At 36.6% G+C, this 144,179-nt stretch overlaps 2 protein-coding genes and 1 long non-coding RNA gene across 3 annotated transcripts; 2 read left to right on the top strand and 1 right to left on the bottom strand.

The window, feature by feature from the left end:
- Positions 1–37,325: 37,325 nt before the first annotated feature.
- FAM133A (family with sequence similarity 133 member A) lies at positions 37,326–85,848 on the bottom strand. The gene is made up of 3 exons (XM_054512629.2): positions 85,745–85,848; positions 84,896–84,964; positions 37,326–40,219 (listed from the first exon to the last, which is right to left on the bottom strand). Exon 3 carries the CDS (start codon positions 40,117–40,119, stop codon positions 39,385–39,387), a length of 735 nt encoding a protein of 244 aa, XP_054368604.1. The 5' UTR covers positions 40,120–40,219; positions 84,896–84,964; positions 85,745–85,848; the 3' UTR covers positions 37,326–39,384.
- A 104-nt stretch (positions 85,849–85,952) lies between these two features.
- Positions 85,953–94,110, top strand: LOC129045960 (uncharacterized). Its single transcript, XR_008506486.2, has 3 exons — positions 85,953–86,242; positions 92,854–92,939; positions 93,483–94,110. It is a non-coding gene; the product is annotated as an uncharacterized LOC129045960 (long non-coding RNA).
- Positions 86,238–88,299, top strand: NAP1L3 (nucleosome assembly protein 1 like 3). The gene has a single exon (XM_045901196.3). The coding sequence runs from the start codon at positions 86,322–86,324 to the stop codon at positions 87,738–87,740; it is 1,419 nt and encodes a 472-aa protein (XP_045757152.1). The 5' UTR covers positions 86,238–86,321; the 3' UTR covers positions 87,741–88,299.
- Positions 94,111–144,179: the final 50,069 nt, after the last annotated feature.

Here is a 144,179-nt window from a genome sequence, read left to right as displayed (position 1 = left end):
AGGGAGAGGGAGAGGCCAGAGAAAGTGCACTGGGCAGGGATCACACAATAAACCATGGTGAGGAGATCCCCTGGGGTTGCACAGGGAGATATTGCTCTCCTTCCTGGAGTACATTTGGAAGAGCATATTTTGCCTTTCTAAGGACAAAAGACCAGCTGGAACCATTGAGCAGTGCTCAACAACAGGGATGGAGGTGTGCAAAGAGGGCAGGTAACCTTATAGCAGCTTTTCACTGTGAGCCACACTAGACCTAAATGTTCACACTGAGCAGCTGCTTTCCTGGGACAGAATTTAACAGAGAGCAGACTGCAGATAAGCTGGCCACTGCTTTTCACTGTCTGCCACAATAGATTCAAGCCTCTGCACAAATGCTTTCCTGGGACAGAACAGAGTAGGGGACTGAGTAGGGTGCAGATGGCAGATAACCTGGTGGTAGCTTTTCCCTGTGCATCACAACAAACTCCAGCCTCTGTGCACGCACTGCACAACTGCTTATCTGGGACCGGATGGTGCTGGACACATTGCAAGGCTCTTCTCCAGGGGAAGGTAGTGGGTCCACACCTTGCTAGCCCCTTTAAGACTTAGAGTTTTGAATCCCAGCCACCAGCCAGAGATAAAACACAGGAGATCCATGGCACCAGGCTCACAGAGGGCCCAGGACCAGATAGGTTAATGGCAGGAAATGGATGAGAGCTCAGGACACAGAAGACTGTTTGCTTTTCTAAAAGGGCCTCCTGAAGAGCTGTGATCAGGAGTTCTCCTCCCCCTTCCAGTGGACAAGAGTGAGAGGTGACACCATATTCCTCCTCCACCACTCCTCCCTTTCCCCACCCACCAATACAGTTAGACTTCAGAGAGAAACACAGCATCTCTAGTGGAGGCTGGAGTCTCCTACACTAAACTCCACCCCCCGTTCCTGGCAGGGGCATCTTTACAAGGGAAAGTCAACTTCTGAGCTAGCCCAACAGATCTCTCCCTCTGAAGACCAACACAGGCCCCCTGCATGTACCAAGTCTACTGATTAAAGAGTGCTCTGAAATGTCAGCTTCTGGTGAAAATAGGACCAGGCTTGCCGCCTTTATTTTTTTTTTCTTAATTTTTTAAATTTCTAATTTTTTATGTCTATTTTTTTTTTATTTTTTGTCATATATATGTATATATACCTTTTGTTTTCTCTTTTTTTGCTATCAGGTATATATATATATATATATATATATATATATATATATATATGACAAAAATATTTTTGTCCTCTTATTTTTTAGATCAAGCTTCTTTTTTTTTCTTGCTTTTCTTCCTTCCTTACTCTTTTTTTTTTCATTCGTTATTTCTTATTCTTTGGAATCAAGCTTATAATTTTTTGTTTGTCTGTTTGTTTGCATTTTTGTTCCTTTTCCTTTTCTCGTATCTTGGATCAGGCCTTTTTTTTTCCAGGATAATCTTAACAACCAAATCAAAGTACACCTCATTAAAGGTCCAAAGACTCCTCACTACAAGCAAGGAGGAACTCTTTAGAGGACAGGCCATGGGGAAAAAACAGCCAAAACAAAACAATAGAGTGTACACAGAATACACCAGGAACACTTCCTGAAGTTTTTGTTATTGTTCTTTTTTTTTTTCTTTTTCTTTCTTATTTTCCTTTCCAGACAAAATGACAAGACAGAGAAATTCACTGCAAAAGAAAGAACAGGAGGTAGTACTCACAGCCAGGAATTTAATCAGTACAGATATAGGTAAGATGTCTGAACTAGAATTTAAAACAATGATTATAAAGATACTAACTATACTTGAAAAAAGCTTAGAAGACACTAAATAATCCCTTACTGTGGAGATAAAAGAACTAAAATCTAGTCAGGCTGAAAATAAAAGTGCTACAAATGATATGCTGTCCCAAGTGGAGGACATAAAAGCAAGATTGAAGGAATCAGAAGAGCAAATCAGTGATATGGAAGATAATATTATGGTAAATAATGAAGCTGAAAAGAAGAGGGAAAGAAAACTATTAGCTCACAAAGGTAGATTTAGGGAACTCAGCAGTTACTTAAGGTGATATATTATCCTTATTATAGGAGTCCCAGAAGAGGAAGAGCAGGAAAAGGGGGCAGACAGTTTACTTGAACAAATTATAGCTGAGAACTTCCCAAATCTGGAGAAGGAAACAAGCATTCAAATCAAGAGACACAGAGAACTCCGCTCAAACTCAATAAAAATAGGTCAACACTTCGATATATTATAGTGAAACTTGCAAATTACAAAGGTAAAGAGAAAATCCTAACAGCAGTTTGGGACAAGAGGTCCTTAACCTACAAGGGTACACACATAAGGTGTCAGCAGACCTGTCAACAGAGACCTGGCAGGCCAGAAAAAACAGGCATGATATATTCAAGGTGCTAAATGGGAAAATTATGGAACCAAGAATACTCTATCCAGCAAAGCTGTCATTCAGAATAGAAAGAGAGATAAAGAGTTTCCAAGAAAAACAAAAAACTAAAAGAATTTGTGAATACTAAACTAGTTCTGCAAGAAATATTAAAGGGGACCCTTTGACAAAGACCAGAAAAGAACAGAGACAATTAACAGGTAATACAATGGCACTACATTCATATCTTTCAATAATTACACTGAATATAAATGGACTAAATGTTCCAATCAAAAGACATAGGGTAACAGAATGGAAAAAAAAAAAAAAAACAACACACATTAATATGCTGCTTTACGAGAGACTCATTTTAGACCCAAAGACACCTCCAGATTGAAAGTGATGCAGTGAACAAAAAGAAATTGAGGGGGTGTAGAACCACATATCATGCTAATGGACACCAAAAGAAAGCTAGAGTATCCATACTTAAATTAGACAAACTAGATTTTAAAACAAAGATGAAGAAAGACACTATATCATAATAAAGAGGTGTATCCAACAAGAAGATTTAACAATTGTAAATAATTATGCCCCTAAATTGGTAGGAGATAAATAAATCTATTAATAACAAAATTAAAGAAAATCATTGATAATAATACAGTAATAGTAAGGGACTTAAACCCACCACTTTTGAGGGTAGACAGATCATCTAGGCTGAAGATCAATAAGGAAACAAGGGCTTTGAATGACACACTGACCAGATGGACTTTATATATATATATATATATATATATATATATATATATATATATATATATATATATATATATAGCATTTCATCCTAAAGCAGCAGAATACACATTCTTTTTGAGTACACATGGAACATTCTACAGATCAGAACACATACTGGGTCACAAATCAGGACTCAACAAGTACAAAAAGATTGAGATCAAACCATGTGTATTTCCAGACTGGAACACTATGAAATTTGAAGTCGACCACAAGAAAAAATTTGGAAGGATCACAAATACATGGAGGTTAAAAACATCCTACTAAGGAATGAATGGATCAATCAGAAAATTAAAGAATAATTCAAAAAAAATATATGGAAGTAAATGAAAATGAAAGCACATTTCAAAATATTTGGGATGCAGTAAAGGTTTTTTATGAAAGAAATATATACCAATACAGGCCATCCTCAAGAGGCAAGACATGTCTCAAATACAGGCACTAATCCTACACCTAAAGGAGCTGGAAAAAGAACAGCAAATAAAGCCTAAATCCAGCAGGAGAAGAGAAATAATAGACTAGAGCAGAATTAATAACATAGAAATTAAAAACAAAACAAAACAAAACAGTATAACAGATCAACAAAACTAGGAGCTGTTTTTTTGAAAGAATTAAGATTGATAAACCCCTAGCCAGACTTATCCAAAAAAAAGAGAAAAAGCACCCAAATAAATAAAATCAGGAATGAAAGAGGAGAGATCACAACTAACACTGAAGAAATACAAACAATTACGAGAATATTATGAGCAATTATAAACCAATAATTAGGAAATCTGGAAGAAATGGATAAATTCCTAGAAACATTGAACTACCAAAACTGAAACAGGAATAGAAAACCTAAACAGATCCATAACTAGCAACGAAATTGAATCAGGAATCAAAACTCTCCCAACAACCAAGAGTCCAAGGCTGGATGGCTTCCCAGGGGAATTCTACCAAACATTTAAAGAAGAATTAATACCTATTCTTCTGAAACTGTTCCCAAAAAATAGAACGGAAGGAAAACTTCCAAACTCATTCTATGAGGCCAACATTACCTTGTTACCAATACCAGACAAAGACCCCATCAAAAAGGAGAATTACAGGGGCACCTGGGTGGCTCAGTTGGTTAAGCGACTGCCTTCGGCTCAGGTCATGATCCCGGAGTCCCGGGATCGAGTCCCGCATCGGGCTCCCTGCTCGGCAGGGAGCCTGCTTCTGCCTCTGACCCTCCCCCCTCTCATGTGCTCTCTCTCTCTCGTTCTCTCTGTCTCAAATAAAAAAAAAACTTTAAAAAAAAAAAAGGAGAATTACAGACCAATATCCTTGATGAATACAGAGGCAAAATTTCTCAACAAGCTAATATTATCCAATAGTACATTAAAAGGATTATTCATCACTACCAAGTGAGATTTATTCCTGGACTGCAGGGGTGATTCAACATCCACAAATCGATCAATGTAATACACTTCATTAATATAAGAAAGGATAAGAATCATATAGTCCTTTCAATAGATGCAGAAAACGAATTTGACAAAATACAGCATCTTTCCTTGATAAAAACCCTCTGCCATGTATGGAAAGAGGGAACATACCTCAGTATCATAAAGGTCATATACAAAAGACCCACAGGAAATTTTATCCTCAATGGGGAAAAACTGAGAGCTTTCCTTCTTTGGTCAGGAACATGAGAGGGATATCCATCTCACCACTGTTGTTCAAAATAGTACTGAAAGTCCTAGTCTCAGCAATCAGACAACAAAAAAGAAATAAAAGGCATCCAAATCAGCAAAAAAGAATTCAAACTTTCACTCTTCACAGACAACATGATACTCTGTGTAAAAACTCAAAAGATTCCACCAACAAATTGCTAGAATTGATATAGGAATTCAGCAGAGTTGCAGGATATAAAATCAATGCATAGAAGTCTGTTGCATTTCTATACAGTAACCATGAAGCAGCACAAAGTGAAATCAAGGAATCAATCCCATTTACAATTGTACCAAAAAACATAATATACCTAGGAATACACCTAACCAAAGAGGTTAAATAATTGTACTCTGAAAACTATAGGACACTTATGAAAGAAATTGAGGAAAACACAAAGAAATGGAGAAACATTCCATGCTCATGGATTGGAAGAACAAATATTGTTAAAATGTCTATGTTACCCAAAACAATCTACATATTAAATGCAATTCCAATGAAAATACCATCAGCATTTTTCACAGAGCTGGAACAAACAATTTTAAAATTTGTATAGAACTAGAAAAGACCCCTAGTAGCTAAAGCAATGTTGAAAAAGAAAACCAAAGTGGGAGGCATCACAATTCCAGACTTCAAGTTGTATTACAAAGCTGTAATCACCAAGACCATATGGTACTGGCACAAAAACAGACCCATAGGCCAGTGCAACAGAATAGAGAACCCAGAAATGGACCCTAAACTCTATGGTCAACTAATCTTCAACAAAGCAGGAAAGAATATCCAGTGAAAAAAAAAGCATCCTCAACAAATGGCATTGGGAGAATTGGACAGCCACATGCAGAAGAATAAATCTGGACCACTTTCTTATAAGACACACAAAAATAAACTCAAAATGGATGAAAGACCTAAAGGTGAGACAGGAATCCATCAAAATCCTAGAGGAGAACACAGGCAGCAACCTCTTTGACCTTGGCTGCAGCAACTTCTTCCTAGACACGTCTACAAAGGCAAGAGAAATAAAAGCAAAAATGAACTACTGGGACTTCATCAGGATAAAAAGCTTTTCCACAGCAATGGAAACAATCAAGTAAATAAAACACAAGCTATGTAATGGGAGAAGGTATTTGCAAATGACATATCTGATAAAGGGCTAGTATAAAAAATCTATGAAGAACTTACAAACTCAACCTCTAAAAACAAAAATCCAGTCAGGAAATGGGCAGAAGACATCAACAGACATTTCTCCAAAGAAGACATACACATGGCTAACAGACACATGAAAAATTGCTCGACATCACTTGGCACCAGGGTAATACAAAGCAAACCAACAATGAGATACCACCTCAAAACTGTCTCAAAACAACATGGATGGAACTAGAGGTATTATGCTAAGCAAAATAAGTCAGGGGTGCCTGGGTGGCTCAGTGGGTTAAGCTTCTGTCTTTGGCTCAGATCACGATCTCAGGGTCCTGGGATCAAGCCCCGTGTGTTTTTCCTGTTCAGCTGGGATTCTGCTTCTCCCTCTTCGTCTGCCCTTCCCCCCCCTGCTCTTGTGCTCTCTCTCTCTCAAATAAATAAATACAATCTTTTAAAAGAATAAGTCAGAGAAATCAAATACCATATGATTTCACTCATATGTGGAATTTCAGAAACAAAACAGATGAACATAGGGGAAAGAAGAGAAAATAAAATAAGTTAAAAACAGAGGGAGAGAAATCATAAGAGACTCTTAACTATAGGGAAGAAACAAGGTTTGCTGGAGGGGAGGTGGGTGGACGTTGGGATAATTGGGTGATAGGCATTAAGGAGGGCACATAATGTAATGAGCACTGGGTGTTATATGCAACAGATGAATCACTAAATACTACCCCTGAAACTAATAATACACTATATGTTAATTAAATTGAATTTAAATAAAAATTAAAATAATTAAAGAAGATTTAATACCTATTCTTTCCAAACTCTTCCAAAAAATATAAATGGAAAGAAATTTTTCAAACTCATTCTAGAAGGCCAGCATTACCTTGATTCCAAAACCAGTTTTGTTGATTGTTTCCCTCACTGTGTAGCTTTTTATTTTGATGAAATCCAAGTAGTTTATTTTTGCTTTTGTTTCCCTTTCCTCAGGAGACGCATCTCAGGAAAGAATTTTCCCCAGCCACTGTCAAAGAACTTACTGCCTGTGTTCTCTTCTAAGACTTTTATCTTTTCATACCTCACATTTAGGCCTTTAATATATTTTTAATTTATTTTTGTGTATGGTGTAAGAAAGTGGTCCAGTTTCATTCTTTTGCATATTGCTGTCCAGATTTTTCTTTTCTTTTCTTTTCTTTTCTTTTCTTTTCTTTTAAATATTTTATTTATTTGTCAGAGAGAGAGACAGAGAGAGAGAGAGCACAAGCAGGGGGAGCGGCAGGCAGAGGGAGAAGCAGACTCCCTGCTGAGCAGGGAGCCCAATGTGGGACTCGATCCCAGGACCCCCGGATCATGACCTGAGCCACAGGCAGCTGCTTAACCCACTGAGCCACCCAGGAGTCCCCTGTCCAGATTTTTCAACACCATTTTTTAAAGAGAAGGTCTTTTTCCCATTGGACATTCTTTCTTGCTTTGTCAAATATTATTTTACCATATAGTTCCTCGTTCATTTTTGGATTTTCTATTCTTTTCCATTGATCCATGTGTGTATTTTTGTGCCTCTTCTACAGGTTTTATTATTATTATTATTTTATTATTATTATTACTTCAGGTTTTTAATATAAGCTGAAGTCCAGAATGTGATGCCTCCAGCTTTGCTTTTTCTTTTTTTCTTTTCTTTTTTTTTTTTAAAGATTTTATTTATTTATTTGACAGAGAGAGACACAGCGAGAGAGGGAATACAAGCAGGTGGAATGGGAGAGGGAGAAGCAGGCTTCCCACAGAGCAGGGAGCCCGATGTGGGGCTCGATCCCAGGACCCTGGGATCATGACCTGACCTGAAGGCAGACGCTTAATGACTGAGCCACCCAGGCGCCCCTTTGCTTTGCTTTTTCAAGGTTGCTTTGTCTGCTTGGGATCCTTTGTGGTTCCATACAAATTTTATATTTGTTTGTTCCTGCTCTGTGAGAAATGTTGGTACCTTGATAGGAATTGCATTAAATGTGTACCTCACTTTAGATAGTATAGATATTTTAACAATATTTTTCCTTATAAAACATGAGCATGGAATTCCTTTCCATTTCTTTTTGTTCTCTTCAGTTTCTTTCATCAGTGTTTTATAGTTTCCAGTGTATAGGTCTTTCACATCTTTGGTTAGGTTTATTCCTAGGTATCTTAGTTGTTTTGGTGAAACTGCAAATGGGATTGATTAATTAATTTCTCTTTCAGCTGCTTCATTATTGGTGTATAGAAAATACAGCAGATTTCTGTATGTTGATTTTGTATCCTGTGACTTCACTTAATTCCTTTATCAATTCTAGCAGGTTTTGGATAGAATCTTTCAGTTTTCCTATATATAATATCATGTCATCTGCAGATAGTGAAAATTTTACTCCTTCCTTACCAATTTGCATATTTTTTCTTTTATTTTGTTTTCTGAATGTTGTGGCTAAGACTCAGTACTCTTTTGAATAACAGTGGTGAGAGTGGACTTCACTGTCTTCTTCCTGACTGTGGAGGAAAATCTCTCATTTTTCCCAATTGAGGTTGATATTAGTTGTGGGTTTTTCATATATGGCCTTTATTATGTTGAGGTATGATATGTTCCCTCTACACCTACTTTGTTGAGGGTTTTTATCATGAATTTATGTTGTACTTTCTCAAATCCTTCTTCTGCATCTATTGAAATAATAATCTGGTTCTCATCCTTTCTTTTATCAGTGTGTTACACATTGATTTGTGAATATTGAACCACCCTTGCAACACTGGAATAAATCCCACTTGATCATGGAGAATGATTTCTTTAATGTAGTGTACTCAGTTTGATAGTATATTTTTGAGAATCTTTTCCTCCCATGACTATCATGAATATTGGCCTATATTTCTCATTTTTAGTGTTATCTTTATCTCATTTTGCTATAAGGCTAACGCTGGTCTCATAGAGTAAATTCGGAAGTTTTCCTTCCTTTTATATATTTTTAGTAATAGTTTGAAAATAATAGGTGTTAACTCTTATAAGTGTTTGGTAGAATTTGAAAGTCATCTGCTGTTGGACTTTTGTTTGTTGGAAGTTTTTTGATTACTGATTCAATTTCTTTCTTAGTTATAGGTCTGTTGAAATTTTCTATTTCTTCCTGTTTTGTTTTTCATAGTTTATATGTTTCTTAGTATTTATCCATTTCTTCCAGGTTGTCCAATCTGTTGGCATATAATATTTCATAATATTCTCTTGCAGTGTTTTTATTTCTGTGGAGTTGGTTGTTATTTCTCCTCTCTCATTCCTGCTTTTTTTCTTTGGGTCCTTTCTCTTTTCTTTTTGATGAGTGTGGCTAGGGTTTTATCATTTTTATTAATTTTTCAAAGAATCAGATCCTGGTTTCATTGATCTGTTCCATTTCTTTTTAGTTTCTATATTATTTATTTCTGCTCTAATCTTTATTATTTCTGTCCTTCTATTGCCTTTAGTTTCATTTATTGTGTGTTTTTTTTTCTAGCTCCTTTAGGTGTAAAATTTATGTTGTCTATTTCAGAGTTTTCTTGCTTCTTAAGTTAGGGCTATATTGCTATATTCTTTCCTCTTAGGACCACTTTTGCTGCATCCCAAAGGTTTTGGACCATTGTGTTTTCATATTCATTTGTTTCTATGATTTTTTTTTTTTTACATTCCTTCTTTGATTTCTTTGTTTTGACCCATTCATTGTTTAGTAACATGTTGTTTAACCTCCATGTATTTGTGGTCTTTCCAGTTTTGTTCTGTTTTGTTTTTCTTGTAGTTGACTTCTAGTCTCATAGTGTTGTGGTCAGAAAACCTGCATGGTATGATTTCAATCTTTTTGTGTTTGTTGAAGCTTGTTTTGTAACCTAATATGTGATCTATTCTGGAGAATTTTCCACATGCACTTGAAAAGAATGAAGAATGTATATTCTGTTGTTTTATGGTGGAATGTTCTAAATATATCCATTAAGTCCACCTGGTCCAGTGCCATTCAGAGCCATTGTTTCCTTGTTGATTTTCTGTTTAGATGATCTGTCCATGATGTAAATGGGGTGTTAAAGTCCCTTAGTATTATTATATTATTACAATTATTTCCTTTATGTTTGTTATTAAAAGTTTTGTATATTTGGGTCCTCCCATGTTGGGTACATAAATATTTATAATTGTTATATCTTCTTGCTTGATTGTCCCCTTTATGATTATATAGTGTCTTAATCTCTTGCTACATTTTTTTTTAAAGTCTAGTTTGTCTGATATAAGGTTTGGTATTCCAGCTGTCTTTTAACATCCATTCAGGGGATAAATTTTCCTCCATCCCCTCACTTTCAATCTGCAGGTGTCTTTAGGTCTAAAATGAAGTCTCTTCTAGGCAGCATTAAATGGGTCTTGTTTAAAATCCATTTTAACTCCCTATGTCATTTTTTTAAGATTATTGTTATTATTATTGTTGTTTTATTTTAGAGAGAGAGGGAAAAAGCATGCCTGCAAGAGTTATGGGAGGAGCAGAGGGAGAGAATCTCAACCAGACTCCCTGCTGAGCACACAGCCCTTCATGGGGCCCAACCCCATGACCCTTAATATCATGACCTGCACCAAAACCAAGAGTTGGATGCCTAACAGACTGAGCCACCCAGGCACTCCTCCCCATGTCTTTTGATTAGTCTTTAGTCCATTTGCAGTCAACATAATTATTGATAAATGTGTATTCATTGCCATAGTAGTACTTGTTTCATCATTGTTTCTGTAGATATTCTCTGGTTCTTTCTTGTCTTTGTCACCTTTGGTCTCTTCTTTCCACTCAAATTGTCCCCTTTAATATTTCTTGCAGGGCTATTTTAGAGATCGCAAACTCCTTTAGCTTTTCTTTGTCTTGGAAACTCTACCTTTCCTTCAATTCTGAATGATAGTCTTGCTGGATAGAATCTTCTTGGCTGTAGGTTTTTCCCATTCTGCACTTTGAATATATCATTCCACTTTCTTCTAGCTTGCCAAGTTTCTGCTGCAAAATCTCCAGCTAACCTTAATGGATTTTCTCTTGTACATTAAGGACTTCTTTTGTCTTGCTGATTTTTACGGATTACTTTTCTTTATCAGTATAATTTGCAGATGTACTTACCATATGTCTTGTTGTCAGCCTACTTTTGTTGATTTTGATGGGAGTTCTTTATGCCTTCTGGATCTGGATGCCTGTTTTCTTCCCTAGATTAGGGAAGTTTTCAGCTATTATTTCTTCAGATAAATTTTTCTGCCCCTTTTTTTCTCTCTTCTTCTCCTAGTACTCCTATAACACAAGTGTCATTACGGTTGATGGAGTCACTATGTTCCTTAACTGTAGTCTTCTTTTGCATAATTCTTTCCTGCTTTATTTTAACTTCATTGCTTTCCATAACTTTATCTTCTATATCATTAATTCATTCCTCTGCCTCTTCTAGCCTACTGTTCATTTCATTAAGCCTGTTTCAAATCTCATTGATTGCACTGTTCATCTCTGATTGACTTTTTTAACTCTTTTATCTCTGTGATAATGGTCTCACTGATGTTTTCTGTTCTTTTCACAAGCCTGGTGAGTATCCTTATGATTGTTGCTTTAAATTCTCCATCAGGCATGTTATTTATATTTGCTTCACTTAGACCTCTAGCTATGACCTTATATTTTTCTTTCATTTGGGATAAATTCCTCTGTCTTTGCATTTTGCATTTTATCTAAGTCTCCGTCTTCTTCTCTGTGTTAGAGAAGTCATTTTTGCCTCCTGCTCCTTCCTTGATATAACCTCTTCTCTCCCTTTAGTTGTAGAGTTTGTTCTGTCAGTCTTCAGGTAAATTTCTTGGGTCTTAAGGATGATTTTATACTTATCTAGTCATGTTTGTAGCATGAGGCAAGCTCAGAGTGCTACACTGCTGCTATCTTCCTCTCTACCATTACTTTTAGTTCTTTTGTTTGTTTTTGCCTCTATGATTGGATCCTTTAAATTGATATGTCTTCTAGCTCACTGATTTCTTGTGCTTCTTCAAGTCTGCTATTAAATTTCAGTTTACTCACAGTATTCTTAAGCTTAAAAATTCCATTTAGTTTCCTTTATGTTTTTTTTTTAAATCTCTGTTAAGCTTCTCATTTTTTATTTGTATTGTTCTCCTTGTGTCATTAAATTATTTACTTGGGTTTTCTTTTATTTCTCTGAGCATCTTTAGAACAATTATTTTGAATTCTCGGTGTGAAATTCCTGGATATTTATTTATTTGGGCAGTTACTGAAGGTTTACTCTATTGCTTTGTTGGATTCCTGTTTTTTTTTTTTTTTTTTTTCTGATTCACCCCCTTAGAATTATGAAGATGTCTGTGAATTTGAAGACTCTTTCACCTCTTCCAGACTTTATTATCTGACTTTAGTAAGGACAACTCTTACCTATGGGTGGGGGCATGTTGGTGTATGTTGTGTCTCTGTGTCTAGTGGTGTTGTATGCCAATTTCAGGAGCATATAGCAGTATCACATCTGGTGGGGGTCATGTCTTTTTATCTCAGGGTGCTGAGGTCCATGGCATCAACAACTTTGTTGTCCTCATTGAGCACTGTGTGAGGTCCACAGTGGCTGTAAGGTTTGGGGGTGTTAAGTAGTGTCTCCATGTCTGGCCACTAGGGACAGAGCAGGAAGCACTGGTGAGTGGAGCTGGTGTTGTGTGCACACACTCAGCTTCAGGAGTTGGCTGCATGTGTCTATATAGTGGCAGGGCCTGGTTACACACACATACATAGTGATGGACACCAGAACAGGTAGCAAATGCTGTGCAAACTATAGGCTCATTGGCAGCTGCACAAGCTCTGGATTTGGGCATCCTCTCCTGTGACTACACACTCTGCTCCCAGCATGCACTGTGCACTGGAGGCCTGTGATGGGTTTCATAGTGGGGCATGCATTTGCACAGCTGGAGGGGTTGGCAATAGGTGGGAACAAGGGTCCCAGCCAATGAGAGAAGACAGGGTCTGATCTGGGCCCATAAGCAGCTCCAGGTTTCCTGGATGTTGGCATGCTTACCCTTGGCTGCATACTTTTCCCAGGCCTACATGCTGCTATACATGATGATACAGATCAGGCTAGTGGCATGCAGATGCACAGCTACTGGGTTATCCCTGAATGTGAGCATGGCAATGGTGATTAGCTTGAGGTCTAGGCTAGCCTCTGTGAAGGTATGACTGCAAGGACCTGAGTTGGTTGCAGTCACGCCTCTCAGGTTTTGGTGGGGATAGGGAGGGGCTCAGGTAGCTAATGTCTTACACTTGCATAGCTTCAAAAACCTTAAATGGCTGCCAAAGTGGTTCCTGGACTCTAGAGGGGAGGGGAGGGAAGGGAATGGAGAGGGATCAGGAGCCTGTTGTTAGCAAGCATGAATACCTTTGGGCAAAAGCTGGTGATATCTGCAGGGGTTTGTGGTGCTTGTGCTAGATATTGGCTTTATCAGTGGTAAAATCTGCTGAGTTTATCTGCAGTGTAGTTCTCTGTGAATTGTGATCCTCCTGCTCCATTTCTGCTAATAACGGCTTCTGCTTTTTTTTTTTCTTTTTTTGTAGCTGGTTTTATATGTCTCAGCTTTGCTAGTCTTCGTGGGGTAAAACCAAAGCAACACCTTCATGCAGTGCCCCAAGGGGCTGGAGAAACTAGTTTTCCATTGCTCATTCTTGTTGAAAGGAACTCTCTCTAGCTGAGAAGTTCCCTCTTGGTGCACCAACAGTGTTGACCTGGGTGATGGGATTATGCAGGCAAAATAAAGTTTTCTTTGATGATCATGAGCTGATGCTCCGTGTCACTCTAAATTACCATGCTTGGCTGTGCTCTGTCTTTAATAATTATTTTTCCTTATTACCCACATCTATGAACAGTCTTCCCATGTTCTGCCAAAAATAAAAGCATTCATATGTCCCATCTCTCCCCAGACACACTTCAACCTTTAGAATTCAGTTCACCTGGTTGGCTTGCAAACTCAGATCTCTACAAGGCTTGCAATTTATGATATTAAAGATTATCCAATTATTCTAACTGGAAATGGATCTTAGACTTCTATTTAAATTCTGGAAGAGTAACACCTTTATAAGAAAACATAGATGAGGGCGCCTGGGTGGCTCAGTCATTAAGTGTCTGCCTTCGGCTCAGGTCATGTTCCCAGGGTCCTGGGATAGAGCCCCACATTGGGCTCCCTGCTCCATGGGAAGCCTGCTTCTCCCTCTCCCACTCCCCCTGCTTGTGTTCCCTCTCTTGCTGTGTCTCTCTCTGTCAAATAAAATCTTTAAAAACAAAACAAAACAAAACATAGATGAATTTTTGAAATGTTTGGTCGGAAAATATTTCTTATATAGGAGACAAGAGGAAATAGTTGATAAACTGGACTTTACTGATACTAAAAATATTTGATCTTTGAACAAGCCCAATAATAAAATGAAAAGGCAAGTGACAGAATGGGACAAATTTAGATATAGATAGATATAGACTTATATAAAGACATTTATCTATATTAATCTATCAATATTTATGTATTTTCAAGAATGCCTATGAAAAATACATAAAAAACACTTAAGAAAAACAAAAATAGAATAAAATAAAATAAAATAAAATAAAATAAAATATAAAATAAAAGAGGACCATTTCTACTTACAATGCAAAAATAAATTGCAAGGTTAAATCACTTCCATCCTAATAATTAGGAGCCTTGAATCCTTTTATTTGAGAATGGTATTAGAAAGCGATACTGGAGGTAGATGGGTTTTTCCTACAAAGGTATAGTGGCTTAAAAAAAAAAATTCTTGGGGTGCCTGGGTGGCTCAGTCAGTTAAGCAGCTGCCTTCGGCTCAGGTCATGATCCCAGGGTCCTGGGATCAAGCCCCAATTCAGGCTCCCTGCTCTGTGGGAAGCCTGCTTCTCCCTCTGCCTCTGCCTACTTGTGGTCTCTCTCTCTGTGTCAAATAAATAAATAAAATCTTTTTAAAAAATTAATTAAATAAAAAAAATTCTTGGGAACTGTTATGCAAATAATTACACTGTTTGCAAATAAAGACTATCTGCAAAAGACTCTGATAAAATAATTTATATTAGACATTGGGGAGGGTATGTGCTATGGTGAGTGCTGTGAATTGTGTAAGACTGTTGAATTACAGACCTGCATCTCTGAAACAACTAATACATTATATGTTTAAAAAAAAGAAGAAGATAGCAGGAAGGGAAAAATGAAGGGGGGGGGGAATTGGAGGGAGAGATGAACCATGAGGGACAATGGACTCTGAGAAACAAACTGAGGGTTCTAGAGGGGAGGGGGGTGGGGGGATGGGTTAGCCTGGTGATGGGTATTGAAGAGGGCATGTACTGAATAGAGCACTGGGTATTATATGCAAACAATGAATCATGGAACACTACATCAAAAACTAATGATGTCATGTATGGTGATTAACATAACATAATAAAATTAAAAAAATAATAATCTGTTTTGTGGTTTAGTGATTGTTCTGTTTGGCCCAGTCGGCTGCTGAAGTTCTCTATTAAATTCTTTGTTTCCATCATTATATTTTTCAGCTCTAAAATTTCTGTTTGGTTCTTTTTTAATGTTTTCTATCTCTTTGTAGATCTTCTCATTTTGTTCTTATATTGTTTTACTGATATGGTTGAATTATTTATCTGTGTATCTGTAGCTCTCTGGGCATCTTTAAAACAATTGTTTTGAATTATTTTTTCACGAACTTCCTAGATCTTCATTTCTGTGGGGTTATTTACTGGAGGCTTACTGTATTGCTTTGGTGGAGTCATATTTCCCTGGTTGTTTGTGATCACTGTAGTTTTGTTTAGATGTCTATGCATTTGGAGAAGCTGTTACCTTTTTCAGACTTTATTAACTGACTTGTGGGTAGGAGCATGTTTGAATGTGCTGTGACTCTGGATCATGTGATATAGAGTGCCAAGTGTGGAGTCATGTGGTAGTACTGGGTTTGGGTAGGTATGATGTGTCTTCTGCTCAGGCTGCTGAAGTCCACAGCATTGACAACTATGTGGTCCTTGGTGAACACTGCAGTGTTCAGTATGTGCAGTCTACAGTATATGCAAGGGCTGTTGTGGTGTTCATCAGTGCCTTCAGGCTGATAGCTAGGGACCATGGCAGGCAGTGGTGTGCACACTCATCTATGGGGGCCTGTTGCAAGTGTGTATTAGTGGCAGGGGGTGGTTGCAGACACACATTTTGTGGTGTGGACCAGTGTAGACAGTTTGGGCAGGGCCAACTACATTCTCATTGGCAGCTGTGGGAGGCATGAATGTCTGTGTGCTCTCCTATAAGTGCTCATTCTCCCTCTGGGTATATACTCCTCAGTGCTGATTCTGGGTGTCAGGTTGATGGCATACAAGTGCACAGCTGGAGTGGCTAGCCCTGAGCATGAACACAATGGTGGGGACATCTGGGTGGTCTAGATTAGTTATTGTACTTGTGTAGCTGCAGAGGCCTGATATGGTTGCTGGTACAGTTTTGGGGCTCTTGTGGGGGGGGTCTTGGAGTAGGAAAGTACTCAGGTGGCTCTTGTCTTGCACTTGCATAGCTTTAGAGACCTAAGCTGGCTGCTGTGTGGATTAGGGCTCTTGTTAAGGAGGAGGGAAGGAGTTGTAAGGATTCAGGTGGCTGACATTCACAAAGGCAAATACCTGTGGGGTAAGAACTGGTGAAATCCATAGGGTTTCCATAGAATCTGTGTCAGCAGTTGATTTCATCAGTGCCAAAATTTGCTGAATTTGTCTGCAGAGTGGGTCTCTGTGAACTGGCATTGCTACTGCTGCCTGGCTGCTCTGCATAGCTCCTGCTTTTCCTCTTTGTTATTAGCCATATCTATGTCTCAGCTTTACCTATCTGGGTGGGGTGAACCCAAAGGTAGACCTTTCTGCCATACCTGGAAAGGTTGGAGGAGTAGGTTCCTCACCCCACTTAACACAGTTGGTTTGAAGACAACTAATAAGTCCAAGTCTGTGTCTTCTCTGGGGCAGTTTCTGTTAATTTTTTTTTTGTGTTTTTCTTTTCTTTTAATAGGCCATATTTTCTTGTTCTTTGCAGGCTTAATTTTTGTTTAAAACTGTTCATTTTGAATACTATAGTTTTGCTATTCTATAAATCACATTCTCCCCACTCCCCAGGATTTTTTGTTTATTTGTTTACTTGTTTTGCATTGGTAGTTGTTTGTTTAGTGACCTTTCTAAACCATTACTTCTAAAGACCATTATTTTGTTGTTGTTTGTTCCTTTAGTTTAGTGATATGGTAGTGGTTTAACAAAGATTTCCTTAAACACCTGGAAACAACAAATTAAAAGAAATAAAATACATACCATCTAGATGTTTGCAGATTGGCTCTTGGTTTTGGCACTTTTTTGATTCTTATCCAGGCTGTTTAAAACTCGGTATATGTGAAAACTTTAAAATTCTTATTCTATAAGTATTTTACTCTTCATTTCACTCAGGCTTTCTAGTATGTCTTTTTTTTTTTTTTTTTTTGTCTCAACCTTATTTTTTCTCCAGGTGGAAGTGGCTTTTTCATTTACCATTCACAGTTTTAGATAAATGTCCCATTCACAGTTGTTTCTCCACCATATTCTAATTCTGAGTTTAACAAAAGAAAGCATGCCCCTCATGCCAGTATTTCAAGAAACTCTCAGACAGGTTCAAAGCAGACAAGCACAGTTCTTTGGGAATAAGGTCTATTCTGCTTCCTTTGAAAACAGGTACCTACAGTAAGCATGTAGGCTGCTTTCTCCAAGACCATCATCATACTGTACAGGGATTCTGAACAAGGATAAGTTAAACCACAAAAAGAAATTGTACCGTGTTTCAGTGGACTTTCTCCCAATTAAGTGTTCATTTAGTTGCTGTAAATTTTTGACTATCTTTCCTGAGTTCTGATAGGATTGATTTCTGATATTTTTTTGCCAGGTGTTTCAGCTTCAGTGTTCTCCCTGATGCCACTCTTGAGAAATTTGTGATAATCTTTTTTTTTTTTTATCTCATGAAGTGCATTACTCAATGAGTACAACACAGTTTTCCCTGATGACTTCATTGTAATTAAACATATTCTACACATGTGTAATGAATATCCAATTTTATGTTATCCATTAAATTCATTTTTGAAAAGTCACATGCAATTGTCTAACTTACATTATTTTTATTTTCTTGTTTTTGTTACAATTTCAGAAATGTATAACTTTGGGAAAAATTCCTTAACACAAGATATATAAAAATTATACTTCAATATCATTCACCTCAGATAACATTTTGAGTTCACACATGCAGTTTTTGTGCATTTAATTCAACAATATAACCCCTGTAAAAAGTCAATAGGTCAATCAATATATGTGGCCTTAAAACCTGACTGAGAAGCATATCGACATTTAGGAGCAAATGGGTGGTTCAGTTGGTTGAGCATCTGACTCTTGATCTCAGCCCAGGTCTTGATCTCCTCGTTATGAGTTTGAACTCCATATTGGTGTGGAGTGTTAGGTCCCATATTGGTGTGGAGCCTACTAAAAAAAAGAATAAAAAGAAGAAGAAGCATATACGCATTTAAACATGTTACAAATATCATTTTCTTTTTTTAAAACATTTTATTTAAATTCAATTACTTAACATATAATGTATTATTGGTTCAGAGGTAGAAGTCAGTGATTTATCAGTCTTATATAATACCCAGTGCTCATTACATCATGTGCTTTCCTTAAAGTCCATCACCCAGTTACCCCATGCCCCCACCCCTCTCCCCTCCAGAAACCCTCAGTTTGTTTCCTATGATTAAGAGTCTCTTATGGTTTGTCTCCCTCCCTGATTTCATCTTGTTTTATTTTTTCTTCTCTTCCCCTATGATCCTCTTTTGTTTCTTAAATTCCACATACAAGTGAGATCATATGATAATTGTCTTTCACTGATTGACTTATTTTGCTTAGCATAATACCCTCTAGTTCCATCCCCATCACAGTAAATGGTAAGATTTCATTTTTTGATAGCTGAGTAGTATTCCATTGTGTATATATACCACATCTTCTTTATCCATTCATCTGTCAATGGACATATGGGCTCTTCCCATAGTTTGGCTATTGTGGACATTACTACTATAAACACTGGGGTACAGGTACCCCTTTGGATCACTACATTTGTATCTTTGGGATAAATAGCACAATTGCTGGGTCATAGGGTAGCTTTATTTTCAACTTCTTGAGGAGCCTCCATACTGTTTTCCAGAGTGGCTGCACCAGCTTGCATTCCCACCAACAGTGTAAGAGGGTTCCCCTTTCTTTGCATCCTTGTCAACATCTGTTGTTTCCTGCCTGACTTGTTAATTTTAGCCATTCTGACTGGTGTGAGGTTGTCAAACTCATTGTGGTTTTGACAAATATCATTTTCATTTTATGAAAAGTCCTTACTGTGCCATTGGCAGAGCGGGTGAATTTTCTGTCAAAATTTAGGATAAGCTAGTTCAGCATTATCTTACCACAGTTATATTTTTTTTAATTTTTAGGGTTTTTTAAGTTTTAATTTAAATTCAACTTAATTAACATACGGTGTAATATTAGTTCCATTTTTACAATATAGTGATTCAACACTTCCATACAACACCCAGTCCTCATCACAAGTACACTCCTTAATCCCCATCAACAATTTAACCCACCCCCCCTCACATACTTCTCCTCTGGTAACCATCATTTTGTTCTCTATAGTTAAGAGTCTGTTCTATTTTTAACTTTTTGAGGAACTTCCATACTGTTTTCCAGAGTGGCTGCATCAGTTTTCATTCCCACCAAAAGTGCAAGAAGGTTCCCCTTTCTCCATATCCTCGCAAGCACCTGTTATTTCTTGTGTTGCTGACTTTAGCCATTCTGACAAGTGTGAGGTGATATTTCATTGTAGTTTTTATTTGCACCTCCCTGATGATCAGTGATGTTGAGTATCTTTCCATGTGTTTGTTGGCCATCTGTATGTCTTCTTTGGAAAAATGTCTATTCATGCTGTACAATCAAAAAAAAAAAAACAAAAAAACATGGGCAGACAACCACAATTATTTTTTGAATGCTCTTCCTGATGGATTTTTGATGTCTCAACTTGTTTAGGCTACATTTGGCAGGTATTTAGTCAAATTAATGTAAATGTTGCTGTAAAAGTGTTTTGCAGATGTAGGTAGAGCCCTTAATCGGTTGACATTAACTAAGGAAGATTAAACCTGTATATTATGGGTACCTTGAATCAATCATTTGAAGGGGCTTAAAAGCAAGGCTGAGAATTCTCTGCCCCTCAAAAGAGATACAATTTTGGCTGTGGAAAAATAATTTTGGATTGTGCCCATGAGTTCTAGCTTTCCCATGATCTTCTTTCTTCATGGCTTTTTCTGTGGAATATGGGCTCTTAGACCATATAATTCTATGTTAATCCCTTGTGATAAATCTTTTACTAGGTAGGTAGGTAGATAGATCGATAGATAGATCGATAGGTAGATAGATAGATGATAGATAGATAAGATATAGATATAAATACATAGATGATAGCTAGCTAGCTAGCTAGATAGATAAAGATACCAATATTTTACTTGCTCTGACTTTCTTGTTGAATCCTGAGAAATATTTTGGTACCAGAAGTGTGGTGCTGCTCTAACAAATGCATAAAAATGTGGAAATGGCTGTGGAATTGGGCAGTGAGCAGAGGCTAAACAAGTCTTGTGAAGCATGGTATAAAAACTTTAGATTGCCTTGAACATACTATTAATATAAATATAGATTGGAGGACACCACCAGCGATGGCTCGGGAGAAAGTGAGGAGAATGTAGTTGGAAACATGAAGAATGTCTTCATGCACAAAGACCTGAGTAAAATTGTTTCCTGAAGTTATGTGAAAAACAGAATTTGTAACTGATGGATTTGGTCATTTAGTTAACATTTCTAAGCAAAGTGCTTAATGTGTGTCCTTGTTTATTCTTGCTGCTTATAGTAAAATGGAAAATGAGAAAGATGAATTGAGGCAAAACTTGTTAAACAAAAAGGAACCAAGTCTTGATGATTTGGGAACTTCTAAGCCTAACCATATAGCAAAGATTAATAATTTTACTGTCAGAAAATTATGCCCTAGAGAAGAAATTGAGGGTGACTCTACAAGCTTTTGATAAGATCTCCAAAATATCAAAACATCAGAGTATTCAGTCATAGAAATAGTTCTTTGAAGAGATTAATGATATGTTTCACAGATCTTCTCAGAGAACTAGAGGAGCTATAGGAAGCTGAAGTGTGCTGTCATTTAGTCATCTCAGCGAAAACCAAATATAGAAAAGGAGCTTTCTCAGAAATATTTGTTGAAGAACCTTTGGTTTAATGGAGCGAATTTCTGTGACATACATGGGAGATGCACAAAATTCTTGAGAATTTCACATCATAGGAACACTGCCAGATTGGACTGAAAGATAGAGAGTGACTGAAAAATGAGAAAATGATGGTGGATCTCAAAAATTATACTGGAAGGTTCAAACCAGTATGGTTCAAGCACATAAAAACAGACACACATATCAATGGAATGGAATTGGAATCCCAGAAATAAACCAATGATAATATGGTCAATTAATCTATGATGAAGGAGGCAAAAATAAACGGGGAAAAGACAGTCTCTTCAATAAATGGTGTTGGGAAAACTGGACAGCCACATATCAAAAAATAAAACTGGATCATTATCTTACACCATACATAAAAATAAACTCAAAATAGATGAAAGACTTAAATTTAAGCTCTGAAATCATAAAAATGTTAAAAGAAAACATAGGTAATAATCTCTTGGGCATCAACCTTAGCAATATTTTTCTGATATGTCTACCCAGACAAGGAAAACAAAAGCAAAAATAAACAAGTGGGGCTGCATTGAACTTAAAAGCTTTTGCACAGAAAAGGAAACAGACAAAATGAAAGAGCAACCTACTGTATCAGGGAAGTTATTTGCAAATTATATATCTGATAAGGGGCTAATATCCAAAATATATAAAGAACACATACAACTCAACAATAGAAAAACCACAAACAATCTGGTTTGTGAAATGGGCAGAAGGCCTGAATAGACATTTTTCCAAAGAAGACATACTGATGGCCTACAGACACAAGAAAAGACATTCAACATCTCAAATCATCAGGGAAATGTGAATCAAAACCACAATAAGGTATCATTTTAAACCTGTCAAAATGGGTAAGATAAGAAAGACAAGAAATAGCAAGTGTTGGCAAGGATGTAGAGAAAAAGAGTACTGTTATGGGAAATGTAATGTTCCAATACTGTTCAAAACAATATTGAGGTCCCTCAAAATATTACAAATAGAAATACCATATGATCCAGTAATTCCACTACCAGGTATTCACCAAAAGAAAAAGAAAACACTAATGTGAAAAAATATATGCACCTTATGTTTACTGCAGCATTATTTACAATAGCCAAACTATGGAAACAGCCCAACTGTCCACTGATAGATGAATAAAGAAGATGTGGACTGTATACACAATGGAATATTACTCAGACATAGAAAAAATATATATTTTTTCCATTTGTGGCAACATGGATGTACCTAGAGGGTATTATGCTAAATGAAATAAGTCATCAGAGAAAGACAAATACCATATGATTCCACTCATGGATAGAATCTAAAAAATGATCAAACAAAAGGCAGAATCAGAACTATAAATACAGAAAATAAACTGATGGTTGCTAGAGAGGAGGGGTGGGGTATTGGGCAAAATGGGTGAAGGAGAGAGGGAGATACAGGCCTCCAGTTATGGAATGAGTAAGTCACAGGAATAAAAAGCAGAGCATAAGAAAGACAGTCAATAATATTGTAATAATGATGTAATGGGACATATGGTAACTATACGTGTAGTGAACATATCATAATGTATAAACTTGTCAAATCACTAAGTTGTACACCTCAAACTAACAATACTGTGTGTCAACTATACTCATATAATAAAAAATTGTGTTCTTTATATAGTGGTTCATGGATTTATTATTTTAAGTGAATTGAATATATATATATATATTAGAAATTAAAACAGAATTTATATATATATATATAATATATATAACATATGTATATAATATATATATATATATAAATTCTGTTTTAATTTCTAATACTGTGTATATCAATATGTATATGCTATGTAAATAAAAGGGTTTGAGGTCCTCAGTAACTTTAAGAGTGTAAAAGGGTCCCAATACTAAAGTGTTTGAAAACCTTTGGTGTAGACTGTAACACAGGTACTCAGGTTTTAATCCTAATTAGAATTAACCTAAATACACTAGTCAAGTAGCCATTAGTGAATACTTAGATAAACATTTGTATGTGCTAAATAACCCCACAAGAGATTTTTGAAGTTCTGTGAGGTACTTTTAAAAAAATATTTTATTTATTTATTTGAGAAAGAGAGCACAAGCAGGGAGAGCAGCAGAGAGAGAGGGAGAAGCAGGTTCCTTGCTGAGCAGGGAGCCCAACATGGGGCTCCATCCCAAGACCTCTGGATCATGACCTGAGTTGAAGGCAGATGCTTAACCGACTGAGCCACCCAGGTGCCCCATCAGTGAGGTACTTTGAAGACAGCTTTTATAGTATCTTTCTTTTCCTTTTTTTTTTTTCCGCAATTCAAAATTCCAACTTTAGAGTCCTTTGCAAATGACTGACCATACAGCTCTATTTAGAATTACGTGTGAGTGAATATATCACTTCTTTATTAATTTATCTATCAATGGACATTTGGACTGTTTCCATAAATTGGCTATTGTAGATAATGCTGCTATAAACATAAGGGGCATATATCTCTTTGAATTAGTATTTTTGTATTATTTGGGTAAATACCCAGTAGTGTTATTACTGGATTTTAGGGTAGTTCTATTTTTAATTTTTTGAGGAACTTCCTCACGTTTGTACAGTGGCTGCCCCAGTTTATTCTCTCCAATAGTGCACAGTTCTCCTTTTTCTTCGCTTCCGTGCCAACACCTCACATTTCTTGTGATTTTTATTTTAGCCATTCTGGCAGGTGTGAGGTGATATCTTTTTTTTTTAGCTTTTGATCTATTGTTTTATTTATTTATTTATTTTTATTCTTATGTTAATCCCCATACATTACATCATTAGTTTTAGATGTAGTGTTCCATGATTCATTGTGCATAACACCCAGTGCTCCATGCAGAATATGCCCTCCTCAATACCCATCACCAGGCTAACCCATCCTCCCACCCCCCTCCCCTCTAGAACCCTCAGTTTGTTTTCCAGAGTCCATCATCTCTCATGGTTCGTCTACCCCTCCGATTTCCCCCCTTCATTCTTCCCCTCCTGCTACCTTCTTCTTCTTCTTCTTTTTTTTTTTCTTAACATATATTGCATTACTTGTTTCAGAGGTACAGATCTGAGATTCAACAGTCTTGCACAATTCACAGCGCTTACCAGAGCACATACCCTCCCCAGTGTCTATCACCCAGTCACCCCATCCCTCCCACCCCACGCCCCACTCCAGCAACCCTCAGTTTGTTTCCTCCGATTAAGAATTCCTCATATCAGTGAAGTCATATGATACATGTCTTTCTCTGACGGACTTATTTCGCTCAACATAATACCCTCCAGTTCCACCCACGTTGTTGCAAATGGCAAGGTCTCATTCCTTTTGATGGCTGCATAATATTCCATGGTATATATATACCACATTTTCTTTATCCATTCAACTGTCGATGGATATCTTGGTTCTTTCCACAGTTTGGCTATTGTGGACATTGCTGCTATAAACATCACGGTGCATGTACCCTTTTGGATCCCTACTTTTGTATCTTTGGGGTAAATACCCAGTAGTGCAATTGCTGGATCGTATGGTAGCTCTATTTTCAACTTTTTGAGGAACCTCCATACTGTTTTCCAGAGTGGCTGCACCAGCATGCATTCCCACCAACAGTGTAGGAGGGTTCCCCTTTTTCCGCATCCCCACCAACATCTGTCGTTTCCTGACTTGTTAATTTTAGCCATTCTGACTGGTGTGAGGTGGTATCTCATTGAGGTTTGGATTTGGATTTCCCTGATGCCGAGCAATATTGAGCACTTTTTCATGTGTCTGTTGGCCATTTGGATGTCTTCTTTGGAAAAATGTCTGTTCATGTCTTCTGCCCATTTCTTGATTGGATTCTTTGTTCATTGGGTGTTGAGTTTGAAGAGTTCTTTATAGATTTTGGATACTAGGCCTTTATCTGATATGTCACTTGCAAATATCTTCTCCCATTCTGTTGGTTTTCTTTTTGTTTTGTTGACTGTTTCCTTTGCTTTGCAAAAGTTTTTTATCTTGATGAAGTCCCAATAGTTCATTTTTGCCCTTGCTTCCTTTGACTTTGGCGATGTTTCTAGGAAGAAGTTGCTGAGGCTGAGGTCGAAGAGGTTGCTGCCTGTGTTCTCCTTTAGGATTTTGATGGACTCCTGTCTCACATTGAGGTCTTTCAACCATTTGGAGTCTATTTTTGTGTGTGGTGTAAGGAAATGGTCCAGTTTCATTCTTCTGCATGTGGCTATCCAATTTTCCCAACACCATTTGTTGAAGAGACTGTCTTTTTTCCATGGAACATTCTTTCCTGCTTAGTCAAAGATTAGTTGACCATAGAGTTGAGGGTCCATTTCTGGGCTCTCTATTCTGTTCCTTTGATCTATGTGTCTGTTTTTGTGCCAGTACCATACTGTCTTGATGATGACAGCTTTGTAATAGAGCTGGAAGTCCGGAATTGTGATGCCGCCGGCTTTGCTGTTCTTTTTCAACATTCCTCTGGCTATTCGGGGTCTTTTCTGGTTCCATACACATTTTAGGATTATTTGTTCCATTTCTTTGAAAAAAGAGGATGGTATTTTGATGGGGATTGCATTGAATGTGTAGATTGCTCTAGGTAGCATCGACATCTTCACAATATTTGTTCTTCCAATCCATGAGCATGGAACGTTTTTCCATTTTTTTGTGTCTTCCTCAATTTCTTTCAGGAGTATTTTATAGTTTTCTGAGTACAGATCCTTTGCCTCTTTGGATAGATTTATTCCTAAGTATCTTATGGTTTTGGGTGCAATTGCAAATGGGATCGACTCCTTAATTTCTCTTTCTTCTGTCTTGTTGTTGGTGTATAGGAATGCCACTGACTTCTGTGCATTGATTTTATATCCTGCCACTTTACTGAATTCCTGTATGAGTTCTAGCAGTTTTGGGGTGGACTTTGGGGTTATCCACATAAAGTATCATATCATCTGCAAAGAGTGAGAGTTTGACTTCTTCTTTGCTGATTTGGATGCCTTTTATTTCTTTTTCTTGTCTGATTGCTGTGGCTAGGACTTCCAATACTATGTTGAATAGCAGTGGTGATAGTGGACATCCCTGCCGCGTTCCTGACCTTAGGGGGAAAGCTCTCCATTTTTCCCCATTGAGAATGATATTCGCTGTAAGTTTTTCATAGATGGCTTTTATGATATTGAGGTATGTACCCTCTATGCCTATACTCTGAAGTGTTTTGATCAAGAAAGGATGCTCTATGTTGTCAAATGCTTTTTCTGCATCTATTGAGAGGATCATATGATTCTTGTTCTTTCTTTTGTTAATGTATTGTATTGCGTTGATTGATTTGCAGATGTTGAACTAACCTTGCAGCCCAGGGATAAATCCCACTAGGTCGTGGTGAATATTCCTTTTAATGTACTGTTGGATCCTATTGGCTAGTATTTTGGTGAGAATTTTTGCATCCATGTTCATCAGGGATATTGGTCTGTAATTCTCCTTTTTGATGGGGTCTTTGTCTGGTTTGGGGATCAAGGTAATGCTGGCCTCATAAAATGAGTTTGGAAGTTTTCCTTCCATTTCTATTTTTTGGAAAAGTTTCAGAAGAATAGTTATTAATTCTTCTTTCAATGTTTGGTAAAATTCCCCTGGGAAGCCATCTGGCCCTGGGCTTTTGTTTTTTGGGAGATTTTTGATTACTTCTTCAATTTCCTTAGTGGTTATATGTCTGTTCAGGTTTTCTATTTCTTCCTGGTTCAGTTTTGGTAGTTGATACATCTCTAGGAATGCATCCATTTCTTCCAGGTTATCTAATTTGCTGGCATAGAGTTGCTTATAATATGTTCTTTTTTTTGTTGTTGTTCATAATATGTTCTTATAATTGTTTGTATTTCTTTGGTGTTGGTTGTGATTTCTCCTCTTTCATTCATGATTTTGTAGATTTGGGTCATGTCTCTTTTCTTTCTGATAAGTCTGGCCAGGGGTTTATCAATCTTGTTAATTCTTTCAAAGAACCAGAAGCTAGTTTTGTTGATCTGTTCTACTGTTCTTTTGGTTTCCATTTCATTGATTTCTGCTCTGATCTTTATTATTTCTCTTCTCCTGCTGGGTTTACGCTTTATTTGCTGTTCTTTCTCTAGCTCCTTTAGGTGTACGGTTAGGTTGTGTACTTGAGACCTTTCTTGTTTCTTGAGAAAGGCTTGTATTGCTATATACTTTCCTCTTAGGACTGCCTTTGCTGCATCCCAAAGATTTTGAAGAGTTGTATTTTCATTTTCATTGGTTTCCATGAATTTTTTTAATTCTTCTTTAATTTCCTGGTTGACTCATTCATTCTTCAGTAGGATCCTCTTTAGCCTCCATGTATTTGAGTTCTTTCCGACTTTCCTCTTGTGATTGAGTTCTAGTTTCAAAGCATTGTGCTCTGAAAATAGGCAGGGAATGATCCCAATCTTTTGGTACCAGTTGAGACCTGATTTATGACCTAGGATGTAATCAATTCTGGAGAATGTTCCATGGGCACTAGAGAAGAATGTGTATTCCGTTGCTTTGGGGTGGAATGTTCTGAATATGTCTGTGAAGTCCATTTGGTCCAGTGTGTCATTTAAAGTCTTTATTTCCTTGTTGATCTTTTGCTTAGATGATCTGTCCATTTCAGTGAGGGGGGTGTTTATTTTTTTTCTTAAAGATTTTATTTATTTATTCATGAAAGACAGAGAGACAGAGAGAGAGAGAGAAGCAGAGGGAGAAACACGCTCCCAAGGAGCAGGGAGCCTGATGTGGGACTCGATCCCAGGACCCTGGGATCATGACCTGAGCCGAAGGCAGATGCTTAACCATCTGAGCCACCCAGGCACCCAAAGTCCCCCACTTTTATTGTATTGTTGTTGATGTGTTTCTTTGCTTTTGTTACTAATTGGCTTATATAATTGGCTGCTCCCATGTTAGGGGCATAGATATTTACAATTGTTAAATCTTCTTGTTGGATAGATCCTTTAAATATGATATAGTGTCCTTCCTCATCTCTTATTACAGTCTTTGGTTTAAAATCTAATTTGTCTGATATAAGGATTGCCACCCCAGCTTTCTTTTGGTGTCCATTAGCATGGTAAATGGTTTTCCACCCCTCACTTTCAATCTGGGGGTTTCTTTGGTTCTAAAATGAGTCTCTTGCAGACAGCATATTGATGGGTCTTGTTTTTTAACCTAGTCTGATAGCCTGTGTCTTTTGATTGGGGCATTTAGCCCATTTACATTCAGGGTAACTATTGAAAGATATGAATTTAGTGCCATTGTATTGCCTGTAAGGTGGCTCTTACTGTATAGTGTCTGTGTTCGTTTCTGGTCTATGTTGCTTTTAGGGTCTCTCTTTGTTTAGAGGACCCCTTTCAAGATTTTTTGTAGGGTTGGTTTTGTGTTTGCAAATTCCTTTAGTTTTTGTTTGTCCCGGAAGCTTTTTATCTCTCCTTCAATTTTCAATGAGAGCCTAGCTGGATATAGTATTCTTGGCTGCATGTTTTTCTCATTTAGTGCTCTGAATATATCCTGCCAGTCCTTTCTGGCTTGCCAGGTCTCTGTGGGTAGGTCTGTTGCCAATCTAATGTTTCTACCATTGTAGGTTACAGATCTATTCTCCCGAGCTGCTTTCAGGATTTTCCCTGTCTCTGAGACTCATAAGTTTTACTATTAGATGTTGGGGTGTTGACCTATTTTTATTGATTTTGAGAGGGGTTCTCTGTGCTTCCTGGATTTTCATGCCTGTTTCCTTCCCCAAATTAGGGAAGTTCTCTGCTATAATTTGCTCCATTATATCTTCTGCCCCTCTCTCTCTTTCTTCTTCTTCCTGGATCCCAATTATTCTAATGTTGTTTCGTCTTATGGTATCGCTTATCTCTCGAATTCTGCCCTTGTGATCCAGTAGTTGTTTATCTCTCTTTTCCTATCTTTATTTTCCATCATTTGGTCTTCTATATCACTGATTCTCTCTTCTGCCTCATTTATCCTAGCAGTTAGCGGCCCCATATTTGATTGCATCTCATTAATAGCCTTTTTGATTTCAACTTGGTTAGATTTTAGTTCTTTTACTTCTCCAGAAAGGGTGTCTCTAATAACTTCCATATTTTTTTCAAGCCCAGCTAGTATCTTTAAAGTGATGATTCTGAACTCTAGATCTGACATCGTACTAATGTCCGTATTGAGTAGGTCCCTGGCAGTCAGTATTACCTCTTGTTCTTTTTGTTGAGGTGATTTTTTCCGTCTTGTCATTTTGCCCAGAGGAGAATAGATTAATGAGAGAACAAAATGCTAGCAGAGTAACAACATCCCCAGAAAATATACTCTAAACAAATCAGAAAAGACCTGAAGCAGTGGGAAAAGAAAGGGAAAGAGAAAAAAGAGAAAAAGAAAAAAAGAAAAAGAAAAAGAAAAAGATGAAGATAAAAACAAACAAAAACAGAACAAAACAAAACAACAACAAAAAACCAGAATGTGATCAAATATGATGAGGCTGGTATATAGAACAGTTCCACACACTAGATTTTGGGTGTATTTTGGTCTGTTAGAAGAAAGTGCCTCCCAAAATTTTAAAGAAAGAAAAACTTATATATGTACAAAAACAAGGGTTGACATGATGAAGGGATGGAATATGACTGTAAGGATGGAAATTATAAAAAAAATTATAAAAGGAATTGATAAGAAGTTGTTTGAAAAAAGAAAGAGGATTTAAAAAAAGAAAAAAGAAAAAAAAGGGAGAGAATATGATCAGGCAGGGGAGTAGAAAAAAAACATATACTAGAGATTTAGGGTATATTTTGATCTGTTAGAAGAACCTATCTCAAAATTTTAAAGAGAGAACAGCTTATATATATATGCCAAAAATACGGGTAACTACTATGAAGGGATAGAATATGACTCTAAAAATGAAAAATAAAAATGTTTTTTAAAAAAGGGATTGATAAGTTGTTGGTTGAAAAAGGGAAAAAGAAAAATTAAAAAAAAAAAGAAAAGAAAAAAAGACAGTTAATAAAAAAAATTAACTTTGAAAGACTAAAGTATCATGGTAAAAAAGCCATGAATTCTATGTGCAGTATTCCCCTAGCGCTGGAATTCTGCCGTTCTCATTGATCGGTAAACTTGGTCTTGGCTGGCTGTTCTCGCTGATCTTCTGGGGGAGGGGCCTGTTGCCGTGGTTTCCAAAAGTCTTTGCCGGAGGCGGAATTGCCCCGCCCTTGCCCGGTCCGGGCTAAGTAATCTGCTCGGGTTGCTCTCTGGGGCTTTTGTTCCCTGCAAGCTTTCCGTACAGCTTTGGAGGCGGAGAGTGAAAATGGTGGCCTCCCAATCTCCACCCTGGAGGAGCTGAGACCTCGGGGCCCTGCTCTTCAGTGAGCCCCCAGAGAAAAACAGTCAGTCACTCCCAGCTCCCCAGTCTCCAGTCACACTCCGTGCTCACCCGACCTGTGACCGCGTGTTTCTATCTCTGGCACCCGACCCCGGGTGGAGTCTCCAAACCCAGTAGATCCCTGCAGTGCACTCCTGCCCTGCTCCTCCCAGGGGAGGAAGGTGAGTTTCCCCGGATCTGCCGCTTGTTGGGTCCCTACTGGAGGAGCAGTGTCCCGACTGTGCTGTGGATCATGGTTTATGGCAACCCCAAGCTGAGAGCCCACGCCTGGGCTCCACCTCTGCAGCCGGCTTCCCTGCTCCATTACCTGAGAGCTCTGCCGCACTCAGGCACCCCTGATCTTTCTGTGCCCCTGAGGGTCCTGAGACCACACTGTCCCGCAAGGGTTCCACCCCCCACTTAGCCACCGGAGTGACGTCCCTCAGCGGAGCAGACTTTTAAAAGTTCCGATTTTTTGCTCCGCGGCTCTATCACTTGCCAGAAGCGGCCTACGGAGGCCCCTCCCCCACCGTCTATCCTCCCGAATATCGCCTCAGATTCACTTCTCCGCACGTCCTACCTTCCAGAAAGTGGTCACTTTATATAGCGTCTTTCTTTGTCTCATTAGAATTTTTTTGTAAAATCTGTTTTGTCCAATTTAAGTATTGATACTCTGGCTTTCTGTTGGCGTCCATTTGCATGATAGACATTTCTCCATGCCCTCATTTTTTCTGTCTTTAGATCTATAATGAGTCTCTTGTAGGCAGGACATAGATGACTCCTGGTTTTGTTTTGTTTTGTTTTTTAATCTAGTCTGTCACCCTATGTCTTTTGAATCAGGAATTTGGTGCATTCAAATTCAAAGTAATTATTGATAGATATGTATTTATTGTCATTTTATTACTAGATCTGGGGTTGTTTCTGAAGATTTTCTCTAATCCTTTTTTGTTTTTCTCTCATGGTTTTCTGATTTTCTTTAGTGATATATTAGGATTCCTTTCTCTTTATACTTTGCATATTAGTGGTTTGTGATATATGGTCACTATTAGGTTTGTATATAATCTCTTCTGCATATAGAAGGCTGTATTAAGTTAAATGTCATTTAATTTTGAACCCATTCTTTATTCCTTTCCTTCCCATGTTTTAGGTATGTGGTGTTATATTTTATATCTTTTTATTTTGTGATTTCCTTGACTGAATTTTTAAAGTATTTTATTTATTTATTTATTTATTTATTTATTTATTTATTTATTTATTTATTTAAGAGAGAGCACTAGCAGGGGTTGGGACAGAAGGAAAAGGAGAGACAGAATCTTAAGCAGACCCCATGCTGAGAGTGGAGCTTGACATGGGGCTCCATCTCACACCCCCAAGATCATGACGTGGGCCACAATCAAAAGTCGGACATTTCACTGACTGAGCCACTCAGGCGCCCCTCCTTGACTGATTTTTTTACAGGAATATTCATTTTTACTGCTGTTGTGTTTCCTACCTTTACACTGCCACTTTTGGTGTCTTCTTTCCACTCTGAGTCCCCTATAATATTTCTTGCAGGGCTTGTTTAGTCATCATGAAGTCCTTTAGTTTTTATTTGTCTGGAAAAGTATCTTTCCCTCTCTTCTTAATGATAGTACTGCTGGATAGATAGTATTGTTTGCTGCAGATTTTTTTCCCATTAAGCATGTTGAATATATCATGCCACACCCTTCTGACTTGCTAAATTTTTCTTGAAAAATCTCCTGCTATCCTTATGGTTTTTCCCTTGTACATTACTGTATTCATTTGTCTTGCTACTTTAATTATTTTTTTCTTTATCACTATATTTTTCTAATTTAATTATATCTTCATGTGGGTCTGCTTTTTTGAGTTTGATGGGAGTTATCTATGCCTTCTTGATCTGGATATCTATTTTCTTCCCTAAATTAGGGAAGTTTTCAGTTCTTATTTCTCCAAATAAATTCTCTGCCCCTCTTCCTTTCTCTCTTCTGCTTCTGGGATTCCTATAACACAAATGTTGTTACATTTGATGGAGCCACTGACTTTCCTACATATAATCTCATTTTGCATAATTCTTTTTTCTCTCTTCTGTTCAGCTTGATTACTTTCCATTGCTCTGTCTTCTAGAACACTAATTAGTTCCTATGCTTCTTTCATCAGGTGTTCCCTCCACTAAGCATATTTCTCATTTCATTTATTGAGCCCTTTATCTCTATTATGTTATTCTTTATCTCTGTGTTAAGGGCCTCACTCATATCTTTCACTCTTCTCAAGTCCAGTGAGTATCCTTAGGATCATTTCTTTCTCTATCAGGCATATTACTCATATCTGTTTTGTTGAGATCTCTTTCAGAATAAATTTCTCTGTCTCCTCATTTTGTCTGTCTCTTTCAGTCTGTTTCTGTGCAGTAAGAAAGTCAGCTCTGTCTTCTGCTCTTGAAAGTAGTAACTTTATGAAGAAGTCCTTGGATGTCCTTCAAGTCAGTGTCCCCATTCATCAGAACATAGCATTTGAAGAGAGTATCCTATGTGTGTTGCTTATGCCCTGCTTTTGTGTCTGAGTTACTTTTCCTTTCAGTGCAGTAGTCTGCACAGCCTCTCTGCCCGTTGTGGACTGTACTTGCTCTCTATGGTGTTAATGGAACTCAGATAGGCCACCTCTGAGGAGGCATGTCTGCCGGAGAACTAGGGAATGGAGTTGAGGTGTTAGCAAAATTTGCTTGGAGCCACTAGCCCTATGCCTAATCTCCCAAAGTGTGGTGGCTGGGGCCTGGGCACATTTTGTGGTGATTCTGGGTGTAGCTGAACCTGGTGCAAGATGGTGGCTAGGGGTGCATGGCAGGATGCAACACAGAGGCTTGGTACTGCAAGGTGGCAGCTGTGTACCTGGTGCCTGTGTAGGATGCACACATTGCTTTAACAAAATTTGACCTGAACACAGGTCCAAGTCTAGCAGGCTTGGAGTGGGAGAGTCCTCAGGAGGAGTTGTGGTTGTGGGGCACTGGTAACAGGTTAGGTAGGAAGTGTCTGTGTAGCCTCTCCTCCCACAGATGGCTCTGTGTTTATGCTGGGGTTGGGGGAGAAAAATGGCACATGCCAGCTCCCTTGTTTTTTGGAGAATTCCCCCAACATGCTCTGAAATCACTGTGAACATATCTGTCTCCTGTTGTCCCCAGTATTGTGTAAACTACTGTTTTTATGTTGCCTCTCCATGCAGTCTGCTGTCTCTTTAAGGGTGGCAGCCCAGCTATCACTCACCCTTCTGGCTAGCCCAGTGCTGAGTCAGCTGACTTTTAAAGCTCCAGGCTCCAAGTCCCACTGGTAATAAAAACTCACAGAATTTAGCCCCTCTGGTTTTCAAAGCTAAATGTTATGGGGATTAGTCTTCCCCATGTGCCTTCCTTGGTGCAAGAGTTCATTTCTCTGCACCCTCTGGGTACATAGCTCCTTCTCTTTGCGCAGTCTCCCTCTGCCCTTCTGACTATTCTAAACTTTCATATTCATCTTCTTCTCTATATTTAGTTGTGGAGTTTATTCTGCCCCTGTTTGGATTGATCTTGGATTTATTTACTTGGAGGTGGATGATATCTAGTTGTAAATGTGGGAGAGGGTGAGCTCAAAATCCTCCTACTCTGCCATCTTCCCCAGCTCCTCTTGGCATGAGTTCTAGTTTTTATACTTTCTTTAAAATTTTCTTGTAGAGTGGAGAGATTGGTAAAATGGGAACATTAAACACACCCAAATGTCTTGATTAAATGTATATAAATGAAGTAATTAGTGAATTCATGCATAAACAAAAGTTTATTTTTGAATTGCTTCATCCAGAGATTCTTGCCTTAATTGACTAATTTTTTGACATGTTCCAGATCTGCCAATCCAATTTTGTTCTTAGAAATTAACAGGCAGGGAGGTAAATTGAACTTTGGTCACTTGAGGGTTTTTGTTTTTTGGGCCCATAATTTAAAGCTAATATTCTGGAATGGTAGTTCTTGCATACCCTACTCTGAGAAACCAGTGCAGGATATAACAATGAGATTTTTATAGGGAAAATGAACTTTGAGGTAGTTCGCTCTTTTTTGAAACCTCTAGTGTATTAACTTAAAATCAATTTGAGAAACTGTTGAAATCTGAAATATCATTTTAGTCTGATTCTTTTTCTTGACACCTGTTTTTGGCCTTTTATCTGAGTTGCAAATGATGTGGGCAGCTTCTTAGGTCAGTTGCAAATTTTTTTTGGTGAGTTTCTCATTATTGTCTTTAGGTTCAAAAGTTTAAGCCACTTTGAAGCCCCTGGGTGGAACAGTCGGTTAAGCAGCCAACACTTGATTTTGGCTCAGGTCATGATCTCAGGGTCGTGGGATCAAGCCCTACGTCGGGGTCTGTGCTCTGCTTGTCCCTTTCCCTCTGCTCCTCCCCCGACTTGTGATCTTTCTCTCTCTCTCTGTCTCAAATTAATAAATAAAATATTTTTTAAAAAGTTTGAGCCACTTCGAACTTGGGGATATGTTTACCAATGTATACTCTTTCATCAGCACTTTCCAAGAAGAAGGAAATACTTAAATATTCTCTGATAATCATGACAGTGTGACTGATTTACATGTGGAATTAATTTATGATTCAGTTTGGTGTAATGAGTAATAAGCCTGAAGATTATTGACAATGCAAATGATCATTTTTATTGTTACCTTGTTTCTGGCTATTACTACAATATACAATAACGTTTTCTTATTATAAATTATGGATGATCATATTCTAATATAGATTGAATAATTCAATATGTCAATTCAAAATTCCTGTCTTCCTTACTCATTTCTGAACTTTTGGTTCATGTAACTATACCTCAATGCATTATTTGGTCTTTATTTATAGGAACTAAAGGCCAAATCTGAGACTTGTTCCTGTGTTTAATTCAGGCTGATAATAGTGTGAATTCCATTTGTTCCTAAGAGTAGCAAGGGCATATTATACAAATCATATTCACAATAAAGTAAGACTTAACTTCTCTTTTAATAATTAATATTTTATTTCAATTATTCATGGTAAATTTAATTCATATTCAATCATGGAATTGAGTAAGACTGCATTGTGAGGTTAAGAAAATTATGTAGGGAATTATATATTTTACATTCACACAGATGGGCTTTGCTTAAACAATGAAATATTCTATGTTTTCTAAAAGGTTTATTTTTTTCTCTTTAATATTTCTGGATTGAGACAATATGAGGTTGAATAATCTTGACAGAACTGTATCTTTTCCCTCCATTTGTGTGTAGTTTCCCTAAGAGGGCAGTGTAATACTCCATAGTGGAAAGAGCTCGGACTTTTGAGTACAACAGGTATAAATTTGAAGCATATCTTTTTTCTTTAATCCATGCATTTATTTATTCAATGAGTATTATTTGTCCTATGTATTCCAAAGATAGTGAAGAGGAGTAGAAACATATCTTGCTTTCTTGGGATTTATAATTTATTGAGGTAGAAAGCAAAGACAAGCAATTAAAATATTAAGGGTTTTAGACTATGTCCTTCAAGACACTGAGGTGCTACTATGCATGCCAGATTATTTAGCAGGTGGGGGTTCTCAGAATGAGAGAGACGACAGTAAGTTTGGGTGCAGAACTGAGGTAAAGTGTCAAGAAAGACCTCAGACAGTCCCTCTGAGTATTCTAGAGCTGAGATAACCTTGAAAGTTGTACTGTCTTGAGACAAGGACCTTGGTTCTCTATAACCCTTCATTTACTAGTCACTGGATGTGACCTACATCTGAGAAGGGAGTGTGACCTTAAGGTAAGGGCTCTTTCTCAGTTGGAGGGTAATTTTTATATATATATATATATATATATATATATATATATATATATATATATACACATATATATATGGAATATAATGGAATAATTATATATAATATGTATACACACACACACACACCACATCTTCTTTACCCATTCATCAATTGATGGACACTTGGGCTATTTCCATAATTTAGTTACTACAGATAATGCTGCTATAAACATTTGAGTGCATATGTTCCTTTGAATTAGTATTTTTGTATCCTTTGGGTAAATATGTAGTAGAGCGATTGCTGGATCATTGGGTAGTTCTATTTTTAACTTTTTATGAATCATATAAGCAAGCCACTAATAACAACTTCAATGCTTTTCACATAAGGGATAAATTATTTTGTTTTCAATCTGGAGGCTACGTATTACATGTTCACCTAAATCTATTTAATCTATTGTCCTCTACATATTTCCATATCACTTTACCATACCATCTATACTTATATCTAAAAAAAATCATTCCTCTTCCTTATCAAGTTCCCAAGAGTGCTTTTAAAAGTTCCTTCCTGAACCCTTTACTGGAATATTATTTTGGCTATAATCAGAGAAATAATGAAATAGTTTTACTTTCCAGACAGTCAGCACTGCTGGTAAGCATACAATGTTATTCTAGACCACCCTCCTCCTCAGTCATTACATAAAAACCAATGCAAACAAAATAACATTTCCTTCTACTATGGCATAAACGATCACCTCTGAAACAATCTAAAGAAAGATGTGATAGAAGATACATAAATTATTTGATGTAAATAACAAAATAGACATTCTAGAATGCTATTAAATTAGGTTAGGTGATGCTGTGGTAATAAAAAAGACCCAAAATCTCAGTGGCTTAACATATAACAGTTTATTTCTTACTCCCAAAAGGTTCCCTGCAAGTCCATCAGCTCTTCAGGGCAGGTCCCTTATAAACAGTAACTTAGAGATACAGGCTGCCTCTATCTTGTAGGTACACCATTTGGAGTACATTGAGAGAGCTGGAAGGTCATACAGGACATTTTTCTGCTCCAGTATTGAAATGACACCTCATTTCTGTTTACAATTTTTGCAATCCCTCTGCTAGAAGTAGTCAAATGGCATTACCTATCTACAAGGGGCTAGGAAGTGAATGGGAGCACACAGATATTTGGTAAGCTGTTAATGTTTTTGCCATATTCTACAAATAATATAAGCTTTTCTCATATTTTAATGAAAAACAATTTTGGAAAACTCTATGTGGTTATAAAATACCCCTTAAATATATATTTTATCAGCATATATAGTTTTTTGTTTTGGGTTTTTTTTTTGTCTGTTTGTTTTTTAGCAAACAACTAAAGTTATGAAGCTTTAAGGTGATCTAACATGACATCACATTTATAATGTTCCAAGAGCCTTTCTGAGAGATTCTGGTATTTCAACTGCAAAAATTTGGGGAGTCAATATTTATTTGCTTGATGTTTTCTATCTTTATAATAACTTTACCTGTGATTCAAGGGAACTGATATGAAATCAGTTATTAAAAAATGGCTATTGATTCTCTCATCATGCCAAAATACTTTGTAAATATGACATTACAATTAGCACATCCTCTGTAACAGGTGGTTCTTTTTTGAGACATCAATTGATGATTCGTATTACTCTGATATATCAATACGTAAAATAAAAATAATTCTCAACTCATTCCAGCATTAATGGTAAACAAACACAAGTCACCAAATCTTAGTAAAATATGACACAGAAAGATCAATGATGTCATTATGTCCTAAACTGAATTCCTATTTTAATTCAATACTAATGCTTAACACACTGAACTTTTAAACAGCATACTTACTAAGATTTTGGCAGTAGTTTTATGTAACAAGACACATAGCGTACTAGAGGTCTGGCACTTAACTTGCTTAGAGTAAACAAGCTTCAATATGAAGGCATTAAATATTTTTTTAAAAACCTTCTTTTTACATGCTAAATATTTTGTCAAGTGTGCAATTAAACCTAGTAACGAAATATAGTAAGATTAAGAAATTACAAACTTGTATCCTAAGCATAAATCATATAAAAAGGATTACTGCTTGTATAGAACATCCCTGGATAATCAAAAATTAATAGTATAAAACATGCAAAATATTTCAGAATCTTTATTAATCAAAAAATACCAGGGTTTATTTAAAATGATTCCCCTCCAAAGGGTATCAAAGTTAATTCAAATAATGTAACACTCTAATGCTAAACATTATTCAGTACTGCTAAAGTGGAGGTAAATTTCACAGAACTGGGGGCTTATACTTTCTGTCTTCTTGTTCACTTGAAGCAGTATACAACATCCCAGAATTTCACTAAATAAGAAAAGAATGGCCGCTGCACTGGCAAAAATAGGATGTGTAAAGATCAAAGGCACACTATTCAGCTAGCCAAAGTGATAGCAAACTCTTTTTTCCCCCACAAGCCCTTTCCCCATGTAAACTAAAGTTTATTAAGAAGTTAAATAATTTTCAAAAGTAAGGATTCTGAGACATCATTAAGTCCATGCTTCAAAAACGTCAACTATAGTTGTCTAGATATTTCTGATTATATTTTAAAGATATATCCAAATTAGATACTTTTAAATTAGATACATTTGGGGGGTCAAAATTATTATCTAAAACATTTTAATTCAAAATCCAAATGTTTTAACCACTAGTATGAACAACAGGGTTTTAGCTCTCAGAAGAATTAACCCTGGAAGGGAAAACATACAACAAAATTATATATTTATGCTGCAGGCAATGATTATGGCCCTTTCTGGCACAGTGGCATATGACTGGCACTCAGTCCAGGAATATTCTACAAACACAAGGAAATTCATGCATTTTGGTAAATATGCCCTAACATTCACAGTTGAAATTTCCTTAAATCCTTGGTTTTTTAAATAGGAAAATCTTAATTTTTTTCTTGTTATCCTGACTTGTGACTTGAACCTGACTTCTTTTTCTTCTTCTTACTATGTTTCTTGTGCTGTTTCTTCTTCTTCTTCTTTGCTTTTTCTCGCTCTTCATGTCTTCTCTTCTTTTTTGCTTGCACTTCCTCTTCATAATTTGATTCTGATGAGTACTCTGATGATGAGGGTTTATCTTCAGGATAAGTCTTCTTTCTTTTTTTGCTGAGACTTCTAATATACTTTTCTTTCTCTGTTTCATCTGTCGACTTCTTTTTCTTTTTCACAGATTCCTTGCTCTCTGATTCAGATTCATATGTAGAGCTTTCTGATGATTTGTATGAATGGTTCTTCTTTTTCTTTCTCTTTTTTCCTTGTTTCTTTTCCTCATCCTCAGAATCTGAACTGCTTGAAGAATCAGAGCTTGATGAAGAAGAAGATGAAGACTGACAAGATTTCTTCTTTTTCTTTTTCTTTTTTTCTTTTTTTTTAGAAGAGCTCTCATTTCCACTCAATAATTTCTCTCTACTTTTTTCTAATTCTTTTTTCCAATTCTCATTCATTTTTTCTTCAAATTCAGCTAATGCCTTGGAGCCTTTCTTTTTATTTTCTAATTGTTTCTTCACTTCTTCCCAGGTGGGCCTTGGTCGATTCAGATAATCTTGTATTGTTGGGCCTGTAGATTGAGTTGAGCCCCTCCATCTGGCCATTGCTATAGGATTCATATAGGCCACTCGATTATCCCGCTTCCCCATGGTGCCTGATGGTTCCAAGAGCAGACTCTCAATGCTAAGAAGAATAAAGATAAACCCTCCTTTGGTTCTTCACCTGCTGGTATATCAAGCAGGCTCCATTCTGTTAGAGAAGCAAAAGGAATGGTTACAAAATGCCTTTAATATAAGACAAAATAAACACATGAGCTTAATTGTTCACTATCTATCATATAGTACAGTAGAAATTTTCAAAATCTTAGACCTTGGGAATAAAGAATATACACATTTAAGACTTTTGCATACTCAAGATATTGTGGTATGGATCTAAAATAAAGTATTTTATATAACTTATGTACAATTCTGACTTACCTGATTTTTTAAATAAATATTTCCTTTTATATTATATGATACTGTTTTCCTTTTTTTCATTTGGACTTATTTAGTATAAAAAGAGAAATTTCTATAGCTAAATTCTATATGAGGCAGATCTCCTCCAACTTAAGAGAGGGCAGCACAATCCACTCCACTCGGACAGAAACCTAGGAGGCATACCTGAAAAATCCTCTCCCTCAAGTCTCACATCTAATCCATTACTATATTCTGCTGTTTAAGCCTTGACAATAGGTCTCATATCCATTCACTTTTTCCAGATATATTGTCACCAATTTAGTACAGGCACTATCACCTCTCACTTGGACTATTAATCTCTAGTATCAATTAAGTGTTATCTGCCCGGGACTGCTTAGTGATTTGTAACAGATTATCTCATTCAATCTCTAGACTAATTCTATGAGGATGATTCTATTATTATCCCTATTTCACAGATGAATAAACTGAGTCTTAGAGAATTTGAGTAACTTGCATAAAGTAACAGCTAATAAATGTCCAAACTAGGATTTAAACCAAGGCAACCTGACTCCAAACCCTGAACACCTGACATAACACTATATTGCCTCTTTACATCAACTTCTTAATTGATATCCTTATTTCTACCCTTACTCTCTTCCATTCCAGCCCCACACTACAACCAGCAGGTCTTAAAATACTACAGTGGCTTTATATTTTAATGAGAATCAAATCCAGACTCCTATAAAGGTCCTATATGATCTGCCCTGCTTCTCTTACTTTTTTTTTTCTTTTTTTTAAGATTTTATTATTTATTTGACAGAGAGAGAGCACAAGTAGGCAGAGCAGAAGCTAGAGCAGTAGGCAGAGGAAGAGGGAGAAGCAGACACCCCGCTGAGCAGAGAGCCTGATGGTGGGTCTCAATCCCAGGACCCTGGGATCATGACCTGAGCCGAAGGCAGACACTTAACTGACTGAGACACCTAGGCACCCCTCTCTCTCACTTTCATCACCCCTTTTCTCAATTCTATCTTTTCTTATCTTCTCTTGGTTTCTGGGACATGATAAGCTCCAAGCTTAGCCATCATGACCCATGCTACTACATTCTTCAGGTCTCAGGTTATTTATTTGTATGTATGTATGTATTCATTTTATTTTATTTATTTTTAGAGAGGGGGGAGGGCCAGAGGGAGAGAGAGAATCTTAAGCAGGCTCCAAGCCCAGAGCAGAGTCCAATGCGGGGCTTGATCTCATGACTCTGAGATCACAACCTGAGCTGAAATCAAGAGTTGGATGCTTTCCAGAGTGGCAGCACCAGCCTGCATGACCCAACAATTGCACTACTGGGTATTTACCCCAAAGATACAGATGTAGAGAAAAGAAGGGGCACATGCACCCCAATGTTTATAGCAGCAATGTCCACAATAGCCAAACTGTGGGAGGAGCTGAGATGTCCTTCAACAGATGAATGGATAAAGAAGATGTGGTTCATATATACAATGGAATATTACTCAGCCATCAGAAAGGATGAATACCTACCATTTACATTGACATGGATGGATCTGGATGGTATTATGCTAAGTGAAATAAGTCAAGCAGAGAAAGATAATTATCATATGGTTTCACTCATACGTGGAACATAAGGAATAGCACAGAGGACCACAGTAGAAGGGAAGGAAAACTGAATGGGAAGAAATCAGAGAGGGAGACAAACCCTGAGAGACTCTGGACTCCAGGAAACAAACTGAAGGTTGTTAGAGGGGAGGTGGTTGAGGGGATGGGGCAACTGGGTGATGTGCATTGAGGAGGGCACGGGATGTGATGAGTATTGGGTGGTATACGCAACTGATGAATTGTTGAACACTACATCAAAAACTAATGATGTACTATATGTTGGCTAACTGAACATAATATAAATAAATAAATAAATAAATAAATAAATAGGGAGAATGCTTTAAAAAAAAAGTTGGATGCTTAACCAACTGAGCCACCCAGGTGCCCAGGGCTCAGTTTAAATGTCAATTCCTCCGTAAGGAAATTATTAGGTTGAACTACATAAAACTGCCAATTAAATGGGACAGAAACAAATACCAGCAACTTCATATGCATCAACTTTATATTAAAGCATGCTGCCTTTGCATCTGCCCCTCATACAAATTATTTTGTATCACAGATCTTTGCATCTTTTATGCACAACATTTAGCAAACTGGTGATTATTTTATTTGTCTGGTTATTTGGATGTGTGTGTGTGTGTGTGTGTGTGTATGTGTCCACCACTAAATATAAGGCCAAGAAGAGTAAAGGGTATGTTTAATCTTTCTTATTCACCATGGTGTTTCTAGTATCTAACATGCCATGTGGCTCACATTAAGTACTCAATAAATATTGGTTCAGTAATAAACAAATGAATGGATAGATGGGTGTATGGCTCCGGGAGAAAGGGGTATTTAGAGAAACTTCCTAGAATTGGTGATGTCTGTACAGGATTTTAAAGAATAAAAGTTTATCCTGGAAATTAAGACATGAAGGACATTCCAGGCAGAGAAAACAAAATGTGAAAAAAAACCCACAAAAACAGGGGCGCCTGGGTGGCTCAGTTGGTTAAGCGACTGCCTTTAGCTCAGGTCATGATCCTGGAGTCCCGGGATCGAGTCCCACATCGGGCTCCCTGCTCGGCAGGGAGTCTGCTTCTCCCTCTGACCCTCCCCCTCTCATGCTCTCTCTCTCTCTCTCTCAAATAAAAAAAAAAAAAACAAAACACAAAAACACAGGGATATGAAAGAGCACCATGTGTTTAGTGTTGATGCAGCCTAAATTTCAAGAAAGCAGTGGCTAGAAGTGAGGACTCATAGACAGGAAATAGCCTGATCACAGAACCCCTCTAAAATATATAGTTGTTAGGAAGCCAACAAAGTCCTTTAAAGAGAAGCAAAAGATGATCAGATATATCATAGATTTTCCTGTCAATCTCCATCCTGACTCTGACCCTGTAAATCAACCAAACATACCTACTCATCATAAGCTCAATGTCACAGATGTTACAGCGACCCTTGGTGATAGTTTACCGCATTTAAAGTGAAGTTAATTGGGAGATAATGACTATTTTAAACAGGAGAATGATATGACCATGTTTGAGTGTTTACAAAACAATTTTTTATAGCATGGAAGTTGGATTGGATGCAAGTAAGAATGAAGGCAATGAGATCACTTAAGTATTCATTCAGACAAGAAATGAAAGGGTCTAAAATAAAATCAGCAGCATTTTGAATAGAGAGAGGAAGATACCTGAGAAATGTTGAGATGATTACACTAAAATTAATGACTAATTGTATACAAAGGGTGAGAGTGAGAAAGGACAAGATTCTGGCTTGTGAGCATAGATATAAGGCAATGCCAATGACTGGGTAATATAGGAAATGGCAGACTTTAAGGAAAGGTCTACATTCAATATTGGATTCATAAAGTTTGAGGTGCCTATGAGACATCTGAATGGAGCTGCATGTAGAAAATCAGATGTATGGGTGTTGGCATGCTGGAATGTGACCTGAATTAGAGATGTAGGATTGGCAGTCACTGAGTGAAGGCTAAATACATGAGAGAAAAATTAAATTACCTTGGGGAGATTTCAGATGAAGAAAGACTTGAGCATTGGATCCAATTTAACAAGATGCAAGAGGTTGCCAGAGAGAGTAAAGCCTATAAATAAGACTTCAGAAAATTAGCTAGAATGTTAAGAGCTAGATTGCTATCAGAAAAAAAAGTAAGAGTTACAGAAACACAGGGAAGGAGAATAAAGTTTCAAGGTGAGGACAACAATCCTCAAAGATGTGTGTTCATGAATTTAATTTGAGCAATTTTTAAATATCAAACATTTTGGAAAAAAACTAAATGTCCATCAATAACAAACAGGTTTGGGGTTCCTGGGTGGCTCAGTCATTTAAGTGTCTGACTCTTGATTTTGGCTCAGGTCATAATCTCAGGGTCAAGGGATTGAGCCCTACGTCAGGCTGTGCTAAATGTGTAGTTTGCTTGAGGTTCTCTCTCCCTCTTCCTCTGCCCCTCTCTCTGCTCACACACACTCTCTAAATACATAAATACATATATACATACATACATAAATAAATAAATAAATAAATAAATAAAATCATTAAAAATTTAAAAAATATAAAACAGCTTATGTGAATTATAGTGTATATATACAATGGAATACAATATCCACAACATATTGTTGAGTGAACAGTTCGTCAAATGTAAATATCAGTTATCTCTGCATATTGGGGAGGCATAATTTCCTTTTGTATGTTTTTCTATAATGTTTACATTTTCTACAATGAGCAGGTGTCATCTTTACCTTTAAAAATCCAGAGAAGAAAAGATATCATGGACAATATTAAATACAGCAGATGGATCAAGTAAGATAAAATCTGAAAATATCCATTAAATTTAGCTATGAAGAAATCATTAGTAACCTTTGCTAGTACAATTTCAATTAAACAGTGAGGGCAGAAGCCAGAAGACCACAGGTTAAAGACTTTAAAGACTAAATGGGAGTTGAGAAGGTAGAGATATAGGGTATAAAGATACATTTGAGAAAAAAAATAAAGAGATAAGATGGTAACTATCATGAAGGATGCAGAATTAAAGAAAATGATTTTTTTTTTTGTATTTGTTTTTGTCACTGAAGAAACTTGAACAGATTCACAGGGTGACAAGACGAATGGAGTTATAGGGGTACCTGGGTGGGTGAGGGTCCTGGGATCGAGCCCCTCATCTGGCTCCCTGCTCAGCGGTAAGCCTGCTTCTCCCTCTCTCACTCCCCCTGCTTGTGTTCCCTCTCTTGCTGTGTCTCTCTCTGTCAAATAAATAAATAAAATCTTAAAAAAAAAGAAGAATGGTGTATAATGAGAGAGTTTTAAGAAAATAAAAAAGGAGATAGAAAAGAGAGGGAATAACTAATGTGGCAAAACTGTAGAGAAAGCAGAGAGGACTCAAAGTCACAGGAAGGAAATGCTTCTTCTTGCAAGAACAGATGCAAAGAATAAAGAGATGGTATAGGTGCAGGGCTTTTTTTTTTTTTTTTTTTTTTTTGTGGAGGGAGAAATGAAAGGGAAAAAGATGAAGTATTTCTCACATAATGGCCTTCATTTTCACTCAGTGGTAGGTGCCAAGGTCATCTACTAAAATTAAGGCAGGTCAAGGTAAGTTTTGAGACCAATAACTAAAATTCCTGAGAGGATGCTGCAGGTAAGTGTGGGAGGCCTTCAAAACTGCAGAATGTGTGTGGTCTTTTCTCAGAAGATTAAACACACTGAGAAAAAAGAAAAAGTAACACCACCAAAGTTCTCTTGCTCAAATAATCTTTGCTTTAGAATTTAAAATTCTTTTTTTCTATTCCAGAAGAGAAACTTGATTCTCTATATCCCTATTTATTTGTATGAAGTATGTTAATTTTGTATAGAGATTAGATACAAATTTTGACAGTCCTGCTGATAATTTGAGTATTATAATAATTCAGTGTTCATTCATTGTCAAAATAATTCCCTTTTGATCTGGATAGGAGTTAAAATGGCAGAGTAGTAGGAGGACTTTATGCTTGCTTCATCCCTGGAACACAGCTAGATAAATATCAAATCATTCTGAAACACCAGGGAATCGATCTGAGGTAAGAGAACAAAATGCACAACTAGAGGGAGGAAAAAGGCCACACTGTGGAAGGTAGGTGGTATGGAGATGGGATTTGGGGGAGAAAAGAATTGCTGGTGCCTTAGAGGGGAGGGAGTCCTGATCAGGGAGAAAGGAGAGAGAGAAGGGGGGTGGATACAAGGCACAGCACAAGAAAAACACTTCCCCAAAACCACTGATGGGGAAAACGAGAGGGGCTGATAATCACAAGTTTTTACAAGCAGCAGAGCTCAAAGTCTGAAGTTTTAAAAGTCCATGCAATTGCCAGGGTGGAGCCTGGCAGATGTAGATGTGCTCCAGTGGAGGAGGGCAGAGGCCTAGGAATGGAGAACATGGTCTGAGGATCCCCTGGGATGCACTGGGAGAGAGAGAGTTTCTCTTCCTGGAGGTGGCACTGCCTCTCTGGGAACAAGAGAGCTGATGGGCACCACTGAGCTGCCCCATTCATTAGCATAGGAGCAGAGGCAGCTGCTGAGGGCAGCTAATCTAGACACCAGCTCTTTCCTGCACTTTATCATAAACTCCAAGGCCCTATATGTTCGTGCAACTGCCCTTTTGGGACAAATCAACAACAGCCACAGTGCAGCAAGACCCTCCCCCAGAGGATCACCACTGGTCTGTGAGACGCCAGGTCCCTAAAGTTTGGAGTTTTGAAACACAGCTAGCATGCCTCACATAAAATATAGGAGCACTGAGGCGCTCTGTGAGCAGATGGCTTGGACACAAATAAGGAGAAGACAGGGATCTGAGGGATATTTGGGACACATGAGGGGTGATTTTTTCACTCTTCTGCAAGGGCTTCCTGAACAGTGGCAGGCATGAACTCCCCTGTCTGGGGATGAGAGACATGGCTGCTATCATTTTTACCCCTGCCCATCAGCACAAAGGACTTCAGTTAGCAGCATAGTGCCCATAGTGGAGACTTGAGCCACTTACATCAAGCTCCACCTCCCTGCATTCTGCAGGTGCTTTTTCACTAGGGCAAGTGTGCCTAAGAGTCGGAGTAGCAGCAGGCCCCTCCCCCAGAAGAACAGCCCAAGACGCCGCACCCATCAAGACCATAGAGTGCTGCAAAAGTTCAGCTTTAGGGAAAATATGATCTAGCCTCTTTCAACAAGCAGACCAAAACACACCTAGTTAAAACTTGCCACATGGTGGATAAGGTTCAAACACTCCAAACTGCAGGCAAGGAGAAACTCTGCAGAGGACAGACATGACGGAGACAGTAGCCAAAACATAAGAGCAGAGTGTACACCACATACACCAGAAACACTTCCTGAAGCTTCAGGCCCTAGACAGTATATGACCCCTTCTTAATATAGCATTACTCTCAGGAGCAGTACAAATATCAGGCTTTCCTAACACACGGAAGACAGACTTACATAAAATGCCAAGATGGAGGAATTCATCCCAGAAGAAAAAACAAGAGGTTATGGCCAGAGATCTAATCAAAACAGAAATAAATAATATGTCTGAACCAGAATTTAAAACAACAATCATGAGGATACTAGCCAGGCTTGAGAAAAGCATAAAAAATACCAGGGAGTACATTACCACAGAGATAAAAGATGTAAAAATTAGTCAGGCTGAAACAAAAAAATACTATAACTGAGATGCAAAACAGACTGGATGTAATGACCACAAGGATAGAAGAAGCAGAGAAATGAATAAGTCAGATAGAAGATAAAATTATGGAAAAAATGAAGATGAAAAGAAGAGGGAAAGAAAAATATTGGATCATGAATGTAGACTTAGGGGACTCAGCAACTACATGAAACATAGTAATATTTGTATCATAGGAGTCCCAGAAAAAGAAGAAAGGGAAAAAGGGGCACAAGGTTTATTTGAGCAAATATAGCTGAAAATGTCCCTAATATGGGGAAGGAGGAGATCTCCCATCAAAATCAACAAAAGTAGGCCAACACCAAGATATATCATAATAAAATTTGTAAGATATAGAGATCAGAAAAGAATCCCAAAAGCACAAGGGAAAAGAAATCCCTACTCTACAAGAAAAGAAAAATAAATTTAGCAGCAGATGTGTGTACAGAAACTGTGTAGGCCAGAAGAGAGTGGCATGATATATTCAATGTGTTGATTGGGAAAAATATACAGCCAAGAATATTTTCTCCTGCAAGACTGTGATTCAGAAAAGAAAGAGAGAGAGTTTCCCAGACAAACAAAAACTAAAGGAGGTTGTGACATTAAACCAGCCCTGCAAGAAATATTAAAGGGAACTCTTTGAGTACAAAAGAAAGGCCAAAAGCAACAAAGACTTGAAAGGAAGAGAGAAAATCTCCAGAAACAATGACTTTACAGGTAATACAACGGCACTAAACTCATATCTATCAATTATCACTCTGAATGTAAATGGATTAAATGTTCCAAACAAATGACATAGGGCATTAGTATGGATAAAACACCAACAGCAACAAAACAAAACAAAAACAAAAAGAAAAAACAAGACCCATCCATCTTCTACCTACAAGCGATTCAGTTCAGACCAACAGCCACCTGCTGATAGGAAGTGAGGGAATAGAGACCATTTATCATGCTAATGGAGATCAACAGAAAGCTGGAGTAGCTATCTTTACATCAAAGTTGATTTTAAAACAAAGACTGTAACAAGACATGGTGAAGGGCACTATATCAAAATAAAGGTGTCTATCTGACAAGAAGATCCAATAATTGTAAATATTTATGCCCACAACTTGGGAGCACCTAAATATATAAATCATTAATGACAAACATGAAGAAACTAACCGATAACAATACAATAATAGTAGGGGACTTTTATAGAAATGGACAGATCATCTAAGCAGAAAATCAACAAAGAAACAATGGCTTTGAATAACAAACTGGACCAGAGGGACTTAATGGACATATTCAGAACATCTTATCCTAAAGAAGCAGAATATACATTCTTTTGGACTGCACATCACATGGAACATTCTATAGAATAGATCACATGCTGGGTCACAAATCAGGCCTAAACAAGTACAAAAAGATTGAGAACATACCACGCATATTTTTGGACCACAACACTATGAAACTTAAATTTAACAAGAAAAAAATTGGAAAGACCACAAATACATGGAGGTTACAGAACATCCTACTAAAGAATGAATGGGTTAACCAGGAAATTAAAGAATAAATAAAAAAATATAGGGAAGCAAACAAAAATGAAAAGACAACAGTCAAAAACCTTTGGGATGCAGCAACAGTGGTCCTCAGAGGGAAGTATATTGCAATACAGGCCTACCTCAAGTATCAAGAAAAGTCTCAAATGTACAACTTAATCTTACACATCTAAAGGAGCCAGAAAAGAAAGAACAAATTAAGCCTAAAGCAAGCAGAATAAGGGAAATAATAAAGATTAGAGTAGAAATAAATAATATAGAAACAGAACAACCCTGGTAGAACAGATCAATGAAACTAGAGCTGGTTCTTTGAAAGAATTAAAAAAATTGATAAATCACTAGCCAGACTTATCAAAAAGAAAAGAGAAAGGACACAAATAAATAAAATCATGAACAAAAGAAGAGAGATCACAACCAAAACCACAGAAAAACAAACAGTTGTAAGATAATATTATAAAAAATTATATGTCAACAAATTGGGCAATGTGGAAGAAATGGATAAATTCTTAGAAACATATAAACTACCAAAACTGAAAGACGAAGAATTACAAAATTTTAAAAGAACCATAACCCACAAAAATGTGAATCGGTAATCAAAAATCTCCCAATAAATAAAAGTCCAGGGCCAAATGGCTTTCCAGGGGAATTCTACCAAACATTTAAAGAAGAATTAACACCTATTCTTCTGAAACTGTTCCAAAAAATAGATATGGAAGGAAAACTTCCAAACTCATTCTATGAGGCCAGCATTACCTTGATCCCAAAACCAGACAAAGACCCCACTAAAAAGGAGAATTACAGGCCAATATCCCTGATGAACATGGGTGCAAAAAGCTTCAACGAGATACTAGCAAATCGAATTCAACCCTACATTAAAAAAATTATTCACCATGATCAAGTGGTATTTACTCCTGGGCTGCAGGGTTGATTCAATATTCACAAATCAATCGACATGATACACCACATTAATATAAGAAAGGATAAGAACCATGTGATACTCTCAATAGTTGCAGAGAAAACATCTGACAAAACAGAGCATCCATTTTGATAAAAGCCCTCAACAAAGTAGGGACAGAGGGAACATACCTCAACATCATAAAGGCCATAAAGAAAGACCTACAACAAATATAATCCTCAATGAGGTAAAACAGAGCTTTTCCTCTATGGTCAGGAACAACACAGGGATGTCCATTCTCACCACTGTTATTTAACACAGTACTGGAAGTCATAGTCTCAGCAATCAGACAACAAAAAGAAATAAAATGCATCCAAATCAGTAAGGGAGAAGTCGAACATTCACTATTTATAGATGACATGATACTCTATGTAGAAAATCTGAAAGATTCCTCCAAAAAATTGCTAGAACTCATATACCAATTCAGCAAAGTCACAGGATACAAAATTAATGTACAGAAATCTGTTGCATTTCTATACACCAATAATGAAGCAGCAGAAATAGAACTCAAGAAATCGATCCAATTTCCAATTGCACCAAAATCCATAAGATCACTAAGCATAAACCTAACCAAGGAGGTAAAAGATCTGTACTCTGAAAACTATAGAACACTTATGAAAGAAATTGAAAAAGACACAAAGAAATGGAAAAATATTCCATGCTCATGGATTAGAAGAACACACATTATTAAAATGACTATACTACCCAAAGCAATCTACACATTTAAGGCAATCCCTATCAAAATACCACCAGCATTTTTCATAGAGCTAAAACAAACAATCCTAAAAATTTGTATGGAACCACAACAGGCTCCAAATAGCCAAATCAATTTTAAAAAAGAAAAGCAAAGCTGGAGGCATCATGAATCCGGATTTCAAGCTATATTACAAAGCTACAGTCATCATGATAGTATGGTACTGGCATAAAAACAGACACATAGATCAATGGAACAGAATAGAGAACCCAGAAATGGATCCACAACTATATGGTAAACTAATCTTCGACAAAGCAGGAAAGAATATCCAATGGGAAAAAGTCTCTTCAACAAAGGTGTTGGGAAAACTAGACAGCAACATGAAAAAGAATGAAACTGAACCACTTTCTTACACCATACACAAAAATAAATTCAAAATGGATTTAAGACCTAAATATGAGGCAGGAAATCATCAAAATCCTAGAGGAGAATGCAGGCAGCAACATTTTTGACATCAGCCATAGCAACTTCTTACTAGTTACATCTCCAGAGACAAGGGAAACAAAAGCAAAAATGAACTACTTAGACTTCATCAAGATAAAAAGCTTCTGCACAGCAAAGATAACAAACAACAAAACTAAAAGGCAACCTTCAGAACGTGAGAAGAGATTTGCAAATGACATAACTGATAAAGGGTTAGTATCCAAAATCTATAAAGAACTTATCAAACCCAATACTCAAAAAACTAATAATCCAGTTAGGAAATGGGCAGAAGACATGAGTAGACATTTTTCCAAAGAAGACATCCAGATGGCTAACAGACACAAGAAAAGATGCTCAACATCACTGATCATCAGGGAAGTACAAATCAAAACTACAATGAGTTATCACTTCACACCTACCAGAATGGCTAAAATTAACAACTCAGGAAACCACAGATGTTGGCAAGGATGCAGAGAAAAGGAAATCCTCCTACCTGTTGGTGGGAATGTAAACTAGTGCAGTCACTCTGGAAAACAGTATGAAGGTTCCTCAAAAAGTTAAAAATAGAACTACCCTACAATCCAGCAATTGCACTACTAGGTATTTACCCAAAGGATACAAACATGCTGATTAGAAGGAGCACATGCATCTAGATGTTTATAGCAGCCATTATCAACGATAGCCAAATAATGGAAAGAGCCCAAAAGTCCATCAACTGAGAAATGGATAAAGGAGTTGTGAGGTGTGTGTGTGTGTGTGTGTGTGTGTACACACATACAATGGAATATTAGCCATCAAAAAATGAAATTTTGCCATTTGCAATTTTTTTTGCAATTTGTGCAATATGGTATTCCACATTAAATACCATATGATTTCACTCATATGTGGAATTTATGAAACAAACAGATAAACATAGGGAAGGGAAAAAAAAGAGGGAAGCAAACCATAAGAGACTCAACTATACAGAACAAACTGAGGTTTGGTGGAGGAAGGTGGGTGGGGGATAGGTTAAATGGGTGATGGGTATTAAGGGGTACTTGTGATGAACAGTGGATGTTAAATGTAAGGGATGAATCACTAAATTCTACACCTGAATCCAATTTCACTATATATGTTAACTATCTAGAATTTAAATAAAAACTTGAAATAAAAAAATAAAAAATAAAAATAATGAAATAAAAAATAACCATCAAGAAATTATTTTGCAACATAAACAATTCCCTTTTGATCTTCTATTATGTACCACACACTTATGTTATATGCCGTGGAGACTACGGTCTAGTAAAGTAGTAGCCATTACACAAATATTAACAAAATGAGTATGTAGTTATAACCATGATTAGAATGATGAAGGAAAAGTACAGGATGCTAGTGAAAGCTATAATGAGGGACCTAATTCAGAATGGAAGGTCGGTTCTCAGACCCTAACATAATCTGAGACCTGATGGGTAAATCAGAGCTAGCCAGATGAAGGAGTTGAACAGGATGCGAGTAGTAAAAAAGCCAAAGTTGACTGAATGTTCCAAGCAGAAGGAATAACAGATGTTAAGGTCTTGAGGTGAAAAGAAAAAGCCAAATACAATGCAAAATATTGACATTATTACACTCTTGAAAATCAGTCATCATATAATTTTCTCCTTCTTGAAAGTGATTGTATCTGTACTATTTTTCAATGAACATGTTCTGGTAAAAGTCTATGAATTTTAGTTAATTAAAGGCATATTTTAATGTTTCACAATGAAATTTTTATTGTAAATATCGCCAAAGCTAGTTGCTTTAGAGACTTACTCTATTTTAAAAATAATTTCATTGAACTTTCAGTGATATGTCTGTGGACAAATTCTCACAGACACATGCACTTTAGTTGAAAAACCTTTTCAAATTAGTTGGTAATCACTCTGAGACTTAATCTGAAGCACTTAATCTGAAACTCTTTTGCAAAGGTCTGGACATTTGGATGAGGTTCCTATAAAAATAAGCTTACTGTGGGGCACCTGGGTGGCTCAGTCAGTTAAGCGTCTGCCTCCGGTTCAGGTCATGATCCTGGGGTCCTAGGATTGAGCCCCGCATCAGGCTCCTTGCTCTGCAGGGAGCCCGCTTCTCCCTCTCCTCCCCACTTGTACTCTCTCACTGCCTCTCCTCTCTCACTCTCTAATAAATAAATAAAATCTTTAAAAAAAAGAAGCTTACTGTTCTTTGTTCACACTAGTTAAACTAAATTGAAATAACATGCTACTGAAATAAATGCCTCTTATAAAGTTACTGAAAGGATTTAAGATAGTAATGAATTTACTAAATTATAAAATAATTGTCTACACATATATGCTAACAATACCTTAAATTATCACAGTATGTTTTGCCATTCCACACAGAATGAGATAGAGAACAGCCACAGAACAATCTAATCCATAGGCCAAATAGGAGTCAGATAGAGTTAATGAAGAAATTTAATGTTGCTTCACAATTTCTTGAAAATATCTAACTCTATCAAGTGTACGTGACATGATATCCGTTCTTCTCAATAAAACTCAAGCACGAGTGCATTCTATTTTAATTGTTAACATGACTACTTTGAGAGAGGAATTACTGCCCTTAGTTTAACTGGGAACAACCTGATAGAAAACTATATACTGTGTTGAAACCATTCTCCTCGTGTGAATTCCCTCTAGCATAGTCGTGTCATGGAACAACAGTTGCTATTCTAAAGAAAAGGTGCAGAATTTGAAATAATGCTTCCTCTTTCTTTCCTTTATAGAACTGCCAAATAATAAAAGATCAGTCTCTACCATGTTAAGAATGATACCAAAAAGCTTACAGCAGCATCAAAATATTGCAGATCCAAGAGATAAAATAGAAGGGAATGTTTTTGAGAGGGTATAATTTCTTTTTTTTTAATTTTTTTATTAACATATAATGTATTATTTGTTTCAGGGGTACAGGTTTGTGATTCATCACTCTTACACAATTCACAGTGCTCACCATAGTACATACTCTCCCCAATGTCCATCACTCAGCCACCCCATCCCTCCCACCCCCCTCCACTCCAGCAAATCTCAGTTTGTTTCCTGAGATTAAGAGTCTCTTATGGTTTGTCTCCCTCTCTGGTTTCATCTTGTTTCATTTTTCCCTCCCTTCCCCTATGATCATCTGTCTTGCTTCTCAAATTCCTCATATCAGTGAGATCATATGATACTTGTCTTTCTCTGATTAACTTATTTCGCTTGGCACAATACCCTCTAGTTCCTTCCATGTTGTTGCAAATGGCAAGATTTCATTTTTTTGATGGCTGCATAATATTCCATTGTATATATACCACATCTTCTTTATCTGTTCATCTGTTGAGGGACATCTAGGCTCGTTCCATAGTTTGACTACTATTGTGGACATTGCTGCTATAAACATTGGGGTGCATGTGCCCCTTTGGATCACTACATTTGTATCTTTGGGGTAAATACCCAGTAGTGCAATTGCTGGGTTGTAGGGTAGCTCTATTTTCAACTTTTTGAGGAACCTCCATACTGTTTTCCAGAGTGGCTGCACCAGCTTGCATTCCTACCAACAGTGTAGGAGGGTTCCCCTTTCTCTGCAACCTCACCAACAGTAGAATTTCTTTTCTTTTTTTTTTTTTTAAACATTTTATTTATTTATCTGAGACAGAGAGAATGAGAGAGACAGAGAGCACATGAGAGGGGGGAGGGTCAGAGGGAGAAGCAGGCTCCCTGCGGAGCAGGGAGCCCGATGCGGGACTTGATCCCGGGACTCCAGGATCATGACCTGAGCCGAAGGCAGTTGCTTAACCAACTGAGCCACCCAGGCACCCCAGTAGAATTTCTAAGTATAAATTTTAGTTGTTTAAAGAAACGAGTATTTCATCCTCTTATTTATTGTAATATAGTAACATTTTGTATTTTGTATTCAGAAAAACAAATCATCATTATTGTTTAGCTTTTATTCTAATGAAGTAAAATGCTTTTTACTATTTTTATTAAAAAATTTCAATGTAATTTAACATACCATAATGTAATTATATATATTATGAATTCTGGATAGGAAAGGAATTTTTTATTGAAGTATAGTTGACATACAATATTATATTAGTTTCAGGTACATAACATAGTGATTTGACAATTCTATACATTATACAGTGCTCACCATGATAAGTGCAGATACTATTTGTCATTATACAAATTTATTACAATATTATTGACTATTTCCCTATGCTGTACTTTTCATCTCCATGACTAATTTATTTTACAGTTGGAAGTTTGTACCTCTTAATCCCCCTTTTGCCCATCCCCCTACACTCTCTATTCTGGCAACCATCAGTTTGTTCTCTGTATTTATGAGTCTGTTTGGTTTTTTTGCTCATTTGATTTGTTTTTTAGATTCCACATGTAAGTGAAATCATACAGTATTTGTCTTTCTCTGTCTGACTTATTTCACTTAACATAATATCCTCTAAGTCCATCTATGTTGTCACAAATGACACAATTTCATTCTTTTTTATGGCTAATATTTCATTATACATACACACACACACAGCTTTTTTATCCATTAGTCTATCAGTGGACACTTATGTTGCTTACATATGTTGTCTTTTGTAAATAATGCTACAATAAACAGGGGTGCATATATCTTTTCAAATTAGTGTTTTTGTTTTCTTCTCTGGGTGAAATACCCAACAGTGGACTTACAGGATCACATGGCTTTTTTATTTTTAATATTTTGTGGAACCTCCATACTGTTTTCCATAGTGGCTGCAGTAATTTACATTCTCACCAACAGTGCACAGTGCACAAGGGTTCCTTTTTCTCCACATCCTTGCCAACACTTGCTATTTATTATTATTTTTTTAATAGTAGCCATTCTGACTTGCAGGAAGTGATATCTTATTGTGGCTTTGATTTGCATTTCCCTGATGATTAGTGATGTTGTGCATCTTTTCATGTGTCATTTGGCCATCTGTATGTCTTCTTTGGAAAATATGTCTATTCAGGTCCTCTGCCCATTTTTAAATCAGATTATTTGTTTTTGTTTTTGTGTGTGTGAGTTGAGTTGTATAAAGTCTTTAGATATTTTGCAGATAAACCGCTCATTGGATATATCATTTGCAAATATATCCTCCCATTTTGTAGGTTGACTTCTCATTTTGATGATGGTTTTCTTCACTTCGAAAAATCCTTTTTATTTTGATATAGTCCCAATAGTTTATTTTTGCTTTTGTTTCCCTTGCCTGAGGAGACATTCAGAGAAATATTCCTAAGGCCAATGTCCAAGAGATTACTGCTCATGTTTTTCTTTAGGAGTTTTATATTTTCAGGTCTTACATTTAGGTCTTTAATCCATTTTGAGTGAAATGCTTTATTAAAACATTTTTAAATTTTAGAATATTTTTAGATTTACAGAAAAGTTGCAATTCTTGTATCCTCTGTACCCAGTTTCTGTTATTTAATATGAAACACTTGCCACAACTGATGAGCCAATACTGACATAGTCATATCAACTAAAGTCCATTATTTATTCTAATTCCCTTAGTTTTTAGCTAATGCCATTTTTTTATCCCAGGAATCCATCCAGGGTACCACATTACATTTAGTCACCAGGTCTCCCAGGCTCCTCATGATTATGGAAGTTTCTCAGAATTTCCTTGGTTTTGATGACCTTGACTGTTTTTGAGGAGTACCGATCAGACATTTATTAGAATCCTCTTCAATTTGGGCTTCTCTGATGTTTTTCTCATGGTTGGAATTAGGTTTAAATTCTTGGAAGAAAGATGGGCGCCTGGGTGGCTCAGTTGGTTAAGCGACTGCCTTCGGCTCAGGTCATGATCCTGGAGTCCCTGGATTGAGTCCCGCATCGGGCTCCCTGCTCGGCAGGGAGTCTGCTTCTCCCTTTGGACCTCCCCCCTCTCATGTGCTCTCTCTCATTCTCTCTCTCTCAAATAAATAAATAAAATCTTTAAAAAAAAAATTCTTGGAAGAAAGAACACAGGTAAGGAACCATTCTTATCACATCCTACCAAGGATAGATGTGTTGATCACCTGAGGTAGTGTTTGTCTTATTTCTCCACTGTAAGATTACCCTCCTTTTCCATACTGTACTACTTGGTTTTCCTCTCACATTTTTAGCTTCTCCTTTCCAGTTTCCTTTTCAGGTTCTTTCACATTGACCAAAAATAAATATAAAATAATATTTGTTAAAGTTTTTGCACTAAACTGGTGGTAAGGTTTAGGTTACCAAACTAAAACTTAAAGTAACAAAAAAATGTAATAAAAAGGTATGCTGACCAGAACAAAAGGTTCTTTTATTCAGGCAAAGTAATAATCCTCCTTAAAAGGTTATGATTAGCACTTTCTCACCATTATAATTATTTAATCAATTGTAAATAACTACTGTAAGTAACTACAAATTGATCCCTGTTATCACACTTTTCCTACCTACAATCGGTCATCGAATGTATTCTTCCCCATTGCTGAAATTCCTCTACCCTCAATGGAATCATTGTTCTGAAACCCAATTTCCTGAAACAAATTCTGTTCCAACATCTGGACTCCTAATTTTATATTTCTATAGTGCTGTCAAATTTACAGAGTAAATTAATAAAAGAAGTATTAGAGTAAATTTTATGAAATAATTTAATAATCTAAAACAATCTATGGAATAAATTAATTTTTTACCTTCCTTGATATCTCTAAATATTTATGACCAAAATGAACTGACTAATATAAACCTTTCTGATAGCAACAAACAGATACGACTCTAAGACTATAACTCAAAATGGGATACCAGGACCCATGGGGTTCTCCAAGATACTCCCAGGGGGTCTGCAAGGTTCTCATTTTTCCAACTATGTTATTTATATGAGGCCTTATTTTCTTCATATACTTCAACCAAAACATCATATCACAACAGATTAAATGTAGAAATATATATGAGAATTATTAAGCCAGCATTAAAGAGATTTAGAACTGTAAAATAATACATCCTGTTCACTAACTACTTTTAATTTGGAAGATATAATTACTTCTCATAAAATGTTATCAGGTTAAAATGCAATGGCCTTATTAATTGGTATTTTCAAATGAGTTAATAAACATTTTAAACATTTCTTTTTTTTTTTAATTTTATTATGTTATGATAGTCACCATACAATACATCATTAGTTTTTGATGTGGTGATCCACGATCCATTGTTTTTGTATAACACCCAGTGCTCCATGCAGTACGTGCCCTCCTTAATACCCATCACCGGGCTAACCAATCCCCCCTACTCCCTCCCCTCTAAAACCCTGTTTGTCTCTGAGAGTCCATTGTCTCTCATGGTTCATCTCTCCCTCCAATCCCCCCCCCCTCATTTTTCCCTTCCTTCTCCTAATGTCCTCCATGCTATTCCTCATGTTCCACAAATAAGTGAAACCATATGATAATTGACTTTCTCTGCTTGACTTATTTCACTTAGCATAATCTCCTCCAGTCCCATCTATGTTGATGTAAACGTTGGGTATTCTCAGTTTTTACTTTTAATACCTTAAGGATCAATAGCTATTATTTATCAGATACTATTTACCACTTAAACAAATGCTCTTTGGGGTCCTCAGTAATATGTAATGAAGTAAAGCAATCCTGAAACAAAAAACTTCAAGAACCATTGCTATGACAAAATGTTTCTCAGAGTATGTGCACTGATTGTTTGTATCATAGCCACCTAAGATACTTGTTAAAAATATAGATTTCTGGACTTCAGAAATCCAGGGGTCATGAACTTACATTTTTAACATAGCCCTCAGGTGATTCTAATGCATACTAATACTAGAAAATTCTAATAAAAATGTATATTGACTTTGGAGCCTAATGGATTCCAACCCTAGTTGTGCTGCTTCCTTGTTATAATCCTAGCATGTATCACTCTTCACTGATTACCTAAACTTACTTTCCCCTCCCTCCATCTCCTAAATCCTCTTCCCACTGCACATCCTCAATTAAATAGTTCCTCATTTCCAGAGAAAGCTCATAAATTTCTATGTAACAGGAGTTTAGAAGCAGGAATCATCTGGATCTTAGAGAAAGATAGGGGCTTAAAGTTGCACTTCCACAGGAAGCACACTGCTTTTGCATAGGTTGTTTTCTTTGGGGTGACTAAGGGAGAGATCTAGTAGAGAGAAAATATCCCCTAGGCTACTCATTAGCAAAACCACTTACTTATTTGCATCTGGTCCTGAACAGGAAAGGCCTCCTCAAAGGATTTTATTTTCTGTTCTTCACCTTGGAGCATATGGCACAGTGAAGTGGGTGGACATTTTGTCTTTCCTTAGCCTCGCCCCAAGTCAGTTAACTTAGCTCCACCCCAAATCAGTTATACTCATAAAGCTGTCATCTCCTACTTCCTCAATGTTTGCTGTGATTTGCACACACAGTTCTGACCAATCAGAGGCCTGGAACTGGTTATGATGTTAGTGATTTAACCAATTAAGAGAAACCTAACAAAAATCAATTAAATTGCGCCCAACAGTAAACAATGCTATAAGTAACACAGGGTTATTTAAAGATAGCAAATATAGGAGGCCAGAGAAAAACAACTCAGAATCCATGAAAATAGAATCAGAGAAATAAGTGACCCCATGAAACATTCCAATGTCAAAATTATTGGAATCCCAGAGGGGGTGGAGAGAGAGAGAGGACTAGAAGATATATTTGAGCAACTCATAGCTGAGAACTTCCCTAATCTGGGGAATGAAACAAGCATTCACATCCTAGAGGCAGACAGGACCCCTCCCAAGATCAAGGAAAACAGGCCAACAACCCGGCATGAAATAGTAAAACGTGCAAATCTTAGAACAAAGGAAACCATCTTAAGGGCAGTTAGGGGGAAGAGATTCCTTACATACAGAGGGAGTAATATCAGAATAACATCAGACCTATCCACAGAGACCTGGCAAGCCAGAAAGGGCTGGCAAGACATATTCAGTGTACTAAATGTGAAGAACATGCAGCCAAGAATACTTTATCCAGCAAGACTGTCATTTAGAATGGATGGAGAGATGCAGAGCTTCCAAGACTGGCAGAAACTAAAAGAATATGTGACCACTAAGCTGGCCCTGCAAGAAATATTAAGGGGAGCTCTATAAAAGGAGAAAGACCCCAAGGTATACAACAGAAATTTACAGGGACAAACTATAAAAACAAAGTCTTCACAGGCAATATGATGACAATAAATTCATATCTTTCAATAATCACTCTCAATGTGAACAGCATAAATGCTCCCATAAAACGGCACAGGGTTGCAGATTGGATAAAAAGACAGGACCCGTCCATACGCTGTCTACAAGAGACTCATTTTGAACCTAAAGATACATCCAGACTGAAAGTGAAGGGATGGAGATCCATCTTCCATGCCAGAGGACCTCAAAAGAATGCTGGGGTAGCAATTCTTATATCAGACAAGTTAGATTTTAAATTAAGACTGTAGTTAGAGAAAAAGAAGGACACTATATCATTCTTTTTTTTTTTTTTAAAGATTTTATTTATTTATTTGACAGAGAGAGACACAGTGAGAGAGGGAACACAAGCAGGGGGAGTGGGAGAGGGAGAAGCAGGCTCCCCGCAGAGCAGGGAGCCCGATGCGGGACTCGATCCCAGGACCCTGGGATCATGACCTGAGCCGAAGGCAGACGCTTAACGACTGAGCCACCCAGGCGCCCCGACACTATATCATTCTTAAAGGGTCTATCCAACAAGAAGATCTTATAATTGTAAACATTTATGCCCCCAACATGGAAGCAGCCATCTACACAAGCCAACTGTTAACCAAAATAAAGAGTCATATTGATAACAATATGTTAACTGTAGGAGACCTCAACACTCCACTCTCAGCAATGGACAGATCATCTAAGCAGAAAATCAACAAAGAAACAAGAGCTTTGAATGACACACTGGACCAGATGGACCTCATGGATATATACAGAACATTCCACCCTAAAACAACAGAATACTCATTCTTCTCAGGCACACGTGGAACTTTCTCCAGAATAGACCACATACTGGGTCACAAATCAGGTCTCAACTGATACCAAAAGATTGAGATTACTCCCTGCATATTCTCAGACCACAATGCTTTAAAACTGGAACTCCATCACAAGAAAAAATTTGGCAGAAATTCAAACACTTGGAAGCTAAAGACCACTCTGCTCAAGAATGTTTGGGTCAACCAGGAAATCAAAGAAGAACTTAAACAATTCATGGAAACCAATGAGAATGAAAACACATTGGTCCAAAACCTATGGGATACTGCAAAGGTGGTCCAAAGGGGGAAATACCCAGCCATCCAAGCCTCACTCAAAAAAATAGAAAAATCCCGAATTCACCAACTAACTCTACAGCTTAAAGAACTAGAGAAAAAGCAAAAAAATGATGCCTAAGCCATGCATTAGAAGAGAAATAATTAAGATTAGAGTAGAGATCAGTGAATTAGAAACCAGAAACACAGTAGATCAGATCAATGAAACTAGAACCTGGTTCTTTGAAAGAATTAATAAGATCAATAAACCATTCGCCAGACTTACCCAAAAGAGTAAGGACACAAATTAATAAAATTATGAATGAAAGGGGAGAGATCATGACTAACACCAAGGAAATAGAAACAATTATTAGAAATTATTATCAACAACTATATGCCAATAAACTGAACAATCTGGATGAAATGGAGGCCTTCCTGGAAAACCTATAAGCTGCCAAGACTGAAACAGGAAGAAATTGACAACCTGAATAGGCAATAACCAGTAACGAGATTGAAACAGTGATCAAAAACATCCCCCCCCCCCCAAAAAAAAGAGTCCAAGGCCTGATGGATTCCCTGGGGAATTCTACCAAACATTCAAAGAAGAAATTATACCTATTCTTCTGAAGCTGCTTAAAAAAATAGAAATAGAAGGAAAGCTTCCAGACTCATTCTATGAGGCCAGCATTACCTTAATCCACAAACCAGGAAAAGACCCCATCAAAAAGGAGAATTTCAGACTGATATCCCTGATGAATATGGATTTGAAAATCCTTAACAAAATTCTAGCTAATAGGATCCAACAATACATTAAAAGGATCATTCACCACGACCAAGTGGGATTTATCCCCGGGATGTAAGGGTGGTTCAACATTCGCAAATCAATCAGTGTGATAGAACACATCAATAAGAGGAGGGAGAAGAACCATATGGTCCTCTCAATTGATGCAGAAAAAGCATTTGACAAAATACAGCATCCTTTCCTGATTAAAACTCTTCAGAGTATAGGGATAGAGGGAACATTCTTCAAGTTTATAAAAATCCATCTATGAAAAACTCACAGCAAATATCATCCTCAATGGGGAAAAGATGAGAGCCTTTCCCTTAAGATCAGGAACACATCAAGGATGCCCACTCTTGCCACTCTTGTTCAACATAGCACTAGAAGTCCTAGCAACAGCATTCAGACAACAAAAAGAAATAAAAGGTATTCAAATTGGCAAAGAAGAAGTCAAACTCTCTCTTTTAGCAGACGACATGATACTTTATGTGGAAAACCCAAAAGACTCCACCTCGAAATTACTAGAACTCATACAGCAATTCAGTAATGTGGCAGGATACAAAATCAATGCACAGAAATCAGTTACTTTCTTACACGCTAACAATGCAACTGTAGAAAGAGAAATTAGAGAAACGACTCCATTTACAATAGGACCAAAAACCATAAGATTCCTCAGAATAACCCTAACCAAAGAGGTAAAGGATCTATACTCTAGGAACTACAAAGCACTCATGGAAGAAATTGAAGAAGACACAAAAGATGGAAAAACATTCCATGCTCATGGATCAGAAGAATAAACAATGTAATATTGTCTATGCTACCCAGAGCAATCTATACCTTCAATGCCATCCTGATCACAATTCCAATGACGTTTTTCAAAGTGCTGGAACAAACAATCCTAAAATTGGTATGGAATCAGAAAAGACCCTGAATCACCAAAGAAAGTTGAAAAGGAAAAACAAAGCTGGGGGCATCATGTTGCCCGATTTCAAGCTATATTACAAAGCAGTGATCACCAAGACAGCATGGTACTGGTACAAAAACAGACATAGACCAATGGAACAGAATAGAGAGTCCAGATATAGACCCTCAATTCTATGGTCAAATAAACTTCGACAAAGCAGGAAAAAGTATGCAATGGAGAAAAGACAGTCTCTTCAATAAATGGTGCTGGGGAAATTGGATAGCCACATGCAGAAGAATGAAACTGGACCATTTCCTTACACCACACGCAAAAATAGACTCAAAATGGTTGAAAGACCTCAATGTGAGACAGGAGTCCATCCAAATCCTAAAGAAGAACACAGGCAGCAACCTCTTTGACCTCAGCCGCAGCAACTTCTTCCTAGAAACATCACCAAAGGCAAGGGAAGCAAGGGCAGAAATGAACTATTGGGACTTCATCAGGATAAAAAGCTTTTGCACAGCAAAAGAAACAGTCAACAAAACCAAAAGACAACCGACAGAATGGGAGAAGATATTTGCATATGACATATCAGATAAAGGGCTAGTATCCAAAATCTATAAAGAACTTATCAAACTCAACACCCAAAGAACAAATGATCCAATCAAAAAATGGGCAGAAGACATGAACAGATATTTTCCCAAAGAAGACATCCAAATGGCCAACAGACACATGAAAAAGTGCTCCACATCACTCAGCATCAGGGAAATCCAAATCAAAACCTCAATGAAATACCACCTCAATGAGATATTTGCTGTGGGTTGGTATCTCATTTAATGGCTTAAATTAACAAGTCAGGGAACGACAGATGTTGGCGGGGACGCGGAGAAAGGGGAACCCTCCTACACTGTTGGTGGGAATGCATGCTGGTGCAGCCACTCTGGAAAACAGTATGGAGGTTCCTCAAAGAGTTGAAAATAGAGCTGCCCTATGACCCAGCAATTGCACTACTGGGTATTTACCCCAAAGATACAAATGGAGGGATCTGTAGGGGTACGTGCACCCTGATGTTTATAGCATCAATGTCCACAATAGCCAAACTATGGAAAGAGTCAAGATGTCCAATGACTAATGATTGGATAAAGAAGAAGTGGTATATATATACCATGGAATATTATGCAGCCATCAAAAGGAATGAAATCGTGCCATTTGCAATGATGTGGATGGAACTGGACAGTATTATGCTGAGTGAAATAAGTCAATCAGAGAAAGACATGTATGATATGATCTCACTGATATGAGTAATTCTTAATCTCAGGAAACAAACTGAGGGTTGCTGGAGTCGTAGGGGGTGGGATGAATGGGGTCACTAGGTGATAGACATTGGGGAGGGTATGTGCTATGGTGAGTGCTGTGAATTGAGTAAGACTGTTGAATCACACACCTGTACCTCTGAAATAAATAATACATTATATGTTAAAAAAAGAAAAAAAAGAAGATAGTAGGAAGGGAGAAATGAAGTGGGGGAAATCAGAGGGGGAGATGAACCATGAGAGACTATGGACTCTGGGAAACAAACTGAGGGTTCTAGACAGGGGTAGTGGGGGATGGGTTAGCCTGGTGATGGGTATTAAAGAGGGTACATACTGAATGGAGCACTGGGTGTTATACACAAACAATGAATCATGGAACACTACATAAAAAACTAATGATGTACTGTATGGTGATTAACATAACATAATAAAAAAACTAAATATACTCTTACCACATGATTTAGCAACTGTGCTCCTTGGTATATATCTTGAAAAAGTTGATAATTTATGTCTGCAGAGATACCTGCACACAGACATTTATAGCAGCTTTATTTATAACTGGCAAAACTTGGAAGCAACAAAGATATTCTTCAGTATGTGAATGGGTAAATAAAGTGTGGTACATCCAGATATTGGACTACTACTCAGCACTAAAAAGAAATAAACTATCAAGGCATGAAAAGACATGAAGGAAATGTAAACTCATATTACTAAGGGAAATAAACCAATCTAAAGAGGCTATATGCTGTATAATCCTAACTATATGGCATTCTGTAAAAGGAAAAACTATGGAGATAGTAAAAATATCAGTGGTTTCCAGTGGTGGGGAGATGAAAAGGCAGAGCAGAGAGGATTTTTTGGGCAGTGAAAATACAGTGGCAGTGGATACATGTCATTATACATTTGTCCAAACCCATAAACATTAAGAGAAAACCCTAAGGTAAACTATAGACTTTGGATAATTATGATGTGTCAGTATAGGTTCATCCTTGGTTAAAAAAAAAATCTGGTGAGTGATGTAGATAATGGGGGAGGCTATGCAGGTGTGGAGGGTAGAGGGTATATGTGAAATCTCTGTACCTCCCTCTCAATTTTGTTGTAAAGCTAAAATTGCTCTAAAAAATTAGTCTTAAAAAGACATTCCAAACAAAATTACTATAAATAATAAACATGCTGTATCATCTTTCTCAAAAGATGTTTAACCATATTGGCATTTCCATCTTTTGGCATATCTACTCCAGTTTCTTTCCATCCTTTCTTCACCTTCTAAAGATAATGAGATAATCCCTGTTCTGCCAACCCAATGCAATTATTTTACATGGACACTCATTATTTCCCTTCAAAATAACCCCTAGATTTTTTAAAAGGTCTAAAATATAGGTGTTATTTTTAATAAATAACCAACATTGAATTTAAATGAAGATTAAATTTATAATCCATTTATCTATGTAATTATTTGTTCTGTCTTTGTTCAGGCCTTATAGATTGTTGTTACTTCAAAGTTATAAGAACTTGTTATGAAACCTTTATAAAAAGCATTAGTTATAAAAAGTAATGACAGTAAAATTGGTGCTACAATTCATGGATATGTGCTGAATTGAACAGGGCTTTGGACTTAGAAAAAAGTTCTAATGCTACATCTCACATATATTAATTATATAAACAGGATGGTCTTTTAGCCTCTGTGAGTCCAGCTTTCACTTCAATAAAATGAGAAAAGCTGTCTCTATTTTAAGAGTTTTGGTGAAAATCAAATAAGGTACTATATGTGAACATACTTCAAAAAGGTAAATGTGTCAGGCTGATGTAATTTCATATTGTTAGAACTGCTGGTATTAAGAATTATCATGATATCATGAGGGCATAATGGGAGGACCTATGTCCATATTTAACAAAAATTTCAAAGAAAATTTTGAAATTAAATAATATATATCTGAGTGACACTACACACACACAGTCACAAGCTTTTAGGAGGGTCCTATAAATAATACAGTTTGCTTTGCAAATGCTGTGCACCAAGTATGCCCTACTTGCATACATATTACTCTTTACTATTTTCTCTGTCCAGTCTATCTTCCACACTACCAATTCTAGTTACCTTCCCTGAAAAAAAAAAAAATTCAGTCACTCCCTAATATTTATTTAATTACATTTGAATTCCCTAGGTTGGCAAAAAGATCCTGGCCTTGATCTACTTCTCTAACCTCATCTTACCTTAACCCCCTTCCTCTTATTCTGTCCTCTTCCTCCATATATCACTGAGATCCTTATGCTTTAGTCACAAAAGGTAGCTTACTATTCTTCAAATATTCCAAGAACTTTCCTAAGTCTTTGACTTTGAACAAATATGTTTCCTTTTCCTAGGGTACTTTTCCTTTAATTCCTGACTTTCCAGATCCTTTAGAAGGAAATAATTTCCTTGTCCCTTATATTCTTATTGCATGTTCATTCATTCATTCATCTTATATTTATTGAGTGCTTACTATGTGCCCAGCACCATGCTAGGAAGTGCTGGTGACATTGTAATACAATTATGGTCCCTAAACTCATAGATTTTAGAAATGCTCATAGTAAATAAATAATCCACAAATAACTACATAATTAAAACTGTAATAGTTCTATAAAGAAAATGTATAGAGTTTGAGGCACATAATTAATACTTAGTCTACAGGAACAGGGAAGATCTCTCTTTGAAAGTAGGATTTAAAAGAAGACCTGAGGGGCACCTGGGTGGCTCAGTCGTTAAGGGTCTGCCTTCGGCTCAGGTCATGAGCCCAGGGTCCTACGATCAAGCCCCGCATTGTTCTCCCTGCTCCGCAGGAAGCCTGCTTCTCCCTCTCCCACTCCCCCTGCTTGTGTTCCCTCTCTCGCTCTCTTGCTGTGTCTCTCTCTGTCAAATAAATAAATAAAATCTGTAAAATAAATAAATAAATAAATAATAAGACCTGAAAGATGAACAGTCTTTAGCCAGGTAGAGTGGATAGGGTTCTGTCCAATGTAGAAAGAAAAACATATATGAAGGTACTGAAATAGGAATTAGCTTGGCTCCTTCAAGAAACATCAGGACAATATGACAGGAAGGTAATGATCAATGATTATGGTGGCATGGGATGATGCTGGAGAAATGGGCAGGAACATAATCATAAAGGACCTTGTGGGTAATATTAAAGATTGAACTTTTTCTAAAAGATCATGGGAAGAGTTTAGAATAAAAGAGAAAGAGAGACATATTCAAATTTGTCTTTTAGAAAAATCATTCTATCATATGAATAATAGATAGGAGGTAAGTAAGATTGGATGCAAAAGAAGTGTTAACCTAGGTAAGAAAGATGTTTACTTGGGCTAGGTTGGGGCTAGAATGTCATGGCTCTTAAATTATACCCTTAATTGAGCATATTGTATGCCAAGTGGGGAGTTACTGAAAATTTTCTTTTTTTCTTTTAGATTTTATTTGTCAGAGAGAGAGAGACAGAGAGCAAGTGCACAAGCAGGGGGAGCATCAGGCAGAGGGAGAGTAGGCTCCCTGATGAGCAAGGAGCCCCATCCTGGGATCACGACCTGAGCCAAAGGCAGACGCTTAACCACTGAGCCACCCAGGCATCCTGCCACTGAAAATTTTAAATAGGAAAGTGATATGATTATACTTTCATCTTTAAAAGATCATTTTGCCCATTGTGTAAAGAAATATTAGTGGGCTAAGAAGGAATGCAGGGTAATGAGTTAGGCAGTAGTCCAGGTATGATAGTTTAGAATGCAGTAGTGGTAGTAGATGATGATGGTCTGGACTAGGATGTTGGAACTAGAGTAGGAGACAAATGGGAAGTTAAGAGATACTATTTTGGAGGTAGAACTAAGAGGACTCGGGGACTGATTAGATATGAGGTAAGGGAGAAAAAGGAATCAAAGATGACTACCAAATATCTAGAACTTGGTAGAGAGAGGTACCATTTATTGAGATGGGGCTCACTAAAGAAAATAAGTGGCAAAGGGTGGGTGAGCAAATTCGCTTTTGCACATGTTAATTTTGAGATGCCTGCTAAATATCCAAGTAGAGATTTTGAATAGACAGTTGATTATATGCACCTGGGGCTCAAAAGAGATGCACATTTCACTGTCTACTTTATACTTCAATTAGTTTAGACTCTGATACTCATGGAGAATTTCAGTAGGGTAGCAATAATTATTTATTCATCTATTATTTCCTGTGGGATTAAACATATACAAAAGAGCTAACTAAGATGGTAGCAATAGTAGGAGGACCCTAGGCTGATCTGGACCTCGAACACAACTAGATAACTATCAAATCATCTGAATACCTAAGAAATCAACCTGAGGACTGACAGAACAAACTCCACAACTAGAGGGAGAGAGGAGGCTGCATCAAGGAAGGTAGGAAGTGCAGTGACATGGTTTGGAGGAGAAACGGGATTGCAGGTGCTGTGGAGGGGAGGGAGCCCTTGTTGCAGAGAAAGGCAAGAGAGAGAGAAGCACACAGGGAAACACAGAAGGAGAACACTTCACTAAAGCCATTGGTTGGGAAAATGAGAGGGTCTGATTTTTGTGAGTTTTTGCAACCAGCAGGGCTCAAAGACTGGAGTTTTAAAGGTCTGTGGACTTGGCTGGGATAGAGAACTGAAGAGAAGGCAGGCAAACAACCCCGTGGCACACAGCGGGATAGGAGGATCATATGGTGCACTGGGGAAAGACTGTTCCCTCTTCTTGGAGCACTTGTGTGAAAGGTGGTATTCACAGGGATGCTTCTCCAGGGACAAAAGAGCCAGGGGAAGCCATTTTGCTCCCTGCCACTCAGCTTAAGCAACAGAGACACCTGCTGAGGGCTTCTCACACTGACACTGGCTGTTTAGCCTGCTTGCTTCAAATCCCACACCCCTGCATTCTGGCACAACTGCCTATCTCTGTCAAACCTGCAAGTGTCCCAGTGCAGCAAGACCCTCCCCTAGAAGACCAGTGCAGGCCTCTGCCACAGGACGTCCCTAAGGTTTGGAGTTTTAAAAGGCAGCAGGCTTGGCTGGGATAGAGGCCAAAGTGCACCGCACTGCTCCAGGCAGGCAAGCAACCTGGAGACAGACAGCTTAAAAACAGAGATCTGAAAAATGCTTGAGTCATATAAGGGGAGATTATTCGCTCCTCTGGGAGTGCTTACCTGAGAGCAGTAGCCACAGACACCACTCTCTGGGGACAAAGGAGCTGGATGGCACCATTTCCACCCCCCACCCCTCAGCATAAACCAGGTTCAGTAAGTGGCACAGAACTTAACACTGGCTGCCTAATCTGCTTACACCAAGTCTGGCCCCCCTGCACTTTGCTGGTATTGCTTTTTTCAGGCAAGTGTGCCTAAGTCCCAGTGGGCCCCTTCACCAGAAGAACAGCAGAAACCATAGGATGCACCATGTCTCCCAGACAGAGAGCTCTGCAGGACATCAGTTCTAGTGGAAGTAGCATCAGGTCTCACTTAACAAACAGATCAGAATACACCTGGTTAAAACTGGCCATACTCTGGGGACGCCTGGGTGGCTCAGTGTCAGTTAAGCGTCTGCCTTCAGCTTAGGTTATGATCCCAGGGTCCTGGGATCAAGTCCCGCATCGGGCTCCCCACTCCGCAGGGAGCCTGCTTCTCCCTCTGCCTCTGCCTCTCTCTCTCTATCTCTCATGAATAAATAAATAAAATCTTTAAAACAAAACAAAACAAAACAAAACAAAAACCAAAAAAACTGGCCATACTCTGGCCAAGATCCAAACACTGCACACTGCAGGCAAGGAGAAATGCTGCAGACAAATGACTTGAGGAAACAGAGTAGCCAAAACACAGCAGCAGAGTGACCACAAGGATGGGAGGAACAGAGGAACAAATTAGTGATACAGAAGCTAGAATAATGAAAAATATTGATGCTGAACAAAAGAGAGAAAGAAGAATTAGGCAACATGATAATAGATGTAGGGAACTCAGTGACTCCATCAAACGTAACATTTCTATCATAGGAGTCCCAGAAGAAGAGAGAGAAAAGGGGGCAGAAGGTTTTTTGAGGATATAATAGCTAAAAACTTCCCTAATCTGGGGAAGGAAACAGATATCCAAATCCAGGAGGCACAGAGAACTCCCATCAAAATCAACAAAAAGAGGCCAATGCCAAGACATATTTTAGTTAAATTGGCAAAATACAATGATAAAGAAAAAATCTTAAAAGCAGCAGGACAAAAGAGTTGTAAGATATAAAATCAATTTACAGAAATCTATTACATTTGGGGTGCCTGGGTGGCTCAGTTGGTTAAGTGACTGCCTTCAGCTCAGGTCATGATCCTGGAGTCCCAGGATCGAGTCCCGCATCGGGCTCCCTGCTCAGCAGGGAGTCTGCTTCTCCCTCTGACCCCCCCCCATGCTCTCTCTCTCTCTCTCATTCTCTCTCTCAAATAAATAAATAAAATCTTAAAAAAAAAAGAAAAGAAATCTATTACATTTATATACACCAATAGTGAAGCAGCAGAAAGAAAAATCAAGGAATCAATCCCATTTATAATTGCACTGAAAACCATAAGATACCTAAGAATAAACATAACCAAAGAGGTAAAAGATCTGTACTCTGAAAACGGTAGAACATTCATGAAAGAAACTGAGGAATCAAAGAAATGGAAAAATGTTCTATGCTCATTGGATTGGAAGAACAAATATTGTTAAAATGTCTATGTTGCCCAAGGCAATCTACACATTCAATGCAATCCCTATCAAGATAAAGAAGTAACAACTGACATCACAAAAGTACAAAGGATTATAAGAGAGTACTAGTATGCCAACAAATTGGACAACCTGGAAGAAATGGATAAATTCTTTGTAACATATAAATTACTAAAACTGAAACAGGAATAGAAAACTTGAACAGACTGATAACCAGCAAAGAAATTGAATCAGTAATCAAAAATCTCCCAACAATCAAAAGTCCAGGGCCAGATGGCTTCACAGGGGAATTCTACCAAACATTTAAAGAAGAAGAGTTAATACCTATCCTCCTTAAACTATTCCAAAAAATGGAAGAGGAAGGAAAGCTTCCAAATACATTCTATGAGGCCAGCATTACCTTGATATCAAAACCAGGCATATACCACAAAAAAAGAAAATTAAGGCCAATATGCCTGATAAACATACATGCCAAAATCCTCAAAAAAATATTGGCAAATCAAATCCAACAATACATTAAAAGGATTATTCACCATGATCAAGGGAGATTTATTCTGGGTATGCAAGGATGGTTCAATATTCACAAATCAATCACAAACATCAACAAAACAAAGGATAAAATCATATGCTCAGCTAAGTAGATGCAGAAAAAGCATTGGACAAAATACCCCACCCATTCATGATAAAAACTCTTATCAAAGTGTGTTCAGAGGGAACATACCTCAACATAATAAAGCTGTATATAAAAAACTCACCACTAATATCACTGGTGAAAATGAGAGCTTTTCCTTTAAGATCAGGAACTAAACAAGGATGTCCACTTTTGCCACTTTATTCATCTTAGTATCAGAAATCTTAGTCACAGCAATCATACAAGAAAAAGAAATTAGAGACATTCATATCGGGAAAAAAAAGAAGATAAAGTGTCACTATTTGTGCATGACATGATACTATACATAGAACATCCTACAGACTCCACCAAAAAACTACTAAAAGTGATAAATGAATTCAGTAAAGTTGTAGGATACAAAGTTAATGCCCAGAAATCAGTAGGTTTTTATACACTAATAATGAAGTAGCAGAAAGAGAAATTAAGGAAACAACTCCATTTTCAATTGCATCAAAAACAAAATCCCTAGGAATAAAGGAGGTAAAAGACCTGTACTCTGAAAAATATAAAGCACCAATGAAAGAAATTAAGGACAATACAAACAAGTGGAAAGATATTCCATGCTCATGGTTTGGAAGCATTAATATTGTTAAAATGTCCCTACTACCAAAAGAAACCTATTGTCTCAATGCAATCCCTATCGAAATACCAACAGCATCTTTCACAAAACAATAATATTAAATTTGTATGAAACCACAAAGGACCCTAAATTGCCAAAGCAATCTTGAGAAAGAAAAACAAAGTTGGAGGCATCGCAATTTCAGATTTCAAGTTAAACTACAAAGTTGTAATAATCAAAACAATATGGCATCAGTACAAAACTAGACACATAGAGCAATGGAACAGGATAGAGAGCCCAGAAATAAACCCACACTTATATGGCCAATTAATGCTTGACAAAGGAGGCAAGAATATACAATGAAGAAAAGACAGTCTCTTCAATAAATTGTGTTGGGAAAACTGGACAGTTACATGTAAAAGAACAAAACTGGATCACTTTCTTACACCATACACAAAAATAAACTCAAAAGGGATTAAAGACCTAAATGTGAGACCTGAAACCATAAAACTCTGAAGAGAAAATATTGACAGTAATCTCTTGGATGTCAGCCTTAGCAACATATTTATGGATATGTTTCCTCAAGCAAGGGAAACAAAAGCAAAAGTAAATGCTTTTGCACAGGGGTGCCTGGGTGGCTTAGGCGGTTAAGCATCTGCCTTTGGCTTAGGTCATGATCTCGGGGTCCTGGGATTGAGCCCCATGTTGGGCTCTCTGCTCAGTGGGGAGTCTGCTTCTCCCTCTCCCTCTGCCCCTCCCACGGCTCATGCTCTCTCTCATACACACTTTCTCTCTCAAATAAAATAATAAAAAATTAAAAAAATGCTTTTGCACAGCAAAGGAAATCATCAACAAAACAAAAAGTATCTACTGAATGGGAGAACATATTTTCAAATAATATATGTGATATCCAAAATATATAAAGAACTTACACAACTTAAAACCAAAAATATTGAACAATTCCATTAAAACAATGGGCCGAAAACCTGAATAGACATTTTTTCCAAAGAAGACATACAGATGGCCAACAGACACATGAAAAGATGCTCAACCTAACTAATTATCAGGGAAATGAAAATCAAAGCCTAAATGAGAGATCACCTCACACCTGTCAGAATGGCTAAAATAAGAAAGACAAGAAATAACAAGTGTTGACGAGGCTGTGGAGCAAAAGGAATCCACATACACTCTTGGCAGGAATGAAAATTGGTACAGTCGTTGTAGAAAACAGTATGGAGGTTTCTCAAAAAACTAAAAAGAGAAATACCATACGATCCAGTAATTCCACTACTGGGTATTTACCCAAAGGAAACAAAAACACTAAATTGAAAAGATATACACACCCCTATGTTTATTGCAGCATTTTTTTAAAGATTTTATTTATCTGAGAGAATGGGAGACAGAGAGCATGAGAGGGGGAGGATCAGAGGGAGAAGCAGACTCCCCGCCGAGCAGGGAGCCTGATGCGGGACTCGATCCTGCGACTCCAGGATCATGACTTGAGCTGAAGGCAGTCGCTCAACCAACTGAGCCACCGAGGCGCCCCGCAGCATTATTTATAATAGCCAAGATATAGAAGCAACCTATATGTCCAGCAATAGACACATGGATAAGGAAGATGTTATATGTATATACACATACACAAAGGAATATTACACAGTCATAAAAGTACAAAATCCTGCCATCTGTGACAACATGGACAGACCTAGAGGGTAGTATGCTAAGTAAAATTTGTAAGACTGAGAAAGACAAATAGCATATGATTTACTCATTTGTGAAATCTAAAGAAACAAACAAATAAACAAAATGCAGAATCAGAGAACTGATGTTTGCCAGAATAGAGGGGCGTGGGAGCATGGGCAGAATGGATGAAAGGAAGTGGGAGATACATACATTTTTTTAATGTAATTTCTAACCTTTCTTCCAGTTCCATTCCATTCTAGTTCCAGATTCCATTCTAGTTATGTAATGAATTAGTCATGGCAATAAAAGGCATATTGTAAGGAATATAGTCAATGATATTGTAATAGCATTTTATGGTGACTAATGGTAGCTATACTTGTGGTGAGCATAAAATATATAAACTTGTTGAATCACTGTTACACACCTAAAACTAATGTAATACTGTGTGTCAACTATACTCAAATAAAAATAAAATAAAATACAGTAAAATAAAATAAAATATTTAGATTGTGAGCATAATGGAGAGGACGGCAATGCTGCCTGATATCGTTATAGTTGTCCTAACAAAATAACGTTTGGGGAAAAAAAAAAAAAATTATGTCTAAGGGCTCAAATGCCAATCAGAATGAAGCATGAACTAGCTGAAAAATAGTGCATTTTGTAAGGTACCCATTTATGACAATATCTCAGATCAGGCTGTACAAGTGCAAGTGCTGCTCAAGCAAGAGATAGTTCCTACTTTGCAAAAGTGGTTATTAAGACAGTACTCTAGCTCTCTACATAAACCTCACTTGAGTAAATAACAACCCAAATTTTGTTCAAAATATGTTAAGCCTTGGGGTGCCTGGGTGGCTCAGTCAGTTACGTGTCTGACTCTTGATTTCAGCTCAAGTCATGATTTCCGGGTCATGAGATCGAGCCCCAGGTCGGGCTCTGTGCTCAGCAGGGAGTCTGCTTGAAATTCTCTCTCCCTCCCCCTCTGTCCTTCCACTCCTCTAAAATAAATAATTTTTTAAAAATATGTTAAGCCTTGTTGCTTTAAATTTTTCCATTTTTAGTTACAAAAATAATATATTCCCATTGTTTAAAAATTCAAAAAGTGGTTAAGAATAGAAAATAAAAAGTTAACTTTCCCTTCCACCTAATTGCATTAATTTGTTGCATATATTTTCACACATCTTTCTATGAATATGAAATCATAGATATGTACACCCCATATATACATCTTTTATATGTACTTTTTTATATACATGAGATCCTACTGAAGATACTGTTTTGCAGTTTGTCTTTTTTATTTCTCACTCTACTGTGGACATCTTTTGTACATACTGAGAACCAGCTCTTTTGGCAGATCTGTTCTCAAGCTCTGGTTTCTGGCACTTTTCCAACCACTTAAATGCCTCAATAACTGCTTTTAAAACAAACAAATAAAACAAACAAAAAACAAAATAAAAAGAAACCCAAAATAAAACAAAATAAATACAAAACTGTACTTCCCAAGGAAAAGTATCCTTCAAATAATAAATAAATTAAGGAATTTGGTTTTTTTAATATACTACAAGAAAGGAAAATTCAATGTGACATGTAGATGATGCTCAATTCAGATAACAAGGCTCTGATAACAAAACAAAAATTAATCTGGTTCTCTCAGTAGCCTTTTTATTTTTTTTATTTAAATTCAATTAGCCAACATATAGTACATCATTAGTTTCAGATGTATTGTTCAATAATTCATCAGTTGCCTATAATACCCTATTTTACTGTGGTAAAAACTCAACATGAGATCTAGCCTCTTAAATTTTAAGTGTACAATACATTATTGTTGACTATAGGTACAATGTACAATGGATCCTTAGAGCTTATTCATCTTACTTAACTGAAATTTTTGAGTAGCCATTTTTATGATATTCACTATACAATTTATTGAAAGGCAATGCCCTGATACTTTGATATATATTTACCTTCAAATGCCTATTATTTGTAAAGCAATTTTCAGATAATTATTTTCTAGAAATCTTGTCTTATGAAATAAAATGCTAATTAAAGAAGGGGTTAAATAAACACTTTAATATTAAATATAGATCTTCATTAGCTTCTAGAATTTTTCTTCTGAAGATTCTGCATGGTCTCCTAGCTATTAATAAAGTATGTGACATACTCCTATTTAGAAGTTGATTACAAAAACACTAATTCTTTAAATCCTGAAAATTTAGTCAAACTAATGTGATTTGCTACATGGCAGTTGTATCAGTATATTAGGCACATTTAGGGGACAATTGTTATATAAAAGTAGAATGTAATTAAAGGTTAAAAATTATTTCTACTTCAGCAGCAAGTGAGAACAGTTCTACTATCAGGAAGCCAGTTCATTAGTTCAAAAAACATACAAAATGTAAGGTAGGCTGAGTAGCCCTAAAGGAAATGAAGAGTTAAAGAACTATATTCCATTGTGTAAGTGCTCCTGGAGAAGATAAGTTTAGTAAGAAAGTTAGAATTTGCTGAGACTCACCATGGTCTAAGCTGTATTATGTTATTTAAACCTCACCATGGCTCTAGGAGGTAGGTACTATTATCTTTATTTTACAGATGAGGAACCTCAGGCAAAGGGAGTTGAGAAATTTGTCCAAGGTCACCAGAAGGTAAAAGATACAGCTTATAATTATATACACAGGTCTGATTCCAAATACTGGAGTATTACTAAAATTTGGATTATAGAATGGATATGATAAGTGTTTTCAGGAAGATTTTTCAAAGAATTATGTATACCCTATATTAGAAGCTGGGAACAGCTTGGAGGTTGCTGTAAGTAGACTGAGCATGTAGTCTAATAATTTATATAATTCTGTCTTTATGTCATTTCTAACCTTTCTTCCAGAGAAGGCTAGACAAATTTTAATGATGTCAGATAAGGAAATTGTATTAGAACATTTGGCTACCTCTAAACAGAGAATGCTTAGTTTTTTAGATAGATAAACAGTGGTTATAGAAGAAAACAGACAAACCTGCTCAATATTATGATTTTGAATTATTGGTTGCATCTGGTTTAAAAGAGTCACTAAAACAAAGTAATGAATCTGGAGAATTTATGGCTCCATTTCTTGCTCCTTTCTCTGTATTAAGCAGATTTTTTGAGGATTACTAAAAGCAACAATGATTTCATTAGATACCCTGTTTATTTATTCCTTTGTAGTTAGTCAAAAATGCAATTTTCTTGCTTCTCTTTCATTGCTGAGTTAAAGAACAGTGAAGTGTTAGGTATCACTGCCTTGAAAGTGAAACATTAGGCTTTACTACATGCTCATCATAGACTTTAATTGAAAACCCTGCCACAGTGGAAAATAACTAAACCAAGGATATTAGTTCTCACCTTGACAATAAAATGTAACTTTGGGTCACAAGGCAAATTCAACTTATTTTCTAAGTTGAAGGGAATGGTGTACATATAAAACACACCAATTTAAGCTGATTAAATTCATTAGCCTTGCCTGTGGATCATACTTATTTAACTGGGATGGAAATCCCTACATGGCTCTGTGAATTGTGTAATAATAATAGATAAAACTTACTGAGCCTTTATGCATCTGCTAAACAATTTATATAGATAATCCCCTTAATTCTTATATAACAACAAATGGGGCAGTTCCTAACATTATCCTCTTTGTATAGATAAAGAAACTGAGAATTAGAGATGTGTGACTTGTCCAGAGTCATACAGTCAGTAAGTGAAAGAATTTAAGCCCAGACAGTCAGGCCCCAGAGCCTGTGGTGTTGCCTGAAACTCACAGGAAAGTGGATTGGATCATCATAGCACATCTTCCTGGGTGTCAGTTTTACTCAAGGACAGGAAATCTTGTCTTACATAAAAACTAATGTCAATAATTCATAGAATACACATTAAATATTGAAAATAAATTTATAGTTAAAATGTATAGATTTCAAGAGAGTTTCCTGCTTTCAAAGGGTAGCTTGAGGTCATACCTTCAGGCTCCTCAAAGTACAGGTTCCTCTGCCATAAGGAATACTTAAATGGAAAAATTCCTAGGGTGTTTTTCATTTAATTATGGATTGGACACATTGGCATTTATTTTAAGCTCTGACTTCCCAGTGTTTGGTTGTTAACCAAATAAAGCTGTTAGGCATGTTAGAATTACTGAAAAACATCTTGTTTGTTAAATCAGCTTGTTCTAGTATACTTCGTCAGTTCAAGCCAACACTCATGTATAAATCAGAGGAACTTGAGGACTAGTGCTCCCAAAGGTACTCACATCATAAAAACATAACTACAACCAGAGGAATGGAAGAGTGGCCATAGCTGTCACTTAAATAAATCCAGATCGAGCACCTCAGTTCAAGAGTTGATTCATTTGTGTTCACTAGAGATGGTAGAGTAAGAATTTAACACCTGGAATCAAACCATCTGGTTTTACATCTGGGCTCTTCTGATTATAAACTATGTGACCTTGGGCAAGTTATTCACTTAAAGTCTTCGTGTTCTCACTGAGGACACTAAGGATGATATGAAGGTAATATTATATGAGGATAGTATGAGGATGATAATGAACCCCTCAATGGGCTCATTAAAATGAAACAGTAAAAGTATAGTACTTGGTTCATTGTCTGATACATTGAAAATGATAAAGTTATTATTCAGTGACAACTATAAGTACATACTACTTAATGCTTAGGGTAATTATCATTAGAGGACCTTTCTTTACTACTTAATCTGCCCCTAAACCAAAATCATTAACATTGGTGAAAATGACTTTTTGAATACATAATAATGTTTGTAAAAGTGTTGCTTGTAGTGACAAATACTTGAAAACACACAGAATGTCCATCCAATAGAGAAGGCCTCAGTTTCCCAGTCTGTATAAGGATATTGGACTAAAGGATCTCTAAAATCCCTTCCACCTCCAACAAGGACAATACTTTCACACAGCTATTAGGTAGGCTTGAGACCACTACTCTAAGCAAAAGGGAAAAAAAGGAAAATCTAAGGCATTTGGTGGGTATTTAAAATTAAGTTACAATGCACAGTACTCTAAATTTAACCAACACATTAAAAGTTAAAAAAAAAGTTATTAATATCAAGAACAGAAGTCACTATTTAATACATTGGGAATTATTTTATTATATTTTTAAATATATGTAGTTAATTGTATGCAAATTTTACACTCTTAACCTTTATAATAGAATAAAAAATAAATGGCATCAAAAATAAACATGAGATATAAATTTGAGGTTGAGATAAAGAAGATTATATAATTTAGGACTGTCAGGAAGTTTAAAAGCTCTCAAGAAAGAAAGGAGGCTGTGTGTGGTGTAAAAATTAAAACAATACTTGGTTTGGAGTTTTATTTGTGTTGTGCTGATTTTTTTTTCCTTTGAAATAACAGGAGACATTCTGTAGGCAGATAATGCCAACCAGGATAAGTGGCTATTTGACCTTAGAACTATCAAGATCTAGTACTATTAGTAATATGAAAAGTAGCAAACAATATTGAATTTTAGTTCTATGTGCCATTCTTAGCCCCATTTTAGAAAGGGAGAACAGAAGTAAGAAAAGTGAGGCAGCTTGCCCAATATCTAATGCAACTAGCAAAAGAAAAAAAAAAAAAAAAAAAAAAAAAACAGGATTCAAGCCCAGCAATTCTGACTCTAGAACCTATACTAAAAATCAGGTCATAATGTCTCAGTAAGGAAATCAAATGCTAAGACTTGATAATTATTGGGATTCTCCTCTTTTATACTCTAAGAAAGGGTTTTGTGAATTGTATGTATATTGTTTGATATAAAAATGGCCATCACCTCTGAAGAGCTGTGGAACATGCATTTGTTCCCACCAGGAAGAATATTTGCAGTACCATAAGATTTGTTTTCCCCCAGAGGATGCACTAAATCAAATTAGTTAAATATATATTGGCATTCTGGATAAAATTTGGCAGAGAATGTCCATTTGGGCTTTTTCTACATTGTCCAAATGTAATGTAAAATTTAGAAATAGTTATTGTAGTCATATACACATGCATGGACACTGATCACCATTTTAAGTCCTTCACAATTTTCCTCCCCTTTTAGAAGAGTTAAATAAAATGCTTCCACACTTGCAATAAAAAATGTTTACTTTATTTGAGTTTTAATGTAAGAATTCTTCAAATGAGTATCATGGGCAAAATATTTTTGAATGCCCTTGTAAAAGTGTTCCTCTGCAATGTGGATTTACATTTTTGAACATGTATGCTATTTTTAAGTTGAAAACTAGCATTAGAACAAATATCCAAATAAGTAACTGATTTTCCTTCTCTGCCATTGCATTAATTATAACTTCCCTTTTAAATACCATGAAGTAAAGGCTATAATGCCATAAGTGTAAATCACAAATATTTCCTTTAAAAATTAAATGTTATAAAAAAAATTAAATGTTATAGCTACATACCATATTCTATTATGTGTACCCTTATTTTAGGAATGAGTATGGAATGAGATAATGTTGCTTTGAAATCCATAGTATGAAATAACAACCAATTATTTATAACAATTCTGTCTTTTAATCATAATTTATTAACAACTTGAAAATACTTTCTATTTACATTTTAGCAAACTGGTCTCTCTTATCAAAGGTGAGAAAAACAGGTGTTATTTGTGTTCCTGAATAATGCTAGCTACCATTCCTGTGGCTGGGCTGTAGACAGCCATACACTGGCAACTCCACAAAAATAGAAAAGCATTTGTGTTTCTTATTTTGATTTATTTTCTAGGTTACCAGTGCTGTTATTTTCCTTTTCTCTCAGATATTTGAGAGCAGAAATGAAAGGCCAAGGATGAAGATCCAGCTACTGTAACTGTCTCCACTATAATTAAATTCTGTTATCCCACAATTTGTTTCTCATTCCCTCCCAAAAATACCTAAGAAATGTTTACAAATTAGGCAAGTAAAATAAGTACACAATGGAACAGAATAGAGAGGCCAACACATATATGGACAACTAATTTTTGATGAAAGTCCAAGGTAATTCAGTAGAGAAAGGAAAATTTTTCAACAAATGATGCTGGGACAATTAGATACCTAATTTCAATCTATATTTTGTACCACATACAAAAATAGGTCAGATCTAAATGTGAAATCTCAGAGTTTAAAACTTCTAAAAAAGCATAGAAGAATATCTTCATGATCTTGGGCTAGGCAAAGATTTCTTGGAGATGACACCAAAAACGTGGTTCATAAAAGAAACAAAGATGATAAATTGGACTGAATCAAAATTACAAACTTCTGTTCTCTGAAAAACTATGAAAGGCACTGTTAAGAGGATAAAACGAAAATCCATGGATCGGGAGAAAATACTTGCAGAACCTATATCTGCTAAGGACTTGTATCCACAGTATATAACAAATTCTTAAAACTCAATAGTAAGACCAGAACCCAATAGGAAAATGGGCAAAATATGAATAGACAGTTCACCAAAGAAGATATGTGGATGGTAAATCACTACAAAAAAAAAAGATGTTTAACATCCTTAGTCATTAGGGAAATGCAAAGTAAAGCCACAATGAGATACTACTGCATACCTACCAAAATGGATAATTTAAAAAGAATGACCATACCAAGTGTTGGTGCTCCTAGTAGGAATGCAAAATTGTACAACCACTTTGGAAAACAGTTAATTCTTAAAAAGTTAAACATACACATAGCATGTGACTCATCAGTTTATTTATATAACATTCCAGAAAACGCAAACTAGTCTATAGAAACAGAGAGCAGATCAGTAGTTGCCTAGGCAGGCACAAGGAGAGGCTTTTGGGGATGATAAAAAACTTTCATTATCTTGATTGTGGGTGATGACTTCACAGGTATAAAGATTTATTAAAATATCACAGTGTGTACTTTATGTACAGTTGTATTATTGTACTTTAATAAAATTGTTTTTAAAAAGAATTAACTTGTGTACTCAGATAAAACCTGTCTAAATGAATAACAACAACAAAAAAAGAAAAACATAAGTCCACAAATAAATGAAATTGCAATGCTTTGCTTCTTAAATATCTACAACAAAGATAATGCTATTAGCACTTACTGCATATTACGTATATGTGTTTTTGTGAAAGGGGTGGTAGTCGGGATTGTGTATATGTTCAAAACAGAGAAGGTATAAACGGATGTCAAAGAGCCATGTTCAGCCTAAATATAACAATAGATTCTGTGTTAAGCATCATCTCATGTAGAAGTATGAACATTTGACCCCAAAAAAGAATATCATAAAATAATGAAACAGAGAACATATCACTATGCAAGTAATTTAAAGATGGCCTTATGAAGAAAAATAAGCATATCATATGCTAGAACTAATACTTACAAAAATATTCACAGTAGAAAATATATGATATAATGCATAAATTAAGTGCATTATATAAAGAAAATACTTATTTTCTTTCAGGAAACTGCAATAATAAAATTAAGTTAACTAATAGATCAAGAAAAGCCTCAAAAATGAAAATACGTTACAAGATACCTAAGGTAGTATATATGCATCAAAAGTAGAGCACTGTAGTTAGAAGTCACCTATATAGTCTTTGGCTTGGGAAAAAGGAAGAACAAAAAAATCAAAATAGTTCATTAATAGCTCTGTATGAGTTTTTTTTTTTTTTTTTACAAGTCTTTCTCTTTTTATTCTCCTTGTTTCATTCCAACTTTTTTGTTTCAGTGTGATTAAGTACTAATCCTTGAAAAGCATTGTTTAGATGACAATTAAATTGAAATTAGGTAATTTAAAATGAAAGCTGTAGTTAAGATGCATTTGTCCAATGTTATAAGTCAGAACAGATGTATTTTCTAAAGGAGTCACAGTTGTCTTAAATCAAGGCCAAAATTATTTTACCTGTAGGATTTCACCACCAATTAATTTCTTTCTTAATTCAGTGGAAAAGAAGCAAAGGGTATAAATAGGCAATTCTCAAATGGACAATAAAAATATGAAAAGACATTCAATCTTACTGCTAGCCTAAGAAATACAAATACATAATGATAAGAAATTAATTTGGGGATGTTCATTAAAGATGTGAATAGTGATTACCTCTCAGTTTGTTTTTAGTTACTTTTCTTGTTTGGATTTCAATATATTATCCAACCTTTGTTCAATGCATATCATTTTCACCAAATATAATGTTATTAAAAAACAGCCACTACCTCATTAGTTGTTTGCAGAAAAATTAAGGCCAACGGATCAGAAAACAGAATTCAGAAACAGAACCAAGCAGTTTAGTTAATATGGTAAATGTCGTATTTCAAGTAAGTGTGAGACAGAGAGATTATCAAATAAACAGTACAAAAAAATTAGCTAGCTAATAAAAATATATTTTAAAAAATATCTGAATCCCTAACTCATTGCTTACTTCAAAATACTAATTCCTGATAGTACAAAATTTAACATGTAAATGAAACCATTACAGTACTATCAAAATATAAGAGCATTCATTTCAAAAAGGATATCTATTATTTCAAATGAAAATAATAAGTTACAGAACAATATTTATTTTTCCATAGTATACGTTTTGATTAAAATTATGAAATGAAAGAATATACACTCAGTTAAGTTTTATTCATCATTATATTACCATCCTCTACCACATGTGGCTGGCATATGGCAGGCACAAAAACATATTAGTTGAATGATTAAATAAATGAACTCATGCATTATTGGTGGAACTGTAAATCATGATAACTTTTCTGGGGAGAAGTTTGGCAATGTGTGTCAAAGAATAAAATGAAAACACAATTTTTTCCAGCACTCCCATTTCTAGGAATTCATTTTATGACTAATTTTCACAAATCCATATAGTAGGTATCCAGGGCTAATTTTTTTTTATAACAGGAAAAAAAAGTGTATGTTCATGGAGAGATGGTGTGGAAAGGAGCTGCTCTACAACAGGAATCTGGTTAAATAAGTTAAGTCAAATATTTCCATGGAATATGCACCTATTTTAAATTAAGATGTTGATCATTTACCATGCAAATATAGCCACAACTGATAAGTTAAATGAGCAGATTACAAAATATAATATGTTTTACATTGAGAACAGTTTATATAAATAAGCAGGTGTGTAGATGTACAAAGAAATTTCTGGAAGGAAATGCATCAAAATCCTAACAGTGGTTATCATTTGGTTGTTAAGATTATGTATTTTTACCATCATTGGAATTTTCTATACTTTTTCCTTACAATGCTTATATACCTTGAAACTCAGAAATAAACAATGAAAGTAAATTTATTTACAAAATAGAAAAGTGTTCCCTAACTTTTTAAAAAAATATGACTAAATGACAAAGCATAAAATCTATAATAAAAAGGTAATGCAAAGATTAATCTAACTTTAATATTTCTCCTCATTTGAAGTGATAATTCATCATGTTTTATATTTTAATTTACTACTTGTATTCCATGAGCAGGTTTAGACACTGAATGTGATTAAGTAGGTTATTTTCTACATTAGTATATCAAATCACCTCTATGGGTTTTTTTGCTTCCACAGAAATATCAAGGTATCTTCCAGCTAAGTCTTTAAAAGACTGTAATATATCCTGTGAATTTTTATACAAATACAGATAGGTAATTCTTGTCATTCATAAAAATGGGCTAAATATGTTTCTTACCTTTAATGAAAAGTAAACACTGGTCTTTTGGGTTGTACCAAGGGAGGTGTTCTGTAGCAGAAATGAATCCTGTAAATAAAAATAACAGATATCTGTTTTAAAACTTCATTTTACAAAAGTTTATTCACATATTACTGGATTTGTAAATCATACTTCAGTGTGGCTGGAATATTAGAAGGAAATTGGTGGCAGATGACATTGTAAAGTATACCCTGACCGAGGATGCACTTTTCGTCAGCACAAATCCCCACCCCCACCCCCCTGCTGTTCATGGAATTGAAAACTGCTGCACAAAAGTATGGAGCAAACCGTCTGCTTTTAAATAATACTACCTAACGTTTGAATGCCCTTGTATTTCATCTACAAGATTGTTGCAAGCATTGAGAACAGCTAATGGCAAGTCAGCAGCAAGGTCGGGGTATATTATATGCCAGTTTAAAAAGAGAAATATAGTAAAAATGGTGTAACTGACTCACGGCAACATGGGTTCACAACCCTGTAGATGGATATAAACCAGGCTTGCCAAACACCACAGATAGTACTTATTAAAACTGATACGTGGACGCATTATGCCTGCTTTCTAGCCCCTTCCCCCTTTGCCGATAAACGACTCCCCTTTTTCCTCCAGTGTAAAAATACACTCCCAAGGATATTTAGATAAAGAGATTAAAAAAAAAAATCATCCATAATCACACTACCCAATGATGCCATTTGGAGCATTTTCATCCAATTTTTTAAAAACAGATTTTTGTCAAGAGGCTCCTGACAAACCAAACGGGAATTCAGGATGAGATGATGGGAGAAAGATACCCCTCTTCCCTTGTTAGGAACCACGGCTAGTATTTTTACCTCATATCTAAGCTTGTTTTTGAGTTATATAACTATAAAGACAGAATTTTGAGGGGAAATAAACGTCTTCCAAGGGTGTGTGCCTCAGCTACCAAGGAGCATCTGGGAAGGTGGGCGGAGCCTGGAGGGCGGCGGGTGCGTTTGGTATTTCATTAGGCTTAGAGCTTGTCAATCAAGCTTGCCCAGCAAATGAGGCGCGAGCTAAGGGCACACTGGGAACTAAATTAACGGCGGTTCTGACTGCAAGGGGTGGGGGCTTGCGATCTAAACCGTGAAGAGATCTTGGGGTCTTACACTGCGCCATTAGGCTGCGGCACGCCTCGGCCCGCCGCGGCTACAGTGAGAGGCCTTGCCACCGCCGCTCTCGCCCAGGCCTCTATTGCGGCTTCCACCTCTACGCGGTCACGGCAGCCCAGCCCCGCCCCGCCCTACGCTACTGCTACCTTCGCCGCTGCTGCAACCTCCTCAGCCCGGGCCTCCGCCGCTACCCAAGCATCCGTGAGTCATTTTCTGCCCATCTCCCGAGCGCGCGGTCTCAGTGGTAGTCACCACATTAAGAGGTTTGCAGGGTTGCAAAATGGCAGAAGCGGATCTTAACATGGTCTCGGAACCTGCCGCCCAAGGGGTTGCTGAAGAGAAGATGGCTAGCTCGTCTAGTGATTCTGGGGAAGACTCTGACAGCAGTAGCTCTAGCAGCAGCACTAGTTGCAGCAGCAGCAGCAGTAGCCGCAGCCGCTTATATAGAAAGAAGAGGGTATCTGGGCCTTCGCGAAGAGCACGGCGGGCTCCGTTGGGTAAAAGTTTCGTGGATCGGCTGCCTCAAGCAGTTAGAAATCGTGTGCAGGCGCTTAGAAATATTCAAGATGAATGTGACAAGGTAGACATCCTGTTTTTAAAGGCAATTCACGATCTCGAAAGAAAATATGCCGAACTCAATAAGCCTCTGTACGATCGGCGATTTCAAATAATCAATGCAGAATATGAACCTGCAGAAGAAGAATATGAATGGAATTCAGAGGATGAGGTGTTCAGTAGTGATGAGGAGGTGCAGGAAGACAGTCCTAGTGAAATGCCTGCCTTAGAGGGTGAGGGAGAAGACGATGACCCTAAAGAAAAACCTGAGGTAAAGGCTGAAGAAAACGAGGTTCGAAAAGAAACTCCTGAGGCAAAGGCTGAAGAAAACGCAGAGTCTAAAGCTTTTCTGGGGGTAAAGCCTGAAATGAAAGAAGAGCCTAAAGTAGTCCCCCAGGCAAAGGCAGAAGATAAAGAACAGCCTAAAGCAGCAGAGGCTAAGGCAAAGGCTGCTGTAATAGAGGCTCCTAAAAGAATTCCTGAGGTCAGGCCTAAAGAAAGAGCGAATCTTAAAAGAGCTCGGAAGGGAAAGCCTAAAAAAGAAGATCCTAAAGGCATTCCTGACTACTGGCTGACTGTTTTAAAGAATGTTGACAAGCTCGGGCCCATGATTCAGAAGTATGATGCCCCCATTTTGAAGTTCTTGTCAGATATTAGCCTAAAGTTCTCAAAACCTGGTCAGCCTATAAGCTACACGTTTGAATTTTATTTTCTACCCAATCCATACTTCAGAAATGAGATGCTGACCAAGACATATATAATAAAGTCAAAACCAGATCACAATGATCCCTTCTTCTCTTGGGGATGGGAAATCCAAGATTGCAAAGGCTGTAAGATAGATTGGAGAAGAGGAAAGGATGTTACTCTGACAACCACCCAGAGTCGCACAACTGCTACTGGAGAAATTGAAATTCAGCCAAGAGTGGTTCCTAATGCATCATTCTTCAATTTCTTTAGCCCTCCTGAGATTCCTAATATTGGAAAGCTGGAACCACGAGAAGATGCTATCCTGGATGAGGACTTTGAAATTGGTCAAATTTTACATGATAATGTCATCCTGAAATCAATCTATTACTATACAGGAGAAGTCAAAGGTACCTATGATGATGGTAAAGATTATGGAAACAGGAAATATCGAAAATAAAAAAGAGGCTGCCTGAAGGAATTTTCAAGCATCTCAAAACTTCAAGCAGGAGTGAAGCAGGTTTATATAGCCTCAGATGGGATGGGGGGGAGCTGCTCTATAACCTCAACACTAGCATTCCTTAGTCTTGTGTTTTCATATTTTCTTGGTAGTCTAAAAAATTGTCTTACAGTGTCTAAGTAGCCTGTTGTAGTGTAATATTCTTCAAAATATGTAAATGTTGTCAGTTATCTAAAGCATGCCCGTTTGGTGCTACAGAGTTTTGATTTTTGTGAAGTCCTTTGTCATGTTCCTATTAAAATGTAGCTGTGAAAACTGGCATAATTGTCAATTGAGACAAATGTTTGCTTGAAAAAAAGAGTTCCTGAAATGCCAATGCAAGTGGTTTTTCTTTTCCAGCCCAGAAAACTAAACGTTTAAATCTGCTTGCACTAACTGTGCCTTCATTACTTTGCTATAGAAATACAGTACTTACATTAACTAGAACAGCTAAACAGTGAAATTTGATTGCTTGAAAAAAGATTAGCATAAATTTAAGAATGTCCATCAAGACCATATACGATATGACTGAGCTTATTTATGTGACATAGTGGTCTATAAGAAAAATGGAGTTATCGTTTACCACTGAAGTGTTACTATGACAGTATTTTTTAAAAGTTTCCTCATCTTATACTGTGTAATTGTGAACTAAAGTTACTAACCACATTTTCTTTGTAATATGTTCTATTTTGTCTTTCACTGAGATGATCACTTTTTATCACTTGATATTCTTTTCATGTTCTATTGCATCCTAAAATAAATGTCCAATAAAGTGTATCATGCTATAAAAATCTAACATTTTTCCTAATTATAAAAAATGTGGGTCTTCTAGAAAAAGTAGAAAACACTGAGGAAAAGGAAAATTTTAAAAAAAGAATACTTAACTATTATTAACGTTCTGATATGTTTCCCAGATCTTAGCTCTTTGGAGGATACACATTCAAGTGATTGGAGAGAAATGGAACAGGGGAGCAAGGCTAAGGGAGAGGAGAAGGGGAGGAGAGAGAGGGAGGGAAAAGGAGAAGGAAGAGGGAGAAGAGGAGGGTGAGAAGGAGGGTGGAAGGAGAGTGGGTGGGAGGGAGCGGGGAAGGGAAAGGAGAATAGGGAAGGGAGGGAAAGGGAGAAGGGTGGGGAGTGGAAGGGATGGGAGGGAGTGGGGATGGGGCAGAAGGGGGTAGAGGGAAGGAGTGCCTCACCCAGAAAGGACATCTATATAAGCTGTTGCTTTCACTTCCAAGAGTAGGATGGGTAAATGACCTAGGAAGAGTAAGTGACCCAGACCCACCCTCCACCTGATTTGGGAGGAGATCACACTCCTAGATGTGGCTTTTTTTTTTTTTTTTAATAGGTGGCAACAACTTTCACTTCAGCATTATGCAGCTAGTTACAGGGTAATGAGATCCTGAGATTTTGGGGTTGAAATTGGCGTGAAGAGGAGGCCCCCTAAAACTCAGCTTACCCAGAGAGTTTTGCGCAGGGCACAAAGGCACAAGCACAACAAATAATAAAGTAGTATTTTATTTCACATTTGCCGTTTCCCCATCCACATATATTTTCCTTCAAAACCTGAAGGAAAGAGCTGTGGCAGGAGGATTTGGGGATTTCTGGGTCTCTAGGCATAAAATTACCTAATAATCTTTCCAAATCCCATCATATAGTTTAATATCTTGCTTTTATCCCTGTTTAACAATAGCCCAGCCCCATATCTATAAATGTAAAAATATTACAATCCATGACACTATTTAACCAATCATGTATGTTTAGATATTTAAGTTGTTAGGATTTATACAAAATCAGGAAGCAAATTATGCTTTTAGCAACACCACTGCAATTTTTAGAGTGCCTTTGTTTTATTTCTGAGATATTTGCATCCATCAAGAAAGGGTATGGGAGCAGATTTACTTATATACCAGGGCCAAAATGAAGACTATAATAAATATGGTGTACCTGGATCACTGCTGCAGAGGTTCCCAAATTGGACATATACTGTGCTTGCCAGACAACACAGCAGAGCCCTTAAAACTTCTACATGGAATGCAAAACCCTTATCGCGTCTTAGAACACTTACTGAAGTATTTAGCCCCTTCCCACTCTGTATTTTCCAATATTAAAGGAATGCATCTCAGAATATTTGCAAAAAAGCAGAAACGCAGAATATAAAAATCATTCAGAAGCACGCTACAGGAAGATATCCTGTTGGTAGATTGGTGTATTTCCTCCCAGTCTGTCTCTTGATTAGATTTTATCACAACTTCTTGGCTCAAATCTAAAGGTTAATTCAAGCTGGGTGGGTGTAAAGGGAAGTGGAAAAGCAGCTTATTGGTGTTTTTACCTTTTTTGTTTAGGGCACTGGTGGGAGGGTAGGGGAAAGGGAGGGGCAGGGTAGGTGCCAAAGATTTTTACATCAGTAAGGCTAGAATTCCGGAAATGCAAGCTCTCTGTGGTGGGTGATTCTACCACACAGAAAGTGGCTAGTGAAAGTGGCTAGAGCAGAGAAACCTTTGGGCTTGCACCTTCGCTGGGCTGCAGGTTTGTCTATCATACTTACCCAGCCAATGACTAATGCCAGAAGGAGGAGCTGACTGGGCTTGAAACTCATGAGCAGGGGGCAGAGGCAGAAGAGCTTTTATTCAGTCTTCGACTTCTTTTTGGTGCGCTGTTTTCCTTTTGCTGTGATTCAAGGCTGAGGCAAGCTACCTCCTTTCCTGCTCCCAACCGGACCAAGGAGGACTCCTCCTCCCCCGCCCCTCCCCTCCTTCTCCTCCTGACTAAGCTGCAGTAGGGACTGCCGAAGAGGTAATGGAAGAAACTCTCTATCCAAGTGGACAAAGTGACAGTACAGATAGTCAAATAAATAATGCAAATTACCCATTATGTCTGAATCTAGCGAAACTGGTGCTCCTGCCGTCAAAAAACTTCAAGGACCATGTGATAAGATAGAAGCCAAATTTAAAAAGGAATTGCAGGCCCTTGAAAAAAAAAGTATAAACTCACTTGATGAGGTAGGTAGGTGTTTGTACCCACCAGCACATGTATTAATTAGGACAGTGTAATAATTTCAACACACTTATGGATTACTTCAAATGTTGTTTTGTGGTTTTTGCAGAGTACATTTTTTTAAATTAAAATGAAATATTTAAGTATTTAAATGCATAGCATTTAGAAGTATACTTTTCTTCAGAATATGCAGAACGTAACAAATTCTCTAGAGCATCTTTGCTCATTGCTATGTAGTTTAGTCCTTATTTTTATTTTGTGATACAGCTTTTAGAGAGTGGAAAAATTATTAGAACTCTTCGCTGAAGTTAATATTTACTTGGAGGGAAAAAAAAAAAAAAAACATACTTAGAGAGCCAATCCAAGTGTGTGTTTGCCTCCAGCTCAGAAGAGTTTAAGTCAACTTTGCGCCAGGTGTGCCTTCATTATTGTGCTGTAAAAATGTGATTTGTTGTGATATGGTACCTTGCAAAATTTTATCACTTGAATAAAGTAGCATAGAGTTAAGAATTTTCAAGAACACATTAATATCAAGTCTCCTGGATTACCTTTTTTTTTTAAATTTTTGTATGACACATAGATTTATAAAGAAAAAAATAAACATAATGAAGTTGTTTTTCTGTTGTAGTGCTGATAAAAGTTAGTGTTTTCAACTGTTTTATTCACCTGTACTCATGAGTTATGTAAGCTAAGGTGATGGAGTATATTTTCTTTCTACTATGCTTCACTGAAAGTTGTCACTTTATCACTGTTTTATTACATCTTCTGATTATGAAAAATGTTCATTAAAGAAATTTTGGAAAATATACTGAAAAGCATAAAAATTATTTTAAACAACTCTGCCTTCAAATATAACCACACTTTTTAAAAAGATTTTATTTATTTATTTGACAGAGAGAAAGACACCAAGAGAGGGAACACAAGCAAGGGGAGTGGGAGAGGGAGATGCAGGCTTCCCGCGGAGCAGAGAGCCCGATGTGGGGCTAGATCCCAGGACCCTGGGTTCATAAGATTACCACACTTTACATGAAAATGTCTATAGCTTTATCAATATAAGTACTATCACGATCACTTTTCATTTAATATATTTTGTTTTAACATATATGAAATGAATATGCCATAATTTATTGCATCAGCTTCCTATCAAGGGCATTTAGGTTAGGAGCATCTTTTTCTAATTGATTAGTAATTGTAAACGCTGTCTTTGAATTAAGGAAAGATGTTGCATATGTTGAAACATTTTCTCTTGATTTTGTTCATTGTTTTCCCTGCAGAAGAGTTTTAATGTTAATACAGTCACATTTATCCTTTCCCCCCCATTATAGATTTTGGGTATTTGGCTTAGAAAGACCTTCCCACATCAAGATGATTTTTTTTAATTGCTCATGTTTCTTACAGTACTCTTATAATTTCATTTAATGCTCTAATCCTTCTGGAATAATTTTGATTTAAAGATTAAGGTAGCTGTACCACTTTTTTTTCTCTCAACACAATTCACCAGTTGTTTCAGTACCATTTATTGAATATTAATTATCCAATGTAATGAATTGCCACCTTTATTATATAATCCATTACCTCATGTGTTTGGGCCTACTCCTGGTCTGTTCTGCTCAAAATAGTTATTCTTGTGCCAGTATAAATCTTTTCAAACAAATCTCTATATACATTTTATTAGCTGTTAAGAAAAGTTCCTTAAAAAACTTGTTTTTAAGATTTTTTTGGATATTTTCACCTATTTATTTTTCCAGATGAGCTGCAGTGTTGCTTTTTTTTCAGATTCCCTCCCCAAAGCCTATGGATATTTTGATTGGAGTTTGTTTGAATTTATAGATAAATTTACAGAGAATCAAGAATTGCATATTATTCAGTCTTTTTATCCAGTGACAATTCTTTCCATTTAATCAAGTCTTTCTTATATCCTTCAGTAGAATTTTAAAGTTTACCTGTTAAAATAGGCTTTTAAAAAATAGTCAGAACCCGTTCTTTAGTTTCTTCTTCCTTAGTCTGCCTTTTGCTGATGCTGTTTTGCTTCTTATTTTTAAATCACCTATGCTTTGGTATTGTCCCTTTCTTTCAGCTTTGAATGGGGGCAACTGTCCCAAAGTGTGATGTGTGAAGAGGTAGGAAGAAAGGAGCTTGAGCATCTCAGTAGCTTCAATTCAGGTTTGTCTCATATCATTCTCTCTCTAAATTGCTATATCTTCTGCCTGAGGCCTTTTGTCTCAATTTATGTTGTTCTCTCCATTGACAGCTTTGAGATGAACAGTAGGTCAGCATGACTCAGTGAAATGGTGTTCTGTGGTGATGTAGTAATTTCTGCTCAACTGACTGGCCGGCATCTGTAGTTACTTGTTGCTTGCCTTTCTTATATTGAAGCAATCTCCAGAAAATAAAGATACTCTGGTATACTTTTCTTCTTTACTTCAGCTCCCCGTTTATTCTGTGTTATGGAGCTGTTTCCAAAAAGGGTCATTTTTTGCTGCTTTCACTATCTGCCACAGGCCTAAATTCAGGGCTTGAACACTTAAAGGAATCTGCACATTTTCGGAGACCTGTGAAAGCAAGGCTCATAGTCCTGCTTTTTTTTTTTTTTTGGTTAAAATTTCATTGAAACTGAAAGATATTCTTTCCAGTGTGTGTCACTTGTGATTGTGGCTGTTTTTTTTTTTTATTTGAAAATTATTTCTGCCTTTATTTTTTATTCAGATGATTCTGTTGCACATGCAGGATTGAGAACCACAGAACAATGTAGAGAAGAATCTCCAAGAGGAGTGTTATATAATGTTCTCTAAATGTATTGACCTCAGAAAACCTTTTCTACAGCAAAGCTATTAACTCTCCTAATTGACTAGTGTTCCTGAAATACCAGTTTGGTGAATTTGGCTTTGGCTAAAAATGTAAATTAGCCCCTCTTCATTTATTGGTAAAAACATCCCTTGACATTCAAAAAAAATATTCTGTTAAAAAAATTTTTTTGAGACAAAGAACTCATAGAAAGATGCAAATATAGTACAGAAAGGTCCTGTGCACCCTATACCCAGCTGTTCCAAATGGTAACACCTTACATGACTATCTATAGTACAATACCCAAATCAGCAAATTAACATGTACAATCTACAGACCTCATTCAGATTTTGTCACATTTTACATGCATTCCTGTATGTGTGTGCATGGATGTGTGTGTGTGCATGCACATGCACGTGCGTGTGTGCACGTGTGTGTGTGTGTGTGGTTCTGTGTAGTTTTACCACATATACAGATTCATGGAACTACCACTGCAATCAAGATTCAGACCTGTTCCATTATCACAAATTAACTCCCTCATACTAATGTCTTCCCTCTTGTCCCTAATGTCTGGCAACCAATAATTTGTTTTCAGTATTGAAATGAAAAAATTATACAGATGGTTATGTAAATGGAATTATACAGTATGTAACTTTTTGAGATTGACCTGTTTTCACTAAGCAAAATAACTTTAACATCCATCCAAGTTGTACCTGTATCAATAGGTTGTTCTTTTTATTGCTGAATAGTATTCCAGTGTGTTAATAACTGATCTGTGACTATGCTATAGGAGAATAAAACCGGGTGAAAAGCAAACAGGACTGCCAGTGCCCAGAACCTCCCATAGGGATAAAAGAAGGAATTACAAGGTCTTTCTTTATAAAATTTGAAAGTTTAATAGTATCAATAGAAAATGCTTGTGATGCTTACTATGCCCCAGAAATATATAAATTATTATTTATGTAACTCTTGCTATAGTCTTAAATAAGTATAATTATTATCTCTATTTAACAAATGGAGAAACTAAGGTACAGAAAGGTTAAGTAACTTGTCCAAGCTCACACAAATGGTAAGTGACAAAGGCAAGCTTTCAACTTGGCTGTCAGGCTTGAGTCCATGTTCTTAACTGCTCTACTATACCACTCTCTACCGTGCTATACCACCTAGAAATGCACCTTCCTTGTCCATTCTCAGGACTAGACAAGGGTTCAAGGGAAGCAGCAGAGAAAAAAATAAGTACAACCTGGAGGCAAAGGTGTTGTCCATCTATAGAAGAAAACTAATAATTTTGTCTTATCTAACAGTAGTGCCCCCTGAATCCATTTATAGCTCATGTCTTAGTAACTTTGCCAAGGTTTATAGCTTAATTAGACCACTGGGTGGGGTTTAGGCCCTGGGTAGTATCCATCATATTCAGGGGTATGATGAGAGCTGGCTTAGTAAATTTATATTTTAATAAATGCAGGATGATTTATTACTATTAAAGATTTCTTTTACCTTTCCAACTTCTTATATACTTATTCCCTGTCTGTTTTCCTGTAGTCAGCAGCAATAAAGAGCCTTTTAAGTCAGTAGATGTAAGAAGCAAAAGAAGCTGAAAAGTGATTTATTCCTCAGCATCCTTGAGCAGAACCTGAAGGGACATTTATAGGATTTGGGCATTGTAGAGGATGAAAGCAGGGATTTGAAGTCAGTAATAGGCCTGGTTTTGACTCCCACTTCCGTCACTTATTGGTTCTGTGACCTTATGTGAGTTGCTTAACCCCTCTACTCTTTGTTTTTCATATCTATAAAATGGGACTCTTATCTTCCTACTTCATAGAACTATTATAAGGCTTACATGAGATATTCTTTATCAAATACTTAGCATACTGATTGGCATGCAGTAACCATTCAAATGATAATTATTATTGTTATTGCTGTAATTAGGATAAGTGAGTTTTAGTTGGAATTCCAGGTAAAATATCATGATATTAAATATTTTACAATCGGGGATGCCTGGGTGGCTCAGTCTGTTGAGTGTCTTGTCTGCCTTCAGCTCAGGTCAAGATCCCGGGGTCCTGGGATTGAGTCCTGCAATCAGACTCTCTGCTCAGCCAGAGCCTGCTTCTCCCTCTGCCCCTCCCCCTGTTCCTGCTCTCTCTCCCTCTCTCTCTCTCAGGTAAATAAATAAAAAATAAGCATATATACATGCATATATATACATGCATATATATATATGTGTGTGTATATATATATATATATATATATATATATATATATATATATTTTACAATCGGTATTCACTCATCCAGGTGTGTCCATCTTCAAGGAAAAAAATCATCTTTCATGGATTTCATGTAACTGTTCCTGTTCTTTCTTGGATTTTTTCCTCCCTAAGTCAGTTCCTGGTAAACATGTACCTGCCTGCATCATTACTGTATCTTCAGTCTTTCAAGATTATTTGGAATTTTTATCCATTTCTTTAGAGCCAGTACTCTACCCAATGTGTTTCCTCACAAGTCTATGACATAAACTCTTTCTTTAGTAATGTTGAATACAACTGGATCATTTCCAGATCCCAGTTGCCCATTTCTATGTAAAATAGGGATTTACAAACTATTTCCAGGTGAAATCCTTTCTATACAACCTCTTCCAGTTTTGCCTTGGTTTCTAAAAATGTTCCTTTGGTCAGGAAGTTTATTTTTAAGAATTGCTTGCAAAAGTTTAAGAGAATACAAGAGGTGAGAAGTGAAAGGCAGTGAACAGTATATTGGATGGCATTTACTTAAGAAATTTGCACCACACCCCATAAAAATGAAATTTGAGGAAAGTAAAAATATTTCATGTAATATTTTCCTTTAATTATAACCACTAATTACAAATTCAGGTAAAATATCATGATGTTAGATCCGCTGAAATTGATATTAACTCACACCAGCCTGTCTTGCTTTAAGGAAAAAAGTCTCTTTAAATCCCTGTAAAAAAGGATTATGGGAATAAGATGCATTACTTACAATTATTAAAGTAGAATTAAAGTTTTAATAGAGTTCTTCAGTTTTTGGATTGAAAAACAAAACAAGGAAAAGCACCAGGACAAATAAGTCACTTAAATTTTTTTGTTGTTATTTTCGGTTGGGTTCAGGGTGCAAGGAAAACATTTCAACAAATGTAATATACTTTTAAATATTGGAAGAATTGGATTTTCACAGTCTATTTACCATGTCAGCAGGTTGCCAATTAGTTGTTTGAAATTCTTTTATGCCAAGGCTGCAGCTGTATTTAATTAGGCTGATGGGTTAGAAAAAGAACCTAGCTATTTTTAAAAATCTGTATAGATGATGAGGCTTTAGGAAAATGAATCCTGACTTTTTGCAATTGAATCTATATTAAAACAAGAATCCCTAAGTGGCAAAATCCATGGTTGATTTTCTAGACAACGGTTTTAGAAATAAGTTAGGTCTTTTCAAATGTATTTAGATTTGTTTAGCTTGTGTTATTAAATATTCTCACAAGTATAATAGTGAAAAAAAAACTTTACAAGACCCAACAAAGCAAATGCTATGTCTTAAACTACATGTTCGAAGAAGTATTATCTCAGTAGTTTGATTTTCATTTTAAGATATGAGGAAGCAAGAGATCACAAATGGTAATATTTATATGTGAAAAGAGAATATTTAGTTGTTTTATGTTATGCAGAAACTTATTTGATATTAAATATGGCTTAAACCTCTATATTTTCTTAATATTTTTAGTAAATAAAAAGTGTTTGTGTATAGTAAAGTGCAGTTGAGTCAAAGTTTTGTTACTCAGGGTAGATTAACAAATCTCCATCCACCAAAAATGTATTATGTGATATTTTAAAAAAATACCAGAGTTTGTTGATGTTTAAGATCCTTTAGTTGGCCTGTCTTCTCTATCCAGCAACCTGCTTTGTGACACCTTGTGTCTAAGGAAAGGTAGAAGAGAAAATACTGGGTGACATTCCTCATCTAATTTTAGGATCTATCTTGATATTCTCAATTTAAAACCATACTAACACCACTTATAAAACAATATATATAAGATAAATGAACAAACTGAGGAGAAAACAACTTGTAAAAGAGAGAAATAGGCGGGGCGCCTGGGTGGCTCAGTCGTTAAGCATCTGCCTTTGGCTCAGGTCATGATCCCAGGACGCTGGGATCTAGCCATGCATCAGGCTCCCTGCTCAGCCGAGAGCCTGCTTCTCCCTCTCCCACTCCCCCTGCTTGTGTTCCCTCTCTCTCTCTGTCAAATAAATAAATAAAATCTTTAAAAACAAAAAAGATAAATAGGCAATTCAGAAAATATTTTTATATATATATCAGCCTTTTGGCTAATGAATATGAAAAATCTCAGTGCACTACTAATAAAAAAGATGACAGTTAAAATAACAAGGAGATACTGCTGTTTACCTGTTTTGTTGATAAAATTTAAATTTAAAAGTTCCCACCATTATTCCATAATGTGAGGAAAATTCCCATGTCGCATGCTCAAGCGAAAAGGTTAGTACAAATTTTCTGGAATATTATTTGGCAGTACTTAATAAAAACCTGAAAAATGTGCCTACTCCTTGACCCAGCAAATCTTCAAGGAATTTATCTTAATTTGAAAATAATCGCAAAACCAAGTATAACAATGTTCATTTCAGTGTTGCTTATAATACTGAAATGTCAGAAACAAGTTAAATATCCAAAAAGAGGGGATTCAATTTATAAGTTATTGTTTATTCCTATAGTTGAATAATATAAAGGTATTTAAGGTAATAATGTAGATCTATACTGATCTTGAAAGATATCTAAGATAAATTGTTTAATGAAAATGGTCTCAAAAATATGGAAAGGTATGCATATATATGTAAATTATATATAGTACACAAAAATGTTGATACTAGTTATCTATATGTAATAGGGTTTTAGGTAATTTATAGTCATGATTTTTGGGATTCTAAATTTTATATAATGACCAGAACTTAACTGTTGTGATCAGAAAAAGTGGGAGAAACAGGAATATGTTAGAATTATAGGCAATTATGTGGAACTGTAGAGTCAGGGAACATAAAGAATTATGAAGGTGCTATATAGGCACATATTTGAGCTACACAGTATTGGAGACTAATTTTTCAAATAATGTATTAAAATCATTCACACAGTGTATGACCCTTCACAGTGGTCTCCTTAAGATCAAACATGAAATCCAATAATGTTGACACCAGCAGAATGTTAAAGATGATCTACTTTCTCATTTCTTAGATAAGAAATCTTGGGCTCATTGTATCTAAGTACTATCCAAGGTCACACAACAGGTAGTAATGGAAAGTTCACAAAACCATGCTGCTTTCCTTTTCAATTTTTTGGATAATTAACAATTGCTATAAAACCGAGGTTATTCTAACCTCTTTGACCTTCAATGTTTACTTTTCCCTTTAATACCCAAATAACCTAACCTCAGCCTTCATTCCCTCAAGTAACTTCAGTAGACTCTGCCTAGTTTCCTTTTCCAAGTATTTCTGAGAAAACTAAAGAATGCTTGGTTATATGTTCCAAAGGTGTGTCTGCTTGTCACTTATTAGTGCTTTCTTAGGGCAATGCTTCAGACTCTTCCACTGGTCATACTGTGCTGTCTCACAACCACTTCTCTATGTTGCTGCTACTTACCCAAATACACATTACACGAAAAATTAACACATCACACCAAAAAGTAAACCCCTAAAACACAGCTAATATCTGACTCTTATGCTTAACAAAATTTTACTGATGACTTGGGAATAGGAGAAGAAAATTATCAGATAGAAAAAGGAAATTTTAAAACTAGCTATCAGAGATCCATCATCTATGCCTCTGCACAGGGATCCCTTAATGACAGTCCTTCCTGATGCCATATATGTTGTGTCAACTTATTTCCCACGTGGAGAGTCCCCTTGACCCCTTTCTTTACAGGTGACTAGAGTTCCTATTTTTGGGGGGGGTATTAAAAAAAAAGGAGTATCTACCTCTCTTCTTGTCAAAGGCCTGTTATTTTCCCAATGAGAAAGTTGAAAAACTCAGTTCCTTCAAGAGATATTCCACAGTTGCCACAACTGGTCTAGTCATTATGTTCTGGATAAAACAATTAGAATTGCACATTTCTCAGTCCAGATTATTCATATATGTGTAGAATATGTGAATTTCCTTCTGTGAACCAACAAAATAATTTTTAACTGCAGGTCCTGAACCATCTTTTCAACTGCCTCTCCTCTCTTTCTCTTTGCTTCAGCTTGTCTTTGACTTTTTTCTGGTGTTCTACTTTCTCTCTAGCTGTGTCTACTTGACTCCCCCTTCTCTTTTCACATATTTGCTTGCTTTTGACTTCCTGGACAGATGATTAAGTCCATTTTGGCTTTGCTACTTCTTTTCTATTACTTTTTGTTGTTGTTGTTGTTGCATAGTTAAGTGTACTGTAATCTGTAAAGATGAATTGGAAGTCTCAGGAGGATTATTATTATTATTTTTTTAAAGATTTTATTTATTTATTCATGAGAGACAGAGAGAGAGAGAGAGGCAGAGGGAGAAGCAGGCTCCCAAGGAGCAGGGAGCCCGATGCGGGACTCGATCCCAGGACCCTGGGATCATGACCTGAGCCGAAGGCAGACGCTTAACCATCTGAGCCACCCAGGCGCCCTCAGGAGGATTATTTTTAATTTTAAATTGGGTAAGATAAATTTGCCAATTAACCTAGTTCTAAAAATCACAGCTGAGAAAATGATATCCAACAGAGATTACTATTTTCATAAAGATACAAAATACATTGATAGCAGCACCTTCAGGATGCCTGGGTGGCTCGGTCATTGAGCGTCTGCCTTCAGTTCAAGTCATGATCCCGGGGTCCTGGGATGAAGCCCCATATCGGGCTCCCTGCTCCGCGGGAAGCCTGCTTCTCCCTCTCCCATTCCCCTTGCTTGTGCTCCCTCTCTTGCTGTCTCTCTGCCAAATAAATAAATAAAATCCTAAAAAAAAAATAGCATCCACAGTGAAAGACAATGCGTGAAAAATTTCAAACATCCCCAGTATAGACATCAGAATAAATTTTAATGTTGAATATTGTTTTTACCTTTTTAACATTCTTCACTTTAAGATTTCAAGTTCTCTTGTTAGTAATTGACAAGATATGTTTTCTGTTGTTGCTAAATCCTTCAAACAAGTCTATAACATTCTATTTTAAGTAATACTGAAGTAAAAGGAACCCAGCATTTCTCCTGTCTACTGTCCCTCATTCCCCTCTACAAGATCACAGAGAAAAAAATCAAGAACATTTCTCATTTCTCCCTTCTCCAACCCTCAAAACAAATTATCTGCTTTTCTATTCTTTTGAAAATAGCAGGTTTATTGAAATACAATTCACAAACATTATAATTTACTTTTAGGGTATACAATTCAATGGGTTTTGGTATATTTAGAGTTGTACAACTACCACTACAATCAACATTTTTATCACTACATAAAGAAATTCTATACCCACTAGCAATCACTCCTTATTTCCCACAGCTCCCCCTTCCTCCGGTCCTAGGCAACCACTAATCTACTACTATCCATCTCTATAGATTTGCCTATTCTATAGGTTTTATATAAATGGAATCATATAAAATGTGGCCTTTTATGATTGACTCATTTTACTTAGCATAATATTTCCAATGTTCATCCATATTGTAGTATGTATCAATACTTCACTCCTTTACATGGTCAAATAATATTCCATTGTATGGATATACCATTTTGTTTATATATTCGCCCACTGATGATATTTAGGTTGTTTCCACTTTTTGGCTATTATGAATAATGCTACTATGAACATTCATGTGGCTATGTTTTCATTTCTTTGGGGCAAATACCCAGGAGTAGAATTGCAGGGTCATGTGATAACTGTGTTTAACCTTTTGTTTTCCAAAGTGGCTGAACAATTTTATATTCTCACCAGCAAAATAGGAGGGCTCCATTTCTCTATATATTTCCCAGTACTTATTATCTCTCTTCCTGATTCTAGCCATTCTAGAGGGTGTGAAAAGATACCTCAGTATGGTTTTGATTTGAATTCCCTTGATTTTGATTTTCAATGATATTGTGCCAGATCCAAAAGAAGACATAGGATTATTGATTATTGATTAGCTTTTCAGGGTAAAGAAAAGGAAAGACTAGAAAGATCTTCTTACAATTACAAAGCCAAATATAAATGGTTTGAATACCCTCCCCACTTTTAAAAATACTGCCTCACTACTGTTTACATGGCTAATTAAAAGTTAGGCATAACTGACAGTCTGCACTCAGGACAAGTCAAATTACATTTACTTTCTTTGCCTCAGCACCATTTGCACTTTTTCCTTAAGTTGAAGGATGTTCTGCTTGGAAATCTCTTTAGACAGAAGGGAGCTGAGTAACATGTCCCTCCTCTTTCTTCCTCTACTTTCTACACATCACTAGTGTGCATTAGTTTTTTCTTGCTGCTGTAACAAATCACTACACGTTTAGCAGCTTAAAATAACACAAATTTATTATCTTACATTTCTGTAGGTCAGAAGTCCAGTATGGGTCTTGTTAGGCTAAAATCAAGGTGTCAGCAGAGCTGGGTTCCCTTCTGGAAGTGCTATGAGAACATTGTTTCCTTGCCCATTTAAGTTGTTGGCAGAATGCGATTACTCATGTTTGTAGGATGATGTCTCCATTTCCTTGGCTGGCTGGCTGTCAGCTTGCCCCATCTTCTAGAGCTACTCACATGTCTTGGTTCATGAACCCCTTCCTTCTTCAAAGCCAGCAACTCCTCGGCCTTCCTTTTCCACTTTTAATTATTTTTTTAGCTTTATTGAAGTATAATTGACAAAATTTTAAAATGTTTGTAGTGTACATCGTGGCAATTTGATATATGTATATATTGTGAAATGATTCCCACTTTCTAGTAATTAATATATCTGTTCACCTAACATAGTTATTTGCTTATTGTTTGGTGAAAACATTTAGGTTCTCTACCCTCTTAGCAAATTTCAATTCTATAGTACAGTGTAATCAACACTTTTTATTTTTCTTGAAATTGTTTTTTTCTCTTTTTGTATAGGTCCCCTATTTAAATCTATCTTTTTTTTTTAAAAGATTTTATTTATTTATTTGACAGAGAGAGAGATAGTGAGAGCAGGAACACAAGCAGGGGGAGTGGGAGAGGGAGAAGCAGGCTTCCTGCCGAGCAAGGAGCCCGATGTGGGACTCGATCCCAGGACCCTGGGATCATGACCTGAGCCGAAGGCAGACGCTTAACGACTGAGCCACTCAGGCGCCCTAAATCTATCTTTTGTTTCTCTATCTACCTTCTAGTATCCCATAGGCTTTGTTTATTTTATGTATTGTGTAAGGATCTGTATTTCTCCCTTAAAAGTTATTTGTTGCATGCTTACTTCCTCTTGGAGAGTGGTAGAGAGGAGAATGGGCTAAGCACTTGCACTGTGGTTAGTGATAATACTTTCAATGAGGAGTTCCCATTTCCATATAGGCCTTTAATTTAGATCCATCACAGAAATTCCTGACTTCCATGCTACTTTAGGTGATTTTCCCCCTGTCAGTCACTTAAGTAGTTCTGGGCTATAGGAGAGGGAGGTCAGAGATCTACTATTTTGTTGGTTAGTATCTTTCTAATATACAGTGTGAGGGCAAGACTCATTCTTAGAAGCAATATTTAAGGAGTATTTACCCATAAAACTCTACTGGGTCTACTGCTCAGTTGGTTACTATAAGGAGCTCTGCTTCAGCAATTCTTTATGGGGAAATATTCAATGTCAGAGCTTTAATGGCCTTGTAGCCATGAGCCCATTATATTACTGTTCTATCAATTAGTTGTTGCAATTTTTCCATATAACCATTTCCTGCCTGCCCTAGGAGTGTTATGTGAGGAGGATTGGTTGTAGCAACTACCACTTTAATGACTTATAACCAGTGTGATGGTTAATTTTATGTGTCAATTTTACTGGGTTATGGGGTGCCCAGATATTTGGTCAAACATTCTTCTGGGTGTGCCAGTGAGGGTGTTTTGGGATGAGATTCACATTTGAATTGGTAGACTGAGCAAAGTAGAATGCCCTCTCTAATGTGGGTGGGCCTCACCCAAAAAGTTAAAGAATGAGAATAGAACAAAAAGGCCAACTGTCTCACAAGAGGGAACTCCTTCTGTCTCACTGCCTTGAACCTAGGAAATCGTTTTTCTTTTGCCTTTGGACTTCAAACCAAAATATCGGCTCTACCTGGGTCTTAAGCCTGCTGGCCTTTGGACTGGAATTATACCATCAGTTCTCCCAGTTCTCAGGCCTTTGGACTTGGACTGAAATAATGCCATTGGCTCTTCTGGGTCTTCAGCCTGATGACTGCAGACCTTGGGACTTGTCAGCCTCTAAATTGTGTAAGATAATTCCTTATAATAAATTTCTTTGTATATATGTAAGTGTATATAATACATACACACACATATACATACATACACAAATATAAAATCTATTGGTTCTATTTCTCTGGAGAACCCTGACTACTACTGCCAGTATACTCATTTTTATACTCATTTTTCTCTACAGTAACTCCTCTCCCCACCTCCACCTTGGGAAAACTTTCTTTTTCCTCTCATAACTCTTATGCAATCTATAACCACCCTTCTGATAGAGGCTAATTTCAGTGAGTTGTGGAGGTCTAATATCCCCCACCCTTCTAAGGAAGGTTTTACTTTATATATATTTTAAGTTCTAGTCTCTCTACCACTCCATAAGTTGTAGCCCTCCACTCACAAATTATTTTGTATTTTCCAGGCAATTCCAATTGTTAAAGCAATAATTGGCCCTCTTTTATATTTCCTGGCATCATAACTGGAAGTCAACTCTGATTTAGTTGGCAATTTTTCTCACTGAAAAAGGATACATAAAGCACAAGTTTCATCATTGCCCTGTTTCTTCTCTGGCAGTGCCTCTGCTACACATATATGTGAGAAAACTGGTTTTGGAGTTCAACAGAACTAAATTTAAGACCAAGATATGTGAGGCCGTTTAATTTCTTCAAAGTCAGTTTATTCATCAGTAAATGGGGATAGTAATAGCATCTACCTCATAAATTTTTACTGAATAAATAAGATATTGTGTATAACTCTTAGCACAGGATCTCTGCCACATGGTAAATAATAAGTAAATTCTAACTATAATCAGTAGTAATAGTATTATTATTCAATAGACTAAGGAGATCAATGAAATTATATCCCTATTCTTTCTAGCTTGTTTCTTTATCTCTAAGATATATATTTTTAGTCCTATATATGAGATGATTCTCTGGAAAATCTAGCTCATTTTTCCCACTCTACAGAGAATACATACACTGATTGACAAGATTTGGAGTAGGTTTTCAGTAAACGAAGTTAATCTCTTAGAACCTGTGATGAATCTCATTAAAAAACAGGAAGAATTATTTATGGTGCTAGAAGAAGCAATATTTGAAGTGCACGCCTAAGATTTTCTACATGAAAATTTGGATAAAATATGAAGAAATTGCAAATGAATTTTTCCCCAAATTGACAACTGTATTATTACCTATCATAAAACAACCCCTATCCTTGAAACTTTCTAAACAAAAGAGAAAGTTATTAATAAGTTACATTCCAGTTGTTCAAGTAGATCATTGCTTGCATTTTGACAAAAAACAACACTTGTGCATAGATAAGTTTTACATTTTTTTCTATACATACACACATATGTTCATAGTATTGAATGGAAATCAAAATAGAACAAATTTTGATGTTGGTCATAGTTCAGATTTTATTTATTTTTATTTATTTATTTGAGAGAGAGAGAGTGAGAGCACGAGCGGGGTGGAGCGGGAGAGGGAGAAGCAGGCTTCCCTCTGAGCAGGGAGCAAGATGTAGTGCGGGCCTAGATCCCAGGACCCTGGGATCATGACCTGAGTTGAAGGCAGATGCTTAATGACTGAGCCACCCACGTGCCCCTGTTGATCATAGTTCATACCTTTTTTACATTCTTCACTCTAAAGTGACCCAGACCTGAAGAAGGATTCAAATACTGCTTCTCCAGTTATCAGTTATGTCATCTTGAGCAAGGGAATCACTTTTCTAAAATGAGGGTTTATATAGAGTTATGGATCACGTCTGTGTGTCCATATTCTTTATATTATTTATTCATGTTTGCAGTTAAATTGTGCATATATACATAGAGTAAAATAAGTCATATCTTTAAATTGAGTCTACTATGGTCCACTTGTTAGAGGGCAGGGAATTTGCACTTTAGCAAAAAGACCAGAGAATTAGGAATTAGCAGCTCACCTATCTCTAGACTTTTGGGTTCAAACATGTTTCCAATTGTTATTTGGGAAAAAAAAATCAAGTTTGACTGTAACAGCCCCAAACCACGATTTTATCCACTTATGTGAAAATACAGAAATGTGATAAGAGATCTTCCTCAGGCAAGTAACATACCCGTTGAACAAAACACTTGCATGAATATTTCACAAGAGATATGTTCTCCAATGACTTTTTAAATGGTATTTTAATATATGCATACATTAACATTCACTCTTTGTATTGCAAATTTCTATGGATTTTGACAAATGCATAGTGTTATGTATCTACCACTACAATATCATACAAAATAGTTTCGTTCTTTGGTTTCTGATTTTAAATAAGTTATAAACTAGTGTCATTCTTTTTTTTTAGGGTTTTAATAAATTTTTATTGAATTTAAACAATTTTAAAAGTATCACGCAAAGCTGCTTTCCCTTCTTACCTCTTTATTATTATTATTATTTCTTAAAATATTGAGGATCATTATGGAATCTAATACCTAGTGTCTCAAATGTTTTTTGAGGGATACTCTTATATAACTAATAATAATATGACGTTTATATTTTACAGTTTCAAAACAGCCTTCATACATAGTCTGAAATGAGTCTTTAAAGAATCCTAGGAATAAGATAGGGCAAGTATTAATTTCCCCATTTCACAAAAGAGAAAACAGGCCTTGGAAGTTTCAAGAAAGTTGGGACACCTGGGTGGCTTAGTTGGTTAAGTGTCTGCCTTTGGCTCAGGTCATGATCCCAGGGTCCTGGGATGGAGTCCCTCATCAGGCTCCTTGATCAGCAGGGAGCCTGCTTCTCCCTCTGCCTGCCTGTGCTCTCTCTCTCTGACAGATAAATAAATAAAATCTTTAAAAAGAAAGAAAGTTTGTGGAAAGAGCCGAGATGCCCTTCAACAGATGAATGGATAAAGAAGATGTGGTCCATATATACAATGGAATATGACTCAGCCATCAAAAGGATGAATACCCAACTTTTACATCAACATGGATGGGACTGGAGGAGATTATGCTAAGTGAAATAAGTCAAGCAGAGAAAGTCAATTATCATATGGTTTCACTTATTTGTGGAACAGAAGGAATAGCATGGAGGCCATTAGGAGAAGGAAGGGAAAAATGAAGGGAGGGAAATTGGAGGGAGAGATGAACCATGAGAGACTATGGACTCTGAGAAACAAACTGAGGGTTTTAGAGGGGAGTGGGGTGGGGGGATGGGTTAGCCCGGTGATGGGTATTAAGGAAGGCACATACTGCATGGAGCACTGGGTGTTATATGAAAACAATGAATCGTGGATCACCACATCAAAAACTACTGATGTATTGTACGGTGATTAACATAACATAATAAAATAAAATTAAAAAAATAAAACAACAAAAAAGAAAGTTTGAAGAAGTTTCAGAATCATACAGCTGATAATCAGAGGTGCTGAGACTAAAATCAGGTCTTCTAGATCTAACAATAGGGCTCTTCCCACTGTGTCACACGACATATTGCTTTATCATATTTGTAAAATTACTTTTAAGAAGTGTTTTCCCTCAGAGGCGCCTGGGTGGCTCAGTCGTTAAGCATCTGCCTTTGGCTCAGGTCATGATCCCGGGGTCTTGGGATCGAGCCCCACATCAGGCTCTCTGCTCAGCGGGAAGCCTGCTTCTCCCTCTCCCACTCCCCCTGCTTGTGTTCCCTTTCTCACTGTCTCTGTCTCTGTCAAATAAATAAATAAAATCTTAAAAAAAAAAGTAGTGTTTTCCCTCTCCTTTCTCCATTATTGGATATGATGCTACTAGTTCAAGGAAGATGTAGAAATTATGCTCTTTGGGATTTGCTTTCTATGATCTTATCTACTAATCTTTATTTACCCAGGTTAACAGTTTTATATACAAAACCTATATAAGTACATTAGGACTCTAACACAGCTTTATGAAAATCAGCCCCCAAACAATTAATTTAGAACAATTAAAATGAGTGTCTGATGAAAAGGGGTCTAGCTTAACTACTTGTTAGAGCAGTGTCAAATTATAATATTAGTGTTTTGCCCTTACTTTGTGATACTCCCACTACAACATTTTTGCACCATTTAGCTACAGCTGAAAATTCTAGCAATATTAGTGGCCAAAAAATTGACATAAACTGGAATAGAAAGCATGAGACTTTTTAAAAAGGTAATGATGAAAATTAGAGAATATTAAAATATTACTTTATAGTGCTATAGTAAAAACAGGGCTTTTATATTGAATTTAAATATAGTGTCCCATGGTTAATTTTTGGTCTACAGATTCTCTTATGACTTTTAAGTATATGTCTTCTAGTGATACAAAAGATGACTTTCTTAATTAAAGAAAGTGTAGCAGAAATTAGTGCTGCTTACTGGCTCTTTTCTCACAGGCAAGTAGTAGGATTGCTTTTTCTTGGCTCCTTCATAATTGGGTGTAACCTGAAGACTAGCTTCGCCAATGGATTGTGAGTAAATGTAACCAGACTCCCTTCTGATCCCAACATTTAACTTCTGTGTAAGATCCTTTAAATGTTTCTTTTCCTTTTGGCCTGGTGACTAGCAAAATTCAAGACAATGGAAGCCTGTAAACTCTGATTGTGATGAAATGATCCTCTCTGTGGATCCATGATAGATCGTGTAGTGTACGATATAAATAAACCTTTGTTGTTTTATACCTATGTTCCTAAAACATAACCCAGTTGATTCTGACTGATAAACATTGCAAACATCCAAGCAACATGCTGTTCAATTACAGGACATGCTAATTTGTTTATTGATGCAATTATTTATTTATTCAATACCCTACTTATGTATCAACAGATTCTATGATGGACTTTAATTTGCAAAGTTCAAAAAGACATTGTTGCTATTCTCAAGCAGCTCATAGTTTGGTGGGGGAGACTTATGAGTAAACAAGTCCTTAAATCTAACATGAAAAGAAATAAAAACCTGTGTATGCAAAGTGCTATGAGAACACAGATTAAGGATCAATTAACTGCCTGAGAGGGATAAAAGAAGTCTTTCCAGAGAATGTGACATTGTGAATGTGAATTGTGTCTTGAAAGATGAGTAGAATTTTTCCCAGCGAACATAAATGGAAAAAAAAAAGTATTCTAGACAAAGAGAATATTCTATGTGAAAGATACAAAAGATCACATAATTAAAAGAAAGTTTCTTTTCCCTTCCAATCTTATGAACAGTATTATAATGCAAGGCTAGAGTTTATATTGATACCTTGACTGACTTGCAAGGTAAAACACTTGGGGGCATACATTTTACATGCATATTATATATATCTCTCTATGTACAAACTTACACACATATACATGAAGGTAGGCTGTTTAATTTTTTGTGGCACTCAAATGATGTGGAGTTGTGTGATACACTCATGTCTCTCTCCCTGCTATTACAGTTACCTCTATAATATCAGGGAAGAGTATCCATTTTGTTCAACCTTATATGAATTGCTATTGTTTTGCGGAGTATCAGCCCATATTAAACACACAATAACTATAGAATGTATACGCATTCCTGATCCTTAATGAAATAGATCATCTGATGTTACTACTAGTTTATGGGATCTTTGAAAGCCTTTGAGTATTTTACTTTTAAAAAAATATTTATTTGAGAGAGAGAGAGAGAGAGAGAGAGAGAGAGCATGAGTCGGGGGAGGGGCAAAGGGAGACAGAGAGGGTCAAGCAGACTCGGGGGGGGAGCATGGAGCCCCATGTGGGGCTCCATCTCAAGACCCTGAGATCACGACCTGAGCCAAAACCAAGAGTCCAATGCTTAACTGAGTGAGCCACCCAGGTGCCCCAAGCCTTTTACTTTTTTTTTTTTTAAGATTTTATTTATTTATTTGACAGAGAGAGACAGCGAGAGAGGGAACACAAGCAGAGGGAGTGGGAGAGGGAGAAGCAGGCTTCCCGCAGAGCAGGGAGCCCGATATGGGGCAGGATCCCAGGACCCTGGGATCATGACCTGAGCTGAAGGCAGACACTTAACCGACTGAGCCACCCAGGCGCCCCCCAAGCCTTTTACTTTTGATTGAATTTTTGAAATATCTACTTTGAATACTTTTAATAGTTTCTACTCTTTTAATTTCTTTACCTAACCTACTGAAATATCTTCTTTTCAAAGTAGTTCCTCAATGAACCCTTCCAATGCTCTTATCTTATTTAATATATCAGGGGATGAAGCTAAAAGTGTTAATTCTGATAGTAAACATAGGACACTTTTTCTTTTTTTTTAAGATTTTATTTATTTGAGAGAGCATGCACAAGAGAGAGCATGAGCAGTGGGCGGGGTGGGGGGGTGGCAAGGGCAGAGGGAAAGGGAGAAGCAGTCTCGTCTCCTTGCTGAGCAGGGAGCCCAATGCGGGACTCGATCCCAGGACTCGATCCCAGGATCCCAGCAGATGCTTAACCAACTGAGCCACCTAGGCACCCCAACATGGGGTATTTTCAATTACTTACTTAGTTTGTGTTGGATCTGACAAATATGTACAGGAAACTAAAGTTTGAAAGAAAACAAGTGACCAAGTGCTCACAATTGTGCATTTCTTTTTTTTTTTTTTTAAAGATTTTATTTATTTGACACAGAGAGAGAGACAGAGAGAGAGCACAAATAGGCACAGTGACAGGGAGAAACGGGCTCTCCGCTGAGCAGGGAGCCTGATGTGGGACTCGATCCCGGGACTCCAGGATCATGACCTGAGCCGAAAGCAGCCGCTTAACAGACTGAGCCACCCAGGCGCCCCCACAGTTGTGCATTTCTTATCCTCCACTTTATCTTGACTAAATTTTAATCAGGCTTCTTTCCTCTCAATGGACTCCTAGACTATGGCTTCCCCCAGGTCTGAATAAGCACTAAAATATAAAACATGCCCCCTTTTAAAACATGTGATGCATAAATCTATGTATTAACTTGGCTGGGCAGTGATACCCAAGTAATTGGTTAAACATTATTCTGGGTATTTCTGTGAAAGTGTTTTTTTGGATGAGAGTAACATTTAAATTGGTAACTGAATAAAGCAGATATCCTTCATAATGTGGGTGGGCCTCATCCAATCAGTTGAAGCCATAATAGAACAAAGACTGACCTCCCCAAGGCAAGAAGGAATTTTGCCAGAAAACTGCCTTTGGACTTGAACTGCAACTCATCCCTGGGTCTCCATCCTGCTGGGCTCACCTTGAAGATTTTAGACTTACCAAACCTCTGCAATCATGTGAGGCAATTCCATAAAATAAATGTCTCTCCCTATACACATGCCCTTTTAGTTTTGTTTCTCTGGAGAGCCATGACTGATGCACAGAACATCCATAGAATTGAAATGGGCTGACTACAGTGAGAAACATTTTCTGTCAGACTCCCCTGAACTGGCCATCTGTTCAGTCTTACTCCTTTGACTAATTTCCCCTCAAAATTTCCCATTAACCTTATTACACCTTCTTATTAAAAATAAAGCTTTCTTCTTTTTGATTTTGAGACACTTATGGATCTTGAGGTTGAGGTGTTCTCCCTTTTGCAGTAGTCTTTTTGAAAAAAGAAAAATCCTTACCCGAGTCTGGATTTGTTTTTATTTAACACAAGAAATTATTCAAAAAGAATGGGAAGATTAGAATATAAAAATATAAACATATTTAGGAGAAATTAGGGATAAATGCAATTGAACAACACCAACAACAAAAGGTCAGAAAAAATAATTGAAGATGTGAACACAAATTAATTTAGTATATACCCAAGAAGAAGAGAATAGATACAAAGCTGAAAACCACTAAGATAAAGAAATTAAAATACTTGTTTCTTGGTTGCTAAGGTGTGCATTTTTTGTCCCCTAAATAAGCATGATATATGTCCAGTGGGGACTGGCCCAAAGGGAATATGTGTTTAGATTATACTTAGGTAATTTGTTTTTGAGATTATTAACTGAATGTATTCATAACTCTCTTTATAATAGAAACATATCATAATGGGATTGTTAACCTTTTGGTGGGTACCTTAATTTTAGTATCTTCAGTGGAATTAAAGTGTAATTCTCTTAATTATCATGACAGAAATAAATTTTTTTTCTATTTTATGCTTAAAATAGGAAAAAAACTAGAGAAAATTCTTTTACTCTTCTGCTTCATTCAGAAAAAAATATCTTGAGTTCTTTAGACAAAATTTTTTTCAACAAGCCCACATTTTTGTATAATATGTCCAGTTTGCTATCTTATAGCTTGTAAGTGGAATGGAGGAAAAGATGACACTAATGCAGAAGATAGAAAGACTTTTCTATAGTATATAGACAGAATGACTTTCTAGGCTGTAACTATCCTATTATACATGTGTCCCCACCCCTCAGTTGGTATTACTCAGGTGGGAATGGATGCCTCCAAGATAAGAATTCCATGCTGAAAACTGCCTTCAAGAGAATGTTTGATTTGGACTTGCTGACAGTCTTTGCTAAGTCCATTTCAAGACATTAGTAAAATAAAATTGCAGCATTAAATTTATTAATTAATTATATTTCAGTTTAGGCAAGATGTCAGACATGCATAGTAATTAGAAGAGAGTTTTAATTTTTTATGAACTCTAATTAATGTTGACTCTTAATGTTTCATTAACATTACTTAGGCTGAGAATTTATCAAAAGTACAGAAAGGATAATCAGTGTACACTAGATCATGCATTCTGGGTGTGGAAGAGAAGATGGTACTTTGAAATATATGACTCTAGTGAAGTTCAATCACCTCAACCACAGGAAAATTGTAAGGGTCAGGAAAAAACTTGAGAAGCAATTGTCTTATGGTCTTAATGTTGGGGAGTCATCTCTATCACTTTATTTATTATCTAGTTAATGCCCTGTACTTACTGAAGAATCCACCATTCTTTATCTTGAAAGCAACAGTTGCAGGACAACATAGTTGCTTAATGGAAATCTCTGTGGTTATGGTCATGTCCTTTTCATCAAGTATGAATAAATGTTCCTAGTGTATTTCCCTCAACACAGAAGGCAAAGCTGATCCTTCATTCTCCTTTAGTTGCTACTGCATTCACATGGGACTGCATGGTTCATGAGAAGGTTAAAGAACAGAAGCCCCAGGGGATGGAAAGATCCACAATGTAGGAAGACAAAGAACCTCTTTTGAATAAGTTAATATTAGCTAAAATTTAATGAGCTGTTACAAAATGCCAGGCACTGTGTTCCATGTTTTACATGAATATCTCATTTAATTGCAACACCCAATCCAGTGATGTAGGTGCTACTGTTAAACTCATTTTACAGACGGTGAATCAACAGATAGTTTTAAGTAACTCAACCAAAGGTTACAAAGGGTTTTGATTGTGAGAATCAAGATTCAAATCCTGATGGTTGAGCTCCAGAGCTCATCTTCACCACCACTATATTATTTAATAAATTTAAAATCTGGGTGAATGCTTGGGTTTAGGGTAGTGCCGGCATAATGGAATCATCTATTTTAACAAAATCTTCTCGGAGATTTGGAGGTTTCTTTAAGATACAGCATGGAGGGGAAAAAAGGATGTGGTTTGCTGGGCCAGGGAAGGAGGGATTTTCCATTCATGTGAAAATATTTGTCAAAATCAGTAGAAGAGAAGCAAAAGAGTTAAATACAAGAGACAATAAGAAGGCTTTTTGGATCTGTGTAAAGCACATCTTTATAATGAAAATAGAACCAGTTACTTTGCTAAAATGCATTGTTTCCTAATACAGGAAAGGCGGTGGCTAAAAACATTCATTTTTGAAATCGGTTAGCTTGGGATTTACTCTATATTTCATAACTTATTAGATGTGTGAATTTAGGCAATGAAGTGAATTATACCTCCTCAGTAAAATGATGATAATAATAGTACCTATAATGGGAAGTTGTAGAATAAGGTCATATGTTTTTATAGATCAAGCAAGCACTTGATAAATGGCAGTTATTGTGAATACAAAAAAAGAGGAAGAAATGAAAGATGAAGAGGAGGAGGACTTCCAATATTAAAATTATCTTAATCTAGGTTGTGGAGTGACGTGGCTATAGATAATTAACTCTTCCTAAAAAAAATGCTTTAAGAATTTTAAAGGCTGTACTTTCCAGTGAGTATACATATACTCTTTGCAATATAAGATAACTTCCAAATATTTTTCATTTTCAGTCAATTATATAAATTGAAATACATTTCCTTCAGTTGAAGTTGCATCCCATTTAATTTTTTACCATCTATAAAGCATTATCATCTTTGTAACCATGCAGTTTTTTTTTTTAATTGAAGCATAATTAACATAAAATGTCTTATTAGCTTCAGGTGTACAGCATATTGATTCAACAATTCTATACATTATTCAGTGCTCACCACAATAAGTGTAGTCACCATCTGTCACCAATGTTATTACAATATTATTGACTGTATTCCCTATACTGTACTCTTCATCTCAGTGACTTATTATTTTATAACTAGAAGATTGTACCTCTTAATTTCACCCATCCCTCCACCTACCTCCCTTCTGGCAACCACCAGTTTGTTCTGTATTTAAAAGTCTGTTTTTTGTTTGTTTGTTTCTTACTCAGCCATAAAAAAAATGAGATCTTGCCATGCAGTTTTTCTTTTCTCTAAAAATTAGCATGACACTTAATATTTATACTATGCTTTATTGTGATAACAGACAAGCCAATTAAATATGATGAATAATATGAGATTTTTTTAAAAAATTAAGCTCAGTTCTCATTTATTTAAAGATTAAGTGACCAACAAAAGTGAGAAGTAAACTTTAAGATGTTTACACTTTTATTCTTTTCTTTTTCACAGCTTTGAGATGTATTTAACGTACCATAAAATTCCCCCTTCTACAGTGAGCATTTCAGTGGCTTTTAGTATATTCACAGAACTGCAACCATCACCACAATTTAATCCTAGAACATTTTCATACTCCTTAACCATCACCTACCAACCCTCATCCTCTGTGAATTTACCTACTCTGCGCATTTTATATAAATGTTGTCATATGCCATCCTTTGTCACTGGCTTCTTTCATTTAACATCTTTTCAAAGTTAATCCATGCTGTAGCATGTATCAGTACTTCATTTCTTCTTACTGATGAATAATAGTCCTTTGTATGGATATACCACTTTTTATATATTCATTCATCGGTTGATGGACATTTGTATTATTTCCACATTTTGGCCATTATTAATGCTGCTATGAACATTTTTGTACAAGTTTTTGAGTTCATATATGTTTTCACTTCTCTTGGGTATATACCTAGGAGACAGATTGCTGGGTCATATGGTAAGTGATGTTATTTTGAGGAAGTATCAAACATTTTTCCAAAATGAGAGTACTATTTTACATTCCCATTAGCAATATATTAAGGATCCATTTCTTCATATCTTTGCCAATAGTTGTTATTTTTCTGTCTTCTTGATTTCAGCCATTCTACAGGGTATGAAGTGGTGTCTCAGTATAGTTTTGATTTGAAATTCCCTGATGACTAATGATGTTGAGCATCTTTTCACATACTTATTGGCCATTTTTATGTCTTTTTGGAGACATGCCTATTCAGATATCTTGATCATTTTTACTTGGGTTATTTGTCTTTTAATTGTTGAGTAGTAAGAATTCTCTATATATTCTGAATAAAGTCCCTTGTTAGAAATATGATTTGGAAATACTATCTCCCATTTTGTTGGTTGTCTTTTCATATTCTTGATGATGTCTTTTGAAGCACAAAAGGTTTTAGTTTTGGTGAAGTCCAATTTATCTAATTTTTCTTTTTTTAAAGGTTTTTTTTAAGATTTTATTTACTTATTAGACAGAGAGAAAGAGTACAAGCAGGGGGAGTTGCAGGGAGAGAGAGAAACAGGCTCCCACTGAGCAGAGAGCCCAATGTGGGACTATATCCCAGGACCCTAGGCTCATGACCTGAACTGAAGTCAGATGCTTAACCTACTGAGCCACCCAGGTGCCCCTCTAATTTCTCTTTTGTCACTTAAAATTTGTGGTGTTCTATACCCAAACCATTACATAACCCAAGGTCATGAAGATTTACTCTTTTGTTTTCTTTTAGGAATTTTATAGTTTTACCTCGTACATGTAGATTTAAGGGGCATTTTGAGTTAATTTTTGTGTGTGGTATGAGATAGGGGTCTAAAGTCATTCTTTTGCATGAGATATTCAGTTGTCCAAGAACCATTTGTGAAAAAGACTATTCTTTCCCTTTTTGAATTGTTTTGGCATTGAAAATCAATTGATCATAGACGTATAGGTTTATTTCTAGACTCTATTTCATTGATCTATATATCTGTGCTATGCTACTACCACAATGTCTTGGTTACTCTAGCTTTGTAGTAGGTTTTGGAATTGTGAAGTATGAGTCCTCTAGTTTGTTCTTTTTTAAGATTGTTTCAGCTATATGTACATTTACTTATAAACTGAAAACGGAGGGGAGGCGGAGCAAGATGGCAGAGGAGTAGGAGACCTGGATTTCGTCTCCTCTCAGGAATTCAGCTGGATAGGGAACAAACCATCCTGAACAGCTATGAACTCAACAGGAGATCGAAGAAAAGAATAGCAATAACTCTGAACAGAAAAGCGACCACTTTCTGGAAGGTAGGATGTGTGGAGAAGTGAATCTGAGGTGATATTCGGGAGGATAGACAGCAGGGGAGGGGGCTTCCAACCACCGCTTCTGGCAAGTGATAGAGCAGCGAAGCACAAAATCAGAACGTTTAGAAGTCGACTCCGCTGAGGGACGTTGCTCCAGTGGCTAAGTGGGGGGTGGAACCCTTGCGGGACAGTGTGGTCTCAGAACCCTCGGGGTCACAGAAAGACCAGGGGTGCCTGATGCGGCAGAGCTCCCAGGTATCAGAGTGGGGAAGCCGGCTGCAGAAATGTTGCAGAGGAGTGGGCTCTCAGCTTGGGGTTGCCATAAACCGTGATCCATGGCACAGTCAGGCCACTGCTCTTCCAGCAGGGACCCAACAAGCGGCAGATCCGGAGAGATTCCCCTTCCTCCCTTGGGAGGAGCGGCGCAGGAGCACACCGCAGGGATCTGCTGGGTTTGGAGAGTCCACACGGGGTCGTGTGCCAGAGATAGGAACACTCGGTCACAGGCCGGGTGAGCACAGAGTGTGGCCGGAGACCGGGGAGACAGGAGTGATTGACTGCTTTTCTCTGGGAGTGCACTGAGGAGTGGGGACCCCAGTTCTCGGCTCCTCTGGGCAGAGATTGGGAGGCCGCCATTTTCACTCTCATCCTCCAAAGCTGTATGGAGAGCTTGCAGGGAACAAAAGCTCCCGAGAGCAAACCCGAGCAGATTACTTAGCCCGGACCGGCAAGGGTGGAGCAATTCCGCCTCTGGCAAAGACATTTGGGAACCATGGCAACAGGCCCCTTCCCCAGAAGATCAGCAAGAACAGCCAGCCAAGACCAAGTTTGCCAATCAATGAGAATGGCAGAACTCCAGCGCTAGGGGAATACTGCACATAGAATTCATGGCTTTTTTACCATGATTCTTTAGTCTTTCAAAGTTAATTTTTTTTAACCGTCTTTTTTTTTTTTTTGAATTTTTCTTTTACCCTTTTTCAGCCAACATCTTATCAATCCCTTTTTTGAAAAAACATTTTTATTTTTCATTTTTAGAGTCATATTCTATCCCTTCATAGTAGTTACCCTTATTTTTGGCATAAAAAATGTTGTTCTCTCTTTAAAATTTTGAGATACAGTTTCTTCTTCTTTTTTTTAATGATTTTATTTATTTGACACAGAGAGAGAAAGCACAAGTAGGCAGAGAGGCAGGCAGAGAAAGAGGGAGAAGCAGGCTCTCCACTGAGCAGGGAGCCCGATGCGGGGCTTGATCCCAGGACCCAGGGATCATGACCTGAGCCGAAGGCAGCTGCTTAACCGACTGAGCCACCCAGGCGCCCTGAGATACAGTTTCTTCTAAAAGATCAAAATATACCATAAATCTCTAGTGTATGGCTTTGTTTTAGTCTCCTGCCTGATCACATTCTCTCCCTTTTTTTAAAAAAAAATTTTAAATCCTCTTCTTTCTTTTTTCAAACAAATTCTTATCTTATCAATTCCTTTTATAAAATCTTTTATAATTTTCATCTTTACAGTCATATTCCATCCCTTCATCGTGTTAACCCTTATTTTTGTACATATATAAGTTTTTCTTTCTTTAAAATTTTGGGAAGCACTTTCTTCTAACAGACCAAAATACACCCCAAATCTAGTGTGTGGCACTGATCTATGCACCAGCCTGATCATATTTGATCATATTCTGTTTTTTTGTTGTTGTTCTGTTGTTGTTTGTTTTTATCTTTATCTTTTTCTTTTTCTTTTTTTTTTTTCTTTCTCTTTTTTCTTTCTTTCCCTTTCTTTTCCCCCGGTTTCAGGTCTTTTCTTATTTGTTTGGAGTATATTTTCTGGGGACATTGTTACCCTGTTAGCATTTTGTTCTCTCATTCCTCTCTTCCACTGGACAAAAGGACAAAATGGAAAAAATCACCTCAACAAAAAGAACAACAGGCAGTACTGACTGCCAGGGACCTACGCAATACAGACATTAGTACGATGTCAGAACTAGAGTTCAGAATGATGATTTTAAAGATACTAGTTGGGCTTGAAAAAAGCATGGAAGTTATTAAAGAAACCCTTTCTGGAGAAATAAAAGAACTGAAATCTAACCAAGTCAAAATCAAAAAGGCTATTAATGAGGTGCAATAAAAAATGGGGGCTCTAACTGCTAGGATAAATGAGGCAGAAGAGAGAATCAGTGATATAGAAGACCAAATGATGGAAAATAAAGAAACTGAGAAAAAGAGAGATAAACAACTACTGGATCATGAGGGCAGAATTCAAGAGAAAATGATACCGTAAGATGAAACAACATTAGAATAATTGGGATCCCAGAAGAAGAAGAAAGAGAGAGAGGGGCAGAAGGTATATTGGAGCAAATTATAGCAGAGAACTTCCCTAATTTGGGGAAGGAAACAAGCATCAAAATCCAGGAGGCACAGAGAACCCCTCTCAAAATCAATAAAAATAGGTCAACACCCTGACATTTAATAGTAAAACGAGTCTCAGAGAAAAAGAGAAAATCCCAAAAGCAGCTTGGGAGAAGAGATCTGTAACCTACAATGGTAGAAATATTAGTTTGGCAGCAGACCTATTCACAGACACCTGGCAGGCCAGAAAGGACTGGCATGATATATTCAGAGCAGGAAATGAGAAAAATATGCAGCCAAGAATACTCTATCCAGCTAGGCTGTCATTGAAAATAGAAGGAGAGATCAAAAGCTTCCAGGACAAACAAGAACTAAAGGAATTTGCAAACACGAAACCAGCCCTACAAGAAATATTAAAAGGTGTCCCCTAAGCAAAGAGAGAGCCTAAAAGCAACATAGACCAGAAAGGAACACAGACAATATATTACCCTGAATGTAAATGGGCTAAATGCCCCAATCAAAAGACACAGGCTATCAGATTGGATTAAAAAACAAGACCCATCGATATGCTATCTGCAAGAGACTCATTTTAGACCCAAAGACACCCCCAGATTGAAAGTGAGGGGGTGGAAAACCATTTACCATGCTAATGGACACCAAAAGAAAGCTGGGGTGGCAATCCTTATATTAGACAAATTAAATTTTAAAACAAAGACTGTAATAAGAGATGAGGAAGGACACTATATCCTACTTAAAGGGTCTATCCAACAAGAAGATCTAACAATTGTAAATATCTATGCCCCTAACATGGGAGCAGCCAATTATATAAGCCAATTAGTAACAAAAGCAAAGAAACACATCAACAACAATACAATAATGGGTCTTTAACACCCCCCTCACTGAAATGGACAGATCATCTAAGCAAAAGATCAACAAGGAAGTAAAGACTTTAAATGACACACTGGACCAAATGGACTTCACAGATATATTCAGAACATTCCATCCCAAAGCAACAGAATACACATTCTTCTCTAGTGCCCGTGGAATATTCTCCAGAATAGATCACATCCTGGGTTACAAATCAGATCTCAACCGGTACCAAAAGATTGGGATCATTCCCTGCATATTTTTGGACCACAATGCTTTGAAATTAGAACTCAATCACAAGAGGAAAGTCGGAAAGAACTCAAATACATGGAGGCTAAAGAGCATCCTACTGAAGAATGAATGGGTCAACCAGGAAATTAAAGAAGAATTAAAAAAAAAATCATGGAAACAAATGAAAATGAAAACAGAACTGTTCAAAATCTTTAGGATACAGCAAAGGCAGTCCTAAGAGGAAAGTATATAACAGTACAAGCCTTTCTCAAGAAACAAGAAAGGTCTCAAATACACAACCTCACCCTACACCCAAAGGAGCTGGAGAGAGAACAGCAAATAAAGCCCAAACCTGGCAGGAGAAGAGAAATAATAAAGATCAGAGCAGAAATCAATGAAATAGAAACCAAAAGAACAGTAGAATGGATCAACAAAACAAGGACCTGGTTCTCTGAAAGAATTAACAAGATTGATAAACCCCTGGCCAGACTTATCAAAATAAAAGAGAAAGGACCCAAATAAATAAAATCATGAATGAAAGAGGAGAGATCACAACCAACACCAAAGAAATACAGTTATAAGAACATATTATGAGCAACTATATCCCAGCAAATTAGATGATCTGGAAGAAATGGATGCATTCCTAGAGATGTATCAACTACCAAAACTGAACCAGGAAGAAATAGAAAACCTGAACAGACCTATAACTACTAAGGAAATTGAAGCACTAATCAGAAATCTCCCAACAAACAAAAGCCCAGGGCCAGATGGCTTCCCAGGGGAATCTACCAAATATTTAAAGAAGAATTAATACCTATCTATTCTTCTGAAACTGTTCCAAAAAATAGAAATGGAAGGAAAACTTCCAAACTCATTTTATGAGGCCACCATTACCTTGATCCCCAAACCAAAGACCCTATCAAAAAGGAGAATTACAGACCAATATCCTTGATGAACACCAATGCAAAAATTCTCACCAAAATTCTAGCCAATAGGATCCAACAGTATATTAAAAGGATTATTCACCACGACCGGGTGGGATTTATCCCTGGGCTGCAAGTTTGGTTCAACATCCACAAATCAATCAATGTGATACAATACATTAATAAAAGAAAGAACAAGAACCATATGATCCTCTCAATAGATACAGAAAAAGCATTTGACAAAGTACAGCATCCTTTCTTGATCCAAACTCTTCAGAGTATAGGGATAGAGGGTACATCCCTCAATATCATAAAAGCCATCTATGAAAAACCTACAGCGATTATCATTCTCAATGGGGAAAAATGGAGAGCTTTCCCCCTAAGGTCAGGAACACAGCAGGGATGTCCACTATCACCCCTGCTATTCAACATTGTATTAGAAGTCCTAGCCACAGCAATCAGACAACAAAGAGAAATAAAAGGCAACCAAATTGGCAAAGAAGAAGTCAAACTCTCACTGTTTGCTGATGATATGATACTTTACATGGAAAACCCAAAAGACTCCACCCCAAAACTGCTAGAACTCATACAGCAATTCAGTCAAGTGGCAGGATATAAAATCAATGCACAGAAATCAGTGGCATTCCTATATACCAACAAGAGAGAAGAAAGAGAAATTAAGGAGTGAATCTGATTTACAATTGCACCCAAACCATAAGGTACCTAGGAATAAATCTAACCAAAGAGGCAAAGAATCTGTACTCAGAAAACTAAAATACTCATGAAAGAAATTGAGGAAGACACAAAGAAATGGAAAAATGTTCCATGCCCATGGATTGGAACAACAAATATTATGAAGATGTCAATGCTACCTAGAGCAATCTACACATTCAATGCAGTCCCTATCAAAATACCATCCACTTTTTTCAAAGAAATGGAACAAATAATCCTAAAATTTGCATGGAACCAGAAAAGACCTTGCATAGCCCAGAATGCTGAAAAAGAAAAACAAAGCTGTCGGCATCACAATTCCGGACTTCAAGCTCTATTATAAAGCTGTCATCATCAAGACAGTATGGTACAGACACATAGATCAATGGAACAGAATAGAGAGCCCAGAAATGGACCCTCAACTCTATAGTCAACTAATCTTCGACAAAGCAGGAAAGAATGTCCAATGGAAAAAAGACAGTCTCTTCAACAAATGTCGTTGGGAAAATTGGACAGCCACATGCAGAAGAATGAAACTGGACCATTTCCCTTACACAACACACAAAAAAAGACTCAAAATGGTTGAAAGACCAAATGTGAGACAGGAGTCCATCAACATCCTAAAGGAGAACACAAGCAGCAACCTTTTTGACCTCAGCTGCAGCAACTTCTTGGAAGACACATTGCCAAAGGCAAGGGAAGCAAGGGCAAAAATGAACTATTGGGACTTCATCAAGATAAAAAGCTTTTGCAAAAGAAACAGCCAACAAAACCAAAAGACAACTGAGAGAATGGGGGAAGATATTTGCAAATGACATATCAGATAAAGGGCTAGTATCCAAAATCTATAAAGAATTTCTTAAACTCAACACCCAAAGAACAAATGATTCAATGAAGAAATGGGCAGAAGACGTGAACAGACACTTTTTCCAAAGAAGATATCCAAATGGCCAACAGACACATGAAAAAGTGCTCAACATTGCTGGGCATCAGGGAAATCCAAATCAAAACCTCAATGAGGTATCACCTCACACTAGTGAGAATGGCTAAAATTAACAAGTCAGGAAATGACAGATGTTGGCAGGGATGCGGAGAAAGGGGAACCCTCCTACACTGTTGGTGGGCATGCAAGCTGGTGCAGCCACTCTGGAAAACAGTGTGGAGGTTCCTCAAAAAATTGAAAGTAGAGCTACCATACTATCCAGCAATTGCACTACTGGGTATTTACCCCAAGGATACAAATGTAGGGATCCGAAGGGGTACGTGCACCCCGATGTTTATAGCAGCAATGTCCACAATAGCCAAACTGTGGAAAGAGCCAAGATGTCCTTCAAAAGATGAATGGATAAAGAAGATGTGGTGTATATATACAATGGAATATTATGCAGCCATCAAAAAGAATGAATTCTTGCCATTTGCAACAACATGGATTCAAATGGAGGGTTGTGTGCTGAGCGAAATAAGTCAACCAGAGAAAGACATGTATCATATGACCTCACTGATATGAGGGATTCTTAATCTCAGGAAACAAACTGAGGGTTGCTGGAGTGGTGGGGGATGGGAGGGATGGGGTGGCTGGGTGTTAGTCATTGGGGAGGGTAAATGCTATGGTGAGCACTGTGAAGTGTGCAAGACTGTTGAATCACTGGTCTGTACCTCTGAAGCAAATAATACATTATATGTAAAAAAAAAAAAAAGAAGAAGAAGAAGAAAGTAGGAGGGGAAGAAGGAAGGGGGAGGAAATCAGAGGGGGAGACGAACTATGACAGACTATGGACTCTGAAAAACAAACTCAGGGTTCTAGAGGGGAGGAGGTTGGGAGGATGGGTTAGCCTGGTGATGGGTATTAAAGAGGGCACGTTCTGCATGGAGCACTGGGTGTTATATGCAAACAATGAATCATGGAACACTACATAAAAAACTAATGATGCAATGTATGGTGATTAATATAACATAATAAAAAAAGGAAAAAATAAATAAACTGAAAACAAACACTAATCATAAGAGACTTATACATTTGTAAATAAATACAAAGATACTATAGGTATTGTGAGCTGTTTCTGGTTTTCCAGCTTTTTTTTTTTTTTTTTTGTGAAGAGCAACATAATAAAGTGTCAGTTTTTTTCAGTTCTATTGAGAAATAATTGACATACTCTGTAAGTTTAAAGTGTCCAGCATGATGGTTTCATAACATATACCGTGAAATTATTACCACAATAGTTTCAAATAACATTCATGTTCTCATATAGAGACAATAAAATAAAAAGAAAAAGAGAAAAAAATTCCTTGTGATAAGAACTTATAAGATTTATATTCTTTGTAACTTTCCTGTATATCATACAACAATGTTAGCTATAGTCATCATATTGTACATTACATTCTTCATACTTATTTATCTGATAACTGGAAGTTGTATCTTTTAACCTTTCCAGCTTTTTTAGTGAACACCGTTGGTTAATAAAATAGTTTTCTATTGGACTAAACTCCTGTAGTAGAGAATATCTGAATGAATACATTTTAATGGAATACAATTGTCTTAGGTTGGCCTGCTATAACAAAATACCACACACTGGGTGGCTTAAACAACAGTTATTTATTTCACATAATTCGGAGGCTGAGAAGTCTGAGATCAGGGTTCTTGTCAGTGCTCTCTTCCTAGCTTTTAGACATCAGGCAGTCTTCTTGCTGCCTCCTTCACATGGCAGGGTGGGAGGTGTAGTTGCGGGTTTGGGGAGAATGTTGGGGAGAACTTGGGAGAATCTAAGATGTTTCTCCTGGCTGAAGTTTGCTTGAAATTTGTTTGCTATTGCTAAATGTTCTGTTAGGATGACTCTGCTTTCTTTCCTCCTATAGGATGAGAGTAAATCACAGTAGAATTCATGAACTCTGAAATCAGAGAATACTGGGTGGAGCACAGGATCTGCCTCCTTTCCCTGTGAGATTGGACAAATCCATTATCTTTCTGACACCACACATCCTCATTTCTATTTTTTTTTTAAAGATTTTATTTATTTGTCAGAGAGAGAGAGCACAAGCAGGGGGGAGTGGCAGGTAGAGGGAGAAGCAGACTCCCCACTGAGCAAGGAGCCCCATGTGGGACTTGATCCCATGACCCTGGGATCAGGACCTGAGCCGAAGGCAGACGCTTAACCGACTGAGCCACCCAGGCATCCCATGCACACATCCTCATTTCTAAAGTGTGGGGAGGGTGTGTGCTATGGTGAGTGCTGTTGTGTGAGACTGTTGAATTGCAGACGTGTAACTCTGAGACAAATAATACATTATATGTTAAAAAAGAAAAAAAAAAGAAGATAGTAGGAAGGGAAAAATGAAGGGGGGGAAATCGGAGGGGGAGATCAACCATGAGAAACTATGGACTCTGAGAAACAAACTGAGGGTTCTAGAGGGGAGGGGGTTGGGGGGATGGGTTAGCCTGGTGATGGGTATTAAAGAGGGCATGTATTGAATGGAGCACTGGGTGTTATACGCAAACAATGAATCATGGAACACTACATCAAAAACTAATGATGTCATGTATGGTGATTAACAACATAATAAAAAAAGTGTGATTAATAATACTAGTGTCTTCCTCATAAGATTGTTGTGACAATTACATTGCTAAGTCATGTAAAACCTGTAGTTTAAGGCCTGGCCTATAGTAAACGATCAATAAATCCTAGCTATTTTAATTTATTACAATTAGGGACAACTACTCAATTAGATACGCCAAAAGGTAACAGCCCAGATTCCAATTTTGAAATTTGTTTTTGTGAAGGATAAACTAAGAAGTTTGTAATATATGCACACAGAAAATTTTATTCAAAATACTCAAAGATGTGGGAAGCAAAGGCAAAAGAAAAAAATAAATTCCCTTACTACGTGCAGCCCACTGACAAGTCGTTGAAACAGGCAAAGTGACCTTCTGGGAGCTCAGCTGCCTTGATGTTGAGGCTTTGCTAAGGACAAAAGACAATCTTAGCCTAACCTCCAGGACCCTGTGAATCTACTTTAACATATAAAAATTCCTTTGGAAACTTCCTTTATCTCTACTCCCCAAGATATATGTTAGCAATCATTCTCCAAGCATATGGCCCACTGACATATATCTGAAGGTGATTTAAGAAAGATGTTATTAGGGTTCGAAGACGACGGCCAAGAAAGAATTCTTGAGACATCTTTGGTGCAAAAAGGTGATTCTATTAAAGCACAGGGACAGGACCCGGGGGCAGGAAGAGCTGCACTGGGATCATGAGGAGTGGCCCATTATATACTTTCAAGTTGGGAGGGGGTTAGGGATAGTGTAAGTCCCTAAGGAATTTTGGAAGCAAGGTTTCCAGGACCTTGAGGGGGCTAGCTATTGCTGGGAAAAGTCATTTATTACCATCTAATAAAACCTTAGTCATGAGACCCTTCAGATGTATATCGGTGGGCCATATGCTTGGGGGATGATTACCAACATGTATCTTGGGGGGGGGGGTTAGAGATAAAGGAAGTTTCCAAAGGCATTTTTATATGTTAAAGTAGAATTACAGAATCCTGGGGTTGGGTGGTCAGGCTGGGATTGCCTTTTGCCTTTAGCAAAGTATTAACATTGAGGAAGTTGAGTCCCTAGAGGAATGTCACTCTGCCTGTTTCAAGGACTTGTCAATGGGCTGTAAGTAGTAAGGAAACTTAATAATTTTTCTTCTGTCTTTGTTTCCCACATCCAAGTGTCTAAAGACTAAGGGTTTACTAAACAGTAATAAATGACCTTTTCCTAAAAGTAGCTAGCCCCCTCAAGGTCCTGGAAACCTTGCTTCCAAAATTCCTTGGAGACTTATGCTATCCTTAACCTCTTCCCAACTTGAAAGTATATAATCAGTCACCGGTCACAACCCCAGTGAAACTGTTTCTGCCCACAGGTCCTGTCCCTGTGGGCAGAAGTAATGCTTAAAAAAGACACATACAGGTGTTTTTGCTTTTCCTGTGCTCTTTTGACTGATTTTTCTCTAAGAAGGTAGCTGACCATGGAAACCAATCAATCTCTCTCCTGAGGCAAAGCAATCATTTGCAAAAGAATGCACTAAAGTGCCAGCCCCAATTGCTCCAGAACAGCAAGAAGGGAGAAGAGTGCTTTTCCTTTGATTTTCATGGCTGATGGAAGAAGTTATTTAGGAAGTAGGAGTGTGATGGAAAGGGACATAATTCAGTCATTCCTACACACCTCCCTGAAGCTTTCAAGAAAGATGTTATGTGCATCATGTGTGGTATGAAAACTTGTCTAGACACACACATTTACTTGCCATAGATTTTGTGTCTTCCTCCATAACCATGGACTTTTTTTCCTCTAGGCTTTCCCAGTACCTAGCATAGTATATAGCACATAAGAATCAGAAAACATGAATTACTTCCCAGAAACAGTTTGCAGTCTAAAGTAGCTCAGAACATGGATTTTGGAATCAGATAGGAACTGAATCCAAACTCCACTATTTACTAGCTCTGTGATCTTGGGTAAATTATTTTACTTCTCAGAGGCTTAGTTGCTTTACTTACAAAATTTAATTAATAACATAGAAACCATAGGTTGCTTTGAAACTTAAATGAGGCAATGTGGATAAAGTATATAGCTAAGTTTCTGGCATGTAATAAACATGCAGTGAGTGATACCTATAAGAGCCAAGGAAATTTTTGTCAATTAAATGAATACATAGTCATTTACTAATCATTTATCTTAGGATTTGTTTATTCAATATACATTTTAAAACATTTACTATGTGCTAATGTGCAAGACATCAAGAATACAGAGATAAGACACAGTCTCAGTCCTCAAAAGATGTCTAGTAGAGTGTAGAATATAACAAGGCAAAACAACTAAAAGTTATAACATTTAAGAAGTACTGTGGCAGATGTCTACGTAAGGCACAATGGAGGCCTTTGGAGGACCTTCACATACAGTAGAGCTTGACTGAAATGACAGTATTTTTTCCAACATTTTGTTAAGGAAAATTTTAAACATACAAAAAAACCCTTAAATAATTGTACAAAAGCATCTATATACTGGCCACCTAGAATCCCCAATTAATATATTGCTATATTTGCCTTATCACATATCTAAACCTCTATCAATCCTTCTATCCATTTATCAATCTATCTTATTTTTAATGCATTTCAAAGTTGCAGATAATGCAATTTACCTCACAGAGTACATATCGTTAACTGAAGTTCAATATTTATGTTCTATTTTAAGAAGTTTAATTTGCATATTGAAATGCATGATGTTTCTAATGTTTTTCACAATAAATTAGTTTAACCTCTTTTAGAACTTCATATAAGTGGAAGTACTATTTATTCTTTTGTGTAAGAAAAGAACGGCTTCCATTCAGATTAACATTTTTGGGATCATGTTTTTGAGATTTATCTGAATTGCTGTATGTGAATTCATTTTTTTAAAATTGTGGTTAAAAACACATACCAGAAATTACTATCTTAATAATTTTTAAATTTGTAGGTCAGTAGTGTTAAGTATATTCAAATTATGCAATAGATCTCCCATTTTCATCTTGCAAAATTAAAACTCTATACCCATTAAACAACTCCCTATTTCCCCCTTCCTCCAGCCCCTGGCAACCACCATTCTACTTTCTGTTTTTATGAATTTGCCTACTTTAGACACCTCATATGAATGCGATCATACAGTATTTCTCTTTTATGACTGATTTATTTCACTTAGTATGTCCTCAAGTCACATTCATGTTGTAGCATGACAGGTTTCCCTTCCTTTTTTAAGGAAATATTCCATTGTATGTGTATACCACATTTTATTTTTCCATACATACATCCATGGATACTTCCTTGGGTTGCTTCTACCTCTTGACTATTGTAAATATTGCTGCTATGAATATGGTATGCCAGTATCTTTTTAAAATCTCAGTTCTAATTCTTTTGGGTATATACACAGCAGTGGAATTGCTGGGTCATATGGTAATTCTATGTTTTTAATTTCTGAGAAACTGTCATACTGTCTTCCACAGTGAGTACACAATTTTATATTGTCACCAGCAGTGCATAGTGTTCTAATTTCTTTACATTTTTTGCCAATACTTGTTATTTTCCTTTTTTTTTTTTTTTGATGGTAGCCATCCTAATGGGTGTGATGTGATCTCTCAATGTGGTTTTGATTTGCATTTCCTTAATGACTAGTGTGATGTTGAGCACTTTTTAATATGTTTACTGACCATTTGTATGCAATTTTTGGAGAAATGTCTATTCAAGTCCTTACTGAATTCTTAATTGAGTTACTTGTTTTGATTTTGCGTGTGTGGGGGGGTGAGTTGTAGGACTTCTTTATATATTGGGGATATTAACCGCTAATCAGATAGGTGGTTTGTAGATATTTTCTCCCATTCTGTAGCTTGCCTTTTCACTCTTTTGATTATGTCCTCTGATGCACAAAAGTTTTAAGTTTGATAGAGTTCCATTTATCTATTTTTGGTTTTGTTGCCTCTGCTTTTGGTGACGTATTCAAGAAATCATTGCCAAATCCAATGTCATAAAGCTTTTCCCCTATGTTTTCTTCTAGGTGTTTTACAGTTTTAGGTCTTATATGTAGCTCTTTAATCAATTTTGAGTTATTTTTTATATATGGTGTGAGATAAGGGTACAACTTTATTCTTTTGCATGTGGATATCCAGTTGTCCCAACACCAATTATTTAAAAGACTGTCCTTTCCCCACTAATGGTCACCAAATATGCCAGGGTTTATTTCTAGGATGTCTATTCTATTCCATGGTAAATATGCCCATCTTTAAACCAATATCATACTTTTTTTTATTAATGTAGCTTTGTAATAAGTTTTAAAATCAGGAAACGTGAGCCCTCCAATGTTGTTCTTTTTCAAGATAGTTTTGGCTCTTTGGGATTCCTTGTGTTTATGTATGAATTTTAGAATGGATTTTTCTATTTCTGCAAAAAAATGCCATTGGGATTTTGAAAAAAATTGCATTGAATTTGTAGATTGCTTTAGGAAGTATTGACATTTTAACAATATTAAGTCTTTCAATCCTTGAACATGGAATGTCTTTCCATTTGTTTGTGTTTTCTTTCATTTATTTCAGGGGTTTTGTAGTTTTTAATGTATAAGTCTCTTGCTTCCTTGGTTAAGTTTATTCCTAAGTAGTTTATTGATGCTGTTATAAATGGAATTGTTTTCTTAATTTTCTTTATGGGTTGTTCATTGTTAATGTATAGAGACACAACTAATATTTGCGTATTGATTTTGTATCCTGCAACCTTGCTGAGTTCTATTAGTTTTAACAGATTTTTTTGGTGGAATCTTTAGGATTTTGTCCATATAAGATCATGTCACCTGTAAACATAAAATTTTACTTCTTACTTTCCAATTTGGATTCATTTTCTTTCTTTTTCTTGCCTATTTGCTCTGATGAAGTCTTCCAGTACTATGTTGAATAGAAGTGGTGAAAACAGATGTCCTTTTGTTATTCCTGATCTTAAAAGAAAGGCTTTCAAATCTTTTACCAATGAGTATGATAACTGCCATTTTTTTCATTTTTGGCCTTTATTTTGTTGAGGTGGTTTCCTTATATTTCTAATTTGTTGAGTGTTTTTATCATAAGCGTTTTTAATTTTGTCAAATACTACTTTTGCATAAATGATCTGTTCATTTTTATTACTAGTAGTATTCCATTGTATACATATACCATAATTTATTTTACCATTCTTTGATAAAATTATTTGGCTGTCATGAATAAGTGACCATATTTTAAAATAGACAAATTTAAACCAACTAGCCCCATCTGCTCTATATTTCTGGTGCATTCCATGGTTGTATTTGCTGGGTTTCTTACCTGCTTATACATGGTGTTTGGCTATCATTTGACTATGTTCACTCTAACTAGCATTTAAAATTTTTAAAAAATACAAACCCACATAGCTTTATGTTTAACTCCTCCACAGTAACAACATTCTGCCTCCTTGCTATCCCCTAAATAAGGTTAACCCATTCCCTACCTCCATCCATGTTTTCATTTGTAATAATAATACATAATAAGAATAATAACAATAATATTTGCTTTCCTTTTGTCTTTTTAAAAATCCATTCCTCCTGGTGAACTTATTGAAAACGTGTGTATGCCTCCCATTTGTCTAAAGGATTATTTTATTCATAACTCAATAGAAATTAACATGGAGCTCCTATAGACCCTTTTTGGGCAGAACATGTGCTGTTCATCTGTTCTTCTCTTTGCCCATTTAACCTATCCCCATGGAGTACTTACTATGTGTATATATATATATATATATATATATATATATATATATATACACACATATATACATATACATATATATATAATTAAAACTGAGCTAACAACAAGGAAAATTACATGGAGTTATGAAGATATATACCAAAGAATATGAACATAGATTTCCACCCCCCCAAAAAAACTGACATTTCAGAAGAAATTTGAATGTTGAGTAGAAATTAAGAAGGTGAAGCAGAGGAAGGGTGCAGAAGTGTAATCTGGGCAGAAGAACACCATGTGCAAAAGCCCTGAGACATGAAGGAGCCAGGTATATTTTGCTAACTCCCCTAAAGTGCAAGTGCTTACAACAGAGGCTGATTTAGGGAACCCTTAGAATGCCTCACTAATGAAAGGCATCTTACAACCATGCACTATTTCACTAAAAGACCTGCTTCCCTAAGCATATAACTTGCTAACTTGGAGGTCATAGAACACAGAATAGCTCATGGATGAAAAGCTGTTATTGAGAGAGAATTCCAATGTACAAGTAATGGTCCCTTCCACAATGGACTGTTTTCCTAATAAATCCCCAGCAGGAAATATTTCCATCACCTTGAACAACTATCAGGAAAATTTGTTTGAAAATTATAAGTTTGGACTTGATTGATGTTTGTTTAAACTCACTGTACCTTCTCCTTTCTGTATAAGAAAGAGTCACATTAAAAAATGTCACCTTTAGAAGTTGTTTTCTATGTTAAAAACATGATAAAGAGGCATTTTCAGGATATTGTCACTGTGTTATCTAGTCAAGAAAGTTATATAAATGAAAGACATCCCTTGAAGTTCCCTCCAAATGAAGCACATTCACCATTTTTGCAAGAAATTTTGGGGTTACTCCAGCAACCAATGTGCCCATTCTTACTTTTCCTAACCTTTCCCCCAAAACATACAGCCATAACAGGTTTTAAACCTCAGGGTACAAATGTCTGTCTCTCTTTTATGGCTCGAAATTTGCCCTTCTTAATTAGGTTTTATCATTTTCACAAGTATAAACTTCCTAGGATTGAAGACTCCCTGGCCATATGGTCATTCCCTTCACTGGAATGACAGATCAAATTTGATAAATGAAATGCACTTATTTTAATATGGAATTTCTATTGCACAGTTAGATTATTGCCTTCAGCTTGCCCTATAAGGTTTTGGGAGTAGGCTGATAGATATCCTTTCACCTTTGAATCAAAATCTTTTCATCCATCCATGTTATTGCAAAAGACAATATTTCATTCTTTTCTTTTCCCTTTTCATGGCTGAATAATACTCCATGTTATTGTGATTATATATATATATATCATATATATATCACTGTTTTTATCCATTCATGCATCTATGGACATTTGGGCTGCGTCCATACTTTGGCTATTGTAAATAATGCTGCAATAAACATCATAAAATAGAACCCTTTAAAAAAAAGAAAAAATACCATTTAGGTAATAAATTTGATTTTACGAATCACCCTGTCTTCAGTGAGGATAGTGTGCTTCTAACATATTGTGACTGTTGAACTGAAGAAGTGCTTTTGTTCTATGCAGATGTGACTTCATTCTCTGCATTCCAACTACCTCTCTTCACTTTTCATGGGAATTAACATCTTTGGTACTCTATACTGATGAAATGCCATTTATTATGGTTGAAACCAAAAACAGAATTATTTCACCTACCATTTATCTTATTCCTCAACTTAAATTTATTTCCATAATACAGGAAAATGACTAATGTACGAGTATCACTTCAGTGTATTGCATTCTTTTCTATTCTACAACATGATCAAACATACTAAATTTTAAGTTGACGTTACAAACAGGCCACTAGGTGCTATGTGATTGGAAAGCTATAGTTCATCTCGAAGAAGGTATTCCAGGACATTAAAAGGTTTGGCATATGTTGCTAGAGGAATTAGCATTATGTGATCATGTTAATTAATTTTCTTTCTTTATTTTGTTTGATTTTAAAAATTCAAGTATAATAAACATACAGTGTAATATTAGTTTCAGGTGTACAATATAATGATTCAACAGTTCTATATATTTCTCAGTGCTTATCAGAATAGGTGTACTCTTAATCCTCTTTATCTATTTAATCCATCACTCCATCCTCCTCTCTTCTCTGTATTTAAGAGTCTGTTTTTTTTTTATTGTCTTTTATTCTTTGTTTGTTCATTTGTTTCTTAAATTCCACATATTAGTGAAATCCATATGGTATTTAGCTTTCTCTGACCGACTTATTTCAGTTAGCTTTATACCTTCTAGGTCCATCCATGTTGTTGCAAGTGGCTAGATTTCATTCATTTTTATGGTTGAGTAATATTGAATTGTATCTTTATACCACCTCTTTTTTTTTATCCATTTATCTATCGATAAACACTAGGGTTGCTTTTGATAAATACTTGGGTTCTTCCATATCTTGGCTATTGCAAATAATGCTGCAATAAACATAGGGCTGCATATATCTTTTCCAATGAGTGTTTTAATTTTCTTGGGATAAATACCCAACAGTGGAATTACTAGAGCCTATGGTAATTCTATTTTTAATTTTTGGAGGAACTTCTATACCGTTTTCTACAGTGGCTGTGCCAATTTGCACCTCCAGCAACAGTGTATAATGGTTCCTTTTTCTCCATATCCTCATCAACACTTGTTATTTTGTGTTTTTGATTTTAGTCATTCTGACATGTCTGAGGTGATATTATGGTTTTAATTTGCATTTCCCTGATGATTAGTGACATTGAGCATCTTTTCATGTGTCTGGTGGCCATCTGTATGTCTTCTTTGGAAAAATGTCTATCAGGTCCTCCTCCCATTTTTAATTGGGTGGTTTGTTTGGTGTTAAGTTGTAAAAGTTCTTTTTATATTTTGCATATTAAGCCATTATCATTTATATCATTTGCAAATAGGTTTTCCCATTCAGTAGGTTGCCTTTTCATTTTGTTAGGGGTTTTGGTCACTCTGCAGAAGTTTTTTGTTTTGTTTTGTTTTGTTTTTTGTTTTTTTTTGTTTTTTTGTTTTTTTTGGTGTAGCCCCAATAGTTTAATTTTTCTTTTGTTTTCCTTGCCAAAGGTGCCATATTTAGAAGAATGTTTCTATGGCTGGATGTCAAATAAATTACTGCCTATGTTTTCTTTGAGGAAATTTATGGTTTCAGGTCTCACTTTTAGGTCCTTAAACCATTTTGAATTTATTTTTGTGTATGGCGAAAGTGGTCCAGTTTCATTCCTTTGCATGTAGCTGTCCAGTTTTCCCAACACCATTTGTTGAAGAGACTGTCTTTTTCCAATTGCATATTCTTGCCAACTTAAGTTTTAGATTAATTGATCATGTAAGCATGGGTTTATTTCTGGATTCTCCATTCTGTTCCACTGATCTATGTGTTTATTTTTGTGCCAATTACTATACTGTTTTGAAGACTACACGTTTGTAACATATCTTGAAATCTGGCATTGTGATACCTCCAGTTTTGTTCTTTCCTTTCAAGATTGTTTTGACTATTTGGGCTATTTGTGGTTCCATACAAATTTTAGAATTGTTTTAGCTGTGAAAAATGCTGTTGGTATTTTAATAGGGATTGCAGTAAATATGTAGATTGCTTTGGGTAGTACAGACATTTTAACAATACTTGTTCTTTCAATCCATGAGCATGGAATATCTCTCCTTTTGTTTGCATCATCTTCAATTTTTTTCATCAGTGTTTAATAGTTTCCAGAATACAAGTCTTTCACCACCTTGGTTAAGTTTATTCCTAGTATCTTATGGTTTTTGGTGCATTGTAAATGGCATTGTTTTCTTAGTCTTAATTGCTCCTTCTGCTACTTCATTATTAGTGTATAGACATACAACAGATTTCTGTATATTAATTTTGTCCCCTGTGACTTTACTGAATTCATTTATCAATCTAGTGGTATTTTGGGTGAGTCTTTGGGTTTCTTTTTTTTTTTTTTATAAAAAGTATTATATCATTTCCAAGTAGTGAAAGTATTACTTCTTTCTTACCAATCTGGATACCTTTTATTTCTTTTTCTTTTCGGATTGCTGATAGTACTGGAAGATCTGTAGTAAGATCTTGCCAGTACTATGTTGAAAAAAGTGGTGACAGAAAACATCCTTGTCTTGTTCCTCATCTTAAAGAAAAAACTCAGTTTTTCCATTGAGTATGATGTTAGCTATGGGTTTCTCATACGTGGCCTTTACTATGTTGAGGTATGTTTCCTCTAAACCTACTTTGTTGAGAGTTTTTATCATGCATGGATATTGTAATTTGTCAGATGCCTTTTATGCATCTAGTGAAATGATCGTATGTTTTTATCTTTTTTTCTTGTTAATGTGATATATCACATTGATTGATTTCTGAATATTGATCCCCTTGTAATCCAGGAATAAATACCACTTGATTGTGGTGAATAATTTTCTTAATGTATTGCTGGATTCAGTTTGTTAGTATTTTGTTGAGGATTTTTGCATCTATGTTCATCAGAGATATTGGCCTGTATTTCTCTTCTTTTTGTAGTGTTATTGTCTGGATTGGGTATCAGGGTAATGTTGGCCTTGTAGAAAAAATGTGGAAGTTTTCCTTCCTCTTACTTTTTGGAAAAGTTTGAGAAGAAGAGGTATCAACTCTTATTTAATGTTTGGTAAAATTCACCTCTGCAGCCATCTGGTCCTGGACTTTTGTTTGTTGGGAATTTTTTGATTACTAATTCAATTTCATCACCAATAATCGGTTTGTTCAAATTTTCTGTTTTTTCCAGGTTCAGTTTTGGAAAGTTATATTTTTTCTGATTATATATCCATTTCTTCTAGATTGTCCAATTTGATGGCATATAATTTTTCATAATATTCCCTTATTAGTCTTTGTACATCTGTGGTGTTCTCTGCTATTTCTCCTACTTCATTTCTGATTTTGAGTCCTCTCCTTTTCTCTTTCTCTCTCTCTGTGTCTTTTTTTTTTGATGTGTCTTGTTAAAGGTTTATGAATTTCATTGATCTTCTGAAAGAACCAGCTCCTGGTTTAATTGATCTGTTCCATTGTTTTATTTAGTTTTTATATTATTTATTTCTGTTCTAGTCTTTATTATCCCTGTCCTTCTAGTGGCTTTGGGCATTTTTCTTTTTTTCCTAACTCCTTTAGGTATAAAGTTAGATTCTTTATTTGAGATTTTTCTTGTTTCTTGAGTAGGTCTGTATTGTTATGCATTTCCCCTTATAATAGCTTTTGCAGCATCTCAAAGGAGCCATATTTAGAAAAATGTTTCTATGGCTGGATGTCAAATAAATTACTGCCTATGTTTTCTTTGAGGAATTTTATGGTTTCAGGTCTCACTTTTAGGTCTTTAAACCACTTTGAATTTATTTTTGTGTATGGTGAAAGTGGTCCAGTTTCATTCCTTTGCATGTAGCTGTCCAGTTCTAATCTTTATTATCCCTGTCCTTCTAGTGGCTTTGGGCATTTTCTTTTTTTTCTACCTCCTTTAGGTATAAAGTTAGATTGTTTATTTGAAATTTTGCATGTAGCTGTCCTGTTCATTTTTTTTTTAAGATTTTGTTCATAAATTTGACAGAGAGAGACACAGCACGAGAGAGCACAAGCAGGGGGAGTAGAAGAGGGAGAAGCAGGCTCCCTGCAGAGCAGGGAGCCCGATGTGGGGCTCGATCCCAGGACCCTGGGATCATGACCTGAGCCGAAGGCAGATGCTTAATGACTGAGCCACCCAGGCACCACCAGCATCTCAAAGATTTTGGACGATTATGTTTTCATTTTCATTTGTCTCTGTGTATTTTTTTTTTAATTTTCTCTTTGTTTTTTTTTGTTGTTGTTGTTGACTCACTCATTGTTAGTAGCATGTTATTTATTTAGCCCTAATACATTTGTGTTTTCCCAGATTTTTTTTTTTTTTTTTTTGGTGGTTGATTTCTAGTTTCATACCATTGTGGTTTGAAAAGATGCATGATATGATATCAATCTTCTTTTTAAATTTATTGAGATTTGTTTTGTGGCCTAATGTGATCTATTCTGGATAATGTTCCATGTATACTTGAAAAGAATGTGTATTTTGCTGTTTGTGGATGGAATGTTTCAGTATATGTTAGATCCATCTGGTCCAATGTGTCATTCAAAGGCGCTGTTTCCTTGTTGATTTTCTGCCTTAATGATCCCACATCCATTGATGTAAGTAGGGTGTTAAAGCTCCCCACTATTATTGTATTATTATCAATTTCTTATTTTATGTCTGTTAATAGTTGCTTCATGTATTTAGGTTCTCCCATTTTATGTGCATAAATGTTTACAATTGTTATATCCTCTTTGTGGGTTTTTCCCTTTATCATTATGTAGTGTCCTTCTTTGTCTCTTGTTATAGTCTTTTAAAAGTTTATTTTGTCTGATATGTGTTGCTACCCCAGCTTTCTTTTTTATTTCATTTGCATGTTGTTTTTCCATCCATTCACTTTCTTAAAAAAAAAAAAGATTTTATTTATTTGTCAGAGAGAGAGAGCGAGAAAGAAAGAACAAGAGCGCACAAGCAGGGGGAGCGTCAGGCAGAGGGAGAAGCAGGCTCCCTGATGAGGAAGGAGCCCAGTGCAATGTGGGACTCAATCCCAGGACCCTGTGATCATGACCCCAAGCTGAAGGCAGAAGAATAACTGACTGAGACCCCATCCCTTCACTGTCAATTCCCATGTGTCTTTAGTTCTCAAGTGAATCTTGAGAACAGCATATAGGCGGGTCTTGTGTGTGTGTGTGTGTGTGTGTGTGTGTGTGTGTTTAATTCATTCAGTCACTCCGTGTCTTTTGATTGGGGCGTTTAGTTCATTTACACTAAAAGCTATTATCAATAGGTATGTACTTATTGCCATTTGTTAATTATTTTAGAGTTGTTTTTGTAGTTCTTCTCTTTCACTTTCTTCTCTTCCTCTTCTGTGATTTTGTGGGGTTTTTTGGTGATATGCTTGGACTCTTTCTCTTTGTTTTTTGTGTATCTCTTACAAGTTTTTTATTTGTGGTTACCATTAAGCTCATGTATAGCATCTTATGCATATAACTGTATTACATGGGCGTTTAAATTTGAACACATTCTAAAAGTACTAAATATTTACTTTCTCCACCCTCATTTATGTATATGATGTCATACTTTACATCCATTTCTTTTCTGAATCCCTTGACTGATTTTTATAGGAAAAAAAATGATTGATTTTATTTCTTTTGTACTTTAACCTCCATACTGGTTTTATAAGTGATTAACCTACTTTTATTATATTTGTATTTACCTGTGAATTTTTTTCCTTCCATAATTTTCTTACTCCTGGTTATTGCCTTTTCTTTTCATTCAAATAATTCTTTTTAATGTTTCTTATAAGGCTACTGTAGTGGTGATGAACTCTTTTAACTTGTTTATTTGGGAAACTATCTCTCCTATTTTGAATGATACTCTTGCTAGGTAGAGTAGTTTTGGTTGCAGGTTTTCCCCTTTTAGCACTTTGAATATATCATGCCATTCTCTTCTGGCCTGCAATGTTTCTGCTGAAAAATTAGTGATAGCTTTATGAGATCCCATTGTATGTAGCTGTTTTTTTTTTTTTCCTCTTGCTGCTTTTAAAATTCTCATTATTACTACTTTTTTGCCATTTTCATTATGTGTCTTGATGTGGACCCCCTTGGGTTGATATTGGGGGCTCTCTATGACTCCTGGATCTTGATATCTGTTTCTTTCCCTAGATTAGGGAAGTTTTCAGCTAATATTTCTTCAAATAAATTTTTGTCCCCATTTCTCTCTTCTCCTTCTGGGACCCCTATTAATGATGTTGCTGAGTTCCCTTAATCTATTCTCATTTTTTGCTATTTGTTTTCTTTTTGCTGTTCATCTTGGTTGCTTTCCATTTGTTCTGTCTTCCTGCTTCCTGATCTGTTCTGCCTCTCTTAATCTGCTTTTACTTCCATCTAGTGTATTTTTAATTTCAGTTCTTGAGTTCTTCATCCTTGAATGTTTTTCTTTTTATATTTTCTCTTTATTCAAGTTCTGACTGAGATCCTCCACTCTTTTCTCAAGTCCAGTGAGTATCTTTATAACCATTACTTTGAATTCTTTATCAGACATATTGTTTATCTCCAATTAGCTCTTTTGCTGTGTTTTGTCCTGTTCTTTCATTTGGAATATATTCTTCTGTATCCTCATTTTATCCATCTCTCTGTTTGTTTCTATGTATTAAGAAAGTTAGCTATGTCTTCTCAACTTGAATAATAGTAATTTTATGAAGAAGAGGTCCTGTGGTGCCCTATAACACAATGTCTCCTGTTCACAAGCAACAGGTGCTTCAGCAGTGTCTCCTGTGTGTGTTGAGTGCACCCTTCTGTTATGGCTGAACCTCATTTGCTTTCAGTCCAGTTGGCTGCAATGGTCCACTTTGCCTTTTTGGGGCTGACTTTGTTCCCTGTGCTGTTAAAGGGCCAGTTTGGGACCATTGTGAATTCGTAGTTGGGCAGTGTCAGCAGTCAGACCAGATGCCTGCCCTCAGCCTATTTGCCAGGGTTGTGAACACACCAAACTGCCAGGCACTCTGCATTTTCCCTTGAGTGACTTTATTTGGTGGGTACAATCTGCAGACAAACCACATCCGTGCCTCCTGTCTGTTTGCTGAGCTGCAAACACACTGGCAGACCATTCTCTACACTGCAAGTTATAAGGTTTGGCTGCTGGGACTCAAGTGTACTGATGTGTATGTGGTTATCTTCATCTCTGCCCAGGGGAGGAGTTACTTTGGAGTGGCACTGGTCCATGCCAGGACTGCTTGCAAGATGAAGGGAGCAGGAGCCACTTTGGAGGGAGTCCTGATGAGTAGGGCAGGTTGAATTAGGTGGATCCACATGAGAATGTGGGGACGGGTCACATGGTGTTAGCAAAGTAAGTGGAGAATGTTCATGCTGGTTCCCTCAAGTGTCAGGCTATCTAGGTTGGGGAGGTGGGAGGCAGAGAAAAGATAATTTCCAACTCTTTTTTTCTTGGAGAAGTCTCCTAAAGATCCCTGCCCCTCCAACACATGTTCCGGGAGTAAATATATCTCCTTCAGGTATACCTCAGGCATCTTTCAAACTGCTGCTTCTGTGCTGTATCTGGTAGGGGTTGTTTGTTATGCTCTCTCTTTGAGGATATGAACTCCATTTCTTATCACCCTCCAGCTCCCCCAGATCTGAGCCTACTGATTTTTAAAGTTTCCAGAGTTAAGTCCCACTGGTTGTAAGAACTCTCAAAGTTAAGCCCCATTTGTTTTTCAAAATCAAATGTTATGAGGACTCATCTTCCAAGTGCAGATCCCCTGTGTTTGGAGTACCTGGTGTGCAATCTGCTCTTCTACTTTCTTTGTGCTTGTATTGTCCCTCCAGTTTGTCGTTAGTCTCTCTGGGTGTTTGGCTCCCAACCACTTCTCCACCCTTCCTATCCTTTTTGATGTGGCCTCCTTGTTATGCTTAATCATGGAAAATGTGTTCTGCCAGTCTTCAGGTTGTTTTTCTGTGTTGGCTGCACTAATGTGATGATTATCTAGGTGTGTCTGTGGGATGAGGTGTGTTTGGGATCTTCCTACTTCTCAGAAGTTAGTTTTCCTTTTTGAAGGCCTCACAAAAATTCGCCAAATTCATAAAACTAAATAAACTGGACCCACAACATGAAGAGAAACGATCATCTACTTAGAACACTTTGAAAAAAAAGTTTGAGATAGTTACAGAATATTGGAAATTTAAGATAGTTTGTCCGTGGGTCTGATGTGCTTTGTTTGATAAACTTAGTATGCAATTTCTCCCACAGGAGAAATCCAGGATAGGATAAATGATGATGATTCTACTGAACAAGGTTTGCTTTTGCGGAGTAGATACTGTAAATGATGGAATTGTGTATTCTTTATGTTGCATGCTATACAATTTAGAGCCAAAATTGTGGCCCATCTTTTCCATTGTATAGGAATTCATGAATGTTTTTCCTGGCTAACTTGATGCACTTAGCTCTCTTCTACTTTATCGCTTCTATTTCCCCTTTGCATCATTTTCTCACTTACTTTCAATTTATTACATCTTACTGTTATAAGATATAAGGTATGCATGCTGTTTATGCATCCTTATGAACAGCAGTTTAGCAGTTTAGCAAAACTACCTTATTACATTTTTTGGAACAACACATGGTAGGGAAGTGGTTCTCTCCCTCTGTCTTTGTCTCCCTCCCTCCCTTCTTCTTTTTCCCCTTCCCCCACACTCCCTGAGTAATTATGGGTTTAATGCAACAAGAATAATTAGGTGAGAGAGATGGTGGGGGACATTTGAGAGAGAGAGAGAGAGGAAGAGGGGAAGGGAGAGGGAGCAGGAGTAGGAGGGAGAGAGGGAAATATTAAGATTTATAGTGTAAAAGCAGTCTAGCTGATCAATATACTTTATCTCTGTGGTAAATTCAAATACCTGACAAGCATACATGATGGTAATAACACTTACAAAAATAAAACTGACTCAGGCCCACTGCTGTCCAGCCCGGCACCTCAGTCAGTTGTGAGTTTTTAAGAGATAAAAACAAAAACTTGGACCATGCACTGTAGATAGATTGGTGTACTATAGTTAGATTCACCAATCCACATCCCCTGGTAAATTCATTGTTGCTGCATTAAACCTTTAATTATTCAGACTTCAATTAACTGACATTATTCTTCATTTGACTTTTGGGGAAAATGGTAGAGAAGAAGAAAGAAAGTTAATCTCCATGATTTGTTTCTTAAAACTTATCTTCTACTGATATATGGTCTTGTGTGTGTCACCTTCAACCCACTGTTCATGCCATCTCTGAGCTCTGCACTTACTATTTTCCTTATTTATAATACACTACTCCATCACTCAACAGATCAGCAACTACTTATCTTTCAAGCCTTAGCTCAAGTATCCTCTCTCAGGAAATCTTTATGAACCATCTCTAGCCTGGGTTGGATGCCTGCCTAAGTATATGTCATAAGATTTTGTGGTCATCTCTGTTGATATACACTATATGTAATCTATGTCTCTTCCCCCTACTAGATATTGAGCAAATTTAGGGGGAAAAAGTGTATTTTATTTATTAATTGTTGTGTCCCCAGCACCTTGTATAATATCTCCTTCTGACAGATTCAATTAAATGAATAAATGAAAGAATTGTCTTTGTACATTGTTCAGCAGTCTAAATGACTAGAGATTCAGGTGATCTAAGCATATTTATAAGATCATTGTCACTTTTTCCATTTTATGATTTGGCTTATTTGGACATGGAAACAGCCAGAATCTCCTCTCTAAATATATCTGTATGCCCTATTTAGTGATTTGGGATAGTTACAAAATATTGGAATTGATTTAGGGCATTTGGGAAAATTTTGTGATAGCCCCGAGTTAGTTGTTAGGTAAGCTTACAAGGGCATTCTGTGGGTGACAGCTGTTCCACAAAACACTTGCCTTTAGCCTATCTTCACTAAGCCACAAATCACTGGGTAATTTTCCCTCTAATGTCTACCTACATTGGAAAACACTCAGTAATTGTTTTTAACCCTATGGAGGTAGTTAAACTCCTCAGTTGTTAAAGACACAACCTAGTTATAGGGAGAACTGCTGAAACCTTCAGATAAAGTTATTCATGAAGAGACTAAGGGACTGGATGCTTGGATTTTGGACTATACTCCAGATTAATTTCTTATTATTCTCAGCACAGTGTTATTAGATCCATTTCTGAAATGGAAATGTCATGAGTAACCTGATGTGCCAAGTCTTTTGGTATCACTGATTTTTTTTAATGGAAACCTAAAGTTCTAAAAAATCTCTCATGCAAATGGACTAAAAGAGGCCCTCATTTTAGAGGTAGCTCAAACAAACCAGGTGTCAGAGTTCATCTCCTTGGTAAATTTTAGAAAACACTTGTCATTTACCATGGTCACATAGTTATACTGCCTGAATATATATATATATATATATATATATATATATATATATATATATATATATATATTTTTTTTTTTTTTTTTTCCTAAACATGTGGCTGAGGAAACTATTACACAGGAGGAGGTCAATGAAATTGTGTGCCAGTAATTGAGGGACAGAGATCTAGGTATTAGGTTGAACAGAGGGTCAATGCCTTATATTATGCTTTGTTAGAAGTAGGGTGCCTATACATTGTGTTTAAGTGAAAAAATATTACTCGAATTTAAGCAAATTGCACACTTAATACTTTGACGATTGAGATAGTCTGTTGTTTTTTTCTTAAATTATGTGATTAAAGTTGTAAACTGTAGAAATACTAAAACATTTTCTTTCTAATCCTGTCATAATCTATCCACTGTGATATGAGTGACAACTTTTTAGAGACATTTACAAAAGCATCATGGCACATATTCTGCTAAAGACCACACTTTCCAAGTATGTGTTCCATAATTTTTGAAACCAGAGTGAAATAAAAGTATGTGACTCAAATTAACTAAAGGTAAAATTTCAGATCACACTTTTTTAAAAATCAGGAGGTAGAAATTCATGTATTTTAGAGTTAAACGAACTCTAGAAGTCCTCTACTATGCTTGTTTCTCCTATTTTATAGATAAGAAATTGGAAACTAAGAGAAGGGAAATGGCTTTCACCAAGTCACATAGTCCTGGTCCCACACAAGCAGCCACGTGATAAACTTTTCTTTCTTGAAACACATAGATCTTTGCTTTCTTTATGTATTTACTGTATTTATATGTATTTGCTTTCTATATGTATTCATTTATCATTCTTCTAGCCTTCTATTAATGAGGAGGTATAAAACATGAGGGTAGTATTAGTGAATACATTCAGTGTTAAAATGTGTATTTGGTTTACAATATCAGTACATTTCTGAAGTATTAAAATTAAAAATTTTAAAGGTTTATTTCTGGAGAGAAGAGCAAGTTGTGGGACGCTTTAACATCTGTTCTATAATCTCTAGAGGTATTTTAACATAAAGAACAGTAGCCAGTTCTCATATTTAATTGGGGAATTAAGTGTTTTCAAGGAAAGTAACTTCATCAGTATGGAAAATTAAGAAATGAAAGATTTGCTGATAGCTATTAAATATTAGAATAGTTAATAAAAGAAGATATGTAATTTGAAGGAGATATCAAATTCAAGAAAATTTTTTTATCTGGGATAAATTTGTCTACATATTTCACTGAAATACTATTTTTTCATATATCAACATAGAGTAAAAAAAACAATGGCTCAATAGTTTGGACTAAACATTTGGCAAATAAATAAAATTTCTTTAATATTTTTATGAAATAAAAATACTATTCTATGACTTTGGGGGTCGTTAAAAGAGA

The sequence above is a fragment of the Mirounga angustirostris genome, unplaced genomic scaffold, assembly GCF_029215605.1.
Source record: "Mirounga angustirostris isolate CCGP_5_RB_7025 unplaced genomic scaffold, mMirAng1.0.hap1 SCAF_11, whole genome shotgun sequence".
NCBI lineage: Eukaryota > Metazoa > Chordata > Mammalia > Carnivora > Phocidae > Mirounga > Mirounga angustirostris.
Note: the sequence above shows the minus strand (reverse complement) of the source record. Positions and strands in the feature narration are given on the sequence as shown.

Excerpts from the sequence above, each read along its gene's own strand:
- NAP1L3 (XM_045901196.3), top strand. The coding sequence starts at position 86,322 with ATGGCAGAAGCGGATCTTAACATGGTCTCGGAACCTGCCGCCCAAGGG.
- FAM133A (XM_054512629.2), bottom strand. The coding sequence starts at position 40,119 with ATGGGGAAGCGGGATAATCGAGTGGCCTATATGAATCCTATAGCAATG.